General features: G+C 38.9%; 10 protein-coding genes and 1 pseudogene across 12 annotated transcripts; 8 read left to right on the top strand and 3 right to left on the bottom strand.

The window, feature by feature from the left end:
• Positions 1-15,491: 15,491 nt before the first annotated feature.
• On the bottom strand, positions 15,492-21,148 carry LOC102713377 (probable cellulose synthase A catalytic subunit 8 [UDP-forming]). The gene is made up of 15 exons (XM_040525997.1): positions 21,056-21,148; positions 20,836-20,966; positions 20,536-20,728; positions 20,019-20,269; positions 19,838-19,937; positions 19,571-19,760; positions 18,814-19,080; positions 18,376-18,721; positions 18,149-18,286; positions 17,923-18,048; positions 17,628-17,840; positions 17,258-17,516; positions 16,952-17,154; positions 16,409-16,759; positions 15,492-16,326 (listed from the first exon to the last, which is right to left on the bottom strand). The coding sequence occupies exons 2-15, from the start codon at positions 20,857-20,859 to the stop codon at positions 15,742-15,744; spliced, it is 3,246 nt and encodes a 1,081-aa protein (XP_040381931.1). The 5' UTR covers positions 20,860-20,966; positions 21,056-21,148; the 3' UTR covers positions 15,492-15,741.
• Positions 21,149-28,883: 7,735 nt separating this feature from the next.
• LOC102713649 (remorin 4.1-like) lies at positions 28,884-30,144 on the top strand. The gene is made up of 2 exons (XM_006657489.3): positions 28,884-29,541; positions 29,632-30,144. Exons 1-2 carry the CDS (start codon positions 28,954-28,956, stop codon positions 29,827-29,829), a joined length of 786 nt encoding a protein of 261 aa, XP_006657552.2. The 5' UTR covers positions 28,884-28,953; the 3' UTR covers positions 29,830-30,144.
• Positions 30,145-43,626: 13,482 nt separating this feature from the next.
• On the top strand, positions 43,627-47,416 carry LOC102722973 (probable galactinol--sucrose galactosyltransferase 2). Its single transcript, XM_015839074.2, has 8 exons — positions 43,627-43,785; positions 43,923-44,139; positions 44,351-44,601; positions 44,742-44,832; positions 45,013-45,061; positions 45,225-46,097; positions 46,204-46,406; positions 46,505-47,416. Exons 2-8 carry the CDS (start codon positions 43,949-43,951, stop codon positions 47,112-47,114), a joined length of 2,268 nt encoding a protein of 755 aa, XP_015694560.2. The 5' UTR covers positions 43,627-43,785; positions 43,923-43,948; the 3' UTR covers positions 47,115-47,416.
• A 217-nt stretch (positions 47,417-47,633) lies between these two features.
• Positions 47,634-52,962, bottom strand: LOC102713923 (dolichyl-diphosphooligosaccharide--protein glycosyltransferase 48 kDa subunit). Its single transcript, XM_006657490.3, has 13 exons — positions 52,615-52,962; positions 51,916-52,052; positions 51,422-51,547; positions 50,530-50,583; positions 50,302-50,415; positions 49,833-49,888; positions 49,718-49,759; positions 49,125-49,200; positions 48,943-49,014; positions 48,746-48,871; positions 48,561-48,665; positions 48,378-48,461; positions 47,634-48,156 (listed from the first exon to the last, which is right to left on the bottom strand). The coding sequence occupies exons 1-13, from the start codon at positions 52,892-52,894 to the stop codon at positions 48,109-48,111; spliced, it is 1,320 nt and encodes a 439-aa protein (XP_006657553.1). The 5' UTR covers positions 52,895-52,962; the 3' UTR covers positions 47,634-48,108.
• A 3,706-nt stretch (positions 52,963-56,668) lies between these two features.
• Positions 56,669-64,202, bottom strand: LOC102714201. Of its 2 annotated transcripts, none has more exons than XM_015839453.1 (4): positions 64,146-64,202; positions 58,616-59,239; positions 57,701-57,876; positions 56,669-57,616 (listed from the first exon to the last, which is right to left on the bottom strand). In XM_015839453.1, exons 2-4 carry the CDS (start codon positions 59,179-59,181, stop codon positions 57,018-57,020), a joined length of 1,341 nt encoding a protein of 446 aa, XP_015694939.1. In that variant the 5' UTR covers positions 59,182-59,239; positions 64,146-64,202; the 3' UTR covers positions 56,669-57,017. The 2 variants fall into 2 exon arrangements, with proteins under 2 accessions (XP_015694939.1, XP_006657554.2); XM_006657491.3 differs by lacking the exon at positions 64,146-64,202 and adding an exon at positions 61,712-61,973.
• A 655-nt stretch (positions 64,203-64,857) lies between these two features.
• LOC102699421 (DNA-binding protein EMBP-1-like) lies at positions 64,858-68,999 on the top strand. Its single transcript, XM_040526355.1, has 9 exons — positions 64,858-65,115; positions 65,232-65,345; positions 65,444-65,604; positions 65,709-65,766; positions 65,876-65,924; positions 66,006-66,250; positions 66,371-66,448; positions 68,143-68,268; positions 68,393-68,999. Exons 1-9 carry the CDS (start codon positions 64,957-64,959, stop codon positions 68,564-68,566), a joined length of 1,164 nt encoding a protein of 387 aa, XP_040382289.1. The 5' UTR covers positions 64,858-64,956; the 3' UTR covers positions 68,567-68,999.
• A 2,853-nt stretch (positions 69,000-71,852) lies between these two features.
• LOC102699701 lies at positions 71,853-73,079 on the top strand (annotated as a pseudogene).
• A 10,835-nt stretch (positions 73,080-83,914) lies between these two features.
• Positions 83,915-92,110, top strand: LOC102699975 (mediator of RNA polymerase II transcription subunit 33A). Of its 2 annotated transcripts, XM_040525808.1 has the most exons (12): positions 83,915-84,210; positions 84,856-84,966; positions 85,496-85,840; positions 86,522-86,832; positions 86,947-87,038; positions 87,121-87,451; positions 87,557-87,767; positions 88,153-88,267; positions 88,958-89,119; positions 89,219-89,891; positions 89,985-90,191; positions 90,685-92,110. In XM_040525808.1, the coding sequence occupies exons 1-12, from the start codon at positions 83,942-83,944 to the stop codon at positions 91,818-91,820; spliced, it is 3,963 nt and encodes a 1,320-aa protein (XP_040381742.1). In that variant the 5' UTR covers positions 83,915-83,941; the 3' UTR covers positions 91,821-92,110. The 2 variants fall into 2 exon arrangements, with proteins under 2 accessions (XP_040381742.1, XP_040381743.1); XM_040525809.1 differs by lacking the exons at positions 83,915-84,210; positions 84,856-84,966 and having other exon boundaries at positions 85,735-85,802.
• A 5,069-nt stretch (positions 92,111-97,179) lies between these two features.
• LOC102700256 (protein phosphatase 2C 70-like) lies at positions 97,180-105,607 on the top strand. Its single transcript, XM_040526458.1, has 13 exons — positions 97,180-97,441; positions 99,870-100,056; positions 100,174-100,347; positions 100,451-100,623; positions 101,518-101,676; positions 102,731-102,871; positions 102,934-102,995; positions 103,166-103,301; positions 104,655-104,749; positions 104,825-104,940; positions 105,033-105,162; positions 105,252-105,306; positions 105,391-105,607. Exons 1-13 carry the CDS (start codon positions 97,256-97,258, stop codon positions 105,541-105,543), a joined length of 1,767 nt encoding a protein of 588 aa, XP_040382392.1. The 5' UTR covers positions 97,180-97,255; the 3' UTR covers positions 105,544-105,607.
• A 3,668-nt stretch (positions 105,608-109,275) lies between these two features.
• Positions 109,276-116,890, top strand: LOC102700541 (basic helix-loop-helix protein A). Its single transcript, XM_015839077.2, has 8 exons — positions 109,276-109,392; positions 109,574-109,894; positions 113,266-113,362; positions 113,624-113,638; positions 113,840-113,896; positions 114,053-114,575; positions 114,700-115,133; positions 116,128-116,890. Exons 1-8 carry the CDS (start codon positions 109,298-109,300, stop codon positions 116,692-116,694), a joined length of 2,109 nt encoding a protein of 702 aa, XP_015694563.2. The 5' UTR covers positions 109,276-109,297; the 3' UTR covers positions 116,695-116,890.
• Positions 116,891-126,817: 9,927 nt separating this feature from the next.
• LOC102700816 (adenylate isopentenyltransferase 5, chloroplastic) lies at positions 126,818-127,837 on the top strand. The gene has a single exon (XM_040526466.1). It carries the CDS (start codon positions 126,818-126,820, stop codon positions 127,835-127,837), a length of 1,020 nt encoding a protein of 339 aa, XP_040382400.1.
• The last annotated feature ends 16,342 nt before the right edge of the window (positions 127,838-144,179 follow it).

A 144,179-nucleotide genomic window follows, 5' to 3' on the forward strand; every position in this document is an offset into this window, starting at 1 on the left:
GGGTGTAGAACTGAGATTTTAGAAGAAACCAAATTCAATCATCTTATAAATTTTAATTGCTGATATAGATTGTAATTCTACAACTGAAGTTAGTGAGTCATAGAGACCATGCATTGTACGGTAATTTATAAAAATTGCATATGTCTAAATCAATATCAATTTGAAGAGCATGTTGTTTGTTAAATTCTTTGCTAGAATATTTGTTCTATTTTTCTTTAAATGCTCACTGTTATTTGTATTGATTTTCTAGTTGTTATTCCATTTATGCATTAGTCTTGTACTCAAGAAAATATTATACAATAAGGAGTTAACATTATATTTATTTAATTTCTAAGTACATTGAGTGAACATTAATTATTAATTAAATTATATTTGATTTGGTGATGTCATTTAAATAAAACTGAATCATCCCCAATCTCTCAACATTGTTGGAGTTGTTTCTCTTGTTAGCATCTTTATGTTTTCACATCAAGTTAAAAGTATTTAAAGTAAGGATTAATTTTGAAATTCCAACAAGAGCCATGGATTCGCATAACGGAAACCACCATATACCGAAATCCAAATGCCACAAATGGCAGAAGTATCATGGCCAACTACCACCGATATTAGTACGACAATAGCTGCTGCTCCAGCTTTATGTACCGGATGCATTCTTGGACTCAGTCGTCAGTTTATGCTTTGTAATGAGTACATAGCTTTCCTTCTTGACCGAGTCAAAGTATTATATATAGCACCTCATTCTTAAAAAGAAATTAATTATTACAGCTTACCTGTGGCATATTTTTGTCACATCCCAAAATTTAAATCATGCAACAAGCAAAAAGACGCATTGGAAGGGGAAATTTTACAAACTCCTAAAAACATATCTAGATGTATAAATTAATGCAAAAGTTCGATACTTCTAGGTACGGTACCTAGAGGTACTAGGATGTAAAAAAAACTCAGAACATTATGAGAGGAAAAAAACTATGGCTCCATGGCTTGATCAGCCAAACAACGGCAATGAATTTAGAGAATAAAAGTAAGGTAAATGCCCATATTATACTATGAGATTGTCAATAAATTTTCTAACTCATGTTCCATGAAACAAACTGTAGGTTCATTACATATTGTTACAAAGCCTTAAAGTAGTGAAGCCTCTATCTAAAGTCAATCATGTCCGTTCTAAAATACAAGGCATTCTTGTTTCCCTAAAATCACCATTTAAGAAATTTTCACTAATAATTGAATTAAAAATTTGTGTGTTTGTACCATGAATTTAGTAAGCAGACAAGATGAAGAGAGATAAATCTTATATAGTTAGCTAATCAAAGTACTGATATTTATAGGTAGCTTTATGACATTATAAAAAAATGACTTTGATGCATAGGTTAGTTGTCCTAAGTATTTCTAACACTATTCACAGTAATACTCATTTTATCAATCATTTCTAATTTAAATCTATTCTCATTTTACCTCTAACCATATACTTCATTTATTGAGAGGGGCACTAAAATATTTTCTCCTCAACTTTCATCCCTTCTAAATAATTAAGAAAGATTTATATTTAGGAACCGAGGGAGTAGTATTCTCGGTATCACATTGAAGATTCACAGATAGCAGCTAGCTAGGATGGCAAACGAGGGCTTGTCACTAATGATGTTGGGGAGCAAGACAGTGCCAATGAGACCTTGGATGAGAGAATCAACTTATTTTGATATGCATTTTTGCAGTCGAGGTTAGAAAAAAAAAAGGTAGAGAACTAGATACTAGCATATCATATACATGAGTGTCAAATTGATAAATGCTACTACTGTAGTGGTGGTAAAAACTTAAACACCATGGCTCATGGGGCCTAGATAAAAAAAAAATGGGCTATAGTACTGGATCTTGCAGACCCACAATGGTGTTAGCAAGATTTACTTTCACAATGTTCCTGCAGCTTTGACTATTTAGTGCCATAGAGGTATCATGCAGTAGTTCATACTTGGTTGATGCATGGGAAAATATTCAATGAAGCATAAAAGATTGATAACTAGTTTATTTGTTTATCCCCGTAAATTACAAAGCAGATCTTCTAGTCTATGGGTGGAGTGAATCAAAAGAACAAAATCGATGAATCAAATGCTCTTTATATCAGAAATCTAAAAATTTTCTTCAAAAGTCCTTCATTAGTCACATCTTCTAGCAATTCCAACCTTAAATTTGGAGTTGATTTTAAGGTTTTTTCATTATAGTTTATTTTCATTATTTCTTTTAGAGCGCTAAAAACATGTAAATAAATTTTTTATTGACATTATTTTTCGTTTGAATATATGATGTTTGACATTTTCTTTTAAAAAGCCAAAAGATGACTCTGTTGGTATTTTTCTGAGTACACATAGTTTGTGAGATTAGATTAACCATAGGGTGGGGATACAACATGATTACATAAATGGAAATTGTGCATACATCAGGGAAAATGTTCATAACTTTTCAGACATTCGGAATACAGAAAAGTTTTGTTTCAAAACAAAAACATGACAGAGGGATTTTCTGCTCATGTAGATTTGTGCTACCCTTTGGTATGAACTGGTGAAGAAAATAATCACGCTAAATATCCATGCCACCCTTCAGTACTCATCTCCAAACACTTATTGTGTGAGTTCACTTAAGTTGATGTTGAAAGCACTTCTTAGATGAGAAGAAAAATGGGAAACTTACCTCCTACATATATATGTTCCTTTTGTTGCCGATGGGGAATAATTGAGCACTACTAAGCTATGATATTAAACTTAGGTGGAGGAAAATAAATTATTGCTATAAGAGAGTAAGAGTTAGTATTTGGGACTTTGGAGAAAACCAATTTTGTTTGAGTGATTAGAATGTAGGGTGTGCTATCACTACTTATCACTCTGTTTGTAATAATAAAAACTTATATTGTAGTATCTACCCGTCTAGTGTTCAGTTCAATAAGATAGTTACTACATAGGTTACTAGTATATTTAATAATTTTATTATGTAGAGAGAAATTATCGATCATCTGGATCGACATTAATACTACAGAGTGGCTGGCGAGACGTAAAGATCAATGATAAGCAGTATATAACGAGTTACACAGGTTCAATCACTTAAGATGATATAATACACTACTCTTGCTTGAATGTTTGTATTTCGATGTAGATGTTTTTTTATCAAAGCACAATGTGGGAGGCCCCCACAGTATACATTTCGGCGCATATGTTGATGTCAAAAGTGGACAGATGATGTGCCACATTCGAAGGACTTTCTTAGACCGCTTCAGTATAAAAACTAAATTCTTAGAAAAATAAGGCATGTCAGTTGGTTTGATACTGTAACTGACAATATATGAAAAAAAAAGATAATCTGTTAAAACCAAAGGTTCTATCGGCCAGATAGTCGATATCACTTTAGGACCCTAGCCAATGGACTATGACAATCGGCTTTGCAATAATTTTCTCATATGTAATATAAAAATACCTTATTAGCTGAATTGTATGTATGATTACGACTAAATATCCTTGCTGACTAGTCTTTCTCAAAAGATCGGACTTAACTGAGATAATTTCAAGATTAACCAGCAGCCGATAGGATTCAATGCAAATTAAACATAATAAAACTAGATTACTGGACAAATTATCAACATGTAGCAAGATTAAATAATCGCATGCATGCCCACGCTAAACCTAGAAAATTAAACAGACAGTCCAGGTTTAAACATGATCAAGCATGAAGTCGAGATAAAATTACAACATACTGAAAATTAGCTACGAAACCAGCGAAACCAGCGTAATCTATCGACTTACTTGTTAAACTCAATATATTAGACAAACTTCTGGAACCAAATCAGACCAAACTAAACAAGATTGGACCAAACCGATGTAGTTTAGAATGATATAATTGTAGAAAATATGATTATCTATGAACATAACGATCAAACCGATGGATTACTTGAGACAAAGCTGGCTAGAACTCCAGCCAAAGACTATGCAAACACTTGATCTAATATGTAAACATAAACTCGGCAAACCAGATTGATCGGACTAAAACCGAGGCAGAATCACGTATGCAAAACCCCATATCGATAAATTTAACGAAGTATTAGCATAACCTTGATCAATAACCTACCACTACTCTAAACTAATAAATAGATCGAATAGCAGCAAGCCTTAGATAAACCGTCGAATGAACTAGATAGAAGATCGAACTAAATCGAGACAATTCTATCTAGCTGATCTGATGGGTTGACAATCACAAATTCACATTGCAAAGTTGATAAACCTCGTGTGAGCTCGCTCCTGTCAAAAGTTGCGGCGATGCGCCGAAAATGGTATTGATCATATGATTGTTCATACCTTTACAAGCTACGGGGTGTTGTAGTTATACCACTGAAACTAAATAGGATTGGATAAATACCTATATTTGTTACCTAATTTATTAAACATGGACTCTATTTGAAAAAACTGTCTAAAACAAACTCTAATATTTACAAATATTGCTACATCCGGATTCTATCTACTTCCCGAATATATCTGCATTGTTTCTTGGCCCAATCGGACTCATCTTCTAATCTGAGTCAATTTCCATCGGCTTTATATAATTCGCCTTTCAATTGATTAGTCTGATTGATTTACTCATCGTCCAATTCGGTTGTTTTCTCCCGCTTTTCCCTCCAATGGCTAATTCCAAATTCTAGCTCGAGCCGAAAAGTTCCCCACGCCCTTCAATAACACCTTCCAACCTCCTCTGGTGAGTACTTTTCTAAAGTTTGATACTTGAATCTACTTATAACTTTAACTAAGCTCTTATACTCATAGCATAAATCGCTTTATAGGATCGCCATCAATTTTTGTCTTATCCAACCAAGCGGATTTTGCTAGAAAGTCCACACGCAATCGAGCCGACTGCTGAGCTCGAAGCTTCTAAAGCTTTAGAAAATGTCAGGGTCCCAAGTCCTGTGCGCTCGTCCATACCCTATCCTCTCCTCTAGGTGAAGAAACAGTTTACTTTCAAGAAGGGCTCCAGGTAACATTTGTTTTTGAAGAGTTATCTTGCTTTTTTCTAGTTTCTTCTGTCTGACTTCAAAGGCGTTGGTGTTTAGGAAATCAAGTGACATAGACCCAACGGGGTCTATTTCTAGGTGGGCACCACGCAGCTCCCAACAGATGCCAAGGCAGCCCAGCCCCCGACGAATGGTGGGGCGGCCAGACAAGCTCGGCCCTGACCTCCTAGATGCCCCCACCATCCAAACCACCACGCCCAGAGAGCTCCACCATTGAACCATCGCCGACGACCTCACTAGACAAAAGGCCAAAAGTTGAGGTTCCACCATAGCAGCAAACGACCCCCTCGGTGGTCCGCGGGCCCTCTCTTGGAACAGATGACATGATCCCTGAGCAAGGCAGGCCACGTTATCCCGAGTACTCACCCTTTCCTCATCCACCACCTGTTAATGACGCTAGTGTGCAAGAAATTCCCTAGGTGATTCCTCAATTAAAGGCCCCTGGAGAGGAAGCGGTGAGGCCCTTCCAAATTTCTAGGGAGTTGGCACCCGGCCTTCGTGAGGGAGATCACTATTGACCCAAACCCACAGGCGGACAATGACAACATAGCTCTCATGGAGAGCTATATCAACAAGTTGGCCATCCTCCTGGGGGTAAATTCTCTTCCCTTTTTGCTTCTGTTGATGTCATCCACACTCTAATCTCCTTGTCATTCTTGAGAAATTTAACTTTTTGCCACTCTTATGAGTGGTCGAAATAGACTTGTCACTCGTTGTCTATAGCATGTGGGCCCTCATGAGTCTATGACATATGGGTCCAGTGGAAAATCTGTTATGAACATTCATAAGAGTGACAAAAAGTTAAATGCCCCATAATTCTCGGCATCTATATGTCTTCGAGAGGATTCAAGCTCATTCTGACGCTAAGAGGATGGCCAAATCTCCTGAGTTCCCAAATCGCTAACCTAGAGAAGATCAACAACGACCTGACGAAGAACCTAGCTCAGGCCAAGGTGGTCGAGGAGAGGCTAGTTGTCGAGATCTAAGCACTGTGCTTGGCCAAGATCACCACTCGGAATACTATGCAAGGTATGTGCCTGGGGTCATATTTTAATAGCCATCATAAATCACATTCCTTGATGAAGACTTCCATTGATGTACGGTGCAAGCCGTCGAGATAGAGCAGCTATGGACATGCAAAGCAGAGCTCGAGTCACAGTGCTCACAGCTTAGGGCACAAAGGTGGGGTTGGACACCGAGTGCTTGAAGCTGAAGAAAGGCAAGGACAATGTTGTTGTTGAGTTGTCAGGTAGCTAATTAACCCTAGCTTTGTAGTTCCTCGAGCTTATTGCCTCGACATCTAAGAAGTATTTCGTCGCTTTTAGCAAAGGTACGACAGAGCACCCAGGCGGCCATGGATGATCTCGAGGCCTGACCAAAACCAATCAAGGCTACCCGAGATCAGTTCGCCTCCGCAGCCTTGGCGGTCTTTGGGTCACTCGAATCCATGGCGACCAGATCAAACTCTGCGTCGGCCGATGATCTCAGGAGATGCCCACACACGTGGCTAAGGAGATGAGGGATACGGCAAAGGTCAGGCTTGCCAAGCCTTTTGCCATAATCAAGTCTCTTTACCATTGGCTTGACCTCTCAGCTTCTGTTGAAGGATTTGCGATCAACTGCGAGTCAGAGAAAGCATTGGAGGTGATAGAAGAGTCCCAAGCTAGAGCATATGCCATAGTCCGGACCCTCAATCTGTAAATATGAGGAAAACGTTATTAGCAGTCTGCCATTGTAAGACTTTTGGTGACTGAAATATAAATCATTTTATTTTCTTGGTGTCGTAAGTCTTTATCTTGATTTAGATTTTGTCATCTGAAATGAGCTATGAACACTTATATTGTATACCCTTCCCAACAACCCCCGAGTAGTTTAGCCCGCGCGAGGCATAGCGTATTATAGGTTCGGTACGGTGAATAGGGCCTAGCAACTAAGTTTTTTCATTTTATTTAAGATATTGATCTCATGGCCAAATAAAGAACTTTTAAGCAACAAACTTTATGAAGGACCATATAACATGAGTGTAGCCCCCGAGTGCTTTTGCTAAGAAGTGCAACCATTCAGTGCAAGCAGTCGAGGAAAAAGAGATGTTATAATGGACTAAGTAAGAAATGGATGAAATTGTTCGGTATTCCATTAATTTTCGAGCAATTCTTCGCCGTCCATCTTTAGTCGGTATGAGCTGGAGCAAGTGACATCGACGATGATCTTGGGTGAGCCCACCATAGAGTCAAGGGTATTCAATGCATTAGCATCAATATAAATCTAGGTAAGACTAGAAAGTCTTATATTGCGAACTTGGCACCACTGCAAGATCACATCTTTCTCTATCCCGCATAAATTTTCTACTATTAAAAACACCAGTGAATAGTTTAAATACTTATGTTTCTAATATTTTTCACTCATCTCTCTATGACAATGGGCCTACTCTTCCAACCCTAGATTGCTAGGTGGTAATTGATTATTATAGAGCATAGTTTCAATTTTGGCACTATTTCATGGAATTAAAATATTGATTTAATTTAACTCTAATCGACAAAACCCATAGACAAATCTAAAAGTGCGACAAATTAAAGAGAAGTATATGTGAGTCATAATTTATTTATGATTAAATTTTACAAAACTACAAAGAGTTTTATCAAGTTATCAAAAACTACAAATTTAAGGGTGTTTATCATAGAGGTGCAGATTTAACGCTATTTTTTCACAAAACTACAACTTATGTAACTTAAAAAAAATACAATGGTGGAGCTCTAAAATATGTAGTTCTTTCATAGCTTCACTACTAAATATGTAATTTTGTGATATAAGACCTTAAATCTTTAGTTTCCTAAGAAATTTGGTGTTCAATTAATCTGTAGTTTTGTAATACTCAACCATAAATTTGTAGTTTTTTCATAATTTGATGAAAGTAATTGTAGTTTTCTGAAATTTACTCTTTATTTAAATACTAGTTTATTTATAGGTAATTACTATAATTTGCTATAATTTATTTCATTAGTCCAAACCTCCTAAAAACTAAATATTACCTCTGGTTTCAAATGATTGTCACCAGTTATTATTTATTTGTTAACTTTAACCATTTGGTTTTTTTGGAAAACTATTTTGTACGTCTAAATGTAATACCACCTAGTGCATTAGTGGTGTTCCGGCTTGAGTGTGTGCTCTCGTTTTGGTTTGGCATGTTAGGTCGAAGTGTTAGGCCCATTGGGCTCTAGTATTCGGTTGCCGGGATTGATCCCACATGAAAAGTTTAGATAGATTTGGGCCAAATTATGTACTTATTTCACCCTAAGCATAGTACTTCTGAGCTAACCATTTTACCCTAAGCATAGTGCTATGTGAACGTGGGACCACTCACTATGTAGAGTGGGCTATGTACATTTTGAGGTAGGGTGTTAAAAGTGGTACCAGAGTCGACCAATGCTGCACGGGTGTGCATGTGTGGTGGCCTGTCGAGGGATACGTCACAGCGTGGCACCAAGGGGAGATCCTGGGTATTCACCTGTTGAATAGCGGTAAGCTACCAGAGGAATCAGTCCTATAAGAGGTGAGAATGTAATACCCTAGCCCATTGGTAGTGTTTCTCCCCATGTGTGTGTTCTCGTTCCAGTTCGTCCTGTTAGGCCTGTTGGGCCAAGTGTTCGGTTGTTGGGATTAGTCCCTCGTGAAAAAGTTTAGATAGTTTCTCTAGGTTAACCCTTTTATACGAGTGAGGACGAAAGTATAAGTGGGAGTAACATAAGACCTCTAGGTTAACCCTTTTACACGAGCAAGTACGAAATTGTAAGTTGGATGTTACGTGAACATGGGTGATTTGGGTGGATTTGGGCTTGGGGTGTTACACTTAAACTGTATTGTACTAGTAATGTGTGATTTACAAATATACAGCCATACAACTTTCATTAATTATTAGCTAATCATTTGAATTTTACTAATGGTCAATGATGACATGTAAATTAAAATGGAGGGAGTAAGATGCCATCGGAGCTCTTTCGTAGAAATTATTGAGAGCAAAATAATTTGAACATTTTGTGTGCAACTTGGGAAGGTTGAAACTAAGTATCGTAGATTACCTTGATACAAAACCAAATCATCTTACCACTATTTTAACTTTAGTTTTATTTAGCAGCCAAGAGAGAAAGAAACAAAGTAATGGAATCAAGTTTTACCAACATCTCTACCCTACCTCTCATGCTTACCAGGAAACAACTACTTTGGTTAACTTCTCTATCTCTAGAACACTACACACCACCCTCACGATTCACACATTGCTGCCACATAGTCCCAAAAGATGGCAATGCCACAAGTTGCCACCTCTCCAAGCCCTTAGCCAGCTTACCTCCTACACACATGTTCCACTAAGAAACATAGAGAATATTTTCAATGAATCTTCTAGAACATAGCCATCCTCCTCGATGTCACAGGTTTTTTTGGTAGCCTAACCCATCTGCCCATTACAGTTAACCCCCGTTTGGTGCACATCAAAGCCGTGGCATCGCGCTCGGCTCTAGGGTGCTGCAGCGGAGCTCCTTCGCTACTCCGATCGCCTCAGGCCACCGCAGGCTAATCCACCATGCCAACATAATCACCACCACCCCACCTACAAAACGGCACAGGAACCCTAGCCAGAGACGTAGTGAGGAGGTGGATCCCCCCCCCCCCCCCCAATACCACCATTGATATCTCCTCCATATTTGAAGCAGCATCACCAAGAAGATTTGCACAGTGTTTCCCATTTTCTCTTTTGATTGCATCGACCAACAAGCTGTCGTTTAGCAGTGGCAACGCTGCAAAACTCACAGGCCACCGTAATTCACTTCCCCAAGCCTGCTGTAATGCACTAGCATGTGGGCCCATGTAATTAACACCAACGACCCCAGCGAAGAAATATTGAAAAATTTTAGGGCTTAATTGGTAAAACAGCAGTGACTTACATGTGGACCCTATAACCTTATCACAATTACACAAAACTTAGAGCCCTTCCTTTGACTACATCGAACACGTGGGGGAGTGCTAATTGATTTCTATAAATCCAAGGGGGCTTTTCGATATTTCCTCAGTGGAGCTGTGGATTTAAAGTCTATAAAAATAACAAAAATTATTTATAGACTATTCTGTTGAACTGTAGAAATATGTGAAATTGTAAAATCCATAAGTAATTAAGTATAGATCCATTTCCAGTGAACTTGATTTTTGTTGGATTCATAAAATTCTATAGAATATTCATGTGGATTAGAAAATGGCATGTTCTGTATAGAAAAAATTAGTTAATAATATTGCTATAGGAAAATAATTTAATATGTATAGAAAATTCTTGATACCTTCTAAAATATATAGAAATTCCATCCTATCTCCAAAATTAGTGAAATCAATTATTTCTGGCCTTAGAAAAGTATATACTTATTTCTTCAAACTACAAGGTGACAAGCTTACAATTGAAAAAGCCTCTAAAATTTGTATAGTTATTAAGGAGCTTGTTTGACATGTAGAAAATATATAAACTTCTATAATAACTAAAAAACTTTTGATGAAGTGTGTTTTATCAAACTTAGGATTTCATTTTACGTACTGTTTTAGGCTTGTATTGCACAAGTATAGCTTGCATAGAACTTATACATTTTCAATACACATATAAATACCGAACAGACATATATATAGAGCCTATAAAATTCATGCCTTCTGAACTAAAACTTTTAAAATGGTAAGTTCTTCACTACATTGTCACCTAAAAAACCAATATAAACTCACCAGGTAAGTCCCAAATACATTAATGTAAGTGTAGTTTCTGTCTCTATTATGGCATTTGCCTATATATGCTAATATGCGCATAGAAACCGGAAAATTCACAACTCCCAAATAACATGTGATAAAAGAGAAATTTCTTCACTAAAGTACATTTTAAGACATTAAGTACCCACTGTATATAAATCATGCATTTTAGGGCATTTCATATTTTTCGCATTATTTGCTATTTACATATTAATACGTTAAATTTCTTTACAGTTCAAGTCAAAATTTGAGTGAATTAGGTGGTCATCAAGTGTCCAAGAGTAAGTCAATAGTGCTTTATACCCTCCCTCCTTTGACCATGTTGAAACCTACAAATAGGGGAATGAAAAGTGTTGTTTATAAAATTGCATGCATAAGTGTAAGTATCTGTAATTTAAAATCTGGTAAATTGTAGCTATGACCAAATTGTTGCATGTTCCACCATGAAAAGTTGTGATCCTTACTGATTGTAACCTTAGGAATGTTTTGTGCTTATACCTTAGAAATTTGCAAATGTACATTATGATTACTTTATCTATGAGAATTTAGAAATTACGTTACTTCTGGACAAAGGGCAATTTCGCAATGTAGCTGGTTGGTGGTCGTTGTTACTCTCCAACAAAATTATGAATGTTAGTCCACCTAAGGCCCGTTTAGATGACAAAAGTTTTTGGGAGAAGTGTCACATCAAACGTTTGACCCAGATGTCGAAAGGGTTTTTTGGACACGAATAAAAAAACAAATTTCACAGTTCGTTTGGAAACCATGAGACGAATTTTTTAAGTCTAATTAAATCATCATTAGCGCATGTGGATTACTGTAGCAGTTATGGCTAATCATAGACTAATTAGGCTCAAAAGATTCGTCTCATGATTTCTCTCATAACTGTGCAATTAGTTTTTTATTTCATCTTTATTTAATGCTCTATTTAGCTGTCTAAAGATTCGATATGATATGATATTTTTGGAAAAACTTTTTGGAAAGTTGTGAGGTTCAAAGAACTTATTGCATGACACGAACATCTTTATGCCCAAAATCCCCATTTGATTACTCATTTATTTGTTTGGTACCTCGCAAGTAGCAGGAACCACTATTCTAATTCTTTCTGAGGATTCCATCCAAAAACACGAGATTGGTAACTGACATATCCTGCTCATCATCATTTAGTTATTGCATTTTTTTAATTACTGGTCATATGTATCAAACTAACTTTGGAATTGGGCACGATATCAATAATCTTTTAGAAACACATACTACTCCCTCCGTCCCAAAATAAACCAATTTTTCACTTTTTACCTATAATTTTTAACTATTCATCTTATTTAAATTTTTTTTGCGACTGATATTTTTGTTTTTATTAGATGATAAATCATGAATAATACTTTACGTGTGACTAATTTTTTCTAATTTCCTAAAAAACTTTCAAATAAAACGAGTAGTCAAATATTGGATACGGAAACCGGAGAATTGGTTCTTTTTAGGCAGAAGGAGTACTTTCCAGACGAACATAAACATACCAATAACAGGTACAGAGGTAGATCCATCCGTCCATGGCAGAAGGGTACGATCGAGAAAAAAAAAAGAAAGAAGTCGCGCCCCTGCTTTCTGCTTGTCGCTCTTTCTCTGTTTCCTCTCTCCGGGCGACGCTGCTTTCTGAACTCTTTTTTTTTTTCCTCCCTTCGAGCGCAATCTCGCCCCGCATCTACCGTCCGCCGCGGCGGAACCAGCATATATCGTTGCCATATACTTTGCTACCTCCGTTTGATAATTTTGATAATGTAAGATTTTCTAACGTATTCTAAATTTATATATAGATATCAATGAATCTAGACATATATATATAAACAATATACATTGGTTAATAGATGAATCTAAATATAGAACTTCTTACATTATGAAACGGAGGGAGTATTATTTGATGAAGCTTTTGTCTTAATTATTGTCAGCTGTGAACAGAGCATATATTGTTTACTGTTTGTCTGCTAGCACCATTGTGTTGTTTTTACTCGAACTCCCATGAAATACTCCCTCCATCCCAAATTGATTATCATATAAGGTCTAGGTACAAAGACCAAGAATCTATTTAATTAGCATTAAAAGACTATAGTTATAAATGCCAAGCCGTATGTACATCAAAGTTGATTGAGCAGATGCATGCAAGCATTTAATATGCGTGTTAACCAAAGGGTTTTTCACACTATAATCAATGCATAATAGGCTCTCTTCTCTTATATGATGATCAATTTGGATGAAGGTTTTTCACACTATAATCAATGCATAATAGGCTCTCTTCTCTTATGATGATCAATTTGGATGAAGGGAGGGAGTACATGTATTCTGTGAAGTGATCAAAAGAGAGCACTTATTCCAGTTTTCCAGTAATACTTATTCCAGTAATACATGTCATTTCAGCAGCACAACAAGGCCTTTCTCTTATTTTAGTTGTTTGCTCCTCATTTGTTTCAGCTTGATGAGATCAACATAGGCAGCTTCGGCACAGCCTACTTGGACAACATGTTTTCCAGTGAGCCTCCCAAAAGAGAGCACTTATTCCAGTTTTCCAGTAAACCTCCCAAAATAGTATCAAAGTGATGGTTCAGAACACCTTAAAAATGAACAAAATGGTCCACTGCACCTTAAAATTGTACAAAATGGTTCAGTACACCGAAGTTTTTTGTGTTTTCTAGTACACTTCTTTCAGTATCTCATTCCAGTTTTCCAGCAACCATCCATCCAGTACTCATCAAACAAAATGAACAATGCATAGCTAAAAAAATTAGAGGGCAATCAAGGGCCTGAGATTATTTTATTACAAATGCGATGACAAACTAAAAAGTCTGCTACCTTAACATAGCTAACTGACATGTAGAAAATTAACAATGGCAAGCATAGTACATATTATCAAATAACTTCATGAGAAGGACCACAACTACAACTATTGTTCCTATGAACCAATTTCTATTGTCATCAGTCTCTTTTTTCTGCTTGGACAAATTCTTCTTGAATAAAAATCCCATGTCTGAAAGCCGGTCAGCCATTTCTAGCTCTAGCTTCATTATTTCTTCTGCTGCATGTCCTGCTATGTCGGAAAGGAAAGGACTAAACCAAAATTGCACAACGGTACTATCAAAAAGGAATGAATCAAACCTCGACATCGGCAGTTGATTTTTGCAACGCCGGCTTCTTTCCCATATTCAAAGACCTACGAACACTGAAGAGAAACGAGTGGGGAATACTGAGTGATGAGTTGTGAGTGCTTGAGCTGTGGGCAGTGCAAGACAGAGGAAGAAGAAGGATGTTGTGCGTCAAACGGATCAGCGCCGCCGCCACCACCTCCGCGTCAAACGGATCACCGCCGCCGCCGCCACCTCCGCCTCAGATCAGACACCGCCGCCGCCGCCCGCCACCACGGAGCACTTCCCCCATGGCCGCCTCTTACAGATCAGCCACCGCCACCGCCTCGCCTCCCACAAAGCACCTCGTTGCCGTCGCGCCTCCCACAGAGCACCTCGCCACCGCCGCCGCATACGGATCAGCCGACGCCGTCTCCTCCCACGAAGCAACTTGCCGCCGACGAAGCAACTCGCCGTCGCCGCCGCCGCCCATGAAGCAACTCGCCGCCGCCGACGGATCGGATCAGAAGGGAATGGCTGAGAACCCTATTTCACTCCCTTAGACACTCCTATGCGAAAAGACAAAATTACCCTTCCACCACTCAAAATATTCCGGTATCACCTCATGGACAAATTTGTACCTGGAGGTATCACATATTTTCCACCCTCCGATTGAGCTGATTGAATGGTTGAGATTTAGTACCGGACAGGTATGGTAGCAAAACTCTTATAAAAAGAATTTGATCTATAATCGATTCTTTGACCGGCTTTGGTCGAGCAACCGCTACATTTCTGGAACGGCAACTGCCTACGTAACTGGTCTTCCTTGAAAAAAGGAAGTGGGTGTTTGTTTTTCCCGACTTTTTTAAGTTAATGTCATATCAAATGTTTAGATATTAATTAGAAGTATTAAATATAGACTATTAATAAAACCTACCCTATACTCTGGACTATTTCATGAGACGAAACTATTGAGCCTAATTAGTTCATGATTAGCGAATGTGATGCTACAGTAAATATTTGTTAATCGTGGATTAATTAGGCTTAAAAAATTGTCTAATGAAATAGTATTTATTTATACAATTAGTTTTGTTATCTGTGTATATTTAATACTTTTAATTAACGTCTAAATTTCGATGTAACAAAGGACAAAAAAAATACGCCAGATCCAAACAACCCCTAAGTAGTATCCGACCATATGTAGTTCTCGGCCCCTTTCCATTAGGCATGGGCACAAAGGGTCTTCAAGGCGCAATCAACAAATAATTCAATGTTTTTGAATTAGGTCTTGCTCTAGCTTCTTTGGGGATTATTTCTTCCTTCCCAACGCTTTCACGTTGTCTAGGGGAAAATGATGGGTTTTGTTTGAATTGAGTTTACTATCATGTCAGGCATCTCATTATCATCAGCCCATACCGATATGGTAGAAACAGTAATATTTAAGCAATCTTCCACAGCAATTAAACAAACTAAATTAACATAGGCTTGCTTATGTAAATGAAAATTATTCAATTTAAGCTACCAGCATCCATACGGCTGGATCACATAAAACATGAACGAGAATGTAAAGAATGCGAACTAATAATTTATTGTGTCCTTCATAAGATACAAAACTCGTTGACAGTGTCAGCCACTCACATCAAAACAGTATATAACTTTATCAACAAAAGAATACATATCAACACAACTTTCTGATGAACAATATCCTCTGGTCTGTACGTAGCTGTAAATAAGGCCACCTCCTAATAACTTAAAACACAATTGGTGGCAAACACAACTGGCAGTGTTTCTTTTTCTCTACAATCCTCTGCTTTCTTAGCAGTTGATGCCACATGTTTGGGTATCTGGGCCAGTAACACGGGTGGTGAATGGATCGATGCGAACCCACAGCAATGAGAAGATGGAAGCCAGGAGGATTGCCCAGACAACAACAATGGTTGGAGTGCGGTTTTGCCTGCCCATAAGACCCTTGAGGAAGGGGTACAAGTGAACAATCACCCAGAAGGCGAAGAAGAGCTTGCCGAAGAGTGGCCCCCATGATTGGTAACCGCTGTTGATTGCATATGAGATACCAGCAACGACACCGACCAGGTTAATGATCAAGATGGTTGTAGGAGGGATGAGAAGCGTTGTCCACTTGAACATGTAGAGCTCAGCAAAGTCACCGTCCTCATCAGAAGCCTTTGAGGTGACAGTGAAGTTGGTGTCGATACCAGCAAGAACCTTGAGAAGACCCTGGAAGACAGCAAACAGGTGCGCAGATATACCTCCAATAACCCAGAACTGCTCATTTCTCCACCACTCATCTATTCCAACACCACTCCACCTCATCTCCAGGATACCGGTGGCAAAAATTGAAATGAAGAGAGAGATGAACCAAATACTAGCAAAGTTGCTAATCTGCATTCCAAAATTAATTCAGTTAGTGTAGTTGTTTCAAACATTTTCTATAGAAGGGCATAGATATGCTGTCATAGCTTACCTCTGGGATGATGAACTTCCCAGTGAGCAAACAGATAGCAGGCAAAACACAGTATATGAGAAGTGGGACCGATGTCAGTGGATAAATAGTGGTGTTGATGTAGGCAAATCTCTCCAAGAACTTAAGGCGTCCACCATAGCCATACCATATGGGACAATGGCGACTGAAAAGAATTTCAACAGAACCAAGTGCCCACCGAAGCACTTGGTTCAGACGATCTGAAAGATTGATGGGAGCAGATCCCTTGAAAGCTGGGCGCTTAGGCATGCAGTAGATTGACCTCCAGCCTCGTGCATGCATCTTGAATCCAGTAAGAATATCTTCTGTCACGGAACCATAGATCCACCCAATCTGCAATTCATGCCAACCTTATTACATCTAACAAGGAATGCCCTTACCCATATGTCAGTTTTAACATTTCATGTGCAAGTTGTTACAACAGTAACACGATATTTTTTTTCATCTAAATCAACTTTATCCTTGATTTACACAAGCTACTAAAAAGGAATGTAAACACTGCTGCTCTGAGAAATGATACGTTACCTCAGTACCCCATTCAGTCTTGTCCTCATAGCCACAACTAATCACATGGATAGCTTCTTTCAAAAGAGATTCTGGGGTTGCAGATTGAGGAACACCACCATATTCCATAAGAGTGGAGGCAACGAACGCTGCAGACTGGCCAAATCTCTTCTCCAAGCTCATTTGAGACATGAGAAGTGATTTTTCATCATCAAATCCAGCACCTACCATATAGATGATATGTCAGGATGATATGTTGATTACAACTTGCAATCCCAAAATATGCGATAAAGGACACTAGAAGATGCAAGAGCATATGGATGGTACCTTCAACACCCTCCTCTATATCTTCAAGATTGAATACTGGCACAGAACTGTCTACATGCTTGTTTGACTTCTTTTTGTCCGAGCTCTTCTTCTTTGACTTGCTTGCCTTCTTCCTGCCCCCACATAGTGATGACAAGAAACTTCCCTTCTTCTTTTGCTTAATTGGGGGTTCATAACCATATAGAGCTGTTCTGTTGAAAACACAACCAGTCCCCACATAAACAGGCCCTTGGATGCCATCGAGACCCCTCAAGTTAATCTGTAGCAGACAGAAATATCCCAAAAAAATATTGAATTGGTTAGAAATACAATTGCATATCACTAGTGGTTTCAAATAAGTGAGAAACTTAAAAGAGAATTGGCAACTTACATCGAAAAACACAGTGTTCCTGTTTGCATATCGATCATTCCTATCAATACCATCGAACCTTTGTGGAAACTGAACATAACAGACACTCCTTCCTAGGTTTGGATCCATAAGAAAGCACATAGCTTCCCGCAGAGCCTTGCTGTTGTTGATGTAATGATCACAATCAAGATTCAACATGTATTGTCCATTAGTAAGCACAGCTGAAACACGAACCTACAGAAAAGATTAATCCTCCATTAGAAGAGAAATGAAAATGAACTAGTTAATGCAAGTTTGTAAATACTCCACTACTCACAAGAGCATTCATGGCACCAGCCTTCTTGTGGTGCTGAAACCCAGGACGCTTCTCACGAGACACGTAGACCAGGCGGGGAAGCTCATTACCCTCAGTATCAAGGCCACCACTGTGACCAAGGAAAACCTGAGAAAAATAATAAAGAGAAATCAGTAAAACAATAATCATCAGGTACAAGAAGCTACATCGAGCATGGTGGAGTATATTTTATTGGAAATGCACTAACCTGGATCATTCCAGGATGGTCCCTAGTATTGTTTCCTGGCCATGGTGTGCCATCTTGCATGATCCATCCTTCCTCAGGGACTTTCTGTGCCTTAGCAACAAGGCCATTTATCCTAACTTTGAATTCTTCATATTCTCTCTGCAACATTATTTTTGTTTAGACAATGCTAGCATTGGATCAAAAGATAGCAAAAGGCATAATCATGTGTTTACAAAAACAAAACAAACCTTCATGGCACGGCGGTCTTTAACGAATGAAGGGTGGACTTTGTCTTTCAAGTAATCGATTTTCTGGGAGAAGTACCACTCAGGAGCTCTGGGCTCAATGTTATACTTCTTAACAAATGGAACCCATTTTCTAGCAAACTCTGAAGTCTCAGCCAATGCATCAAAAGTCAGCATTGCAGCACCATCGTCAGATACATAACAAGAGACCTTGTCCACCGGGTAGTCAACAGCAAGAATTGATAGCACAGTGTTGGCAGTAACAAGAGGAGGTTCCTTCATGGGGTCGACTGTACTGACAAAAATGTCAACAGCAGCCAACTGAGATGGTTCACCTTCTCTGTCATACCTGTTAGCAGAAATGAGGTGGTAACAGCATCAGCAATATGAATACATGATGTTTGTTTGGATTAAGTACAAAAGAGCTGAAAAGGAGATCACCTCAATGCCAGCCTATCAAGGTAGGTCTCACGGTTGATTGGAAACCATTTTGGGAACTGATCCAATATCCAGGACAAAGCAAACCAAATCTCACATATCACAGATAAAAGCCACAGCGGGTAGGCATTGCGTACAGGATTTGTAATACGGTAGTGGAGGAAAATGCTTAGAACAATCAAACGCAGTACAATGACCATTCTGTAAGGATTTATTCTGGATGAAGGAAGGGGAACTTTTCTAGAGAGAGGCTGGCGAGTTTCATCATTCCTGCAATTCAAATGCATAAAATTAATGTCACAAGACTTGTTTATGCAACATGGAAAATGCTCCGATAATTTAATCTCTAAACTATTTGACTTTGTGAACTTTCAGATATATTTTGTTTCCTTCTATCAGGGAAAGGAAACGCAGTTCACTCAGGGTAACTGCACTAAAGAGTTAACTAGTAACTTAGGACAGACACTTTTTTTTGTTAAATTTACCAAATCATTGTACCAAAAATTACAACTGTAAGTATTAGTGGAAAAAAGTGGAGCTCATTGATACATTGAGATCACCCACTTGTTCGGCTGCATCTTGATGTCCACAGTGCAAAACAAAAAAGATCCATATAGTAAATTTGGTTAGTCCGCAATTTAGTTAGAACCTAGCCATACTACATTTGTAAATGTGTTGATAAAAGTTTCCACTAACAGTTAGCATATGATCTTGTAAATGATGTGTATGCTGAGAGGATTAGGAAGATGTCAGGACTCACAGTAAGGCGTCTTCCATGTTGTAATCAGTAGATGCATCAATATCACCAACTCCCCGACCTTCAGAAGGAGCAATGCTTGTCCCATTGGTCATGGGAATTGCGCCCTTATCCTGTTTCATTTTCCAGCCATCAACTCTTTCTTTCCAGGCAACATTTCCAATGCTACCAGAGAACTCCCTTGACGGATTTGCTGGAAAGAAGCAAGAAACGATATTACGATCAAGGAGATGTGCATAATGATAACATCATATCAAGATATAAACATACGTGAATGGTTCACATAGGGGAATGGAGCGCGCTTGCCGATGTTTCCAGTAGGAGACATCATATGATGATCAGGGGAAGCTCCAGGGATTTCTCCCGAGATCTGCAAAATCCAATCAAGATTAGCCATTTTGAGCATGCCCAGACAATCGATAGCACGATCAGTTTAAAAGCTCACACCCACCTGGCTATTAGTGACTGAAGGGATGTATCCCCGAGGGATCTCACCACTGTCATACTTGGTGAGTCCGATCTCGCCGCTATCATACTTGGGACGGCCAACATCTCCACTACCCCCAGCATTCATGCGCCAGCTGCGCATCCTATCAGCAATCTTCTGCTTCTGGTCAGCGCTGCTAGATGCAGGGTAGTTGTAGTCACTGACATCATCAGCATCAGTGTCCTCGCCTTCCTCCCCGCGGATCGCTGGGCTCCCTGCATAAATTCCCACACAGTTCAGCAATCCATTTCAAAACAGCTCCCTCACACCCAGAAAAAGTTAACTCTGTCTCGAATTTCCAAAAATTAGCACAACATTCATCATGTATGGCCTTGCTAACAAGAAAGCAATGAGATCCACCAACTTCTACTGTTCTTAACTAGAGATCCAAATTTCTGCCAGGTGCTCCGAGCAACAGCAAGATGAGCGGGAATGGAGGGAGGGACGGGGGGGGGGGGGGGGGGGGGGGGGATGCCATTACCCTTGTGGCGCTTGTACTTGGTCTTGCACTGGGGGCACGCCTGGGTGCCGTCCTTGCGCTCGTACTCGTAGCAGGGGCGGCACACCGGGAAACCGCAGACGTCACAGGCGGCGAAGACGTCGCCCTCCGCCGTTGTGCCCACGCCGTCGCCGCAGATCTGGCACGCCTGCCCGCTCCCGTGCCTCCCCGACTTCTGCAGCCGAGATCAGCAACAAAAAAACAACAACCAAATCTCCCCCACATCAGAATCCGAGGCTCTCCTCCGCGAGATCCACGCCCACGAAAATGCGGCAAACTCACCACGGCATCCGCGTCGCCGTCCATGGCGCACGCCGCAATCACCACCACCAGAAGCTGAGCTCACCCGCGCCCCCCGGGCACCGACACCCCCGCCGAGATCCGAGCGCGGATCAGCACTGCCGCATCCCGCGCTGCAAGACACAACATCCAGATCAGCGACAGCAGAGCATAGCACGGCACGGCACGGCATTCCAGAGGGCGCCGGCGGCCAACGCATTACCTGGAGTCCGGAGGGCTTCCACCGGGCGACGCGGGATTCGGGGCAGTGGGGGGGAGTGGGAGCGCGAGGGCACCGCTCCTCCTACTAGTAGTGGGGCGCTTCACTGCGGAGGAGGAGAGAGAAAAGGACAGGGCACCACCCACACCCACACCACCACAGCAATGGAGAGAGAAACGTGAGTCGGTTTGGCTGTCGCTTTCGCCTCGCGCGATTAGCCATTAAACAAATCTCGCGGTAAACCCTAGGTTTACTCGAGGCGAGAGGAGAGAGGTAGACGAAAGGGTGAGCTGGACGGGGGTGTGGGGCCCACGTGTCAGTGGGGCTGGCGGTCGGGCACCGACAGCAGAAATGACCGAGCGGCTGCGGCAAAGGAATTGCTACGCGCACCCGCTGTCTCCCCCCGAAATGGAGTCATGGGTTTGCCGTTAATCAATGTAATGTTCTTCTCCGGCCAAAGATGAAAAATTAGATTATTTAATTTTTTGATGGCTATTTAATAATGTGGACGACAAAATTAGTTAGTTCAAAGTTAAAAGGACATAAAAAATAAGATGATGAACTTCTGTATAAAAAATTTTAAAAAAAAATATGCCGATTAGTAGTTCGAAAGACTGTACTTGTATGCCAATCAAATGCTGAGAATAATTGGGGGAATATAATTCAGCCATAATAGTATTCCTTTTCAGTAGCGATGGTATTGTTTGCTTGGTTTATAAATACAGTAGTAGTAGTGTGACATGTATGACTAAGAAAAATATGGGTTTTATCACTTTTGTTATGATTACCATCTCTACGATGGTCATATGTACTTATATCGATTATTTTTAAATTAAGAGAAAATTAGAGTGACCTATAATCCGGGAGATTACGTCAGTTGCAGCGAGGGTTTCATAAAGTTTCTATCTTACTAATTAAATGACATGTCACGTGGACAAATGATATGACATAGAATTTATAGTGTGAGAGAAGAGTTGAGTTTTATGGTATTAAATTGGGTGTACACACTTACATAGATTATGAACTAGATTGAAAACTCCGCCATGAGTAATACGTTTTATCTCTAGTCAACTCATATTATGAACTAGATTGAAAACTCCGCCGTGAGTAATACGTTTTATCTCTAGTCCACTCATATTGGTTATTTGGACGTAATATTTATGTGATATTTTAGCCTATGGAACCATGAAGTGAAATTTTTCACTGTAAATATTTTTTTGTTCATCCTCAAATATGTTTTGATAATATGACATTATTAAAAACCACACAATGAAATGTTGCACAGAGAATGACCTTATATTCATGTTTTGAGCCAAAATGTTAAGCACCGTAAGATGGTATCACTCAAGCCTTAAAAAGGTGACTAGGGTTGCGTTCTTCTTATAGATGAAGATGTGATACCTATTTAATATTAATGGTATAAACGATAGAACTAACTGCTACAAAGTTGTAAATCTATTTTTAAAATATAAGATAATAAATTTATATATACAAACTTTTTAAAAATATATATTGTTAAGTAGTTTGCAAGTGCGTGCAAAAGCCAGGAAAAATCTATTTAAAAGAACACCGAGTGGTTGTTTGGATCCACGGAGTTCCTTGTCACATTGGATGTTTGGACGTTAATTAGGATTATTAACTATAGACTAATAACAAAACTAATTGCATAAATAAAGGCTATTTCATTAGACAATTTTTTTAAGCCTAATTAATCCACTATTAGCAAATGTTAGCATCACATTCGCTAATCATGAACTAATTAGACTCAATAAATTCGTCTCGTGAAATAGTGCAGAGTATAACTGAGGTCGATTTTATTAATAATCTATATTTAATACTTTTAATTAATGTCAAACATTCAATGCGACCGGAACTGAAAAATGTTGGAGGGAAAGTCTGAGTTCATGCCGGTCAGCAATGGCAAAAGAAAATTGTTCATCGTATTTGACGACACAAGCTATGGTATACATGCATGCTTAAACTACTCATTTTGAGTTAAGTAATAAGGACGGTCGTAATTCCCTCGGTGAACTTGTATGAAAATTACGTACTACAGTGGACTTATATTGTGTGCTGTATCAGAGAGTGTAACAAAACATTCTAGTTTAATCGTGTGAGCTACAAAATGGGGGATAGTGATGTTTTCTTCTCTTCCTGGGGAATGTAGTGATTTTCGAGGAAGAGATGCATTGTTTAAACAAAAGCAAGGGGGGATTGTTTGGTTTTTAAGCGGAAAAGCCAAGCAACACATTTATAAATAAAAAACTTATTCGAAATAATTTACGGATAAAATTTTTATATGCATGTTCTTAGCGATGTAAAATTCAAGGGTGAAAAATAAACTGGCATGAAAAAACATTAAATATACTCTAAATTTACAGTTAAAAATTTAAATTTTGGCTTATAAGTATAATAAAAAATGAAAAGATAATGCTACAAGTTTGTTCAGGTTGTTATAGCAAGCCAATAAAATTAATTTCTAAAGATTGGTAAGTGATTACATAAGGCCTTTTCTTAAGTTCCAATGCTAGATTATAAGCCAATTATAAGTATATTTTAAAAAATAAGAGACGAGAGAAAAGATTATGACATGTATTGATGTTTTATAAGTAATTATTATATATAATAGGCTATTAGTTGGCTATACTATCAAACTTGTCTAACAAAGTGGAACAATGGAACAGCAATCAAATTTTTCGGTAGTGGTTACTAGCAGATATTTCCGTGGAAGATATGATGCACCAAACTAACGTCACGGCTCCTTCCAATATCTTTTCAATCATATGAAATGAGATTGTAAGTAATATTTATACGTAGTAATTATATAAATCAACTAAGAGTTGCGGTATATGTAAATTACTCTGGTATACCCAATATCACACTGTCAAAATCATTACCACAAATACAAATATAAACTAAAAATTGCATGCGGCACGAAGACCGTGTAGATAAAATCGTTTATCTTTCATGTGAAATTCATTCTCTTCTCCTCGTAAAAAAAAAGAGAGAAATTAAACCATGTAAGAAAAATTGGAGGCCGCCAACAAACGGGAGTGGCCAGCAGAACACCATGACCGACACAACAGTGAGCCGGGCCCACCGGTTTGTGACGTGTGCGACCCCTTTTTTTTTTTGGCATGGTAGGTGGTGCCTCGTGTGGATCTCATTTCCTTTTTATTTTCTTTTTCTCTGCCACCGACAGCCCCGGCCGCGCGGTTGTTGGCAGTGGCATTTCCGTAATTCCTGGCTAAACCATTACGTGTTGCCTTGGGCTTGTGTGACACTTTTTCTCGTGTCAGTTTCAGTTAATCATCGGTGGTAGAAGAGCAGGTTCAATAGGATACCGGCAATTCATACAATAGTTATTACAAAACATTAATATATGGTCTCACCTATTATACATATACTGTGTCTTAAAGTCCATACTATAGCTAGCTATAAATTAGTAGCACACTTTCTTCTCTTTTCTCTTTTATCTCTTTAAAATATGATTATAGCTGACTTATATCGGAAGGTTGTTTCTGTCTCTCTTTTTTCTGTTTTGTCCTGACAGCAGCAACATCGGAAAGGAAAACCGGTAAATCTTAGGTTTCACGATTTCTTGGATTGTGTATATGGCTCATGCCTAATTCCTTTTAAACTGGATTTTAAGATTTAATTTTAAGTTAATTTTTTCTTTTTTTCGCCGTAGTTTATTTGTTAGCATTTGAATTTAAATCATTAGGGTTATATATATAAATAACTTGTCCGTAAAATAGTTTTCTTTCTAGTATTATTTTTAGATGTTAGAAGTTAGATATTATTGTTTGATATGTGAAAGTGACATTACTTGATTCATCATAGATAACACTTGCATGTAGTTATATTTTTAGTAACTTCTATGAATGTACTAGTAAATGACTACCATCCCTATCATTCTTTTTTACTTATGCCTATAAGCCAAAACTATATAAGATTGAAACTCAAACTACTAAAACCATCACAAGTTTTGAAATTTTCAATAGCAGTAAAGGTCTAGAGGTGTGAAACGACGCTGGTTCTAGCTGGGTCGGTCAACTCACCCTACTCAATGGGTAGGTCCACCCCTAGAGTGACCCAAACCACAACATGAGAAATTTACATGCTTCAAAATAAAAAGATATATTAAAGGATGATCTAAACTGAAACCTAGATAACAAAAGATGGCATATACTGCAATTCACTCTTATAATTTTTCTCAATGTTCAACTATAATGTCGCGCCTACTACTACCAATGACAAGCTTATCAGTTTAGTGGTGAAGAATGTGTCAGTTTTGGTGTTTCTCCATTAATTTGAGGGAATAAAAAGTCCTAATCTTTATGGAATAAAACCGTTCTTAATCCAGCCTAGAATAGACTAAAGCAAGTATAATAGCAAGCTATAAGCTAGCTAAATGCTTACGTGGAGAAGAGAGGGGATGAGAGAGAGAAGAAGTGGGCTATAATCTTATAGTCAGCTTAGACACAAGAACCAAGAAGAAACTATGTGATAGAGATATGTGGGTCCTATATTTAATGATAAAGAGCTAACTATTGTATGGATGAGCTAAGAGAAAACTACAAGAGCCTTATAGCCAGCTTGTTGGCTATATTATTAGCCTGGCTCTAATCATGCGTAGCTACTTAATGGAAATAGTTAATTGATGTGTGCATGCCTGAACAGTGTGGCAACTTCCAAGTGCAAATAACTAATTGATATTGCAATATGAACAATAGGACAGCTCATCAGCTGCACTTGATCTATCACTCATGTGCATAATTGACTTTCCTGTTTGTTCTGCTATCAAAAAAATCTCAATCAAACAATGCAACATGCAAATATATTAGTCAGAGGAAGGTTGGTTTGCTAACCACCTCATGTGACTGAAAAAATTGTTCTTCAGCAGATTCCATGCCCTGGCATTGTCACAGGTTACTGAAGAAATTAAACCAATTTGTATAATTACTCCCATATCTGAACAACACATGAGCTGAACTCTTCCTTTTTGCACTGTATATATTCAGTTAGTTACTATGGAAAGGATCACTACTCTTGATTACAGAAGTGTACTGTTATTTTTCTCCCTTCTCCATAGCTCTCAGGGTAAGATCATCAGCATATCATAACCCTAAAGAAATCCTAAAGAAAGGGTGTTCACATGTGATAGTGTAGATTAAAAAGTTTAGAGCACAAATCCAAATTAATTTGGGACGATCTTTCCTAATCCGACGGCCCTGAAGAAAAGCACAGCAAGGAGACAGGTAATCTGTGCATTGGCACTGGGCTGTCACAAGCTTAGAGGTAGACGGTCCATGTCAATGTGAAGGTGATGCCTCACCTTGTAACCATGTCTGTGCCATTCCAACTCATCCACATGAAAGGGACCCCATTGATCTATAATCTTCATATTAATTAAACCAGTGCAAGTAATTTCATTGGACATGGCTTTTTGGTAATTTGTATTTGTTGTTATTATTATATTTCTAGGAGCTAATTTTTTTGTTTATCTCTTTCGAGAATAGCATGAACAGTGGATGGTAGAGGTTTAGCTAGTTCAAAGGTTCATCATGTGTTAAATTTTTAGCTAGTTCATTCAATTATTTTTAAGGATATCGTTGCATGATGTCATAAAGAAGATGAATCATATCCTTTCCTTTTACCAGCCATAACGCTTATAAGTTAAAAGTTATTCATGGATAAACTTTTATATATGTGTGTTTTAGCAACTTAAAAGTAAATACTGAAAAAAAAACTACAACACGAAACATCAAAATTAGGTCTAAAATTAATTTTTCAAATTAAAATTTTAGCTACGACTGATAAACTAAAGAGAAAGAACTTCTTATGTTTCTATTTGTTCACACCATTGGGTTCGAGACCTCTAACAATTCTCTATTCCTTTGTAGTTCACCCACAAAGCTGGATTCCTAAAAGACCACATCATCATGAAATTATAAAATTATAGTCGTCCGATTAAAACCAGTCAGCTTTGACTCTGTCGACACGTGTACATGAATTTCAGCTCATTAGATCCACTCATCCTCTTCAGCCCAAAAGCCCACCATGGAGACAAAATCCTAGATTTGGCCCCAATCCATCCGCAATTTTATCGATGCAGATATCAATAGTTAGATTTAATACTTATATTGTTAGATGCATATCTTCTATTTCTAGCTAGCTTTAGTTATCACTACATTTCTACTATTTGATGTGATCAATAAAATAATACACCTTATATATTTACATGTTACTCTAAAATTATGTCTTTATATTGTCTTCATATGCCCTTCATTTGTTATGATATGTAGTTTATTGTGTTTGCAATCGATTTTACAAATTTAAATTTTTAATTGATACTGTGGTTCTCATTACAAATCTAAAATTATATACATAGTAATCATTCGTACTAATGTTCACATTTTTAAAATTTCTAATATGTCTACAGCATCGCGCGGGTATCAAATATAGTTTAAAATAATTGCAACCCTCCCTCGCTCATCCTTGTTGCTACTCTCCTACCTCTGCCACCATCTCTGGCAAGTTCCTCCTTTTCTGTGTTATCTTTGTTTCTAACGGCTCATGTCACTGAACTCAACCTCCTCTTCACAGCCACGACAACGACCCTATAAATTTATCTTATCAGTAGACTTCTGATGCCATGACGTTGGTCTAAAACTTCAATATTAGCTGATCATTTTTTTTTTACTTCCACCTCCCACCTTCTCATGTATCTAGCCACTTGGCATCATTAGAAGAAGGTTTTAGAGCAACTATTACTAGCGGGTCTTTTGTCATCTTCCCTTGCTAGAGAGTAAGTAGACCAATTGTTAGGATTGTAGGTGGCAAGGAGTGAAATATGTTAATTATTGATGAATACTATCTCTGTTTATCAGTATAATTAAATTTTCTAGTATTGATTTGATTCATATGCACGAGTTAGATGTATATATAAACAATATATGTTGATCATAGATAAACTTAGGCATAGATAAAAAGTCTTATAGTATGAAACAGACAAAAAGTAAATCATATATATGCCACATACTCACGTATGACTAATTTACATGTTTGATATATGCATCTATATTTATTAATCCATATATACGTAAATAAGATGCGAAAATCTTATAATATAAAATAAAGTGAGTACAAATTTAGTGCAAGATGTGATTTTCAAAAAAAAATGGAAACATTGTCTGCTTGGCACGGTAGTTCTGAAAACTATAAGCATCACTTGGCAAGTATTAGAGCAGGTACAATAGCAGACTATAGGCCAGCTATAAACATATTTTAAAGAGACAGAGAGGAGAGATAAGAGCAACGAGCTACTAATTTATAGCCAGTTGCAGCACGAACTCCAAGACGCAGTTTGTGTATGATATGTGAGACCATGTATTAATAATACTTTATACATAACTATGGTGTAAATTGGCTATTAGATTGATTATAGATGAATTGGAGCTAGTAGTTGGCTATACTACTGAATTTGCTCTGAGGCCAGTCTTAATACATAGTTTCATAACATAGTTACCAAGATTGTATGTAAACGAGCTAAATAAGTTTTATGGGATGAAACTTCTCTCTCATCTCACCGATCAACGATTTTACTGACGTGTATGACAGCGGTAAAACATGCTTTTAAGATTGGCCATACTGTACACCATCAACCAGCAGTACGCTACCGCCACTGCTGTAATTAATAAATCCAGTTAATTCGAGAGCGACACGTGTCACCCTTGCATGCCAGCCAGGAGCCGCGCACGCGCCTCCTCCTCCTCCCCCTATCCCTTCTCCTCCACCTCCAAGAACTCCGCCCGCGCCCATGGCCGCGTCCACCGCCCTCTGATCTCACACTCTCCTCACTGTCACTGATCAGCAGTGGTCACTAGCTCGTTAGCTCCATGCTGGGCTCGGACCAGCTGGTCCTGCACCGGCCGGCGCCGTCGGCTCCCCGCGCCGAGCCGGACGATGTCGACGACGTGGAGGTGGAGGTGGAGGCCGAGGCCGACGACGGCCACGTGGCGGCCGCCACGGGGTTCAGGGACATCCACCCGGAGCCTCCGCCGCCTCTGAGGCAGGCGTCGTGGGGCGCGGCGAGCCACCTGTCACTGTCGTCCTCCGGCGCGGGCGACGTCGAGCAGTTCGCCACCATGAACCGCGAGTTCACCGCCATGGTGGCTGCCGGCGCGGGCGCGTCCAACCCCGACGCGCCCGGAGGCGACGCCGCGGAGATGCTGCAGCTGGCGCGCATCGGCGAGAACGAGCCGGCGCCTTCGCCGACGGCGGCCGAGACGACGACGGCGAACACGCTTGCCGTCCCTGCGCCGGTGGAGCGGGTGAAGAAGGAGGAGGTGGAGGCGAAGATGGCGGCGTGGCAGGCGGAGGAGGTGGCCAAGATCAACAACAAGTTCAAGCACGAGGAGGTCGTCATCAATGGCTGGGAGAGCCAGCAGATCCACAGGGCCACCTCCTGGCTCGCCAAGATCGAGGTACGCACGCGCCACACCACGCCCGCTCGCCATGAATCCTTCCAAGAACTTGATCCGCGCCGCGGCTAACGTCGATCGATCCATTGGCAGAGGAAGCTGGAGGAGGAGCGGGCGAAGGCGACGGAGAAGGCGCGGAACGAGGCGGCGGCGGCGCGGCGGAAGGCGCAGGAGAGGCGCGCGGAGGCGGAGGCGCGGCGCGGGACGAAGACGGCCAAGGTGCTCGACCGAGCCAACTTCTGCAAGGCCGCCGGCAGGCTGCCCTCCAAGCGCTCCTTCTTCTCCTTCTGAATTAACCAAACCTGGCTTAGGCTTCTCATGTTAATTAGCTATGTTCTACTTAATTGATCAATCAATTTCTCATCTTCTTGCCTATGGGCTATGGTTGATCATTAGCTACCTCTTCTATACTTTGTATAATCATGATATTTCATGTATATATGTGTACTGAATTTTGAAGAATTTGTGCCTTAGTTTTGTGTTGTAAACATTCAGAGTTCAGAGCGATGATTCACAAATTAATGATCAGTACTGAAAGTATAGCAGTACTTAGACCTGTCCTAGCTACTGTATGTTTGTATTGTAGAATCTGAAATGTGAGTCATTAGAGGCCTTAATCTCTTGCTCATTTTCTGTGCATTCCTTCTAGTACATTTTAGAGCACACTGGTTTTTGCCTGCATTTTTCTGTAAAATTGCTGTGTGCCTGTTTGGTGATGACCGATGCGCAAGGGAATTTCAGCTTCGTCAGAGATCTGACCTGATCTGCAGGCTTGAAACTAATGAACCACAGGCTTTACAAGCAGTGACAGCCTGATCCTGATGCAGACACACATATATGGTTGCCCATTTACCTAATAACAAAATTAAGCAGATTGATTTGCGGACAGTGACCGGTGGTGAGAAATGAATTTGACAACGACGCAGCCAATTTTATTGACTGTTTTGCATGATGACATGTCTAGGTTTTGACAAGAGTAGATTAGCTAAACCTTTTTTGAGTGCTGATGCTGTGCTTCAGCCTGCAAGGGGGGCGGGTTGGCCCATTAGACCAGGGCGGGTCGGATCCAGAATTTGGCACTAAAAGGTTCTCGGGCCGGCCCATTAACTTGTAGGGTATACTGAGGCCGGATCCATTTACACTTAGGGTACATAGAGTCCGGATCCGTTCACACAGCAAGGGGGGCGGCTGCATCTACGACAAACGGCGGCGGCGGCTGCGGGCTCGGCTGACCACGGCGGTGGCGGCGAGCGGCGGACGACTGCGGCTGCGGCGAGCGACGGACGACTACGGCAAGCGAGTGGCGGACGACTACGGCGAGCGAGCGGCGGACGACTGCTGCTGCGGCCGGTTCGTGCCCCATCCGTGCTCGTGGACGTCCTGCCTCTGACTCTGCTGACTGGATGCTACTGCGGGTCATGGCAATGTAGCCATGTCACCATGGATGATTCAAAGCAGTCAGAAGGGAAGGAATTGAGTTGAAGTGACTCAACAGGTGTCAAGTGTCGACATGGTGTGGATCATGATGATCTACAGTTGTTTACAAATGAATCGGGAAATCATGTAATCTGCACTGGCGGTGCTTTTGCCCTTCTGCTTGATGGGCACAGGCACTAGTTATATGATGCTAGTAGGCCGCGTTCGGTAGAGAGAAATAAGGATTAGTTATCCGGTGTGAAAAAGTAGCAATAGATTAGTATATGATTAATGTAAAAAAATTATAAAATAAATTAATATGATTAAAATTTTAAAGTAACTTTTCTATTGAAAATTTTCGTAAAAAATACACTGTTTAGAGCAGGTACAGCCAGCTGTAAGCATATTTTAAAAAGATAAGAGAGGAGAGAGAAAAGAAATGAGCTACTAATTTGTAGCCAGCTGCACACGGGTTACAAGACAAAATGTAACATGTGAGACCATGTATTAATGTTTTGTAGGTAACTATTGTATGAATTGGCTATTAGATTGACTATAGATAAATTGGAGCTAATAGTTGGCTATACTATTGAACTTGCTCTTAGCAGTTTAGAAAACATGCGTGCGAAAAACGAGAGAATCTGGGTAAGAAAAGGGCAGCCGAACACTGCTGATTCAAACAAGACTTTTTTTTTTCTGGCCCGTAGCAAATCAAGCCCGGACCATTCAATTCCTCCAAGAATAAGTTCACCGGAGGTCACTCAATTTAACCGCGAGATTTTTTAAGGTTCCTTAACCACAAAACCAGAAATGTCTACCCCTAAACTCACTCAACCTGTTCACGGGAGGTCCCTCGGCAGTATTTTTGTCCGGTTTTACTGACGTGGCATCCTAGTCAGCCAAAAGAATAAAAAAAGTCTATGGGGTCCACATGTCAACTGCACACCTCTTTTTCTCTCTCTTCTGCATCCCAGGCAGCAGTGAGTGCTGCGGCGGGCTGCGGCAGCGGAGCTATGGTGGGCAGGCGAGGCGGTGGGTAGAGCGGCGACAGGCACGGCGACGAGCTGAGTGGCATCGGGCCACGACGACACAAAACCGTGCGCAAACATTTCGAACCAGACGCGCTGGCGACGACTGTGTGCCACGGGGTCGGAGGCTTCATTGGCTATTGATCCAGTGTGTCGCGGGGTCAGAGGAAACGGCGGTGAATACATGTGCCCCAGTACCCGGTGGGTGGCGGAGCAGCTCCATAGATGCACCTCAACTCTTCCGTTCATCTCTGGATTGGCCGATTAGTATCTGTCTCCCCGGTGAATGTGATGTTGACATGTTGTCGAGTGCCTTGCGTATATAGGAGTATGCAACAGGGGTAGAGAAAGACAACAGGGGTAAATCTTGTGTCGTTGATCTAGCTCGTTAGGCTCACGAGTAGCTCACGAGCCAGCTCGAGCTGGCTCGTTATCTCTAACGAGCTAAAATGCTAGCTCGGCTCGTTAGAAAAATGGAATGAGCTGCATCGAGTTTGTCATGAGTCAAGCGAGCTAACGAGCCACGAGCTTTCTGTCCACCCCTAGCCAGGGGCGGCGTCGACGAGCACCACCTGGTACGCCACGTTCCGTCACGCTCGCCCTCTACCGCTCAGCCTGCCGCCGCACTTGCTGCTGACTGGGATGCAGAAGAGAGAGGAGAAAAGAGAAGAAAAAAAGAGGTATGCAGATGACATGTGGGCCCCATAGACTTTTTTTAAATTTTTTTGGCTAACTAGGATGCCACGTCAGTAAAACCGGACAAAAATACTGCCGAGTGACCTCCCGTGAATGGTTTAAGTAAGTTTAGAGGTAGACATTTCTGGTTTTGTGGTTAAGGGATCTTAAAAAATCTCACTGTTAAGTTAGGGACCTCCAATGAACTTATTCCATTCCTCCAAGCAAAGTATTTATTTTGGCCCAGAATGTTCATGGCCCAAGGCCCAGGTTCAGCTATTAAAGCTGAGAAGCATTCTGACCCAAAGGAGTTGCAATCCATAGAAGGAATTTTTTGTTTTATATTTTTTATTAAAATTTTCAAACTTTTTGTTTCAAAATATTGTAAATAGTCTCCCAACACCTAGCTATTGGACATAAACTATAAAACACTCACTAGCTAAACGTGAAATCCGACGCGACAAACATCTACTGGAATAAGGGTGTTTGTCGTTGGACAAAGCGTGTCATATTTACATGTGCCCTCCTTGCCGCTCTAATTACTATGCAATGATCAGAGTCCGTGTTTATAATGGGTCGATGGAATTAGTGACTTAATGGGAGAAAAAAAACGAAACTTCACCTATTTATGTTGCTGGGAAGCCAACACACATGTTTCTGTCTTCTCTATGTGCTAAACTTATTTTTCTACTATTTATGCTTATAAGATAAAATGTGAATTTTCAGTCTTAAATTGAGAGTTAATTTTTGGGGGTTTTTTTATCGTAGTTTATTTGTAACCTTTGCCTTCAGATAGCTAATAACACATATACAAAAATTTTATTTATAAATTATTTTTAGTTGGTAAATATACCTTGGTTTTTTTATGATGACTCCCATAGTTGGGAGACGATGGTGTTCTCTATATCCATCTCTGATCGAAAACATGCATCTCTTTTAGCTTGATATATGTAAACGTACTTTGTGCATCTTTGCAAGTTCTTTTTAAGAGAATTTGCTATTATTTATACATGTGCAAATATATTGATTACCAGTGGATTTAATGTCTTTAGTGTGATATTCTTAGTAGGTTTCTTATTTTTAACCAAGATTTAATTTTGTAATTCGCAGTTATTTGTTCTGTAAACTATGTAATAATTGGCCTTAGTTTCCACAAAGTAATATGAAATGAATTCTATTATACGTTTACAATTCCTAAATTATATATATATATATATATATATCTTTAATTAATTAATTTCTTTCTATTATAATATTATCCACTTGGCAATTGACATCTATTGCAACACGCGGCACTATGGTGGTAAGATTATGTTAAAAAGGACTTCCAGTGGAAAAGACAAGTAGTATCAAAAGGTTTGGTGTTTGATGTTGTCAAATTAACTTTCTGGCTTGGATCCAAAGTGATAATCATTTTGTGTACATGTGCTGTAAAGTTAGAAGGGAAAGGTGTAAATCTAAAGTGGGGGTGACGAGGTATCTGCCTGTCTAACCTCACTTAAGTGAACTTGTGAGTGTGCACATGAGTCAGCTGCAAAAGGTCAACAAGTTTTTTTTTTAGGCCAGTAAAGGTCAACAAGTTAAGATCAGCTCAAAAAGTAAAGGATGGCTACTCCTAAAGATTGGCAGAATCACATCAGCCATTTCGATAAAATACAGGCCGCGTTGGGCTCAGAGGGTACGTTGTACGGCATGAAAAACGTAACTATAGATCAATATATAATTACTTAATTACTAATTATAAATATTTTAAAAATAGATTAATATGATATTTTGAAATAACTTTTCTATAGAAAATTTTTGAAAAAATATACCATTTAACAATTCCGAAAGCATGCGCGTAAAAAACAAGAAAATCTGAGTCAGTAAGTGGGAAGAAAGAACTCGGCCATACAAAGTTTAGGCCTACTTTCTCCGTTCCACATCTTTTAAGATGATCTAGCTAGGTTATGCTAAATTGAACTTTCTAAATTTGGTTAGAAAAACATGCCAAGATTTCCAACATAACATAAATATACTATAAAGTATATATGATGAGATATTTGATGATAGATTTAGTGAAGCTAATGATTTTTATAAACCTAATCAAACTTATATAAATTAGAGCGAGGATAAACACGAAACACGTAAGAGTAATGGTTAAGATGATTAATTCGTGGTAGAGATAGCTACGGGAAACTCTCCATTGGGTTTTACTCCACACATCCCCATCCCTGCGAGCTAATATTTTTTCCTGTTCATGCCAATTGCATGGGAAAAATTCAATCAATGTATATTTACTAATTCATGTGATACAAATATAGCACTGTTATTTATTAAATATAGCTATCAATATAATCGCATGACATGCACAAGAACAAAATAAGCTTGAATACATATATGCATATTAATCGGGTCTCCACGCGACCGAGGACAGGGAAAGATGGTCATCCCAGCCCTCGTGAGCAGGATTTACCTTACCGCAGGATTTACCTTACCGCTGAACCCTCTGAATCCATCACCCGACATAGCGCGATTATCTGGTTTTGTGCCACAATAATTACAGTTATCATGATAACCGTGGCAGAGAAGCCATCGGTTTGGCGAACCCTGTCTGCGACGGAGATATATTTTTTCCCGTAAAATATCAATTGTAATCATCTCTATCTTCCAAATAGAAGAATTCCCCGCGGAAAAGCGGGGAACGGAACCCATTACCATCTCTGATTCATGGTGACATCATCGGAGCATGATAGACCGTACACCTGTCCGGTGAATCAACCCATCCGTACTTGCAATCTTTTCCAGCAAACACAAAACTTATATAGCGACGGCTGAAACTGTCCAAATTGAAAGAAACATTACACTAATCCTGCCTTTTTCCTGGCCTAATTCTCGAAGCATCTTCATCCTGTTCTTCTCCAGATATTAATCATCCTCATGCTGAATTATTTCGGTAGGATTATCCGTAGTACCGTTGTACAGTAATTGTAGATCCTATATTTTACGGGTTCACATGTCAGCATCTGTTACTGCATATCAGCAACTGTATATCAGTAACCGCAGAGGATCCATGATAGATGCATCGATCGTAGAACTTAATCAGCAACGTAATGCAGCTTGTCTGACGACGCATCGATCATTATAATCTCACTGCAGACAAAGCAAAGTTGGGTTAAGATTTTTGATTACTTGATGACGCCAGGTTCGTCCACCTGGGCCCATAAACTATGGCTGTTCGTGACACGTCATCCCCATCGAATTATTTGGCTTATCATTGTACCCGACAAGATCAAGAGTGTGTGTGTGTGCAGAATTGATGGTTCATATTGCCTGTCATGGCTGGAGTCATTTGTAGTTTTTCTACAATACATTTTGCGTTTAAATTTTGGATTCTACATTTCTCCTATGAAATTATAGCCTTGTTTGATTTATAGTATTGAATGGATTATTGCAACGGATTATCTACTATATGTAGACACAATTGATATTATAAGAAATAAACTTACGGAATAGTTTAAAACAAATAATTTAATCAATGCAGTAGAAGAGAAATGTTTTTTTATAAAATGTATTTTTTTTGAAGTGTGGAGCAAATAATCTGTTTTGATATTCCGATGAATAATCTGGAAACCGCAGGGTCTAAGCATCATATGTTCATACTGATTTTGGGGAATTTTAGTAAAATCATGTAGTTTTAGATTGTCTCTGCAGGTTGTCAATATATCAAAAAATATTATCTTGTGTAGTTGTTAATTAGGTCTATTAATATTTAGCAATTCTAAAAAACTACAGTTGCAAAAAACAAAGGTTCTCTTCTACTCGGAAGTGATGGATGAGTTGCAATTCTCCTTCCCTTTTTTTCTTCGCATAGGTTTAGCTGTGAAATACTACTATTATAGACTTTCAGGCCAGCCTTCTTTAAAAAGTAGAGTTTCAGCCTTTGAATCAGTAAATCATGCGTGTCCAACGATACAAGAATTATTATCAAATATAATAGATTTTGTAATAAAATTGGCTCTAACTAAATTATTGTTTTGCGATGCTATATCATACAGTTTTGTAATGAGTTCAGTGATAAATCTGTAGTTTTTTAATAGTTTGGTGTAAGTACACGTAGCTTTATTAGTTAACAAGGGGGTTAACTGACCACGTGTGTAATTTGGATTTGAGGGGATTTTGCCACTTTTTACTAACTGGGTTTAATCACTCCCGCATACCTCTCACAGAGAATATAAATCTATTACCACTCATTCGTAAGAGCAAAAAAAAAGTTAAATTTTATGTTCTTAAACTGTGATATTTTATACGAACCTATAACCCTCCATTATTGTGTATCGCATCTAGTAACCCTTGTTAAGAGAAGTGGCGGACTCCAGTGCATTTTACTCTTAGTAAAATTTAATCCAACCGCTGATCTATTTTTATCCGACGGTTATGATTAAATTATACTACCAACAACCAACAATATTAAGTGTAGTAAAAATTTGAAGGGATAGTATCGTTCTTTTTATTGTGATCTTTATTGTGAAAAAGACAAAATTACAAAATACTGCTAATCAAGTAATTAATAAAGTACAGAAATATATTTTTCTACTGATAATATAATACTACAAATAAAATGCACCTTAGAGGTGCCCTAAGAGAAACCTTACAAATACAAACAAACCGACATGAAAAATGTTTTTTTAATTCGTGTTGGTTTAACTTAATTATTCCCATGAAAGAAAGAAAAAGGCAAACTATACGTGTGGTAGTATTTGCTTTACGTTTTTTTTCTGCAAGGAATTACAATGTAAATTTTAACACCATATTACCTACTAGCTAGCTACATTTCATCCATTGAATATGAAATCGATAAGTATCGATGAAAAGGGACAAAAACCAGGGCATGCCTCTCTGTCCCGATCGATGATGACCACAGGTTTTAATTTGCAATCTCACTAAATTTTCAGGCATTTGTGAATCAATCAATCAAGATCGAGTAGCTGTATGTGCAATGACAGTGACAAAAGCAGATACAGCTTGATTCTGCTGGTCGGCGTATCTCTCATGAAAACCGTGACACAGTTTCTAAGTTTTTATGGATCGATCGATCAAAGATAAAAACATCGCATGCGGTTTTGTTTTGTTTATGCTCCGTAGTGTACTGCCTGTCTGAAACACATAGATTTAATTTCACAGAAATTTTACAGAAATTTCATGAAAGAAGGTCCACTTCAAGTCAAATGACGCATCCAAATGAAAATCCCCCCTGGTTTTAGTTACTTCAATATACTTTGTAGGAGAACTATTATCTCAGAGTCATCTTTTGGCATATTAAAAGGAAAAGGCAAAGACATATTTGCAAACGAAAAATAATCTGTGAATAAAACTTTTATATGCGTGTTTATAGCGATATAAAAGGTAAAGCTAGAAAATAAACTTCGTTAAAAAAAACCCCAAATCGACATCAAATTTAAGGTTAAAAATACAAATTTTGTATTATAACACAGAGCCAAAAAGATAGGGGTATACTACAGCATTTTGACTTTTAAACATAATGTATAATCATTTGTGTTATTTAAAAACTTAATGTAAATATAAAGGATATATGTTATGCTTAATTTTTTTTAATGGTTAAACAATTCACAGAATAAATAACACTTCCAAAAAGAATTCAATAAGATAATGGTCAAACTTAATGTCTAAAAAAAATCAAACCATCATACAGTATGGTTATTAATATGACCCATGCATGTTGTATAGATCAATACACAGGCAGCTAGCTTATCCTGCAGAAAGCTACTGCCTCCGGTTATTAATATTTGACATCTGTAAGAATGCAACTGCAATTTCCAGCGTGACATTTCATTCTTTCGATCCATGTAATTGCTCACTAATTTTGATGGTCTCAGTGATCCGAATGGGACAGTATGTATATATTACCTCAAGAAATTATAATACCGTTCCAATTGGTGGAAATTTCGCACAAGGTTTGTGTGAATTTTGTAAAAGCACAGTTTAATTTCCGGTAATATATATATATATTATGGTGATTTCCCGGTACTCGATGATACTAGGAAAATTTTACACTGAAAAATGATATAGTACTAGTTCTTAGTACCTCCAAAACCAAAACCGTAAATTGTTTCTAATTTGTCCAGATATATTCATCAAACTAGCAATACTTACTTAAAATCATATGGGCATATTCTGCTGGATGATTTGAAAGGAGTTTTTTGTTTCATTTTTTCCTCAACATAGGAGGTATTTTTCTTGTTGATGTAGCCACTCCGGTCTTTCACTGAGGATGCCCGGGTCGGTGTCTTGCGGTTTGCAGTTCTGATTTTTCCTCAGCAACCATGTTATTGAACCTTGCAACCGAATTACTCAATCTTAAATAAATCTTGGCCGGCTAATTTTCGCCGGACTGATGAAAGAAATCATACATGCAAATTAGTTTTAAACAATACTTTCTCCATTTCAAAATATCCGCGGCCCAATAGATCTATTAGTATTGATTGATATTATCAGTTAGTAATTCAGATATCTAAATACGGAAACAAAACAATTTAAAAATTATTACTCCATCTTTTCCATATTATGTCAGCTTTGGTCCATATTAAGTTAAACATATCCGACTTTGACTAAATCTATAAGAAATATATAGTGATGTTTTAACATAAAATAAATATATTATAAAAATATTTAATTGTGGATTTCATAAAACTAATTCACTGTTGTGGATTTTGGTATATATATTTTCCATAGTTTGGTTAAACAAATAAAACTAAAATGACTTATAAAATAAAACGGAAAAAGTTGGCACGAAAGTTTGAATAAATGTACCAGGCTGGCTATGATCTAGTGCATGCATCCAACCAATATGCATGCGTGTTACCTTGCATATCCAGCAATAAACTAGCTAGCAATGAAGTGGCCATGAAATGGCTATATCTTAATTTAATTGACTTTTCAGGCGTTTAATCGATCAAAATGACGGCACATGTAATTGCTTCCTGCTTTCGAAGAGATTAATTAACAGCACACATCACCTGCGTATGTTTGCTTCCAATAACACAGTCATCACTTTCAATCTTTTCGCTTTTGCTCATATTTTTGAGTTGATTTTAGGTTCTTTTTCATTGTAGTTTATTTTTCGGTCTTTATTTTTAAATCTCTGAGGACATGATTCATAACTTATTTTTTGTTTGTAAATATGAGGTTTGGTTTTTTTATCACCCCCCATATATCCAGTTGATTGGAACAATTGCGTTCTTTTGGGCAAATTATTTCTGGACTTTTACACGTACATTTTTGAGCTGTTCAACGATGTATTTTTTCAAAAAGTATATATAAAATTCATCATATCACTATTGTAAAATAGATTTTTAACTTTGTAGTAGTTAATTATATTGTTTATATTATTAAATAGCTATAATAATCTTTCATCTCCGTCTAGAAAAAAAGAACACCACTTATAAAATTTTAAGATAAGATTTAATACTACTTATATTTTACTTGAGCAATCATGCATGCATATGAATGGCAAGTCCACCGCAATTATTGGATACCACGGTGACGTGTCCTCCCTACCTTGTCTTCTCTGCAGATGTATGTCAATTGCTTATGATTATTATCTACTCAATCAGTCCAATTTTAACTAGTTAAATTAAAAATAAACTAAGCATGAGTTTAAATGACTATTGTGCTCTTTGTTAATGTGTAGAGAAAACGATGAGGAGAAGAAAACAAAGAGGAGATATTACTATAGGTTCAGTGGCTAAAACGAGAAGAAAAAGATTATAGTGTTAAAAGAAGTTTAATGAACCCTAATCTAAAAGTAAACTCTTTATTTATGGGGTAAACGGTTAGGCTAAAACTACACTCTATTAACCAAGAGAGTAAGCAGTATTCTAAAATTTTGATAAGTAAACATAAATCAAATTATGTTCAAATTATATTACTTGAAGTATTATAGCAAGTCAAATCGCGCCTTAGGAAGAACATATGTGCATATCTAATCTGTGCATGCATGATGCTTCACTATCATCATATACGGAAGTTATATCCTGCAATGATAATGGTGGTGGTACTGAATCTGCCACTGTCAACCCTATTTTGTATACTTCTTATTGATTAATCATGTATGCATAATACTACAAAATATTCATGCACATTAGTTGCATCTTATTTTATCTATAAGTATAGGTTTGTCATGCAAACACATCTATAGGGTTGAATTCATGTAAAAACCACACTATTGATCTATTCCAAACAATATCAGCATATGCATAATTTATGATTATCTGTAGCAAAACATGGCCATTTAACTAGTTCGTAGAAAAGAAGAAGAAAATGAGTGAATTATTGGAGACTTGGAGCAAGTAACTTCATTTTCACTTTCCATTTCAACAAAATACAATTCTAGCTGTTGAATATACATTACCCCAGGGATAAACTCGACTTGAATACTTGATAATCACTCGAGGCCGACCCATTTCAGAAAGATGAAATCAAGACGATTTGAGTAGTGCAACATATATCCAGATCAGGCAGGTCAATTGTAAACGACCAATTGGCTCCATTATTGCCAGATCAATGTCACTAGAATGATTTAATCTCATCATATCATGTACATGTAGTTTGAATACCTGATTAATCAACGCGTATTAAATTCCTCCCTGTAATTATTGGACCCTCCAAATCTTGCTTTTTTTTTTCTCTTTAATCGCGAATATATCTTCCACTTTTGTTGGAGGGTGATCTAACCGCCTAGGCCGCGTTCGGCGGTATGATGTAAGTTAACTTATGCTCTGACACGAACAACATAGTAATAGATTAGTATATTATTAATTAATTATTAAAAAAATATATAATAGATTAATATGATTTTTAAAACAATTTTTCTATAGAAATTTTTTTTAAAAAATATACAGTTTAATAGTTCGAAAAGCATACGTGCGGAAAACGAGAGAGGTAAGTTAACTAACCGGGGACTGCCGAACGCGACCCTAGTCAATTTTCCTCTAAAAAGCATCAAACAATTATAAAAAAATTATAAGCAAAACTTTTATGCATGTGTTTTTAACAACTTAAAAGTAAAACTGAAAAATAAGATACAATAAAAAATTCAAAATCAACTTTAAATTTAAAATTAAAAAATTAATTTTGACTTATAAGCAAAAAGACGAGGGGCATAAAACATGGTTCAATCAGGGCAGTTTGCATTTAATATCTAAAGTACTGTGACCCTAGTTTGAATTATAGCCAGAACTCCAGAACCACCTACAATAATAATACTTGATTACACTAAAAATACTTGAGAACCTCCCTGTAATAATGCCATCGTAATTATTATCTTTTCCATGAAAATTATGTGTTTTTAACATAATTGCTCGTGTACCATTTACAGCCAATCAAATTGTGTCCGGTTAATTTGGAATGCTGAAATTTCAAAGGAAAAAAATGATTGCACTAAAATACGAAAGAACTGATTGTTCCCATATTGCAGCTATGCTTGGGTTGTCGAAAACACGGTTTTCTTTAACCATACGAAACTTAGTGACGAAGAATTTAACAAAAAATAAACAATACTATCGATACTGTCGCTTTCTCATCCTCAACCTACAAGGCTACAAATAATAATAAAACAACTGCCGCCTCCGGTTTAATACTGCCTCCGTTCCTAAATGTATGACGCCATTAATTTTTTTATACACGTTTGACCATTCATTTTATTTAAAAAAAATTTATAAAATATGTAAAGCTATATATATGCATTCTTAACAATAAATGAAATAATATAAAAATAATTAATAATTATGTAAATTTTTTAAATAAGACGAAGCGTCAAAAGTGCATAAAAAAGTCAACGGCGTTAAACATTTAGGGCCGGAGGTAGTAATTCATAGCGTTTTAAAAAACAATACCGTCTTCAAAATCTATTTTTATTATAATTTTAAATTGATATATGAAAAAAATACTTATGTATATTATAATATTTTAAAATATATTAATAGTTAAAGTATTAAGAGTAGCCAAAAAATTTGAGCAATAATAAGGGGAGGAGAAAGTGTAAAGCAGCATTCAATCAGTCAACACAAGTGTTCTGTCAACATGGGGAATGAAACAATAAATAGCAGCCTAGCTAGTCCTCAAAATGATGGAAGTCCCCCCAAATTGTGCACACAAGCAAACAAAATATATCAATAAATATATAATATCACCAGGCACAAGACAGGTGTCTGCCATACCAGTATTTTGTTTCTTGCAAGAAATCAATCAATACATGATAACTGTAACACATCAACTTCTCTGACCAGAGCATATATTATCCCACGCAAGCTAATTATTCCTTCACACAAAAGAAAACCAAAAGAATGAGAGAAGCAAATTCCTCCTCCTAGGGGTAAAATTGCCGAGAAATTTACAACCGTGACATTATAATTTTGTAAAGTTAGTAATATGTCACTGGTATCTCAATGACATATAGGACCTACATGAGTTAGTGACACGTGGGCTACGATGGTATATCTACGATTTCGCACAATTATAACAGTAACTTTGCAATTTTCCCAAAATTGGGGAAAGGGTGATTGTTTATTTTTTAAGAAATAGTCAAATGATATATTATAGTAAAACTTTATATTGTTAGCAATATAAAAGACAAGACTAAAACATAAATCGTAATGAAAAAATCTTAAATCAACTCTAAATTTAAGGTTGGATATTTAAATTTTTGGCTTTATAAGCAGAAGCAAGAACTGAGATTTATTTTGCAAGAATGAGCAGAAGAAAATTCCGATTGAGATGTAACACCTGTTCCCTGCCCATTTTGATCACCATGTGACTATATGTGAGCCCCCTGCTTACATTATTAAGCTTCATGAAAAAAAAAGACAAATAGATACATAAATAATCGTCAGTGCCATGCTGCCACGTGTCATGGCCACGTCACCTCCCGCGAGTATATAAACCCCCTTCGCTCCACTCTCTTCTTCCTCCCGTCCCGCCACATCTATCCCCCCTCTCTCTTGAGGAGGGCACCGCCATTAGTTTAGTAGCCGCTAATTATCCTCACTAACCCTAATTACCCTCACGCAAAAGCACTCTCTGCGATCCCCTATCATCAAGCTCCAATTATCAGTTCGCCGCGTTAGAGGAGGTGAGCGTGCTGTTTTGATTTGTGATTCTTGGGTTTGGGTTAGTGCTTAATTGGAGTTTGGTAGAGGGTAATTTTGTGATTAGAGCGTTGCTAGTGATCTTGCTGATGCTGATTTTGGTGGTGTTTGGGTGGGTGAGTTCGCCGGCCGGAGGAGGAGAAGAAGATGACGGTGACGCCGCAGATCACGGTGGGCGACGGGAGGCTGGCGGTGCGGGGGCGGACGGTGCTGACCGGCGTGCCGGACAACGTGTCGGCGGCGCACGCGTCCGGGGCGGGGCTCGTCGACGGCGCGTTCGTCGGCGCCGCCGCCGGCGAGGCCAAGAGCCTCCACGTCTTCACCTTCGGCACTCTCCGGTCAGTAACAATGTCACAGATTTTTTTTTTTTGTTTTCTTTTTTGGCTTCTTCACGAATGTTCAGAGTGCTTCGCGAAACTTGCAAGATTTCTGCAAAAAGATGGCAAATTTACAGATGTTTTCGTTCCAATCTCTCGTAAATTTCTCACCAGAATTCGAAATGCTTCGCGAAACTTACAGAATTTTGGCTGGATGGTTTGGAATTCGCAGGGATTGCCGGTTCATGTGCCTGTTCAGGTTCAAGCTGTGGTGGATGACGCAGCGGATGGGCTCCTCCGGTCGCGACGTCCCGCTCGAGACCCAGTTCATGATCATCGAGGTTCCCGCCTCCGCCGGCGACAACGACGACGGCGGCGGCGGCGAGCCGGTGTACGTGGTGATGCTGCCGCTGCTGGAGGGGCAGTTCCGCGCGGCGCTGCAGGGGAACGAGCACGACGAGCTCCAGATCTGCATCGAGAGCGGTAGGCAACTTAGAATTTGAATTCGAACAAGATTTGTGTTTTTAAAAAACACAATCTTTTGAGGTTTTTTGGATGAATTTTGGTCAAAAAATTCCAAATTTTGGATAAAATTGTACTGATTTGGGTAATATTATGAGCAGGGGACAAGGCGGTGCAGACGGAGCAGGGAGTGAACATGGTGTACGTCCATGCTGGGACCAACCCCTTTGACACCATCACCCAAGCTGTCAAGTATGAACTCCTTTCTTTTCTTCTCCGTCTCCATCAGTAAAAATTCACATGAAACAGTTCAATTCTCTGTAGGCATGTATTTATCTTATCACTCATTTGAAATGGACGAATTTTAAAGAAATTTTACAAGAATTTAAGCTGACACGTCTAAATAAATCTATACGGTTGGAAATAATGCAGGGCCGTGGAGAAGCACGTGCAGACATTCCACCACAGGGACAAGAAGAAGGTAATACCAAATCAAGATTATATTTTTCTTTGAAGGATTAAATGAAAAACAGATTTGATATTTTTTGTGTGTGTTTTCCTACCCAATTGAGAGTAAAAATTGGTTCTTTTTCTTTTTCGTGTTTCGTCGATCGGTTGTGTTCATGTCATGTCGATGTGGTCAGATGCCGTCGTTCTTGGATTGGTTCGGGTGGTGCACCTGGGACGCATTCTACACCGACGTCACCGCCGACGGCGTCAAGCAGGGCCTCCGCAGCCTCGCCAAGGGCGGCGCGCCGCCGCGCTTCCTCATCGTCGACGACGGCTGGCAGCAGATCGGCACCGAGGACGCGCCCGGCGACGAGGCCGTCGCCGTGCAGGAAGGCGCGCAGTTCGCGAGCAGGCTGACCGGCATGAAGGAGAACGTCAAGTTCCAGAACAAGAACGGCGGCCAGGAGGAGACGCCGGGGCTGAAGCTGCTGGTCGACGAGGTGAAGGGGGAGCACGGCGTGCGCCAGGTGTACGTGTGGCACGCCATGGCCGGGTACTGGGGCGGCGTGGCGCCGGCGATGGAGCGGCACGAGGCGGCGCTGGCGTACCCGGTGCAGTCGCCGGGGGTGACGGGCAACCAGCCGGACATCGTCATGGACTCCCTCTCCGTGCTCGGCCTCGGCCTCGTCCACCCGCGCAGGGCGTTCGCCTTCTACGACGAGCTCCACGCCTACCTCGCGTCGTGCGGCGTCGACGGCGTCAAGGTCGACGTGCAGAACATCATCGAGACGCTCGGCGCCGGCCACGGCGGCCGCGTCGCGCTCACGCGGGCGTACCACCGCGCGCTCGAGGCCTCCGTGGCGCGGAGCTTCCCCGACAATGGCTGCATCTCCTGCATGTGCCACAACAGCGACATGCTCTACAGCGCGCGCCAGACCGCCGTGGTGCGCGCCTCCGACGACTTCTACCCGCACGACCCGGCGTCGCACACCGTCCACGTCGCCTCCGTCGCCTACAACACCGTCTTCCTCGGCGAGTTCATGCAGCCCGACTGGGACATGTTCCACGTAAGCACCTACCAACCCGCTCTTCTTCTTCCTCGTCGCCGGCGCCGGCGACCACTTGCTTGTTGAGTGAGTCGATGAAGGTGTTTGATGGGTTGGTTTCTTGCAGAGCTTGCACCCGGCGGCGGAGTACCACGGCGCGGCGAGGGCGATCGGCGGCTGCCCGATCTACGTCAGCGACAAGCCGGGGAACCACAACTTCGAGCTGCTCAGGAAGCTCGTCCTCCCCGACGGCTCCGTGCTCCGGGCGCGGCTCCCCGGCCGCCCCACCCGTGACTGCCTCTTCTCCGACCCGGCGCGCGACGGCGCGAGGTACAAAAAAGATTTCGAACTGGGGAAATTTTGCGCGAAATGGTTTCGAATTTGATGAGATTTTGGATTGATTTTGATGGGATTTGATTTATCTGCAGCTTGCTCAAGATATGGAACCTGAACAAGTGCGGCGGCGTAGTCGGGGTGTTCAACTGCCAGGGCGCCGGGTGGTGCCGCGTGGCCAAGAAGACGCGCGTGCACGACGCGGCGCCGGGGACGCTCACCGGCGCCGTGCGCGCCGACGACGTCGACGCCATCGCGCAGGTCGCCGGCGGAGGGTGGGACGGCGAGGCCGCGGTGTACGCGCACCGGGCGCGGGAGCTGGTCCGGCTGCCGCGCGGCGCCGCGCTGCCGGTGACGCTGGGGGCCCTCGAGTACGAGGTGTTCCACGTCTGCCCGGTCCGCGCCGTCTCCTCCGCCGGCGTCTGCTTCGCGCCCGTCGGGCTCCTCGACATGTTCAACGCCGGCGGCGCCGTGGAGGACTGCGCCGTCATCACCTCCGCCGCCGCCACCACCGCCGCGGTGGTGGCGCTCAGGGTGCGCGGGTGCGGCCGGTTCGGCGCCTACTTCTCTCGGAGGCCGTCGAGGTGCGCGCTCGACGGCGCGGACGTGGAGTTCGCCTACGACGGGGACAAGGGGCTCGTCGCCGTCGACCTGCCGGCGCCGGAGCAGGAGCTGTACAGGTGGACCCTGGAGATCCACGTCTAGGATGTTGCCACGTGGCGCACTTGGGTGTTCGTTTCCGTGAGAGGCATTCCCAGCCGTTGGATTATTGCCATCGATGGCTGTGCAGCAGAGATGGACGGGCCGGATTGATGGAGAGATTGCGATGTGCCCTCCATGCCTTGCAACGCAGTAGAGAATGGCTGCTACATCTCAGAAAAGAAGGGTAAAAAACAGTATGCTTTTGTCATGTTATCCCTTGTAAAATGCAGTACTATGATGTGATGCTGCTATATGGCTCATGTAATATTAGCTAATAATAAATAAATAAATGACGGTGCTCCTAACATAATACTGCCTGCCTACTGCATTTTCAACATTCCAGTTCTTCAGCCAAGTGAACAGTTTTGTGTTACTGTTATCAGCCAAGTGAACAGTTTTGTGAACAGTTGTGTGTTACTGTTATCAGACAGCAGCCAAGAATGCAAATCACAGAGCAGGATTGCAAAGTTCTTGTTGTAAACCGCGTGCAATCCTGCAATTTTATTGAGAGCAAAACCCAAATAAAAATCATGATAATCCATTGGTTTCAGCACAGATTGTCGTGAACTGGGGCTCAAGATAACATTTCAACGGCTCAAGAAAATCCCATTCAAGCACCCTAATGTTTAAGCTTCCTTTCAGCTAGTAACATACAGGAACCACATCTGAAACAAGAACGATGGGCTCGCCCTGGAGGTCACAACGGACAGCACAAGAGTACTACTTCCAAACTGAATGCTTATGCTGTAATGATTCTATTAACTATGAAACTTTAAACAACTCTTCATCAGGCAAGATTGAAAATAGAAAAGGAGGGGGGGCATGGAAAGAAGGTTCTAGCAACAGTACATTTCTTGTTATCAATGATAGTGGTCGTCAAAGCTGCTCTAGATTGCGCTACAAAAATATGGTTCTACGAACTTGAACCCCAACACTGGGTACAATGTAGCACACATCAACCTTGGCCTTGGGTAACTTGTGCTGTCTCATGGGTTATCTATTTGTGGTACAGGTACACAAATGAGAAGATGAAGAAGGCTCCCATCTGCAACAAAGAGGGAATTATGTAAAGAGCTAGCTCATGAAGTTGCACCGTAAACTTTAGTCTTTTACAGATAAATCTTCATAATTTCAGCAAAGGAAACAAAATACTTCAAGATATACCTAGTACAGAAGTGACTATCATGAAGTCTGTCTAAAATGCAAGGTTGAAAAAACAAATTCTGTATTTCTATTGAAATATATTATTTCAATAAAATATCTTACTGTCGAAAATGACGCGGCATAGTACGGATATGCCGAAGTTATGAACCTTTCATATTCATTGTGCCTGTAAGGACGCACTGGAATCTGCAGTAGACAAACAAATTGTTGACAATTATGAAGTAAATGAACTGCATATACTTAGTGTAATTGTGAAAAGGAAAGCATGTATGTCATTGAACCAACCTGCTTCGAAAGAGAGAGACCAGTATATCCAAGTCTCTGGTACTCAACTTTGAACTGGAAAACTCCATAAACATCCGGAACTTTGAAGGATGCTGAATATACACCCTATATTTCCAAGAAGATAAATTTTAACAGATTGAAAGCTGAGAAACATTAATACAACACTGATCCACAGCGGTTGATACCTTCTTGTCAGTCGACAGTGTCTTCAGAACATAAGGGCTCATCATGTAAAACTGGACCTGAACATCATCAGCGACATATGGCTTCCAGCTTGTCCCAGACCATTCGTAGATCTCAACCGAGTATTCCTTTATAGAATCATTTACATTAGCATGTTTAACTTCTCGCTCCTTAATTGACATAACAGGAAAACAGTTACCAAGTCATCGTTGATGCGGTACATGCCAGGTTCATTTGTCTCCCCAACCTTGTTATGCTTGACATTCACTGCCTGAAAGGATGAACATAAGAAAGGTTATGGCGTCGTTGTTATTTATAATTTATGTCATAAAACCAAACATATTGAAAACAGTGCAAAGTGTGACAAATGTAACATATAACCTTTAGATGGCCCCTCTCATGGAAGACCCATTTGCTCGTTTCTGTCACAAATTGTTCATTTCCTGATTTCTCATGCCTGCACCAATAAATTCGATTGAGCATATCATAAAACCATTTTCAACATATAAAGCATATGACAAGTATTAGCAAGATGAGAAAAGTTATAATATGCTTTCAGTTTCAGGTATGTCTATTCAGAAATATGCTGCAATAAGATCTGCATGTATCTCAAAATATGGTCAGCGCATATTTGCAATCTGTGTGCAATATACAAACATTAAAAACTTGGTGTTCAGATAGGATAGCTCTAGAATGATGTGACATTTTTTCTAATATAATCAGGAGATCAGCCACTATTTGCCTGCACATGTACTTAGTTCATTCATTTGTCAAGAAAAGTATCCACATAACTTTAATTTTTTATGCAAGACCTATACCAGGGGGAGCACGACTGCATGAGCATTCCAGGCTTGATTGATCAGTCATCTCAAATATGCTTTTATATAATGTCTATTCAGTTACATAGAGCACCTAATAAAGCATGTGTATTTGAAAATCAAATCTTCAAAAGTTTCAAAAGTAATTAAGCTCACCTTATCTTGCTACCAGCCTTCTGAACACCAGATTTTAGGAACCTATTTCAAAAGAAACTGAATAAGTGATCTTGTAAAACCAGAGGAAGCAACTTTGATGCATGTGGTAACATACCTGTTGCTAAATAGATCGATTGATCCAGACACCAGGACCCGAGCATTGTTTCTTGCCTGAAAGAGAACTCAGGCTTCTTAGGTTCATCGGAAAGCTACAAAATGATGAGATACAAAACTTTGCAGACAAGGTCTAGCAGTCAACACTCAAGAATGAACAACACTACAAAGAATAAATTACTACCCAAGAGAACTTTTTAAAGAAATAATAAGCAAAAGCCATAAGCATCAACACCAGGCAGCTAATACTCATGTAAATTATTCGTTGGCCTTGGCCGTAAAATGAAAGGTTGTAGACTTCTGTCAAATTTTACAGAAAACCATTTAACTGAAAGTAGCATGATTTGTCCGTAATTATAGTTTAGGTCCTTTATCTAATATTTTGTGAAGGATAGAAGCATTACACCAAATCTAAGCAACAAATTCCATAGCATCAAGCACACAAGATGAGACAAGCAAAAATCCTGCACCTGCATAACAGAAACCAGAGATATAGCCGACCCTGTGAGAGATGGAGGGGAGGCCAACTTAGTCTTTGGGTTTGCTGAGTATGCTGACGGAGAGGCAGATAAAACTTTCAGGACCTATAGATATTTAAAGAAGGATAAATGCAAGATTATAGTTAAAACTTCCAATCCATAGTAATAAGGTAGAAGCATGCACTTTTTTGGCAACAAAATAGAAGCTAAATGACTTACCAAGCTGTTAGAAGGATTAACCATGTGTCCAATACCCCGAAATAACACAGGCGCCTGGTAAACATGGAGAGTTATTAAAAGAAAGCACAACAAGTACACATTGTAAACAAAGATAAAAAAAGGAAATGCAGAAATAAAGAATCCAGCAATTTATACATCTCGTCATCACCAACGCCTCATGCTAAGAAATGTTATTACAAGGATGCGCTAGCTTTAGATAAACTAAGCTATAAATAAATGTTTCTCAAGTCTAAACTAATAGACTTCAGTCAAGGAAATGCATTAAATATAGGTGCCACAGAACAGCAACGTAAAATGTGGTCGAAAGCTTTTTGAATTTAAGAGCGAGTACAATAAGTGATGTAAGCAGGCTCTAAAAATTATCACGTCATCTTTATGCTTACATAGAGGAGAGAGGAAGAAGAGAGAAGAAAAGCGGGTTACAAATTTACGGACAGCTACCACATAAGCTCTAAGACACTGAGTGTGTATGGGAGGTGGATCATACATATGTTTGCGTGTAACTATTGTATAAGTTGGCTCTACGTTAACTCTTAATGACATGAAAAGATTTTAGAGCTAATAGTTAGCTCTTCTATTGACTTTGATTTAAGTGGCACACTAATAACTCATGGGCAAAATGGACAGCAATGAAGGGCCAAGATCTAATGCCCACCACAACTTCAAATACCGTAAGTATGTATACCATGAATAAATCCAAAACAAAGTAGTCCATGACTCTCATGCTCATGATTTGACTATATCAATGGTGATCAGGATTTAGTCTCAACTCAGCTCTATCTACAGTCTATTTTAAGAACGAAATAAATATAAAAAAGAAAGAGCAGGACACTTGAAGGACACAGGTCGTTCTTTAATTATTAGTACCAACCTCAATCTTTTTGGAGCCCAGTATTACATCTGACTGGATGAGGTCATCACCAGCAATCAAAGTATGATCACCTTCAGCATCCGTGGCAGCATAATTAATGTGATCAATGACCATTGCCTCCGGATCCTGGCACCACCAAAAACAAAGCACAAGAGGCATTGATAAATAAGGAAAACAAAGACAATAATAGATCAAATTAACAAGCTTTAGGCAATGTTCGCTAGTGGGGATTGGGAACCTGACCCCAGGCCCTGGCATGCAAAACGGAGCAGCAGATTAACACGAAACGGAGAAGCAGATTAATTAAGTATTAGCTAAAAAACTTGAAAATGGATTAATATGATTTTTTAAGAAACTTTCATATAGAACAATTTTGCAAAAAGAAAACACCATTTAACAGTTCAGGAAACATGCGCGTGGAAAACAAGAGTGTTTGGCTGGTAACAAGAGCTGGCGAATGCAGCCTTAGAACCACTGCCGCAGATATATCTTACCTCATCAAAATCAACCCCGCACTCTGTTGCAATGCCTCGGATGAGATCAGAGGCTGACGAATCTGCTGCCAGGATCAAATCATGACCGGCATCAATAAATTCCAGAACAGCATTTTGGTCCACTGATCCTCCAAAACCTGCCAATGAACAGATATTATTAACACTAAATTCAACAAGACTGGAGCTAAACCCAAACTAAAGCATCACCAGCAGAGAGCAAAGAATTTACGACTTAACCCACAGATCTGCCCGACAAAAGAAGCTAAAATCAATTACTGTATACAACAAAATTGAGACGAACTCCACTATTAAACCACAGAAACTCAAATTGCAACACAAGCTAGAGCTCTTGCAGTGTTTGATATTGTTCCGGTCCCATTTCTCCACTAGAGCTAGACGACTAATCGTAAACTCTACTGAAACCTTACCTCGTAAATCCTTCAAGTGACGGAGAATTCAACACTCAATGATGGAAATACCCATCGGGGATCACAGAATTCCACTACCAAACCACTCCAAGAGCACAGATCGGATCAGACCCTACGCCCAAAGGCCGGATATATCATGGTGCATCGAATCTAACGCCACAGATCGGATCAGGTCCCATCGACAAACTAAATCATCGAGCCGAAGCAACGAGGAAGATCTGAGAAGCAGGGGGACGGGACGGGACGAGAGGATGGGAGCGGGTGAGATTACGCGGGGTGGAGGGGGCGAAGAGGACGAGGCCGTCGTAGAGGTACTGGCCGTAGCGGTGGAGCGAGAGCTTGGGGTCGTCGGCGAGGCGGAAGTCGAGGTCGAGCCCGCGGCCCTGGAGCGAGGCGAAGAAGGCCGAGTGCGACGACCGCACGGCCAGGTCGTCGACGAGCACCAGCACGCGCCTCCCCCGCGGGCCCCCTTCGTCCGCCGAGGCGAGGAGTGCGGCGGGAAACAACACGAGGACGACGAGGACGGCGGCGAGGTGGCGCGGCGCCGCCATTGCTGCGGTGGCGAGATGCGGCAGATCTCGCGGTGGGAGGAGGAGGGGGGGTTTTGTTTTGTGTGGTGGGGTTTGGGAGGAAGACGACGACTTGAGGATGCTTGGAGGGGGGAGAGGGAGAGATCTGGACCGTCCGATCGTGCCATCCGAGGGCTCCAGGCATGCCTGCGGGGAAGTGGCCGTGCTGACTTGGTTCTGACAATAGGGCCCCACAGGAGAAGTAGTATTGTTTTTTTATTTAGTTGGGTTAATTGGATTTATATTATTATAAATTTGTTTGTTTTGAAGATGATATAAATGTGTGTTTGTTTTGAAGAGAGAAAATACTAGCTTTGTTTCACGATGTAAGAGCATCTCCAGAAGAATAACTAAATTTTGACTCTCCAAATCAAAATTTAGTTATTTATTTTAGCTCTGGCAACTCGAATTCATAGAGCATCGCCAAGAGACTATCCATCCCCACTCTCCAAATCCTGGCAAGGGGAGGATGACAAGAGGGTCCCACCCACGTGTGACTCACAGATAGCAATTGTGCTAGTGGAGGAATGAGTTGCTACATTTGATCTTTGGTCATTGAGGACTCAAGTTTAACCATTCAAATAGCATGGCATGTCAAATAGTCACTCTTTTGAAGGGCATTTTTGTGCAAAATTACCAAATTTAAATATGGTAAGTGAGATAGTCATTCTCTTAGAGATGCTCTAAGATTTTGTAGCATTGTCGAGATTTATATGGATGCTAATGAATCTAAACATATGTACAAATAATATAAAATGATCAGCAGATGAATCTAGGTATAATAAAAAGCCTTATAATATGAAACATGGAAATCATCATTATAAATTCACCTAATCGAAAAGATATCATTACAATTATCCTTATATCTGATCTATGTCTTTTTTATGCTCTTAAGAGCATTAGACTCATGTGTAGGCCACTAATTTTGTATCGCACAAAATACTCTTGTCTCCACCTTGGTGGTATGTGCCATCTTCGACCTCCGATACCATCGTCTAGAGGCATCGCATCCACGAGCTCCATAGTTGTCACTGCACTTTCTTGCCATTGTTGTCAAGGGCACTCGTACCATTATATGGTTAAACCCCTCCCCTAGCTCCGACACCACGGGTCCAAGATTCAACACCCCATACCCAAGCTCACACCATCACACACGGCTTCCCTCCTCCTTCGTGGTGCCCTGGACAACGCAACACGAGAGGATAGGTCCGGTGGCCATCTTCGTCCTTGCCTTGGAAAGCTCGTCAACCACATCAAGCTAGATTCTCTATATATAACAGAGCACGCGTCTAGATCTTGGGAGGTGGAGTGGGATAGGTGAGAGAAAAGGATGTGGCGCACGAGGAATTGGAGCAAGGTGGCCGCCACTCGCAAGGGAGACGGTGGCATGCCTATTGGCGAAGCAAGTGTGATGGAGGAGAGGTGGCTTGTGACGAGGACAAACTCCATGGCAACAGCAATGGTGGGTGGTGGGTGGTGGGTGAGACAAGTAGCACATAGGATCTGACACGATGGTCATGGTCACCACTCCTATCCACGCCAGCCTCCTTTGAGGGAACCACATACGCTAGTAATTGTTGCTACTCCCTATCGTCATCCTTCAAGCTCACGATGATCCTTTCCGTGGGTGTTTTTGTCATCAAGGCCATCACGCTCTTCCTCATCGCCACCCCGGTAGGGATGGGTAGCTAGAGGTGGAAGAATAGGGCCCATGTGTCAATGAGCAGAGAGAAGAGACGTAACATTAGAATTTCGGGCAATACAAGAATACGCTGGCATGCATGTGGGTCCAACTACATTCGAGGCATAGAAAATGGGTGAATTGTAATAACATCGGTTCAATTAGGAGAATTATAATAGTATTTTTTTTGAACAAACAAATTTATAATTGTATGGATCCTATTAACCCTTTTTAGATAGGGTCAATCGCAAATTTAACACTTCAATAAAATCCTATTACGAAACTACCACTAAAAATATAAAAAAACTAATGAAAAGTGTCATTCGAATGTATACATGGCCATAAGGCCTGACCACCTGACATGACCGGTGTCGAGTCCGTGCCAACCCAGCACGGCACAATCCAATGAGTAGGAAGGAAAAATGTTAAGGGACTTAAAATAGACTTATTCAGCCATATAAGGCATGACCAAAGAAAAGAGGGTGGAAAATAGACTTCTTCCAACCATATAAAACATGACACAAAGAGATAAGGGAGAAAAATAGACTGATTTTATGGAGAAACATGATGGGCTGTTGCACCTTTGGGCCGTCCCGACATGCCCCCAAATCTTATTGGGCTGTGCCTAGGCCGTTGGTGCAGCCCGTGGGCAGGCACAACCCGACTCTACGTGTAGGTCGTGATGTGCTGACCCAATTGATCTTGGCCTGAGCCCAATTGTGCCGTGCCAAGCTAGGCGACTCATCTGGCCTTCTATATTTGAGTTACAACATTAAAAAACAAAAAATAGTAAATTTGTAAATGCTTCTTTATATTATATATTTATATTTATGAAGTATTATATATATGTAAATATATATATATTTATATATACGTTGGTGTTTCCCTTGCTCGAGAGTTGATTGAGTTAGGCTTCGTTCGGTGGCTATGCTATTAACTGGCACGAAAAATACGATAATAGATTAGTACATGATTAATTAATTATTAATTATAAAAATAGAAAAATAGATTAATTTGAATTTTCAAAGTAACTTTTCTATAGAAAATTTTCGCAAAAAAACATACAGTTTAGCACTCCGGGACGTGTGCACGAAAAAAACGAGATTATCTGAGGATGGGGATAAGAAGAGGGAAACGACGGGGCATAGTATTTTTATATATAGCAAAGAATTTATTTTTGTGATTATGCACAAGACGCGCGCATACCATACGAGTGTGGTCTATAGCGCTGGCTCAATGGTACCGGGACCAACAACATTAAGAGCCAGTTTGGATTGATGGATTTTTAGAAGTCCCTAGACATTTTCTAGAAGTCTTTTGTCAGAAACTACAAAATAAAATTTGTGAGGGACTAAAAAAAAGTCTCAAAAAAGTCCCTCCTGTTTAGGACAAGAGGGACTTTTCCTAAAAGTCTCGGGGTTTTTTTTTTTATCCAAACAAGATCTAAATCCTGGTATTACTATATTTCATTGACAATACATGTACTTTCTTGTGCATAATATTTTGTTGGTATGAGGATTCGAATTCTGGTTGATGGAACCATAGTTGGTGCTTTACATATTAGCAAAATGGTTTAGAAGAAATAACTCGATCATGCCATAGAATTTGGACACAAAAATTGATAACACAAAAGGATAAAATTGTGATTATGACCACTCGCGGGTAGCAAAAAAAGGTTGCATGAGGAATAGCATAGAGCTCCATGAACATAGAGGTTTTACTTGATCTCTTAAATTTAATTCTATAAAATTACTCGCTTTCGAAAAGAAGCCTCACATCCTAATCTTTTCCCTTCTCCAAAATTTAAATTTTCAATCTTAAAGTAGATTTTAAAGGAAGGTTTTCAACGTAGTTTATTTTCAACCTTAGCTTTTATATCGCTAGGAACAGTATATACAATTTTTATTCACAATTTTTTTTATTTGTAAATATACCATTTGATATTTTGCCTGAATAAGCTAAACAATCACCCTTGCCCGTGTATCTTTATATGGCCAATTGGTCAAAAATTCAATGTTAAATAGGTCAACTAGCTCACGGAGCAATCAAGAATAACATAGCACCAAAAGTTCTCCAGCAACTGCTAAAGTGGTATTCTGATTCTGTTGACAGTGGATTCTTTTTCAGTTAATCTGTTACAGATTAGGAATTTGGTATTACTAACACAAATCACATCAGCACCATCTACTCTCACAGCAAAAAAAAAAAAAAGTCTATCAAGTACAAGTGTACAACTGGTCATAATAGCTGCAATTGCCTGCTAACAGTTTCAGCAAAAACACCACATCTCTCCACATGAGTAATCACCAGGTCCAACTATCCAATGAAAAATGAATGCTGCATGGTGTACTCTGAAGAAGCCTGAATCTGGAATTTTTTCCAAGCCGCCTGACCGGAGCTTCAGTAGGAATACAAGTGGTTTATTCATACCAGCTCCTGATTCTTGAAGCTGGACAGCTTGGCATTCTCCCTATCATGCTTGAACACAAGGTACAAGGGGCTGTAGAATAGGACACAAACGCCAAAAGGAACAATCATCATGGTTAGTAGCCCCCTGGACAGCGCATATGCCCCTTCTGGTGATCCGTTTGCGAGGTTCACGGTCTTGCTGTCATAGCCATATATCTTCTCGGTGACCAAGCCAACAGCGGGGGCTGCCAACGAGGCGAATGAGCCCTCGAATGCACGGTCGAAAGCGTAGATCATGGTCCGGTGCTTGGGCGGGACTACCTCTGCAAACATGGGGTTGTTTGCGGAGGTGGCGCACCAGCTTATGGTGATGCCCATGAAGAAGAGGGTGACGGCATAGGCAGACCAGTAATCTACTGACTGCGGAATGACCGTGAGGAGGATCCACGAGAAAGGAATGCCCATGAAGGCACTAAACTGAGCACACATGACACGTGCAGAATCTGGAAAGTGTCTCGACAGGCGATCTGCTATCACCCCTCCAAGGAAAGCTCCACTTGCGCACCCAATAGCAAACAAGCTATTCAATGCCGCCGAGCTGTTGTTGTCAAAACCTAAGAGGATTTAAACCATATCAATGTCAAATTGAGGGCATTGTAATCAATTGAGTGTTCAAAACAATCAATTTGGTATCCTACCAATGAGTTCAAACCACATTGTGAAGAATACTATAGCCGTCCATGGCAATGATCCGATTATTCCTTGCAGAACGATGATCTGAAACGTCCGCACCTTCATTACAGATCTTGTTGCTACCAAAGAATCCCTCCATATAGAAGGAGGTGGAAGAACATCTTTGCTGGCCAAATGTAACCTGGGTGATGAAGTACCAATGTTATGCTCTCATACCGATGTGCATCTAGATCATTCACAGTTACTAGGTGCTGGTTTTAATTCTAATTGCATGCCAACACTGTGCAATAATTAGTTCAGGAAGAATCTGTTGCACACCTATCCAAATCACAACGAATGCAGAACATTCAAGGGATAATTTCCATTTCAATGAGCTATGCTCGGTTGAGGAATATGTTAGTTTTTTTGTATACATTATGCAGGAATGTCAGAAAAGCAGACCATGAATCTAGAAGGCAAAGCAATGTAACATTCCACTACAGTCTAGCATTTCTAGTAATAGAAATGGGGGAGGGGACCCATCCGGTTTAAAAGAAAGAAAAGAATCTGATCCATTGGATCAAAAGCATTGGATAGCCCATTTATCCTAGCATATCATTAAAAAATGCTATAGTTAAGCTCATATACAAAAACCTGTTCTGAAATAAAATTCCATGCTGGTTAAAACCACACAAACAAACAAAGAAATATGATTATGCCATATCCTATCTCACAGTATCATACAGATATGAAGATACTACTTGAGATATTTTCAGTATCTCACAGTATCATACAGATTGTATTGAACTCCCAATGATCTTTTGAAGGATTTTGTTTTTAAACCCTTTCCTACAAACCAGCCTTGAGTGGTACATTTTATCAATAAGTAATGCAAGCATATGATATGGAATGAAATAAATAATCCATGGGAAAAAAAATACCTCTCATAGTCATCGTCATCAAGAAGATGATTACCAGGAATTTTTCTTGGATCAGTCGCATATAAGTACACAAGGATGCCAATTATCAAACTGACAAGAGCAACCATAAGAAATGCAACACGCCATCCTGGCAATCCCCAATAGTTATTCCCGGCCATGATAGTCGCTAAAATGCTGCCACCTATACCACCTACTGCACCAATGAGGCTTAGTAAACCAAACCCTGCACCACGTGTGCCATCTTTGTAGCTGTCAGCGATGAATGACTGAAGTGCCGGTATTACAATGGCAAGTCCAAGGCCATTTACAGACCTCCAGAATGCAACCTGCCGAAAATGCTGGCTAACACCAACAGCCCCTGTCGATAAGGCCCAGAAGACAGTCCCTATTGCAAGTACTGTTGGGCGATCATAGTGAAGGGCGAGGACACCTGCCAAGGGAGATGCTATAGACTTCAGAAAGTTCATTAGAAATGTAAGGTATCCCAGATCAGCAGGACCAGCATTGAATGCTGCACTGACTTCCTTGTAAACTGCTGGAAGGAGATTCTCATCAGCACGCTCCATGATGGAAGCCAGATTGATGAGGATGAGAGATACAGAGAAACCAAATATCTTCTTTGCTCTGCAAGGGAAAGACTAAAGTATGGTTAATTCTATATTAGGCAAGGTAAGTTTCATTCACAGTTCAGAAAAGGAAACTTGCAGGTATGCAAATGAAGTATGTGCTATCCAACTTGATCGATAATGGTTATATTCTTTTCATCACCATCCTATTTTCGACTAACATAACATGTTCATTGCCCATATATAGAGCACCTGATTACAAGTCAATTCTTGGGAAAATCTGATCAATGTGAAAAACATTTTTTTGCTCCAGAGGTAACTGAGTGCCTCAAACTTGTCAACCTTCATTGGAACCATCTAATTTCCAACTGGATACTGCACAAGCATTAGAATGCCATTGCCATGAGTCCATGAAATTTGCAGTTTGAACTTTCAACCAGGGTTCACGAAACCACGAACCGCGACGGTTACCGCGGTAACCGCGCTCTCCGCCAGGACACGACTTCGGTAATGCCGCGGTAACCGTCCGCAAATTTAAAAAATTTAAGGAAATTTGTGGAAAAAATATATGATGTAGAGATTGATTTGTAATGATATTTGGTGAAAAAAATTGATGAAAAACTAAATTTACGAATGAATAAAAATCCAATACCGAAAAATGGTTGGGTAAAATAAAAAACGGTATTGTTCACACTTCATAGCACCTAGTTAAGTATGTATTTGATACATGAGGCACATATTTGAATGTTTGCAGCACTTAGTTAACTATGTAATTGATACTTGATACATGAGGCATATTTTTTTATTGCGTTAGCTATTTGTGATTTAGCTGTTTGTGATGTAGATAGCTAGTAATACTTTGTTGTAGGCTTTTTGTTAATTTCAGTAACCAAACTAAGGTAAATTATATATGTACTAATGTAGTCACATGTTTGTAAACATGTATTAGTTTTATATGTAATATTTGATTGTAAGTATACTTGTGATGCTAAAATTTGTCAAGAATTTAGAAAAAATCATATTAAAATTTTCTTTTTTCCCATATAACATGTCCTAAATGTCACAAATATATATACGTACTAGTTTTCTATTTTTCTTGTATTTTTACAGTTTTTTTAAAATTAATTTGCACCTAATTGTCGGATTACACTAGCCACGGTTTTCAGCTCAAACCGCGCGTTTTTGCCCCGAAACCGCACGGTAACCGCAGATTTTAAATGCAAAATTTTTAGATTCAAATTTGTCGCGGTTTTTGCAGTATCCACGCGGGATCCGCAGGCGCGCGGTACCGTGGTTTTCGCGAGTTCCACGGTAAGTGAAACCCTGCTTTCAACTGCTGATTGAATTTTGAAATCGATGTTTCTTGACAAGAACCTAGAACATGACACTAGAATTGAAGAGATTCAACAAAAAAATGGAGTTATCTAATTACCATGCCATATGGTGGTCCGGCTTTTCTCCAAATGAGTAAAGACATAAAAGCCTCAACAGATCTAACCCAAATTCATCAAACTGCGTTCAGATTTGCTTGTTAAGTTCATTTCACATGACATGGTTCCACATGTAACTTGTCAGCTATTTCCTTCCATGCAAATGAAAGTGGGTATCCACTCAACACCCACCATAATAATACCAATATGCCACATAACCTAAGACCAAAGACCATCTGAAGTGCGCAGCATATCCTTAGCAACTTTTCTCTATCCGAATTGCGCCAGCAACTAGAGCTTTGCTTTTTTCATTGCCCACTTCGAAAAAAAGGTGAAGGATAGTGGGGGTGAATGTCAATGCCAAGTCCACTTGCAGTGGCACTCCACGCTGGCATCACCATGGAACTTCCATGCCTGCAGGTCAACGAATCCCTGAGCTTCTTCCAAGATCTTCCTGTGCTTTTCCTCTCGGACAGGAAAAAAAAAAGGATGAGGCGAAAAAAGATTAACTTGGTCACATCCGTTCTTGTTCTTGGCTACTAATTCCAGGTACAGGATGGCATTGCCCACACATGAAGCCATGGATCTGATGATCTTAGTCAAAAATACTCACTAATCTGTTCCTACTTTGACCAAAACCAAAAGACTAAAAAGACGAAGCTTTGCAGTGACGCAAGCCCAATGCATCAACCAAAAAGCATTTCTTGAGCTTCTCGTGCTCAATCTAGTATTCTAGTACTACCAAATGCCCAAATATAACATCGAGATTCCTCGTTTGAGCTACTAATAAATAGCTCAAATGTCCAAGAAATGCCCAAAACCACTAAAAAGATGAGAACAAAGCAAATTAAAGCTATGAACAAGTCCTGCGTAGTCTCAGTTTCTCGTCTGAATCAAGCATCGTCCAAGATTTCACCCCACACCGAGCATTGCCACCAATAAATCGACAAGAAACAAAAAATGCATCGCGCGGAGCGAGGGTGCAGCACAAGAACTTGTTCAAAAAGCGCAAGAAATCCACAGCCACAGCACAAGAACTTGCTCAAGCAGCAAGAAATCACCCAAGGAGGGGAATGGGCAGAATGGGGGCGGGAGGCAACCTCATGGTGGAGGACGGGGTGAGCGGGGAGCTGGGGGCGGAGCGAGCCCTGTGCCTCATGGCCATCAATCGATCGATTCGAGCAGAGCAGAGCTCCTGGCCGCTGTTCCTTCCTCCTTCCTCCTTCCTTGGGTTGCCTGCCTGCTCGACGAGCTGAATCGAGGGGAGGGAGGGAGGAAGGAGAGAGCAAGGCACGAGCAGCGCGAGGTGACGAGATGAGCAGTGGAGTGATGAGTGGAGTGACGGAACGCATTGAAGATTTGGCCATCTTTTTCTTTAAACACGCAAGTACGCAGGTGGTACAAGCTTCCTAATTAGTTCAAGCCTCCTTTTTTTTTTTGTTTCATAAAAATAAAAGAGGACGATAAGGGCTCGTTTAATTCCTAAAAGTTTTTGGCTTAGGCGTGTTTGATCAAATATCGAAATACTATTTCAGTTACTAACTAAAAAATTAATTATATACGGTGTTAGAAAACCACGAGATAGATTTTTAAACATAATTAACACATCATTAGCACATATGAGTTACTGCAGCCGTTGTGCTAATCATAAACTAGAGTTTTTTTTATCATAATTTATTTTTTAGCCTTTGTTTTTTGATTAGTAGGAACATATATATATATATATATACAATTTTTATTAACAAATGATTTTTTTTATAAATATGTCATTTTGATATTTCACTCAAAAAGCCAAACGATGACCAAATTATTACGTAAGAAACCAAAATGACCAGAGTGCTCCATGGATCTAAGCATTTACTGTATAATCACTTCGTGAAACATGTAAGGGGCGATGGTAAACGATGTATTTAAACGAAAAATAATTTATAAATAAAATTTTTATATACATATTCTTAACGATCTGAAAGTCAATGCTGGAGAATAATCTTCGATAAAAAAACTCAAAATCAATTCTAAATTTAAGGTTGAAAAATTTAAAATTTGACTTATAAGCATAAGCAGAAGCGAAAAGATAGGGACGACAGTGACACGCTAGAATTAAAGATTTACTTTGTATCAATACGTTAAACAAACTTAGCTAGATGAAATGTAAGGTTACTATTAGGTTTATATTACAACGGTACAGAATAAATCGGTATAGAAATATTAGTGTCAAAAAAAATAAAAGCTTTCATGTTGGCACTAAAGTTTGCACAATGGCTCCACCCCACACCACCCTCTTCAGTGACGACAGCCACACGATGGCACTCTGCCCTTGATTGTAATTTAAAAACCAAGCCGATTCAATCACCAGCAAGTATAGATTTTAATCAAAATATTAGATATAATCAAGAAAGTCCCCACGAGCTATAAAATTGTTAGGTGACTAACCAGAATAATTAAAGCTATAATAATAATTTAAACTAAAACTGATATGATAGCTATCAACCATACAAGTTCGATAGAAATACTCGACTTTGACCAAAAAAGCCTTGATCTAGCTGATACGGTAATTGGGGTGAAGAGAGCTCACTCAAGTATCAAAGATCGAACCAAACCAATGTAGCCTAGCTGAGAGCTCTCCTTGTAGAAAATTAGCGATGTGCCGAAGATTGTATTGATATGCGAATATATGTTACAAAGGTCTCAAAGTGTAAATATTTATATTCTCGGGTTGATACAAATCCCTAGCGGATACGAGATAAGACTTTTCAGACAAGAAAAAAAACTAATCTTGCATAATTTCAAGTAATATTTTAAGAAAATATAAAATTACCTTATGGTGTCTTTGTGATTATGTTTTAAAGCTGACATTTTTATATATTGACCGGATTGTTTACTTATCTAAATCAATTGAAGAATTATATTTTAGTGTTAACAATTTTTGAGACATGAGGAGCAACTTTTAGAACAATGTTTTCATTTTTTTAGACGAATACATGACATGTTAATTTCATGACTCTTAAAAGTTTTGGACCGAAAACCATATCCTAGCCAATCCGAGGCTACGTTGGTATGTATTGGGTGACAAATCTATTTGTTATTTTAATCACGCCTCACGTACTATCGAACAACGTTTTCTTTGAAAAATAATAAAAAATTAAATTAAAAACATATTAACCTATTTATAATTTTAAAATAACCGATACTCAATTTATAACTTTATAAAAAACGCTAAAATTGCCCTAATGCCCCGAGTTCAACGTGCGCTACTCCGGTTCATGGCCCCACCCACTTCATCACGCGAGCCCAAAAAAAACGAAAGCGAGAGTGCGCGATGACGTCAACCACAGCAACGCATCACGCACACCTGCGTCTATTTTCGTTATCAAAATTTAGCATTGGCAATTTTGCGCTTTGGCTTTGCTGGGATTCGATCTTTAATATGCTAGATACGAGAAGAGAATAGTGACCACTGAGCCAACATAATACTTGTTATTAAATAATTACTACATTATACATATATTACATATACGCAAAGTGCAAAATTACCACAGTATCGTTATCGTCCGTCTTCAGCTCCCCTCCATCGTCTGCACGTCATCTTTACGCCGTTTAGAAAGGCGGCAGGAGGTTAGATTGGTAAATTTTAGAAAAAAAAAATATTTTTTAAATTATTTATTAAATAACATAAAAAATAAAAAATTCTCCGCTTTCCCTCCCCACTGCCACGTCGGGCCCACACCGCACCGGACCATCTCCCGGCCCAACTAGAGCCCATCCGCCGCCTCCCCCTTCGGTGCGTTGTGCTCCCGGGCCCACGCCGCACCGTCGCACAGATCCCACCGCGTCCGACTCAGCCCCGCGCCACGTCCGCACCCACCGCATCCTCCACCCACACTGCTGACCGGTGGGCCCCACGGCCCCACCCCACCCACCCGGGCACCACCTGTACCCCGCACCCAACACGCTGCTGCTGCTGCTACTACTTGTCCTCCCTTTACACTGTCGCTACGCGTCCCCGGCACTGCCCACCTGTGGACGCGTCATGACACCGACGCGTGGACCCCATCCGGAATGCCGTCCACGTGTCGGCCAGCATGCCTCTGCTCTGGGCCCCGCCTCTCGGGATGGCCCAATGGAAGCGCGCCACGTGGGATGGCGAAAGCGGCTACGCGTACACCGGGGTGGGTACACGGGAGGAGGGGTTACCAAACCCTAGAGGCATATTTTTTTTTTTGCTTGCTTGCTTGCTGTGCTGGTGCTTACTCACACCGCCCCGGTAGCCTCACCGCCGGCGACGCGACGCGCAGTGCCCCCACCGCCGCCCTCGGTGAGCTGCGGGGATCTCCAGATCTCGCCCATGGCGTCCTCGTCGGACGAGCAGCCGAAGCCGCCCGAGCCTACCGCGGCGGCGGCGACGGCCGTGGCCACCGCCGCCGCGCCGACGCACGCCGAGTGGGCCGCGTCGCTGCAGGCGTACTACGCCGCCGCGGGGCACCCCTACGCGTGGCCCGCGCAGGTAGGATTGCGCGCAATTCCGGCTCAGCAGTGGTGGTGGGTGGGTGGGGAGGGTTGGCTGGCTTCGGGTTCTAACTTAGGGTTTGCTTTGCTCTGCTCTTGTTTGCTCGGATGCAGCACCTGATGGCTGCGGCGGCGGCCGCGGGGGCGCCGTACGGCGCGCCGGTGCCGTTCCCGATGTACCACCCGGGCGCCGCGGCGGCGTACTACGCTCACGCGTCCATGGCCGCGGTGAGGGCTCAGGCTTCTCCGTCCTTTGCCCAATTTTTTGTGGTCAATTTGGGGAAATTGGGTTTGGATTTGGTGTCAAACTGTTGCTCCCTGCGCAGGGTGTTCCTTACCCGACAGCGGAAGCTGTCGCGGCGGCGGCAGCAGCAGCAGCAGCGGCGGCGGGAGCGGTGCCGGAAGGGAAGGGGAAGGGGAAGGGCGCCGGCACGTCGCCTGAGAAGGGAAGCTCAGCGGCGCCCTCTGGGGACGATGCATCGCGGAGGTATAGTTTCGTGTTGCTGCACTCCATCAAGTATATTCGTGGTCTCCTTTTTTTTTTTTTCGTTTTCTGTTTGAATTGAGTTTAGAGTTTTGTTGCGTGTACAGTGGTGATAGTGGCAGCGAGGAGTCGTCGGATACTAGAGATGATGACACTGACCATAAGGTACTAAGCAACCTGCTTTAGCGCAAGAGGACCATTTAAATTGGCTTGCTCTGCTGTAATTAATAACTATCATGATGGTCTTTGTGTGGTTGAAATTGGATTTCCTCAGGATTCTTCTGCACCTAAGAAGAGGAAATCTGGTAATACATCGGCAGAAGGTGGGTTGTTGGAATATGTGATTTTGGCCTGAGTAGATTTCTTCGGGACTGTGGGGATGATTAGAGATCGATGTTTGCCAGGCGAGCCATCTCAAGTTGCACTTATGCCCTTTGCTGCTGTCGAGTCACCGTATCAGTTGAAGGGGAGGTCTGCGTCAAAGCTTCCAGTTTCTGCGCCTGGGCGGGCGGCGCTTCCTAACGCGACACCTAATTTGAACATAGGGATAGATCTCTGGAGTGCTTCTCCGGCCTTAGCTGTGCCGGCAGGGCAGGGGGAAGCAAGTCCTGGGTTGGCACTTGCACGGCGTGATGGCGCTGGTCAACTGGTATGTATATGGTGTCCCTTATCCTGAAATTGTTTCAGTGTGCCCTAACCTTTTTGGAATGCCTCATGAATACTCATGACATGAGTTTTGTCTTCTTATACATAATTGAAAATGTTTCAGGATGAGCGTGAATTAAAGAGGGAAAGGCGCAAACAATCTAACAGAGAGTCTGCAAGGAGATCAAGGTTGCGCAAGCAGGTATTTCTTTAACAATACGTTCTTATTTCCTGCGAAATGTTAAATCATGCCCTTTTAATTTGTCAATTCTACTCATATTACTGTAATACTTGTGAACCTGGTAAGATCTGCTTGCATGGCACTATAAATCAAGAGAAGCCGACAAAACATATTATATGGCAGCTATGAGCAAATTTGGCATGAAATTGCTGTGCACATGTTACCCTACTATTGTTTTTACATGGATTACTAAACGAACTTTCAAATGAAACAACTTTGATTACTTAAAACAAGAATTAATTAAATAATATGGTAGCTAGCTTTACCTTTAACTCTAAAAGTTGTTTGTTTGAAGCAATGCTACTAATGTCTATTGGTTTTATGAAATAGGAAATTGTACTTCACTATGGTTGTTTTACCCTACCACGTGTCTTTTGGTTTTGCGGATTACATATCACCAAATGTAGAGCAATTTACTGAAGCATAAACAGATACAGGAAACAATTACTCCTGTTTCATTTTATCATTTATACGTGATTAGTAGTATTGATTTCAGAAACAGATGGACCTCATGGCTCCTCACTCTGATGGGCGTATGCTTATTAGGTTTTGTATCGTTCAATATTCTCAATATTTTCTAAAACTAGTTTCTGGATACTGACTTCTGACTTCATTAAGCTGCAAGACAGAAAAAGAACAAAAGAACATTTGGTTCATCACTCACTTATGAGAATGCTTAAAAATAGTCAGATGGAAGATGAGAAAGGCACAGCATACATTCATTGTTTAAGACGACTCAAATAAGGGATCTAAATAAATCTCATTGCACTAGGTTGAATACCTATATGGATCTGGCAGTAGATGGCAGACCTGCAAATAAACACTTACTCTGCTTGGCACTGCCATATTGCTGGTAGGAGGGATATTGTGCATGCTAGATGCTAGGGGAGGCATTTGGTATGATGTCACCACTTAATTGTTTCCTTGCACATGGCCGATATGCACCAAAAAAACTGACAAAAATGATATATAAGGGCTTGCCTGCTCCTAGTGGATCTTGTGCTTAAATGTCTCAGGTCCCCAATAATAATGTAGCATCTATAACGTGTGATTGGTAGTTCCCTACTTCCCTTTTTTAATACGGTCTGTTAGGAGCTGAATGTCAAATATAAAATACCTAATACATTGATTTTCGCTCTTACCAAACTGAGCATGCAAATACCAAGTAATAAGATCGGAACCGGAAACAACTAATGGACCTCTAGTACAGACTGTTGATTTCCACCGAACCGAATTTTCTTTATCTACCTTGAATTTGTTGCCACTGCTAATGTCCAAATTGAGATGACCATGCTGAAACAAATGTCCAATAATTTGCAAGGCATGGTTAGTTTGTGCTTGAAAACTTGCATCGTTGTTTCCATACTTCCAATTTTTTGTTGATGGGGGTGGTATCTAAACCATGGATGGGTACCTAAAATGTATAGAAGATGCAAGAAGAAAAAGTAGATGATAAAATTAAAATGTATATGCTTGAATTCCCAACATCTAGTTTTTTTTCCTAATAAAACGAATCTTCCTATCTATCTAGTCAACTACTTAGCTCTTGACCTCCCCACTTTTGTTACTCTGTAATTCTGTATTTGCAAAGGGAGGTTTTGATGACACCATTTTTTGTGTGTTTGATACATTTCATTTCACCACCTGTTTTTCAGCAAGAGTGCGAGGAACTAGCCCGGAAGGTAGCTGAACTGACAACTGAGAACAATGCTCTCCGAACAGAACTTGACCAGCTTAAGAAGGCCTGTGAGGATATGGAAGCAGAGAATACACGACTGATAGTAAGCACATGCCACTCCACCCATACTTTGCCATCCGCAGAGACAGGGAATGATAGTTCTTTCCACACATGTGTTCTCATGGTAGCATTTCCTGATTCTTATGGATAATTTGATCTTTATGAAGGGTGACAAGGCTCAATACCAGGGACCAACTGTGACAACCACCCTGGGGATGAGCATCGACTCGTCAAAAACGCAACACCATGACAACGAGGGCCAGCTTCACAAGAACACTAATAATAACAGCAACGGGAACTACGTAGGCAGCAGCCACAAACCGGAGGCTAACTCTAGGTGAGAGAGATCATGAGGGAGTGACGACAAAAGATGAGATGAGGTGTTTTTCTTATCTAACCACAACACCCATCATCAAACCAGTATGTGTTCTTTTTTTTAGCAAAAAAGCTGTTGTTTTAGTCCCTTCTCACAACTCACGGGGCCCTGTAGAGCTGCCCCCCAGATCGCAGCCATGTATTATTTATGGCTGGTTGCCGAGAAGAAAATGCGTTTGTGTTTTGTGTGTGGTGTGTGTTTTGTAAACCGATTGATGTAGCTATTGTAACAAACCTAGCTCTTAGAATTTTTATGTTTGCTAACATTTGATGAGGGAATGTAACCGGCCAATTCGGTGGCCTGATCGGTTGATGAAATGCGTAACAAATAGCATATATATTTTTCTCTGTCTGGGTTGCTAGCATGATTCGGGATAATCTTATGCTCAGGAGGTGATGGAAATGAATATGCTGTATCGTTGATTAATTTTTTTGGATTCTGTGTTCTTTAATATGGATTCTTTTAAACTTTTTTCGGTTTTGTGTGCATGCTTTTCAGAGGTTTAAACGCTGTGTTTTTTATAAATATTAATGTTTAAACACTGTGTTTTTTGTAAAAAAATATTTATAGAAGTTTATCAAATTACTTTTATAAAATAGATTTTTACTTCGAAACAGTTAGCTTCATCATTTATACCATAGCTATAACAAAAATCATAAAATCTTTTGTATTCTATAAGTAAATATTGATATTGGGATGATTTGCCTTTAGCTCCCTCTTGTCATTAATATTTGTATAAGATTTTGTCAGCCTTTTAAACTTGACTAACTATTAACTTCTCAAATGCTTAGGTACCATTAGAGAGGAGAAGAAAGAGAAAAAAATGAGCACGCTTTCTGAATGTTTACGTGGTGCTTTTTTTCTCCTATATTTGCTTTGAAAAAATTATATTAATCATTTTTTTAAGTTTATAATGATTAATGCTCAATTAATCACGTGCTAATAGCTAAATTTGTTTTGTATCCTTCTTTGGCTTCCTCTCAAACTCATCCAAATAATTTTGACTACTAACTAATAAAATATACATACATTGTTATGGATTAGGGTTTATAGAGATAAACACCGCCAAAGGATAGCCGGGCGGTGACGGTTACTAGGGATGGGAGGGGGACTTAGGTTGGGGAAGACTAACTATGATTCATTGTTTGATTAGAATGACGATACAATCCCATCATTATATAGATAGTAAGACTTAATCTCTAGGCAACTAACTTGATCTAATCTAACTTTATATCTTAATCCTGTCATATCACCTAACCAACTGCTATAGTACCAAGTATATTGTTCACGCGTGTACTGTTCACTCGCCAGGGGATTGGGTTCATAGGCCTCGATCCCTCGGCCCCTACTATGACACTACATCCCTCCATTCGAGTAGCTTACCCTCGAGCTATGGTACTACTAGATTGACTCATATGACTCCAAATAAAACCTCACATAACAGAGAAAAAAGATGAACTCTTTTCTAAGTTGAAAATATGGCATCCTGCATGTTGTTCATGTAGCAATGAAATACCACAACCTACCCAATATGATATATGAGAATTAGAATTCTATATGATGAATTACAAATGACGTGCATTTTGTTCGATTTTTGGGTATCCTACAGAATTTCTGCCATGTTTGCATACCTTAGCCCATGCGAACTTCTAGTTGTTCCTAAATTTTTCTTGAGAAAAATATTAATGTAATCACTGTTTTAGTAAAGAATGTGGTGCGAGTTGATTATTTTATGGGCCATTAGAAATCTGGGGATAGTTCGAGTAGAAAACAAAAGATATTTTCTTTTCTGCATTTCTTACGAATGTGACACTGTGCGGGGGAAGTGGTTACTTTTTTTGGTTTTGTTTTGTTGGAGCGTGGGAGCTGTTACTCTCTCCGTCCCTAAATATTTGATGCTGTTAACTTTTTTATATATGTTTACTCTTCGTCTTATTCAAAAATTTACATAATTATTAATTATTTTTATATCATTGTATTTATTGTTAAATATAATTTTTTGCACATATATAGCTTTGCATATTTGACAAATTTTTTTGAATACGACGAATATTCAAACGTGTATAAAAAGTCAGCGACGTCAAATATTTAGAGACGGAGGTAGTATTATTCTGGATTTCTCAAGGCACCTTTAACGCAATGCTAAAGAGAGGTGCTGGTATAAAAAACGGGTTTTTTTTTTGCCACGTATGATGGACGAGCGGCTTAATCTCATGAAGCCGTTGCTTCTTGTGGCGTCTATGCCTGTGGGGCGCTCCAAAATAATTTGAAACAACGACGGCGGCGTCGATGCCTAGAAACTGCGTCAACAAAACAGAAAATTGGGAGGCAATAAACAACCATGCAGCGTGAGCAACTAGCAAAAAATTAGGAGGGAACAAACAGCCATGCAACGTCAACTACAAACAAATAGGCTGCATATCTTCGTGAACAAACCAGGGATAAAATAACACATGTTGCATCAACAACAACAGATCACCGGCTGGCTGCATGAAAGCGTTACCAAACCTGAAATTCAGATATTGTCAAACATGAAAGCGTTGGAGCTGGTTGGTGCTTGGACGGGTGCTGCAAACGATTTTCACAATTTCAAGCATCTGTCCAGCACTCCAGTATTGAGCGATAGGCTGTAGAGCGGGCTTAGTGCTTAGCTTAATCCTTTTTTAAGCATCTCACTAAGTGTTAGAGGTGCCCTCAAGGTGGAACCGTGCTACGAATGAGGAGGGACGACTCCGTTTTTAAGTACTACCTCCGTTTCATAATGTAAGATTTTCTAACGTATCCTAAATTCATATAGATATCATCTAGACATATATATATAAACAATATGCATTGGTTAATAGATGAATCTAAGCATAACTAAAACCTTTTATATTATGAAAACGGATGGAGTAGCAGAGATAAAGACAAGAGGAAAAGGCGTTGTTTTTCTACAAAGAAGCGTGCAACCAGGAAAAATGGATGTTGACATGTCGTGGCCTTGTGAGTGCACTAATTAGTTTGACTACTTCACCTGACTTCTCACTGGGTTTTCTTTCCAAACAACTCCGCGTCTTCCATCCTCGTAAGTTTAGTTCATCAGAATCATTTCTTCCTCCTCTCCGATCGAATCTTGGTATTGTTTCAAGTGTTCTTCTTCCTCTCTGAATCCTGGTATTTGTTGTCCTTGGTAGATAGATAGATATCTGGCAAGCACAAGATGCCAACCTCCAACATCTTCAACCACAAATGTTTCTCTTTCCCTGACAAGCATGGCAGAATTGACCTCTTCAGACGACATCCATGGCTGCTCCGAGGAAGCTGCTATTTCTCACCATCAAAAGTGCTCCCAGGAAGAACTTCTGGAGGACATCCCTGAAGATGGGCACGGCTGCAGATACATCAACATCTGGATCCAGAGGGCAGACCTGCAGACGCTCAAACTGTTCAGGAAAGAATTGGTGGCAATGGTCGACCAAAGCATCCATGAAATCAGCAGCAAGAATGGGCAAGCACAGGCGTCTGACCCTGACATGCATCGCCTGCTGAGGCTTGCAGGTATGGTGACCATGCTGCCAACCTCGCCTGATCTGCTCCCTGCTATGCTGCGTCTGTTCATGACGCTCAAGTGTGTGAGGAACATCTTGCACCGGCTGTGTTCACTGCCCCAGAATGGTTCGTGCCAAATGGTCGCTTCGTACGTGATGAACCATGTCAGAGTTGTGCGGGAGCATGACGCCGTGCTCAACATTGTTCTTGCCCAGGATACTGGGCAGAGTGATGAGGAATGGAGACGAGTGGATTCCTTTGTGCACTACTTGGTCAGACGCCTGGACGCCTTGTTTGAGAGGACGATCAAGCATGGCCTGATCGGGTCAGAATGCATTTCGTACTGGAGCAGCTTCGCAAGCTGGAGATGAAGTCTGTGCCGTGCTGCAGCAGAACTGGATTGCGAAGCACAGCGACCAGGTTGAGCGTCTCATGGCGGCCCGTCTGTTCTTGCTTGGATGCTCATACATCGACACAGGTGTTTTTTCCTTGCTTTTATCCGCATCCACTGACTACATTTCACAGGCTGCTGGATGGCACCTGCGCAGAGCAACATGACTGGAAAATCGACTGCTGCAGAAGGTGACAACTGCTGTGTCATCCCTGGTAGTCCAATGCTATCAGGCATACCTGCAGAAGAAGAGTGCCAAGCTCCAGAAGCATGCACGCTACACTCCTCAGGAAATTGAGAACATGCTGATGAAGCTATTCGAAGGATGAGCGATTTTACCGTACTTATTTGGTACCTTCTAGTACCTAAGGTATCAAGAGTTCCTAAAATTTATATAGAAAAAAGTGATACATCTTAATATCTTTTCAAGTACCGTAAAATTGCTCTCGAAGGATAGACTGCGCGCTGCACAAGTTAGATTATAGAGCCAGAATGGGAGTATGAAACCACTGTTAGTGCTCACTGCTGCAGCTTGATTATCTGTACAAACAGTATGAAATTTCTGGTAATGCAACTTCCCTTTTGTGTACTCTTGTGTTCATGTTCAGGAAATGATATCTGTCTTTGATTTTTGGTTTGTCAAATTGGATCTCTTGGAGTAACTACACTCTATCGTCTTATACTTTGGTTTGTCATATTGGATATCTTTCGAATATTAGTTACACTCTACGGTAATCATGTTTCATTGAGTTAATGATTTTGTTTCTCCTATTAGGCCATGAACGATAGTTTAGGTAGCTGCTATCTAATCTATATAAACTTTGTATTCCATATTCAGATAATGTGCACAACTCATACAGCATGTTATTAATTTAATTGTATGATCAATGGTTTCAATATAGCTTCAAGAATATACAATTAACAACTAATATTATAGCTAAACTTACTTAGTAGTTCATAACAACATTGAAGATTCAGATGGTAGGACTTCGACCTGTAGTTCATAACAACATTAAATATTATTTTTCCCTGGAATTCTCAGTTACGATTTTTAATTACGCCGGAAAATCACTTTTTCATCTATTTCTTTAACAAAACTGCACTATATATCAACCTCTATGACATATATTTTTTTGGTTAAATTTCCTTCAAATTTAAAGTTAAAACCACTACACTACCATGTCGTTACCGTGCCTCGGCGGAGGGTCCGGTTACCGGTAACCGTGGTAACATGAACCCTGTATGTGGGTGCAGATTTATAGAGAGAGTCAAATCATCTTAGGATGTGAATGGGGGTAATAGTTAAATAGAGATTTGGAGAGACAAAATGTAGCAATTTTGTTGAGAAAAAAAAATCTTAGGCAGTCCTTTTTGGTGTGAAATTTTACCATTTCTTATATATTGTATTACTACCTCCGTGTTAAAACAACTTTTCTCTATGTTACTTAGCAGATATTAATGTTTAAGTCAAAAGATTTTTTTACTTTCATGATCAAATTTATAATGGTTTAGGTTTTATTTCCATGCACATGATTGACACTCCCTCCATTCTATATTATAAGACTTTTTGGGCTTGACTAGATTTATCCTTGTATTAATGCATATGTTTTGTGTCTATATTCATTGTCATACAAATGAATCTAAGTAAGACCAAAAAGTCTTATAATATGAAACAGAGGGAATAGTAAATAAAAGAAACACCGCCACAGATATAGAAATCGGCATATAAATATTTATATTACGATATATATAAAATTTAAATGTTAGAAATCCTTATAAAAAATACTTCCTCCGTTTCATAATATAAGACTTTCTAGCCTTGCCTAGATTTATATGGATACTAATGAATTTAGACATATATATAAATTATATACATTCATCAATTGATGAATTTAGATAAGGCTAGAAAGTCTTACAATATAAAACAGAGGTAGTACCTTAATAAAGTAATATTCGTTGCAAGGTTTTGTGAGCTCACGGCGCATAACCTTTGCGTTTTTTTTTTAAAAAAAATAAAATAAAAGCGTGACCGACAACACGACTTAGCGTGGTGGCTGGGAAAATGAGGAAAACAATTACTTACTCGTTGAAAATTTAAGTATTTATGATATTTAAATTATGTATATAAGTATGTTTATTACTGCTTGGGGTACTACTTAACTCATCCGTCACTTCTCAATTTCTCATTCAAAATTCTTTCTTTTTATCTTACTTACGTCCGACGCTTATTCATTCGTCATTTAGTAAGTGTCAATATAGCTTTTTTTTTCTAACCTTGATCTCCCTAAATGACCTAAAAATATTTATATTTTAAAATGGAGGTACTCCATAGTATATGAGAGCTTGTTAGCATGACAGCTGAGGCATCTTCTGCTTTTTGTATATGTCGCATGTGCTATTCAGATATAATCTTTTCTGGAGACTTTGTATATTACTGCATCTGTTCCAAAACATAATCACTGCTAAGTTGTTCAGCGTAGACTAAGGATATATTAAAAGGTTCCCTTTTAGTCACTTCTTTAAAATTTGAATCGATTAGATCCTATTCCTAAGCATATGATTGAATTTGGAATCATTATAATAATTAAAAATATGAGAATCGGTGTAAAAATATGTATATTGGGATATAAAATTTAAATCCTAGATATGCTTATATTTTGAAACAGATGACAGAGAAATTATAAATTCCATGTAACATCACGTTGAACAAATACACAACCACCCTTTTTTATGTAAAAAGGGAACTAGACTAAGGAAGTAGGAAAAAGTCCATCTAAGATCCCTAAACTTAAAGACGAGTCTGTTTTTTATCTCTTAACAACAAACCAGAAAAGTGTACCTTTAAACTCGTATAATCCATTCAAAAAATATCCCTGTACAGCACTGACTCTTTTTTTTGACTGGTTTTGCTGATGCAGCGTCCGATGGGTCCCACATGTCAGGTTTTTTTTTCTCCTCACTTCTTTACTTCCCTCTTCTCTCTTCTTCCTCTTTTCTTTGATTCCCTCCTGTACTAGGGCTGGGGTGGACGACAGTGGGCGAGCGGCGATAGGGGCAGGCGAGCTGGGCACGGTCAGCGATAGCACTAGGGGTGTGGATGGTGGGGGTGGCCGGCGTCATCGTTGGGTGGCGAACTAGGGCGTGTCGGCGGCGAGCGACGACGCTAGGGGTCACGGACGACACTAGAGGTCACGGCCATCCTCATCTACGCCACCCCACGACACCGACAGTATCCTCAGCAACGACCACATCAACTTCGACGTCTCGGCGGGTCGCCTCGATAGCCTCGTCTCCTCCGTCGATGAGGCCCAGGTGGAGATCCCAGACCCCACACTCACGCTTCAGCAACTCATCGACAACTTCTCCAGCAAGAACTTCACTGTCGAGGAGCTCATCATCCTATACGGCGTGCACTCCGTTAGCGACGACCACTACTCCTCGTTCGTCGCTCGCCTCGCCGTGACGCCAGACCATATCATTCCGGCCTCGCCTTGCCCCATCTCGCCGGCCCCCGCCACCACCCATCCACCGCCATCCGCCCCAGCCCTAGGACAGGAGAGAAGCAGCGAAAATAGGAAGAAGAGAGATGAGAGGAAGGAAGAGAAGGGAAGAAAAAGAAATAAAAAATTCTGACACGTGGGACCCACACATCAGCAAAACCAGTCAAAAAAATGAGTCAATACTGTCGAGGGACCTTTTTTGGACTTTTTTAACGGATTATGCGAGTTTAGAAATAAACATTTTTAGTGTTCCGGTTAAAGGGACAAAAACAGATTCACCTTTTAAGTTCAGAGATCTTTGGTAGACTTTTTCCGAGGAAGCAGTAGCTTGGCCCAATTAGCCGGATTGGACGGGCCCTTCATCGGCCTGTAGCTAACAAAGCCAGACGTCGGGGAAGCAGATCCAATCGAATCACAACTGCTGCTGGCTGGGATCGTTTGTTATCAAAGTTTTGTTTCAACTGCTATGCACGATTTCAAAACAAAAAAAATATAGTAAAGTTTGAGGACCTCATCATTTGGTTTTTATGGAAAAAAAACTAAAAGTTATATTTGCAAATAAAACTTTATATATATGTTCTTACCGATTTGTCTAAAAATAAACTATAATGAAAACCATAAAGTCAACTCTAAATTTAGAGTTAAAAATTCAAATTTTGGCCACTAAACATAAACACAAACGAAAAATGAGGACGTGAGTGTTATGCGAGGAATGAGATACTCTAACTTTATTCTTTTCCTAATATAAAGGTTGACATATCGATTCCATGGTCACTGGACTCACATGTAGCCCACCAAATCAGATAAACTTCGTTCCTTATGTGTACAGGTAGAATGGCAGTGTACACCTGGTTTAGAGGCCGGGTTTAAATTCATTCTTTAAATAAAACTGCTTGTAGATGCAATGTACCAATGAAAACCCCGCCTACTGCTGGTAGATAATATTAGATCCAAAAATATTCAACCCTGATGTTCATAAATATACATGGACACTACCCAAATTTATAGATGACTTAGGCCGCATTCGGCGGAGAGGGGAGACAAGTTAACTTATCTGACACGAAAAACATAGTAATAGATTAGTACATAATTAATTAATTATTTAAAAATATAAAATAGATTAATATGATTTTTAAAAAAACTGTCCTATTGAAGTTTTTTTAAAAATACACCGTTCAGTACTTCAAAAAACGTGCGCACGGAAAATAAGGAGGGCTCAGTTAACTTGTCCCATGGCCGAACACGGCCTTAAGCCATTGGCGTGATGGATATTTGCGACGATTTAAATACCTCTTGCAACTCTTTTTTAAGAACTTACAAAAAATATAATAATTAGTGAATAGACGGAGTGGTGCATTTTAGACGTTTGCTTTAGGTCGTTGGAAAGAAAGGTGGTTGACATTCATTATTCCTATGTAAACAAACTTTATAAAAATATATAATTTTAGTTATTACTAGAGAATTGAAAAAATCATAGCCATTATGTAGAAGCACTCATTTAATCACATGATTATGTTGTTAGGGTGATGAGGTGACAGAATGACTAAGCAATGATTGAATTAGAAGATAATATGCAGTAACTTGTTGACGATTTAATGGTAAAAAAGGTTACCATTGACATGGTCTTTACGTATATCAACAAACTACGGTATCAATTTCTAAATTCTTTATCAGAGATTTAAGTTAAGAACTATGACATCTCCTAATAAATTAGAAATGGACGAGATGGGAGGACAGGCGGACGTAAAATAGGAAGAATTACGGAGTACTAAAAATACTTATAATACTTATAGTTTAACATCCGATTCAAATATAAAAAATAGAGTAAAATATATGGGCGGTCCTTAAACTTGAGAGCGAGTGACACTTAGGTCCATGAACTTAAAAACTGCATATCTAGGTCCATAATCTTGGTTTAATGATTTGTAGCGGGTCCAAACCTCATTTGATCTAGACTAACTCCCGACGTGATAATCCACGTACGAAAAACATTTGCAATTTACCTTCTCCACGATAAAGAATGCTGGAATATAATTGTAATTTAATCATTAACGGTACAGTACCTTTCTAGAAACCCTCAAAAAATCCCTCAACCCCTCACATCTCTCCTATTCTTCCCTAGCCATAGCATTCGAGGAAGGGAGAGCAGCGAGTATTTTTTTTATTTTTAAACATTTTTAATAAATAGTTTTATTACTAAACCTGTTGGGGGATTTTTTTAAACCCCTCACATCCCTCCCATGCAAAAACGCTGCCTCGTCGGGGGATTTTTCCGGGGTTTCTAGAGAGGTACTGTACCGTTAAGGATTAAATTATAATTATTCCAGCATTCTTTATTGTGGAGGGGATAAATTTCAAATATTTTCCTTACGTGGATTGCCACGTCGGGAGTCAGGTTAAATAGGGTTTGGACCTGCTATGAATCATGATTATGGACGTAGATATGTAGTTTTTAAGTTCATGAACCTGAGTGACACTCGCCCATATATTTTACTCCAAAATACTTATTTTCTTAAATGAAGGGGTATGTATGTATAAGCACTTTGGGTGATTTTTTTGGCTTTTTTTATAGAAAACAAACAATATATTTGCAAACGAAAAATAATTTACGAATAAAACTTTTATATACGAATTTTTAGTGATCCATAAGCCAGATTGAAAAATAAATTTTGGTGATAAATCAACTTCAAATTTAAGTTTGAAAATTTAAATTTTAGCTCGTAAGTATAATTAAAAGAGAAAAGAGAAAAGATAGGTGCATATTAAAATGAGGGTTGGGTTGGTAGCCTTAAATAGGTAAAGCGACGCATACTTAAATTACAGTGTAACAGACAGGAACAACCCAACAAACCACACCCACGATTTATCATGTTTAAAATAATTAGTACTTAATTAATAACATGTCATAGAGGGATGAGCTGTCACGGCTAGAAGCTCCATTGAAATCGCCGAAAGTAGTGAGACTGTATTTGTTTTAAATTAAATATTAATTTATAAGTATAAACAAAGATAGAGAATCGGATGACAGACATCTCAAACTCACCATAGGTAGCATGCAGCAGCAGGCAGCAAAGGAATTTTTTTTTATTAAATAAATCCTTTTAAGTCACTGGGTAATTTTTTTTCAAAATTGAATCTTTTGCCCACGCCAGTATTGGTGACGTGACAAGACAACATTGCTATGTAGCCTGGTTGATGTGGCACTGCCACGACATCGATAATGGCGTGACAAGCCGTTTAATCATGCCAAATACCAGTGGCGTGGTAAAAAAGGTTCATACGGTGAAATATTTTATTCAGAGGTTTAGCAATAAAATTATTTATAAAAAAGTTTAAAAAATAAAAAAATGTCGCAGCAAAGTCGATCGGACTGGTACTCCGTGGTAGGCTTGTGTTCGTTGAAGGTGACGCACGGCCGACGCCATCTATTTCGTCAGGTCTCTCTCTCGGTGGTAGGTAAGGTGAGAGAGACAGACACTGCGCACACCTATTGATCTTTAGGTGTGTTTAGTTTGAAAAAAATTGTGTTTAGTTTGAAATTTTTTTTCAAAAACATCATATTAAGTTTTCAAATATATATTTAAAGTATTAAACATAGTCTAATTACAAAACAAATTTCAAATTCCGGCTAGAAACAGCGAGACGAATTTTTTGAGCCAAATTAATCTATCATTAGCACATGTTGGTTACTGTAGCATTTATGGTTAATCACTTTCTAATTAGGCTCAAAAGATTCATCTTAAGATTTCTTCCGTAACTGTACAATTAGTTTTTTAATTTAGCTATATTTAATTTTATTTAGATGTTCAAAGATTTGATGCGATGCTTTTAAAAAAATTTTTAGTAACTAACAAGGCCGAGAGGCGAGGCGACCTCGTCGTCCACATCTTGAAGTAGTGGGGCACGGAAGCGGGCCCACATGTCTCTAGTTAAGTATAGTTGTGGATCCATCGAATAAGAGGGTGTTTAGTTGGTGAAATAAAAATTTTTGTGTGTCATATTAGACGTTTGACCGGATGTCGGAAGGGGTTTTCGGATATGAATGAAAAAACAAATTTCATGACTAGCGTGGAAACCGTGAGACGAATCTTTTGAGCCTAATTAATCTATCATTAGCGCATATTGGTTACTGTAATACTTATAGCTAATCATGTACTAATTAGGCTCAAAAGATTCGTCTCACGATTTCTCACATAACTGTGCAATTAGTTTTTCGATTTATCTATGTTTAATACTCTATTTAGTATCCAAAAATTTGATGTGATGTTTTTGGGTGAAAATTTTTAGGACCTAAACGGGCCTAAATATCATGGATCTAAATAAAGTGGATTGAGTATAAACTCGTGCTTTTATTAGCGTTTGATATAAAATTTAATTTAGAAGCTCCTATGATCCTAAGTTCCTAACTGGTGTAGTACTAGGGCTCGAGGCTCCGTAGTCCCTATAGCAGATCCAGCCATCATAAGGTATGATTTACCTCGCACAGATATTAGGGGTAATTGTTTGTTTTTTTAAGAGAATAAGTTAAATGATATATTCGCAAATGAAAAATAACCTGCAAAGAATTCAGGTTAAAAAATAAACTATAATAAAAGAACTCCAAAACATGTTTCAACTTTTTGGTTGAAAATTCAAATTTTGTTTTATGGCCTGCGTGACACCTCTTAACTATTTAAACGGGACAAAATACACTGACATACACGTGTATCATCATTAATCTAATATGTGTCATCCTAATTTTTTAGAGAAGGATATTTTTATTCGACCTCTGTATCCAACCAGATATATTCTGGTACTTTTTTAATTCGAGAACTTAGCCCCTCAAGTAAGTAGAAGATTTAGCCCCTCAAATATCCAATCTGAAATTCATGTTCATCTGAAGATTTGAATTCAGGACCTTAAGTGTTACTTAGATCACTACAACCACTAAACCACTGGGCTACGCGCCTACGTGCTCTTTCGCTGCGTCTTCCTAATAAGCATCATCCTAATTAGGATGGTTTAAGTCCTCCATGCGTCATCCTCCCTCCTAGCTTCTTGGTATATGCGCAGGAACTATAGCTGTGCATGTTCCCTCCTCTGAAATATTAAGATAAAACAAAACCTAATTACAACAAAACAAAACTGTAAAAGATAGTTACGTCTACGCAAGAATAATGAGTTAATTTTATCGGACTATTCATGTGCATATCATATACGCGCGTGCCTGGCCTGGCCTGGCGAGACGAGCGAGCAGATGTGTTTCTCTTGTTCTCTCTACCACACGTCTCAAATTGCTAGAGCATTATCCCCTTATAAAGATGTCTCCATTTTCTAGAATAAGCAAGGTGATACTAAATTTTCTCACGGGTCATTTGATGAGGTAGGGTTTTATGATTTTTAAAGAATTAATTTCATATGCGCATTAGCCCATATATTAATTCAGCATATGCTACTCATATTGTTAGTACGTTGCTATCATGACACGAGGCAAAAAAAAATGTATGGTTTTATAGTTGAATGGGTAAATCGTATTTTTTTATAGTTGAGAAGAGTAAATCGAACTAACCCTTATTCTTACATGTGAAGGTTAATATTAACAGGGTTTGCATGCACAACACATAGGTGCAGGTGTCTATGCAGCGTAGCACAGGATAAAAAAATAACTATCAAAGACATCGTCATACTTGCTATAACTGGTTAATAATTGATAAAAATCATATGACAATGTCTAAAATATATTTTATGTTATTACATCTATTTTGTAATGGCATAACTTACCTACTACTTCATCAGTAGCTATATTACATTAATAATTCTGGTATTAATGAACCCACATGCGACATGCCAATACCTACTATTGCAACATCGGCAATGCATAGGAATATATTTGATCCATTAATTTCTTTAACAACAATATTACTTAGGGGTAGTACCAACTCTGGTTAATAATATCGCGGAGAGAATAAAAAGGTAGATTTTTTGGACGATTATAGTCTTAGTTTCGCCTACTAGGACTAGTAATAATATTGTTGCACCCAAAACACGTTGCCAAATATATAGTGACCACATCTAGTCCAAAATCATGTCATTAAAAGCTTAATCACCATTTCGTCGTATTCCATTTGGAGAAAAAATTAAGTCTAATACATAATTATAAGGATGAATTGGTCATTTGACCCTTGTTTGAACACTAACTACTAAAATGGTCCTCGTTTTCTAAGTTTGCTCTTTTGAATCTAGTTTTAAAAAACGAAGCTGCCAACTGACCATGTTTCATGAAGTGTAGCTAACAACGTGATCTAAGGGATAAATTGATCATTTTGCCCTTCTTAGGGGAGAGGGACGGAGAGAGGATTGGGTTGAGAGACTTACTGTAGGGGTACTTTTGTCATTGCATAATTACATTGTTTTTTATTTATCTAAACTGAAACCCTAGACATACAAGGGTCAGACAACAACTTGATTTTTGAGAAGGAGGGTCAAAAGAGCAAACCTGAGAAATGAGTTATTTCAGAAAGTTAGCTTTCAAACAATTCAAATGAGCGACTGTCTCTAATTATAAGTAGGGTGCTACAATATACTCCAACCAAATACTAACCAAACCAGTGGTATATCCAAACGATTTATAGAAATATCGAGCAAAATCTAGCACAACTAACCATTATTACGAAAAGTGTGTCAGCTTGCCATGGTTGGTGGGCTTTGGCTTCATAAACGATAAAAACATGTCACATATGGGTCTGATGAATTCAATATCCCAAGTTCATAATTGAAAGTTAAGTTCTTTAGAGCATAGAGATAACTCTAGATCAGACAAATATTGTTATTTAAATATTTTGATAGAATATGCATGGGTTTGTTATCGGATTAGAGATAGACAATTGCCATTGCATAAACACTATTATTTGAATAGTGATAGAATATGCCCACGTAGTTATCAGATTTGGACGTGTATGCCGCTACACAACGGCTCCTTGGGCCTGTTTGGAAACTTTAGATTCTGAGAAGCAGCTGGTTGGTAGCCAGCTTTTGAGAATTTGGAAAAGCTCCTCAACCCAGCTTCTTCAGATTCTGGATTCTTAGTTTATTTTCCAGAATCTGTAACTACAGATCTCAAAAACTGCGGACCGTTTGGAGTAGCTTCTGGCAAAAGCAGCTTTTGAAAAAAGCTGCAGCTGTGAGAAGCTCTCCCAAACAGACCCCTTGTGTGGCATGGGCACATGTAAGTAGGGATGGGCATTTGGTTCTTTTGGTTTAATCAATTTGGTTTCTTCGGTTTAAGTTAAGGTTGGTTTGTGTAAAATATAAACTGAATTAGCTTAAAAAAAGCAAAATCGAAATAAAAAATCTAAAGAAAATCACGTCGGTTCTAATTTTACCCCCCAACTAAATAAATCAACTCCTACCCCTCTTATCTATAAATCAGAAAATTTATCACTTCAGTTACCATAATATGCGCATCCACCGATACTACATTCTTAACAACACGATGTATTTTGGTGTTTTGTCATATGAGTAGTAAGTATAGGAAGGTTGAAAAAATAATTACATCTTAAAGTTAGGTGGAGCAGCACAGCAAGAGGCACTGGGTGTGGCGGAGCAGAGGATCCGGCCGGCGGGGTGGGGGCCACCTCGCGCTGGTGGTGGTGGTGATCCATCATCGTCTCCATCCAGTGGGCGAGGTGGTTACACCAGCGCGCACCCGATTAAAATAATAATACAATAACAAAACAATAAAATAATAATAAAATATCTCCTTCCCACCAAACAAGCAAACAAACAAACATACTGCCTTTCTCCTTCCTTCGTCCCTCTCCCTCCCATCACACGCGCTCCACTCGACCCCCCCCCCCCCTTCACTGGACCGCCGCCGGCGAGGTGGCGGCGCCGTCAGCCACTGCCCCCGCCGCCGCCGCCGCCGCCGCCGCTGGTGACGGGAATGGCGGCGTGGGTGGACTGGGCCGCGGAGTACACCAAGGCGGCGCAGGCGGAGTCGCGCCCGCCCGCGGAGTGGGCCGCGCGGGTGGCCTCCCTCGCGGCCGCCGGGGACGACGTGCCGTGGTCGCCGGGGCTCTCGGAGGTTCTCGCGCGGGCGGTGCTGTCCGGAGGCGGCGGTGGTGGTAGCGGGGCGGCGTGGAAGTACGCCGAGGCCGCGCTCGCCGCGCGCCTCGCGTCGCCGGCGCTGCTCCTCGCGCTCCTCTCCACTAGGTACGTGCGGGTACGGCTCCCGCAGCCGAGCGTCCCCCCCCCCCTCCTCGGCGGCGGTTAGTGTTTGTTGGCGAATGGCTGGACATGACTCGTACGGCACGTGGGGTGTCTGATGGAATGCGCGCATTTGCGAATCGCCACCGAATCAGTGGTAATTTGGATCCAAGTGATCTCCCTCGTCACCAAATCACCCAAAAAAATGCAGCCGGTTGTGGCTATTCTGCTACCCGGCGCGTGTATGATCGTATGCAGATTGATGTTTTTGCCCTGTAAATTTGAGAAGAAAAGGGACGACGTTGTGCGTAGGGTTTGCAATACCCATTAATTTGGGTAGAGAAAGGAATGTTGGTGTGCATACAATGCGCAATATAGTGCAGCTCAATTTAGTATACATGTCTAGCAGCAGAATACTCTGTTTCCATTTTTACTATTTTTAAAGACAATCTAGATGCTACTTGGAATAACAAATGTAGTTTGTGGCTTGTGCTTCTGAGTAGTAATCACGTAACAAACTGGCGAAATTCGTATACATTAATTCTTCCAATGGCTGCTCCACTACTATGTCATCGAATGAGGGCTATTAGCCCTATTACTTAATCAAGCTACTGATTGAAAACATTGCATTGATGGTTTCTGTCTGTTCAGGGTCATTCCCCACCGGTTTACAAGGCCAACTGCATATAGACTTTATCTGGAGCTTTTGCGGAGACATGGATTCAACTTTGGTTTTCAGATGAAAGCTGCAAATTTCAAAAGGTGAGGTTTCCGTCAATGACTGCTCCCAGTAGTTTCATAATGCACACATTCTATATTCAGAAGTTTTGTAATAATATCAGAGGAAAACACATGGCATTCTGAACAATTCAGTACTATTCAAAGGCTTGAAGAGAACGGGAATTTTAATATGATATGCCGACACTTAGAATTCTGAATGTTTACCACAAGACATCTAAACCACCTTATTGCATTTTCATACTGGACATTAACATTTGCACCAAAGAGCTATAATTTGTCAAGGAAGATTTTCACCTGGTTGGAAGGGCCAATTCTGCAGTGAGATGTAACATTTTTGGTTGAATTGATCGAGATGTCACTTTATATGTTTCCATGTTACATAGAGTTCTTTCATGTTTCTTTTTAAAAAGTTTATCTTCTCATGTCATGTCTGTTTTGCTAGCATCCTATGGTTATGTCTTGTGTAGTTGTGTAGGTATTTGTCTGCAAATTATTCCTTTACTTGTCTCCTTAATGGAAATTTTCATGACACCTTCTCATATTTCTGCAGGATCATGCAATTAATAGATGATAACCTTGGTCTCTCCAAGATATTTGGCTTTTCAACATCTGAACCAGGGGTTTTTGTTGTTGAATTTACCCTTTGCATGTTATGGCAGTTGGTTGATGCTGCATTAGATGATGAAGGCCTGTTAGAGTTAATACCGGATAAGAAATCTCATTGGCCAACTAGATTAGATGATATGAGTTCATTTGAAGGAACTTTCTCCGAACAAAGAATAGACAAAACTGACAAGTTGCAGAAGATGAATAATGTGATAACTATAGAGCTCATTGGGCATCTTCTTCATGACAAAGTAATTACTCATATCCTCTCATTGGCACGCGAAAACATGTATGGCTTTTCAACTTCAAGTACTGCTTTACTGTGTTATTCCAGCTCTTTCTTCCTATCAATAGAACAGTGTTACATCAACTGATAGTAGTTTAATTTTATTTTTAGTAAATTAGTTGATGGCTAAATACCTCTGTATCCCACATGCGCCATATCATTGGAAACATTCTCTTTATTGTGAAGTTTCTCATGTCAAGGTTGTGCATTTTCTGAGTAATGAGTATACAGTCTATTGCCAATACTCTGCTGGAACATATCAAATTCATTGTATTTATGGAAATTGATGTACTTTTTTTAAATGACCACAATGCTAAAATTTGAACTAATACTCTAGAAGGACTACAAATTGTAAATTGTATTAACTAAGATTGATCGTACCTGTAATGTTCAGATGATTTTCTCTACTAGCTTTGTGACGTCCTCATGCCAATATTTTTTTGCTATTGTTGTTTGTGTTAAAAAAATCGAGTATTCATAACTATACTATAATCGAACGAAAATGAACAATTAGGATAATGGAAAATTGGTAGGAGGCATTCTTTAAACTGCCAAAGTGGGGAGCAAGGGCATTCTTAAGACACCGAATACAGTTACTGTTTTATTTATTTATTCTTTTTTTGACAAATATGCTACCTTCTAATTTGTTCTCATTATCATTGCTAATGAGTCTTGCTTATTCAGGCAATCTCAGTGGTCAGCATTCGCTAATCGGTTACAATTGATTATCACAAAGTCATCTACCTTACGAACTTCAACAATAGCCTTGAAATCGTTTCAGCAGTTGCATCTAGATGTCTACAATATCTTCAGAGGAAATAAACATTGGTTGCATAGGAAACTCCACCCTATAGTGGCTTCTAACCCTCTTTCTTCCCCAAATGGACGGTGCCTTGGAGCTAGCTATTCTGCACTATGGATTCCTATTGATATGTATCTTGAGGATTGCCTTGATGGCTCAATTGCTGCAACGAATTCCATTGAGATTTTAAGTGGTAAACTTTTTTCCCATCAACCGAAATGGTTTGCTGAAGCATATGAGTTTTTTTTCCTTCTATAGTTGCTTTTTTCTATCATTTCTGCAATATGGGAGTTTGTTCTCTTCACAGGATTGGTCAAGGCCCTTCAAGCAGTCAATAGAGCCACCTGGCATGATGCTTTCTTGGCCCTCTGGATTGCATCACTTCGCCTTGTACAAAGGGTGAGTCTTCATGCTTCATTGCATTTAGTCAAACTTAGAGCCATCTTTAAGATCCTCATCTTGGTTCTTATAAAACAAGCAGGAAAGAGAACCAATTGAAGGTCCTGTGCCTCATCTAGACACACGGCTATGCATGCTTTTGTCTATCACAACACTTGCAATTGCTGACATAATTAAGGAAGAAGATTCTAAGCTGAACAATAACTGGAAAGAGAAGAAAGAGAGTGATGATCTGCGCAAGGAATTGATGTTAAGTTTACAGACACTTGGTGATTATGAAAGTTTGCTTGTTCCTCCTCCATGTATCATCTCGGCAGCTAATCAAGCTGCTTCCAAAGCTGCAATGTTTGTTTCAGGAACCAACATTAACAGTGGCTACATGGAAAATGCCACTGACCGAACAACACATTGTTGTAAGTGGATGCTCTTTATCTTAATTTGTGATCTGCTTGACACTTTTTTCTTCAGAATAATGTTTTTAAAAACCTGAATATTAATGCTCATTTAATTTTGAGCAGCTGGAAACATGTGGCATTTGATTGTGGAGTCATGTATCTCAAGGAACTTGTTGGAAACATCAGTTTACTATTGGCCTGGTTATATTAATAGTCATGTCAATTCCATAAGTCATGCACTCCCAAGCCAACTTGCTGCATGGTCATCTTTCATAAAGGGTGCGCCGTTAACTCAGTCATTGGTTAATGTGCTAGTTGCAACTCCTGCATCAAGGTGTGTATCTTTTTCCCTAGGAAATAAACGATGCTAATTTACCATATTAATTTCGAATGGGCATTTCTCATGAGAAGCCATCACATCACTTGGTTAAAAGGGAGAACTTTAGTATGTTCCTTATCATGATCAGGATTTCTATGCCTGTCTATATCTGAGGGAAAGAAAAAAAGTCAAATTAAGCTGCCAGTCAGATACAATGTCAATCAATGTGATGTTTAGATGTACTATGCTATAGCTTATGTTTTCTGTCTATTTTGTCTCTGATATGCAGTTAGTTTCTATGACCATGTATATCTGAATCTTAGCATAAGTATTAGTTAATGCACATACAATACAATGTTCTTGTTAATAAATCACTGAATGAAGCTCATAAACATGGAAGCTTAGCAGAGGTTGAGAAGTTGTTTGAAGTTGCGGTCAACGGGTCAGACGAGGACAAGGTTTTTGCTGCCACTATTCTGTGTGGAGCCACTTTGCTTCGGGGCTGGAATTTTCAGGTTAGTGTCGTGCACTTTGCATACTATGAAATGTTTCTGTTGGTCCTAGTCACATGCTTTATTTCAAGGAAGTTTCTGATTTTGTAACTGAAAGAACCTCCATTCTCCTACTGCTCCAAAATGTTACCTCTCTTTCGCCACTACTCTGTGACATTTTCCTTTTGTCACTAGCAATTGCCTTGGATCGTTGAAAACATGATCCTAAAAGAATCAGGAAAACCAAGAATAGAACACATGAAACTGTAGTCAATTCAAAAAATATATATAAACAGAGAACTCGAAAATACCAAGAAACTAAAGATTTGATTTGAACATAACTTCATGGTTTTGGTAAAATAGTTTTCCCCATGTTAACTTTTATATAATAGGGACTTTATGTTTTATTTTTCAAAATGATCCTTGAATTTATTTTAATTTATGTGGTGTATTACTCTTGATTTCCCTGAAATTTCTACTATTTTCTTTGGTGAAAGGGAGTTGACCCAACAATAGTGGCAACTGGTAAATAGAGAAGTGCTATAATTTATTAGCAGAAGAGACCAGACATTCCTTGGTAAAAAAAAAATCCCCTATTGTAGATTTCTATTGAGAATCAGCATGCATCTACGTTTTAATATCCTAATGAGATAAGTTAAATCTTCTTGTCTTGATGTTGTTAATTTTCAGATGTTGTGCTCTCTTATCTTGCAGGAGCATACAGTTCGATTAGTTGTTAAACTGCTCTCAAGTTATGATCCAGTCGATTTGTCTGGAGGAGAGAGCCAGTTAGTAAAGCAGGGTCCAATGCTCAATGTTATTGTCACTGGAATATCACCTGTTGACTACGTTCCAATCTTCTCATTCCATGGCCTAGTATGATCTATGCTAGCCTACCTTTACTTCTATTTGATACTTGATGGTTTATATGTACCTTCTGTTTTTGAATATGCTTTTCCTTGAAAAAAAATACAGATTCCAGAGCTGGCCGCTGCACTCATGGCAATCTGTGAAGTTTTTGGGTGCCTTCCCCCAAGTGTTTCCTGGCCACTGAGAACAGGAGAGGAAATATCTGCTCACACAGTCTTTTCAAATTCATTCATTCTACTCTTGAGACTCTGGAAGTTTAACCATCCACCACTTGAATATTGTGTAATGGGAGATGGTGCACCAGTTGGTTCTCAGCTTACTCCTGAGTATCTTCTATTATTGCGAAATTCTCAAGTTCTATCTGCCAGAAGTTCCATAAAAAATAGAAATAACCAGAAACAATTGCCAGTTACTTCTAACCCATCATCTGAGCATCCTATTTTCATGGATTCGTTTCCAAAGTTGAAGGTATGGTACCGACAACACCAAGCTTGTCTGGCCTCAACTCTCTCTGGGTTTGCTCAAGGCGCACCTTTACACAAGAACGTAGACAGCCTTCTCAATTTGATGTTCAGAAAGACCAACAAAGGAAGCACTTCTATTGGTTCTTTGTCTGGGAGTAGCAGCATAAGTAATTCTTCAGGTCCTGGTGTTGATGATTCACATCTTTGGCCTCAGTTACCTGCGTGGGAGATACTGGAAGCTGTTCCATTTGTGGTTGATGCTGCTCTAACTGCCTGTTCCCATGGAAGACTGTTTCCACGAGAACTGGCTACAGGTTTGTTGTTGCAATCCTTATTTGATAATTAGAAGGATAGAACATCCTATGTGATCATCAATGTTTGATACTTACTACCTTTTTCATTTTCAGGTCTCAAAGATCTGACTGACTTTTTGCCTGCGTCTCTTGCAACAATAGTAAGTTACTTTTCAGCCGAAGTAACACGAGGTGTTTGGAAACCAGCATTCATGAATGGAACAGACTGGCCTAGCCCTGCTGTCAATCTATCTATGGTTGAAGAGCATATAAAAAAAATTGTAGCTGCCACTGGTGTTGATGTTCCGAGGCTTGTGACAGGTGCTTATTTCTGCTACCATTTAATCCATGTATACGTGATTACTGTATTTCTGCTTTTACTATCAAATATTCCTGCATGCAATTATACTCTTTCAACCTGCCGTGAACATATGAAATTTGAAATGTGCATTTCCAGTACCAAGGCCTTATTTAGTTTGTAAAAAAAATTTGCAAAAACATCATATCAAAACTTTAAACACACATTTAAAGTATTAAACGTAGTTTAATTACAAAACAAATTTTAGATTTCGTCTGGAAACCGCGAGACGAATCTTTTGAGTCTAATTAATACGTCATTAGCACATATTGATTACTGTAGCACTTATGGCTAATCACGTCCTAATTAGGCTCAAAAGATTTGTCTCACTATTTTCTCCATAACTGTGTAATTAGTTTTAATATTTGTATATATTTAATGCTTTATTTAGATGTCTAAAAATTCAATGCGATGTTTTTGGAACTAAACACCCTCTAATATTGGTGTGTGTCACAGGAGGAAGTACTTCGGGTACACTTCCATTGCCATTGGCCGCGTTTGTGAGCCTCACCATCACATACAAGCTCGACAATGCATCAGAGCGTTTCCTCAACCTTGCCGGGCCAGCTTTGGAGAACCTTGCCGCAAGCTGCCCGTGGCCAAGCATGCCAATCGTTGCAGCGCTGTGGACGCAGAAGGTGAAGCGGTGGACCGATTTCCTAGTGTTCTCGGCTTCGCGCACGGTGTTCCACCACAACAACGACGCCGTCGTCCAGCTCCTCCGAAGCTGCTTCACTGCCACCCTTGACGTGTCGTCATCTGCCACATCAGTATGCAGCTGTGGCGGCATCGCCAGCCTTCTGGGCCACGGCTTTGGCTCCCACTGCTCCGGCGGCCTCTCGCCGGTGGCGCCGGGGATCCTGTATCTCCGGATATTCCGGTGCATCAAGGACTGCTCCATCCTCGCGGAGGATATACTGTCCCTCCTCATGCTCTCGGTGAAGGACATCGCCGAGACAACCGTTCCGAGGCACCGGCTGAAGAAGGCCAGCAGGCACGTGATGAGGCACGGCCAGGTATCGCTCTCCTCCGCCATGACGCAGGTCAAGGTGGCGGCGTCGCTGGGCGCGACGCTGGTGTGGCTGTCCGGCGGCACGGCGCTCGTGCAGTCCCTCCTCCAGGAGATGCTGCCGTCGTGGTTCCTGTCCGTGCAGGACCTGGGGCAGGGCGGCGGCGCGGCGGGCGGCGGCGGCGGCGGCGGCGGGACGGTGTACAAGCTGGGCGGCCACGCGCTGGCCTACTTCGCCGTCTACTCCGGCATGTTCGCGTGGGGCATCGACCCGGCGTCGGTGTCGCGGCGGCGGGAGCGGGTGATGTGGTCGCACCTGGAGTTCCTGGCGGGCGCCCTGGACGGGAAGATCTCGCTGGGCTGCGACCTGTCGCTGTGGCGCGCCTACGTCTCCGGCTTCCTTGGCCTGGTGGTGGAGTGCACCCCGTGCTGGGTGCGCGAGGTGGACCTCAGGGTGCTCAGGAGGCTCGCCGCCGGCCTCCGGCGGTGGAAGGAGGACGAGCTCGCCGTCGCGCTCCTCCGCAGGGCCGGCCCGGAGGCGATGGGCGCCGCCGCCGAGATGATTCTCGCCGGCGACTGGTGAGTCCGCGCGTACACGTGATCGCCGGCGTTTGTCACTCTCGTCTGTAGATAGTTGTTGCACTGTGATTATGTGCGTGTGTTTATGCAATGGGTGTGTAGCTGATTTCGATCTTGTAGACTTGTACGGTAACTGATAGTAATTAGCTGCTACTAGATCGCTAGATTCTTTGCTATATATCCGTCCCTAATGTTAGTGCCCACTAATTATATTTCGGAAGCGGACTACTCATATCATGTGTGTGTTTGTGTTCAATCCTAGTGCAATATAGCAGTGTGCTTTAAGAAAGCCAGCATATATATAATTCCCAGATCATCTCTGTACATATCTATTGCAGATATGCTATAAGAGCAACTCTAATAGTTCTCAATTTCGGTTTCCCAAATTCTATTTTTGACAAGTTTGTAAATAATATGGCAAAGAAAAATTAGTTTTATCTGATAATCTACTTAAAAAACAGAAAATACCATGACTAGAGCACGAGGCCCCGCCAAAAAATGATCAGAGCACGACGTGTCAAACACCAAAAAACGAACGACCGACCTACTCATGGTCTCGAGTCAACGACGGCTTTCATCTTCTTCCTCCCGTGACAATAACAGGTCCCAAATCCAAGAACCACCTAGCACCTGTAGCGTGAAGCTAAAGCTCGCAGTGGCCGAGCAGCTGCAAACGATGGCCATGCTCCTGGGCGTCCTCCTCGCGGCCTTCCTCATTGCCGCCGCCGGCTACACGCTCGAGACACGGGGGTGCGACGTCGGGCGGCGGGGCGGTGGCGTCGGCAGGAGGGAGGAGATCGCACGGTGTAGGGCAGGGAGGAGCCGATGAAGGCCCCTCGCGAATGCGCGAGAGAAACCCAGCGTCATACTTTTTTTAATGCTAAGTGAAACTCCAACTTCCATATATATGTGCAAATGAGAGAATATGACAAGTTGTTAAATTTGGAAAACCGAATGACATACTGTTGGAGATAGTTTTTTTTCAATTATAAAAAAACAGAGATAAAGTTAAGATAGGGGAACTGTTAGAGTTGCTCTAAATAATACTAATACTGTACTCATGCTAACACGATGGCTTAATTTAACAATATAAATAAGATATCATAAATTCTTTTAAATACGACCATATAAACCAAATATTTAAAATTGTTTGCTACTAAGCATTTATTAATCTTATTATTATTTGAACGAAGTTTGATGACTATCGTAGCTTTAATAATTAATTATAAGTTGGCAAACATTGCAAATACAAATTTGGATGTCAATTCCAGAACTTGCAAGGCTAGGTTTATACGCTAATCAATTAGTAATAGGGAAAGAAGTATTCACGTTATCTCTTACGAGATAGAAATTTAGAGATTAATCGAAATAAATAAGAGAGAAAAAAAGAAAAGATCAATCGAAATTGGTGTTTTTATAACAGAAATAAAAATAAAAGAGTAAGGCTTTGTTTGGTTTAGGTGACTAATTCATTAGTCGCTACACTTTAGTCTTCTTTAGTCCCTAAAAGCCCAAACATGAGGGACTAAAAGCGAATAAAATTTTATTAATCTATTAGTCCCTTCCAGAGGTATTTATTGGGACTAAAAACTTCCTTTTCACACCTGCCCCTTAACCAAAATTTATATATTTGATGCACTTTTAGTCTCTCTTACCAAACGGTAGGGACTAAAGATTTTAGTGCATGGACTAATTTTTAGTCCTAGACTAAAGAACCACCTAAGTCATCAATCAGGCAATGTTTTCACAAGAGAAATAAAAGTAAAAGAGCATGTCTTTTGGGAAAAAAAAATCAATCGGACAAGTAAAACTACACGTGTTAGATTTGAATTTTGTGGAATAGAAACATCTCATCTTAGTGTTTCTATAAGATAAATAAAAATAAAAGAGCCGTCTTTTGGAATCGGCCAATGAAAAAACTGTGGTAGAAACACAGTCATATTTATATTCATGCATAGTTGTAGCATCACATCTCTGACGGGCTAAAAATTGTTAGATTAATCAGACGAAAGAATGAGAAAAGGAGAAAAACGAGTTTTTTAATCGGACAAGAAAAATAAAAAAGAGAAAAAGATAAGATATTTTTTTAATAGGACAAAGAAAGAAAAGATCAATTAAAAATAAATAAATTAATAATCATACTGATCAAGTTACGTAGGAGTTTAAAATCATCATTGTTTTTAATATTTTTTAGCAATAGAACATAAAAGTATATATGTAATTATGTAAAATAATATATATATATATATATATATATCAATGCTAGTCGCGTAATTTACGCAGGCCATCCCGCTAGTATAAGAAACATTGCAATAACAAATTGATGCACTAATTTTTAGAATTATCAAGTTTACACGTTGCAACGATAATTTTTTTGAGGAAAACAAGGAGGAGATATAAAGTGAGAGAACAGAAGTAACCTAGAATAAATTATACACCGAGAATTTATCTAGAGACAAGTATATTTTTACTTGAAAGAGAGATAAGTATTTTACATGTGTCATTAGATGATGTAGCACATGTAAGAACAGTTAGACCAACTAGCCTATTAGCATAATGGATACAACCAATAAGATATTTTGGATATGTTTCTATAACCATAGATTGGGTCTACTAGCTATCCTACCGACGTAACTAATGCATTTAACTAGAGATACCACGTATGTATTAGGATGGCAATAAGGCATCCCATCTTCATCCCTGGACAACTCAAAATTTTCTGCTCCATTCCTGTCTTATCTCGGCATTGAGGCTATCCTGCACCCACACTTGCCTTCACCAGGCTATCGACCAGGATAGGGGAAGGGCAAGGGGGACTTAGAGAGGAAGGAAAAAATGATATTGAACAAACAAGACAATGAAGTCTGAGGAAAAATGTTGGACATGCACATTAAACGTGAATTTGGAGTTATTAGAGGAACAAACATGCAAACTTTCTAAATGATCTTGTTCTTACTTTGCATGAGCAAACAAGCAATAAAGCCTATGACCAACCTCTTGTTGCTGGTTGTCTTGATGGTGGACTGGATGTTGCTCAATCGTGTGCCTTAGAGGCAGTGATGTCATAGCGTAGCTATCGTGTGGCACAGAGGCGCCGGGGTCGCAACACTGTTATGGGATGCGAAGGTTGTGGCATACCACCGACGCATCAATCAATCACATATGGCATGTATGGATCTGGACCGAGGAGGAAGAGAGCACAAGTAGATCTGGAGGATTGAATGAGCCTTTTTAATGGGATTTATAACTACAAAAGATAGGTTTGTAATCCATATATCACCATATGTATCATGTGCTTACTTAGATATATGCAAATGTGTTATAGTTCTTAAGGGCTCTATGGGGAATAAAGATAGGGGAATGAAGACCATGCGTAAACCTTCTTTCTCCAATGCTCCGACGGAGAGAGATCCCACCTATTTACAGCCCCATAGGGGTGATATAGTTGTCTTTGAGCCTCTAATAGAGTTTGTCCCCACTAGCTAACATGGCTAGAGTCCCTATTATCATCCTTAAGCATGTCAACAGTACCATATCAGCCATCCTAGTGATACAACCAATGTATCCAACCAAAGGAAATAGATATGACATCAGCTAGCCTAGGGATTTAGCTGCTGCACCCAACCGAAGATAGTGAGTATGTCACTGTTGCTATAAGATGGGTCCACTAGCCATGCATTCAAAGAGATATTGAGAATGTCACTATTGCTTTAGGATGGATATTTGGCTATCCTAGTGATGTAACCGATGTGTTAGACTAAAGATAGCGATTGGCTAGCCTAATAATAGCTAATGTGTCCAAACCAGAGATAGCGGTCATGTCACTATTGCTTTAGGATAGGTCCACTAGCCAGCATAGCATTTGCAGCGGATGCATCCAACAAGATGTGGCGGTATGTCAGTATTGTCTTAGGATGAGTACAACTTCTAGCTTAGTGTTGTGGTAGAAGCATCCAACTAAAATAGCAGCCATATCCGTGTAGACACATGTTGGGACGTCTAGTGGTTAGCCTACTGATGAAACCTAGCAATAACAATTGAGCACTGAGATCCAGACTATGGTATTTAGAGGACATAGTATCGTCTGGTGCAGAGTGTAGTCATAAAGATGTAATAAGAAACAACTTTGAGACACAATGTTTCATTCTAGTTTAGGCTCCTCGAGATGGGTAATAGCCCTAATCCAATTTATATGGACTATAAACAATAAAAATCACATTGACTAGTACAATATATGGGAGTGTCTACCTAGGCTACCAACCAATCTCGTCGAGAGGCTAGACGTTGTAGTCTTTGATAGTAGTCAATGGGTAAGGCTATGTCTCCAGCCGACTTGGCCGATGTGCTTTGTGTTGTGTAAATCTTGAGTTGAATATTTGATGTCCTCCGTTCCTTATTGTGTGATTGCCCTTTCTCGGTTTCTCCAAGTAGAACTTAGGATATGATTGCCGTACATGAGTGGGACAATCCTATTCATATTTGGATTGGGTTACTCAGTAACCTTCCTTGTTGGACTTACATTTTATCCTACCTATATTTGTATCCATAATTGATGGTTGCCTTCTCCATTATCATAGGGTATGCTATATTTACTACTCTGACGTCAGTAGAGCCACATGCTCTGGTTGATAGTCATCTAGAGATAGCAAGCTCTAATATTGTAGTTAGATCCATATTTGGGTTCAATTAACCAACTCGATTAACCAGGTTACAGATACAAACTAATATGACCAATCAAGACTTTCTCGCTAACATGTATGTATAAACAAGATGATCCACGAGTAATGCAAGAATGACTATAGTTTTAATATATAGTTTAATTATAAGAACTAATGACAATTTATAATACTATTCTCGACTTATCACCACGAAGGGTATCCTAAAAATAAAAACCACTAAAATTTATGCATGCCATATGCTGTATTCATTATTTTCCCCCTTATTTTTTAGGAAAAGTTTTTTTTTAATATAATAATCTATCATTAGTAAAAAATAGTACCATATTTTCTCATGCATCTATTACTGCCTTACTGCTACTAGTTGTATACTATTACAACCAATAAAATTGAACCAAAACAAAATGTTCCTTATTACCACCAATAAAATTGAACCAAAACAAAAAATGTTCCTCATATTCTTATCCAAGTTTACCCCTTTGTAACAAAGGACATTCTATTGTTGTCATTAGCACATGCGTTCCACATCAAAAACCATGAACATCAGTAACCCTAAAGTCTAAAAATTGGAAAGGAAAAGGGGAACAATTGACTTGACACACAAACATGAAACAAATTCACATTGTGTTGTGTTGTGCCCCCAAATATAGGCGTCGTCACGAGCTTAAACAGCCAAGCTAAAAAACGCACGCGCACGCCGAAAGCACAAGAGAGAATGGCGATGGCCTAGCCCTCCCTCCCTCCCCGAGACCCCGGCCCCTCCATGGCCGCGCCGCCCCTCCTCCTCCTCGCCGCCGCCGCCATAGCCTCCCTCGCCATTCTCTTCCTCGTCGTCTTCGCCTGCCGGCGATGGTGGCGGCTGCGACGCTCGCGCCTCCTGCGGAGCCGCCGCGCGGTCGAGGCGGCGGCGGCCGATGTCGCCGCCGTCCCTCCGGTCCCCTCCTGCCAGGTTAAGAAAAAAAGATCCGAGCTCTCTCTCTCTCTCTCTCTCTCTGCTCTGCTGTCGCTTGATCCGCAGCCAGGGTGGGCGGAATCGAGGTGTTGGCTCGCGCGAATCGAACTTGCTCTTGCGAATTTTTTGCTGCCTTGTTCGTCGTTTCTCGTATCGTTTGCTGTTGCTCGTCGGGTTGCTGAGAAATTCGTAGAAATGAGGGCGCCTTGGTAAATCCTTGAGAGGAGTAGGCTATTTTGGCTGGCTGGATGACCATTAATGGCTGCAAATCGGGGTCGGGTTATGCGCATTAGAAGACACAGCCATGCTTAAAGACGCAATACGTTACATGCTATACTTCAATTAAATGAGTTTGGGTAGAAAAAAATACAGGCTGGATTGAGAGACATTAAGGCTGCTTGATTGTTGCTATGAATATATCAAGCACATTGATGTATTTATTAGGAAAATCAGGAGGTAAATGTATGGCGTTATACGGTGTTCTGTGGACCGTGTTTTTCTAAAATGGAAATTCAGAAATTGCTGGAGCAATCCTAAAGAATGTGCCATTAGAATCATATACTTGAAGCTCTAAGGTTGTGAACAGTATCAGGTTCATGCCGATGTAGTTTCCGCATGCATCCTTGTTGCATACCGGAAACATCCAACATGTAATTTAGTGGTTATTCCTAATTCTTTGTTTTATAAATTTTCGAAGTCAAGTCTTTACACTTTACAGTAGCAAATTACAGTGGAATGAACACAGAACATTAATTTCTGGGGATAGATAGTGTTGTTACTTCCGTTAATTGAAGATTAGTTTGAATTCTCTCTCTATTTTTTTTGAAACATTATGGAAAGAATACATGGAGACAAGGCAAAGAATAAAAAGACATGCAGAAGGTGGGGTAAAAGGAGGGATGCTGAGTTAGCGGCCTTCCCCGCACCGCTACTCCGTCACGAGATATGCGCTCCGTCACCCTCCCCACGTGTCCATCTGCTGCTTATATTTTGCATCTATCTGCTTCAATCAACAGATTCCATCCATAAGCGCTGCTGCCGCACTCTTCTATATGCAGAGCATCTTTCTTGTGCAGTGCCCACACACTGATTGGCTTCTTCTCAGTGGTATTTAATCCCTTTGCTATCCCTTCCTCATCTCTGTGTGAAATGCTCATGGAAGTGCTCCGCAAATCAAAGAAGATGGAGCAAACACCGGTGAGATGGATATGGCATCCCCCTGACTTGTTCTCCCCCTCAATCTTGATTTTTCAAAAGGAAAAAGCTTACTGCTTATTCCTCAACTCTTGGTTTGGTTTGATTTGGGTTCCTCATCTCCAAAAATGATAAAATTCGTCGTCAACTCTCAAAACTGGTTAGAACTCATCGTTCTTGTTTATATGCGGTTTTTTGGACTACTTGATGTAGACATGGGATCTGAGGTGGCTCTAGCTCACTTTTCATGTAGCGTCCATGTAGGATCTATGGTGGCAGCAGTTGGAGCTGCTTGTCATAATATCGGCATCCCACCTATCTTATTCTCTCCAGACTCCCAGTTCATGACAACGGACCTTACAGTGTTTTAAGATCCTATGTGGGTGCCACGTGCCAAAACCACTATTGGACAGGTTGAGAGACGATTTCTATGTGGTTTTAAGTGTTGAGGGATGATATTTATCAGGTATTGTTTGTGCTGAGGGGCGGAATTTAAAACGAGCGATGAATTGATGGGCAAGAAATAGACTTTTTCCTCTCAAAATGATAAAGTCAATTAGGTGTCTAGTGGTATGGATAGAACATCTAAATATCAGATACCAGAACCAAAATTTGGAAGCCTGAGTCCTTTTTCCCCTAGAAGAAACTGTGTATCATTATTGGATTATCAATCTACATTCTGCATTTGTGTGCAGTATTTTGTCTTAGTTACTTGTATATCAAAGACTCAAAGTAAGATGTGATGAAATTTGAAAGTTTTTGTAGTTTCACTTATTGTCTGCTTCAGCTCTGGTGTGTTTTTTCTCAGTAAATATATGAAATTACTGTTAACATGCCACCGATATTTCAAAGATTTACAGTGTGTCCCATGCCCAATAATATTAAGTTTCACTGTTCTGTTTCTTGCATTTCTGATAGAAGTTAAATGATTACTCAATTTCATGAACCTTCCAGATTTACTCATTTAAGCATTTCATTTTGTTGGAACTCGCTGAAGTAATTGTTCTTGGTTGATCAAAACTCCATGAATTGTATTACTTGTATGCATGATGCTGAAGATGATGAAGTTCCACATTTCTTTTTATCTTCTAAAACCTTTTCTCCTGAAACTCAACTGTACACTTCATTATCTTTTGACAAATGCCCACCACATGAGTTGCATTAAACTGTTCGCTCACTGATTGGACATCCATGTATTTTTGGTTTGATGATTTATGCTATGCATTTGCAGAATGAGGATCTAAACAGGCCTCTCCTTGAAAATCTGGATGATCACTCTAGCCAGAGTAACAATTTTCCTGGAAATGTTGTTGGAGAATCTTCAAAAGTTCAAACAAATAGGAGTAATACTTCACCAAGAAGTCATGGAATAAGTGATTCTGGCAGGGTTTATCCTGCTGAATCCTGCACTACACAAGGTAACCATACCCAGACCTTTGGTAGACTCCTGACATATAATGTCTACTTCAATTTCTCTTCTCTGTGTTGTGTTCAGGTGTATTCTTCAGTAACAGAAATTGCTATGAATTTTGCAGGAGAAACTCATGTGATCGATGTTTCAAATGATACATCTGAAGAGTTTCATTTGGGAAGCACATTGAAGTGTGCAAAACAGACCAATTGGTCAAGACCTGATAAAAAACACATAAGAAGTGGTTCTAGAGAGGATAATCAAAATGGAAGCATTTCTGTAAAGGATAATATTTATGGTACGATATCTCTCAAACCTGATTAAAATGTTTTAGTAGCCATAATTTGCAAAAGAATGGTACTTTTATGCCTATCTAATTCAATCTTTTGCTAGAAATGCAGGAAGCAACCTAGATGTAGAGGTCATTGCTGGCCCATCTCATGGAATAAGTTGTTCCCGCCAGTCAACTAGTCCTACAGTTCCAATAACTCTTGGGAGGGTACCCCCAAGTGATTTGGTGTTGAAGGACTCTGAAGTGTCAGGGAAACATGCTCGAATAAACTGGAATGCAAAGGTTAGTTTTTCAGGAATTATGCATTCATCTCTTGTATGTTCAATTTAGTGCTATTTAACTACTCTCTCTAGTTCCGTAATTCTTGTCGTTTTGGACAAGAGTGTGGTCAAACTTTTAAAACTTTGACTATTAATAACTTTTAAAAATATGTAGTTTGAAATTTCTAGGACAACATGTATAGATGAGTCATAAAATGTACTTTAATAAAAGTAAATATTTATTTATTGTATATATTTTAATGGAAAATCATGGTCAAAGATAGATTTAGAATACTTTGTCATTGTCCAAAGTGATAATTATCAAACTGGAGGGAGTAGTTGTTTCCCCAGCCTTGTAACTAAATTGGAATAGTGATGCTTGTAATGATACTTAACATTACCATTTTGTGTGCATATTTTGTTCAAATATGTACTTTTGTTCGATAATAAGATGCACTTTTTGTTCGATTTGAACCTGGGTTTTGTTCAGTAGTAATTATTTATCAATGACTGATCAAAATGTTGAGAATTGAGATGCCAAGTTGTTATGGCGACATACTCTTAACCTAATGTCACGAGATCCCGAAACCATGGTTTTAAAGAAGAAATTAGTTTTCAGGGTTTTTATTTATAGAGTTACTCAATGCTAAATTTTTTCATCTATTCTTATATCTACTGTTTCTGCAAGAAAGGTTTGCTATGCTGCCTTTTCTTTCAGCATTTATTTATTGTTAGCTAGTTATTAACGGGCAGAAGCTTATTTCCTTGGCTATAATCATGAGAAAGTGTCTTTGAGCATTTACCGAGTAGGAAATTGTACAATGGAAGGCTAGCTTGTATTATGGTAATTAACGATATGCTGTAATCTATCGAACTGTCATTGGTTTCAAAAAATGAAGTGATAGTTCATTTGCAGACATTGAAATGGGAAATTGTGGATATGGGCAGCTTGAATGGGACATTCCTGAATTCCCGGGCAGTTCACCATCCAAATGCTGGGTCCAGGCACTGGGGTGAACCAGCTGAACTAGCAGATGGTGACATTATAACTCTAGGAACTTCATCAAAATTATCTGTAAGTTTTTGATATGCTTATATCATTTCTTGTTCCTCTGAAGTTTGCTGAAATATTCGTTGAACTCCCACTTTCTTTGTTTTGAGGCATAATTGGACTAGTGTACCAACTTCCTTCATAGGTTTATATTAGTCTGACATGAATCTTCCAGAATTGATTATTAGTAACACATGTTAATTTTTAATTATCAGTAATCTCAAACTGTTAGTACATGTGATCGAAATGAAAATGCTAATTTTGGTCCTCTAACCTATTATATATATTTTACTTCTAATTCTTGTTGGACAGCATCCTGTTTTCTTCCATTAACTGAGAGGAAAATGCTTAATTTAATGGATTCCCTTCTGCGCCCATCATTTCAGCCTATATGGAATATACGTATTTTCATTTTTATCAGTGTTCTCTTCTCTTCTGTTCCAAGCCTATCTGCTGAACCTTAGGACAGCCCATTCCAAGCATAATTTCCTTATATTTGACCTAATTCAAGTTGAAAAAGGTGTGTTCCTTTAACACAACTCAAATAAAGAGGAGCTAAAATTTTTTGATTGGAGATGAGGTAATCGTGTAACTTTGATGATCAATTTATCATCAACAAATTGGCTGCTCCATTTGGTAAAGCTACATTGATTTACCGCACTATATAAGTTCTCTAAGTAACATGACCAATTCCCCTTACCCTATTATTTTTTTATCCTCATTGACTATTTAATTTCTCCAGTTGCTAATCTAGAAATTCATTTAACAGTCTTCCTGAAACTAACATACGCTGACTCACAATGGCGCTTTTCTTATTTTGAATTTAAATCAAACTATGTTCTGGATATTGGGATTTCGTTAAGAAACTGCAGCTATCACAAACCTTTTTTTTTTTTTTGCCTTCCTAACCATGTACTCCAATCCGTAAAATGGTGTATATTCATTGTATTGGTAATCACATTCGTTGTTCAAGTTGCTCTGCAGCATATTTGAAACTTTGTGGCCAATTTTCTTTGGTATATTATTTGGTAGAACCGTTATGTTCTATTTCATAATTTGCGTTGTTATCTCATTGAAGGTCCGGATCTCACTGCTAAATCAGCGAGTTCCTGCTGGAATTGGTATGGCATCTGATCCAATGGTGGGACGTCGAAGTGGGAAGAAGCTTGTAATGGAGGATATAAGCTTCTGCCAGTGCCCTCTACAGGGTCTTGAACAGGTAGTTATCACTTAAGTCTCACAAATTTATACGACTGTTTTTGATACCAACTGGTTTTGCAGTTTGGACTCTTTGGAATTTTTGATGGACATGGTGGGGATGGAGCTGCCATAGCTGTCAGCAAGTTAGTTTTTCATGTCCACTCAATATTCAATTTAGAGGATGCATAGATTTTTGTTCTCACTTTTGGGGATTCATGTGGCTATTATTTAATGGAACTTTCTCTTGTATACAGTGATTATTTATCATCACAGCCATGTGAAAACTGATGTTTTCTCCCCTACTGATTTCTAGGATTCTTCCAGAAAATTTGGCAACCCTTTTGTCCCACCGTGAGACAAAAGAAAAGGTTCTTTCATACTCAGATGCTTCTGATGTTCTTAGATATGCTTTCAGTATGACAGAAGCTACAATTGATCATGAGTATGAGGTTGGTGATCCTTTTCTCTGAATATTTTTGTTCTATAGGATGAAATTGCCAAAGTAGGCTTTGGTTTTAACTTCTTGGCTTCCTACTTTAGTGATTTAATTTCTACTCCTTGGGTGGTTCAAATGCTTGCATTAAATTGATGTTCAGCCTTTTTTTAACCATCCTTTACTATTTTTTGATTGTTACACTGTTCATTACCTGAGATAGATTTGTCATCAGAGCACAATAAAAAATTATATTAGCTGAGGCCTTTTTCTTATCAAAAGTCTAGTTCAATAAATGAAACACAACTCAAGTCCTGTTTTGTCCTATTCTGAATTAAACATTACTGTGAATTTGTATTAGCATATTGTAACCAAAATTTCTTTGCTTAGTACTTGGTAACAAGCAAGAATCCCAAAGTTCCAATTGGTTGCCTACTGCAGTCTTAGTAAATTCATTTCCCAACCTGTGTTCATTTCATGGTTATGACATGTCAGTATGTCAGTAGCTGAACTATTAAACACTCGTTACTTCTGATGATTTTCGATTTTACATACTTTGGGGGTGTCTAAAAAGTAGTTTTTTGGGAAGCAAGCATATTATCTCTGAACCATTTTATGTAATTCCATATTGATTAAAAAAATCAGGTTTTCCACATTTTACAAACAGTCAAGGAGAGGAATAAAAGATATCCTACAGTATGGAAGTCATAGGTCTACATTAGTAAATCTAAAATCATCTTTGATCAGAACAACAATAATATGCTGTAGTTAGTTCGTGCTATTAGTTGCAAATTGCATACTCAATTAATCATTGACGAGCATTATGCATAACTGCTGATATCATCACTGATCCAATCCACAGGATCCAGATTTACAAAGTTTTTCTCCCAAACACTAGATCTTGTTGTGAAAGTTTTGTTCCCAAACATTAGGTGTTGTGAATTCATCTGGTTACGGTTGATACTAACTTTATTGATTTGCTGCTTGTTGTTGTAGACCTAGGCAGTCATTATAGAGCAGCATTTTTATTTGCTAATATATATTTTCTGATCCCAACCCCATGATTTGAATTAATTGTTTTAATCCAATGTACTTTTTTATTTGGCAAGTATTATCCACAAACGTATATATGAGACACTTCATTAAGTTATAATACCAAAAACCTTCATGAGCTTATTTTTTTGGTTGAAACCTAGCCTAATCAGATCTAGCAATAATTGTTTCTGCTGGGAATATGAAGTTTGGTTTATCTTGCATTGTCCCTTGCTTCCACATTATCAATATTATATTGCCCATCAATGGTTTTGTGCCTTTTGCTCTTCAATTATATTTAGCAATAACAACTGCTGTGGTTTATGATACTATTCAGGGATGTACAGCAACAGTCCTACTGATTTGGTTTGATCAAAACAAAGATTGTTTTGCCCAATGTGCTAATCTTGGTGATTCAGCTTGTGTTATGAGGTAAACAACACCTTTTTACCTATTTTCTGAAGTTTACTAAGGTTTACTAGAGAATAACTGGACTATTTTTGTCAGTGTCAATGGAAATATGATTGAAATGACTGAAGATCATCGAGTAGCTAGTGTAACTGAACGAGCTAGGATAGCAAGAACTGGACAAGCCCTGAAAGCTGGCGAAGTCCGGCTAAATGGTTTGCTCTTTTCCCATTTTAAGTTTTGGGTGCTTGTCCAAAACTACCATAAATGCTGAAAGCTATACTATTGTTACTTCTTATTTCTCCAGGACTTAATCTTGCCAGGATGTTTGGAGATAAGTTTCTAAAAGAGCAAGATTCACGCTTCAGCTCCGAACCATATGTGAGTCAAGCTGTTCACATTACAAAAGGATGCACAGCTTGTGCAGTCATTGCTAGGTAATATGATATCTCAATGCTATCAAGGTAATGCTTACTGATGTAACTTGTCCATCATGACATTCGGGTGATTGTTTTCATGTGTGCAGTGATGGACTCTGGGATGTTATTAGTACTAAAAGGGCAGTTCAGCTTGTTGTTGAGGTGAAAGAGCACTGTTTTTTGTTTTGTTTTGTTTTATTGTCATTATTCTTTTAATTCTGGCCTCATACTGGTCATATGTTACAGGGTAGGGAGAGAAACAGTGGTGATAGTGCCTCCGCAGACAAAGTAGCCAATCGTATACTAAGTGAAGCTAGGAATTTGCGAACCAAGGACAATACATCAGTAATATTTGTAGATTTTGACATTTTGAGAACAGACCATTGTATAGCCAAATGATTTGACTATTTCTGGACATCTTGTTATAAGAATCATTTGCCGGGCTGTTGCTTCGTCGCTTCCATAATTTTGCATCAGCTATGGTGACAGATGCTGCAATGCTAAGAACTGTTGCTCATCCTTCCAGTGACTGTAAACAATGTGAACATTGAGTTATTAGGTTATATATGATCTGATACACCTTGGTTCATAGACTGCCTGATCATTTGATTAGGTTCTGGTTGTATTTCAGCAGGTTTAATTTCTTGTTGTAAGCTCAAGCATAAAGTGCAAGCTTGCATGCTCATCAGAAAACTTTTACCATGTCAAAGAATATACTGTGTAAGCCCTCCAAGGACATCCTGCCAAGTGAAAACTGCTGTGATTTCCCAACCACCCCAACTCCAAAGTTCCAAACCCCATCACCAGTCAAGCTGTAATACAGGTATAATTTCCTGCATTGTCTCTTTCATTCTTTTTTTGCACTAGGCCTGGCTTCAGAAGCCTCCAGTTTTTCCCCTGACAGAAATGGAATACTGTGGAATCTGCCAAGGGCTAGAATCTAGTGGTGTAACTCTGAAATTCTCTTTGTCCCAATCCAGCAGGATAGTGAATGCTGCCCCTTTTTACTCTTCTCTGCAGAGCCAGGTTAAGGCAACAAGGATGGCTATGCCACAAATCATTCAATTCCTTTTTCTGCTACTTAAAGAGTTAGGGCACTGCAAGTTGTTAGAGCTCTTTCCCTAGATGAAAATGTTGGTCACAATTTTTTTTATCTTCTACTATTATATATTCCCTTCTCCACACATGTAAACTGTTTTAAGATTTGTGTGATGAATCTTTCAGAAATTCAAATTGTCTTTAAAATTTATTTAAATTTGGCGGGGGTTACAACGTGGTCACCATTACTGTACCTAACGGTGAGCAGGGTAACTGAAGGTTTGGTTAACCCTGATAGCATATGTAAGAGTATGTAGACTGGTTCTCTCCCTTCACTTGCATAAAAGCATCAAACAGAGCCATTAGATGATTGGAAAGCATGTGGTTCTGCTAAATGAAAACAAAAGGAAAGAAAGAAAAAATAATCCTATAAATTTCCTTTTCTTCTCATTTATGCTACTGTAACATTCATTCTCAGCCGTCCAAATGTTGCACTCGGTAGTTGATACCACGAAAAGTATAAAATGACGGACATTATGGGTGGATAGAGAAATTAATTAAGTGATTATCTGCATTATAACAAAATACATGGAGCAAGTTTAATCGTATAGGTAAGTATTAGCTATAATTATGTCACATCATCTAAAGCTAATTATATATACTAGCAAATTGCCCATGTGTTGCAACGAGATTTTATATTTTAAAAATATCATTAAGTGAGTAATCCTTAGTTATTTTTTTCTTAAAAAAACATAATACAAATAAAAAGAGGAGGCAAATCAGACCTTTTTCTGGGTGCAAGCAACATGCCACGACCTTTTTCCTCCTCGCATGCTCCCCTGCAACCTGGGCATGGGCTAGGATTCTTACTCCCTGCGCACTCGCACGTGGGCCGTACTCGGTCCATTCATTTCCAGTCGTCCTCGATAGGCGAGATCGGGGTAGCAAAGCCTCGACCCATCCGCTGCCACCGCCCGAAACCTTAACCCTAGCTTGGCCTCAGCTCCCTCCTCTCTCCTTCCGCTGGCGACTGCGGTACGACGTGGCAGCGCCGACGTACGTGCTGCGGCCGGCCGAGCGGCACAGCGGCTCCTTGCAGGCGCACGTGTTCTCTCGAGGGGAGCGCCACCGTCAAGTGGCCTCGTGGCGGCGACCTAGCCGGCGTGCCCCCGTTCACCCTTTCCTCCCTCCCTCTCGACACCGGCTGACGGCGCTCAGCCCAGGTGGCGGCGGGGCGGTGCGACACGACGGCGACCTGGCGGCGACGGCCTCGCCACTCCCTCTCCAACGACAGCCAGTCCTCCCTCCCTACCTTTTTCGGGCCAACGCAGGGCCCACGCGGCATCCACACTGCCACTACCACTAAAGTCTTTTAAGAATGGTATAGATATGTATAGATAGAGCTTATAGTAGTTTACTATTGACACAATAAATAAGAGATATATTTTACTAATATATTTTCAATTATACTTTTCTCTTATTACATATTAACCTATCACATGTATTAGTGGTGGGTCTCATTTTCTTTAATTTTGCATACGGCTGGCTATATTTAGTAGCTCGCCCATTCTCTCTCCTTACTTCTTTTCTCTAACTAGATATACAATCATGTATAACATATTAACATGCTTATAACTAGCACACACATTATTATTATTCTTGCTCTCACTTTCGCTAAAATGGCATATTGTATATATAACATGTATTACTCTCTCTCTCTCTCTACATGTATTGCACCCTGTCTCTCTCACTATCTCTCTCACTCTCGCTCTAGATGTACTTCTCACAAGCTTTACACGTACACACAAGACAAATTAACAAAAGTACTAAATAGACACAAGCAACGAGCATGGGACTCTTCTGTAGCACTATTCAGTCGAGATCGTACAGAAGCTCCAAATTAAGTTGCATGAATAAATTAAATGATAATGACTCACTAGCCAATAACTAATCTCAAGCGTGATGCCAACGATCTATATATGATTAAGACACAAGCCTCCCAACCATATATGCATATGCAATGACTACACACCCCTGCACGTTCTGATGATATATATATGGTTAGCTAACTACACTAAGAGATATATTAATCATATAGAGAAGAAAATAACTGAGTCTCGATGATTTTTTTCCATATATATAAAATGGGCTGAGTCACATGAATTTTAGACAAAAACCAGCACCTACTTCTTTTCCCACTGAGTTGTCCAAACGATAGTTTGTAACTTTTTTGTGTTTCTTTTCTCCTGTACGGGCTTCTTCGGATCATATGAATTTTACAGAAATTTAAGAGGAAATAGTTCAATTCCTTCATTTTTTCTCTGAAAATCCTTTAAATCGAAAAGACCCTAAAAATACAGTGGACACAGCATGTTATTCATACTTTTTTCTTATATTTTTACACGTACACATGCACAAGACAAACAAAAGTACATAGATTCTTAATCAAAATCGAAGCATAATCGATCCAGTTCGTGATCCTCCTAACTATATATTCTCTTATATTGTAGCCAATAAAAAAATGCCGTTTTAAACGTGTTGTAAAAAGGCTTTAGACACCCAACATGTTTTCAATTCCATTTCTCTAATTATATATATGTTTATTAATTATGTGTGTTGATTTTGATCATAATATATTACTTTTGACAAATTTAAATAGAGTGTGGCTATCAAACTCTACCCCACTTATTTGTACGTACCGCCCTTACGTTGACCATCCATCTTATTATTTATAAATTACATACATACATAAGAAAAATATAAGTAACCGAAGAAAACAAACCAATAAAATAATTAACAACCAGATAAATCTTTCTAAACAAAATAAACGGTTTGTCATTGTTATTTTAAAAGTTAATGACGTCAAAACATAAGAAGAGACAAGGTGTCGATGTTAGAAACAAAGAAGATGGTTATAGGTGAGGGGGAAGCACGGGGGTGTGGGAGGGAGAGAGTAGGTCTTGTTACACACTCCACGTGAGACCAACCTCGGCATGAGCCGTCCGGTGCAGCCACCAGTCAAACCACCACCTTAAATCCATCCTCCTCCTCCTCTCCTTCTTCTTCTTCCTCCTCCCAACAATCCATCCCACCTCTAGCAGCAGCAGTACTCGCCATGGCCGCCGGCGACGCGCAGGCGGCGCTGCAGGCGGTGGCGCGGAGCCTCCGGTGGACCTACAGCCTCCTCTGGCACCCCTGCCCCCACCAAGGGTACGTACGTGTATATATGTTATGTTATGTTACCTAACTATGACGGCGGCGGCGACGATAGCGCATGCATGGATGGATGGATGGCCATGGCGGACCGTCGTCGTCGTCGGTCGACGTGCTGATGAGACTGAGATGATGTGTTATTTGTGGTTGCGTCGCGTGGCGTGGGCGCGGCATGCAGGAGCTCGCTGGTGTGGGCGGAGGGGCACTACAACGGCGCCGTCAAGACGCGGAAGACGGTGCAGCCGGCGGCGGCGGCGGAGGAGGAGGAGGACGCCGACCATGCGGCGCGGCACCGGAGCCGGCAGCTGAGGGAGCTCTACGACTGGCTGGCCGGGGAGGCCGCCTCCAGCTCCGACTGCGCTGGCGCCGGCGGTGGTGGTGGGAGTGGACAGGCGGCGGCGAGCCGGCGGCCGAGCGCGGCGCTGTCGCCGGAGGACCTGACGGAGACGGAGTGGTTCTTCCTCATGTCAGCTTCCTATTCGTTTCCTCCCGCCATCGGGTATATATATAATACTAACTAACATATACTCCGTAGTAATTAATACTCTTATCCCTCGTTGAGAATATAACACTGGATTAGACACTTTCTAGTACAACGAATCTAGATTTATAGATTCATTGCACTAGAAAATATCGAATCCGGTACTAGTTAGCTATAGTTAAGGATGAAGCGACATACACAACAGATATACTCCGTAGTAATTAATACTCCCTCCATTTCACAATATAAGTCTTTGTAGAATTGTCTAGATTCATATAGATGCTTATGAATCTAGACGTATATATAAATTATATATATTCATCAATTAATGAATTTAGGCAAGGCTAGAAAGTCTTACAATATGAAACGGAGGTAGTACTCCTTTGGTCTCTCCTCCAAAATATAGCACTGGATTCAATACTTTCTAGTACAACGAATTTGAATTTATAGATTTATATACAAGAAAGTATTGAATCCTGCACTAGTTAGCTATATTTGAGGGTGAAGTGAGTATATATTTTCGCACACATATATTGCTAACCCTCCCTACAAGTGATCGTTAATTAATTGCAAAATGATGAACAATTGCCATTAATTAATTTGGAGTCAGAAACCCTAAACTTTTAAGCACTGCTAGAGAGAGGACAGTGCGTGCTAATATTGTTTAACCTTCAATTCACCGATGACACAGGAACGAAATTAGCATATAGACTCTCAAATCATGGTACCTTACTCTCCGATGTTAATCGGTGTTGATCGGAGTAGGGTTTATTGTGGGGGCACCATTGGTGCGGTTGAACAGTACGAATTCACATTAAATTTGATAAAAAAATTAAATTATTTTAATTTTCATTTGAATTTAGGTTACCCTAGTTTTACCGCTACCACCCCCGCCAGCGACCGTACGATTACCGCACAATCACATAATCTGTAGGTCTGAGTAGTTCTTTTTATTTATGTGAAAGACTCTTTTGAAATAGATGAATAGTAAAACATGTAAAAAACGCAAACAAACATTAGGCATCCATGATTTTCGTATGCATGTACCATAGAATTACAAAACATTTAAAAGATATAGGAATGACCGCTTGACTTGGCCGCGAAAGAACACAGAAATTGAATTAGAGATACAAAATTTTTTCTAGAGGGTGGATCTCTTTTGCTAACATTTCTCTAGCTAAAATCTATATGGATTGTGCTATTCGTAAGGAAGCTCGTAGGATATTGAAAGCTTCAATCTATTGTTTTAAATTACCATATATATATATATATATATAAAATTAGAATTAGAATCCTATACTTTCTTCCAAAGATCCTTTGATTGAGGAAAGGCCTAAGTAGTAATCTTCCCGCACATTTAATTTTAGGCAGGATGATATTATAAAAATGATATAAAATTGAATACGGTATGCAACCCCATCCTGTTACTCGAGATCGGGGTAATATTTTAACCGCTAGAACCGATTTGGAAAAAAAAATTGAAATGAACAATACATATATCATGATTTTTTTATATATTTCTTTGGAGGGGTTTAGATAATAGAGTATAGAGGGGTATATATATACACAGACCACATAATGTTTGATAGTAGAAAGTACATACTCCTTGATTAACACTAAATGACTGTATATCCCGATCGAAAAGCCTAAACAGAAAAACCTAATTAAGGACATGTATTTTGGCTGTATGCATTCTTGTTGGTGCAAAGGCTGTTTCTTACCCATTTTCTAAAAAAAATAAAGAACATGTCTAATGTGAATTTTCAGTCTACTCCTATTTTATGATATTAGTTTTGGTACACCTCCAATCGTCAACGATACGGTACATATCTCTTCGAGGACTGAGAAAATAAAAACTCATTTTGTCTAAAACAATTACATTTATTCAATATTTTTATAATTTGATTCCACTATGATCGAAAATTAATTGTATATTTTTGACTATTTTCTATAACTCTATAATAAGTGATCAAATTGAAACTATAATATTATAAAAATATTCTTAACAAAAAAAATAAAATGCTACAATTATTATAAAAGAAAGTCTAACCAATTCCATGGTCACATGTAGAATATTTGATAGATTCTAGGATGCGACATAAAACCGAATAGAATATAATATTGAAGTAATTAAACAATTAATTACAGTTTTAAAATAATATTTGCTACTCCGATCCCTTCGTTGGAAAATGTAAGGCGCAGTTTGATTTGGCATGGTCTCCAGCATCAAACTGTGACCGTCAATTTCTCCCAAATTATATTACCATCAGTAGTGAAACCGACTATTATACGAGAAAGAACATAAACCTTTACATAACTAAACCTAGGCAAAAAATGTAAAGGTTTTGAAATTTGAAATACTTGTACGTCTTATATTTTCTGATCGACTAAATATAAAATTTTACTTGATATATAAACCCAAATTAAGGTTCCAAATTAAATCTCTGTGTATCCATATCCATCTGATCGATCAGTTTATATCTGATGAAAATATACGTGCATCATTTTAAAATATCGTGCAAAATTCTCTTCTTTGCATTGGACTGCGTACGTGCAATAATAAAGTATAAACTCGACTATGCATGTAACCACCGGGTCTCTATAAGTCTATAAACCTGATATAGTGCTAGATTGACATCGTAATAAAGTATGTGGCTCCATATGGTCTTCTGTCTTCAAATTTTCTGTAAACTGAATTATAAAAATAGTATGTTACGATGTTTCGTTACAACGGTACAGATCTATATAGCTTCCAATTTTCTCTAAATTAGGATTGCTTCAGCGATAAATGGTCATTGCCTTCTTATTCCTTCAGCCCCTCTCTCTCATTTTTCCATAGGGGATACTCGTAAACATTCCTAAAAGCCCTTCATGGTTACAATTCTAACGTTGAATTTAGCTATTGCATTTTTTTTGTCTACAAGCTGAAGAACACACGTGGTGAGCAATTTTTTTTTTGAGAAAATAGATGGTGTCTTTACCATACTTAAAAATGTATCGAGAAGTACGACTAACCATATTGGAAAGGAACAAAATAATTGGTATGTTATATTACCAAGTTTAGTTCTCGTACTATAATTTTGTTAATTGTATTTTTTTCCAAAAACAATCTGGTTTTGTTTGAAAGGGACAAAACCTTAGTTGCAACATTTTAGTAGATGAAAAATGGTACCTAATTAAAACCTTAACAGCATACACAAACGGTGTTCAGCATCCAGTACAAGACAGAGAGAGAGAGAGAGAGAGAGCTTGTTTCTACATGCAATGGAGCCTTTGCCTTTGTCCATGCATCTTATCTTTCTTTCCACACATATGTACTTTTCAGAATGTCACATGACAATGAGGAGAAATTGTTAAGTTGCCCATGTGTGTGCTGTACATGTTTTCAGGTTACCTGGAAGGGCATTTGCAAGGAGAGGGCATGTATGGCTCACTGGAGCAAATGAAGTTGACAGCAAAGTATTTCTAAGAGCAATTCTTGCCAAGGTTCAGAGTGATCACCTTCTCTTACCTATTTTTCCCCTCTGAATCCAACATTACTTTGCAGTTTGAACACTGTAGTCTGTCAAGGAATGACCATAATCAGACCAGAAAAAAATGACATGATATAATGTACTTTTGGAGCCAGCATGAATATGTAAAGCATTTGTTCACCTTTTTTCCTGGTCATATGGGACACTAATTATTCTTTTTATTGTTTTTTTCTGATGCGGTGCATAACAAAAAAACCAAATTGATGAATGGCAGAGTGCTGGTATCCAGGTATTTGCCTCTAAAAGTAGCTGTTTTTTAGCTATGAAATTTTGTGGCTTTTGTGCATCTTTGGATGCAGTGGCCAGGGTAGTTGTTCCATTTATCTTTCTCTGCAAAAAAAGTTGTTCCATTCTAAAAAATCTATGAATTTCAGACTGTAAATTTCAACTAACGTCCTTGCATTGTACATTTCAACCATATTCATTGCAGACAGTTGTGTGCATTCCTGTTGTCGACGGTGTACTGGAAATAGGAACTACAGAAAAGGTGAATTCATACATACTTTATAACAAGTTACAGAGTAGCTAATGTGAATATATGCTTATAAAAAATCCCGATAAATATTATTTGACTATGAAACAAATAATAATCCTATAAAGTCTCACTGAACAATTTGAAACGTAATCAAAATGTATTTTCAAGGTGGAAGAAGATATAGGCCTGGTTCAGTATGCAAGGAGCATCTTCATGGAGCAACATGGCATCCACATGAAGCCTACCCTCTCAGAGCATTCAACATCCAACCCAGTCACACACATTCATCAGCACCCAGTCCAGGTGCAGATGCAAACAGGTATCAGCCAGACAAATTTGGATTCAGATGGGCTCAATCCAGAAGAGGAGAATGATGAGACAGAAGAGGAGGGCATGTCAGGTTCAGACACAAACACTGACACTGCAAGGGATAATCCTGGCCTGCAGCAAGAGCCACTGAACATGGTGAGCTATGATCAGACAATTCCAAACAATGCTGCTTCCAGTGAACTGATGCAGTGTGAGATGTCAGAGCTTGTAAGAGATGGATGCTCAAACAATTTAGACGAAGAAATCCAAATGCTGATGGACTACCAAAACAGCAATGGCCAGTTCAGTTTGCAAGGGCCAGATGATCCCTGTCACTCTTGGCATTTCATCTGTGAAGAGTTGCAAAACAATTGCCAGCCAGGTAATACACATTTCAGGATATAACACTTCAAACATAATCTGTTTCCAAAATATAATTTTACTCAATTCTACATTTCTTCTCCATATATCTGAGATCTGTCTCCATTTCCCCTTGTGCCACACAGCTTCTGAAGATCAAGTGTCATCACCTGAAAACTGCCACTACCCGAAAACGCTCCTGACGATCCTGCAGCACAACGCGCAGCGACAATCGGAGCTAAAAACCAGCAGCTACCTGCCAGTTTCAGAGCAATCATCGTTCTCAAGATGGAGTCCTGAAGGGATTGCTGATAACCATGTCATGATCAGTCGTCAAGGAGCCACACAGAGGATGCTGAAGTGCATCCTGATGATGATTGTTCCCGGCAGTCACTACAGTTACAGCAGGGAAGCACAGACGCCTGAATCAAGGGGCGGGAAAGGCGCAGGTGGATCGAGGAAAGCTGGTGCCATCCAAGGTGATTTCAGTGCCAGCCATGTGTTGAAAGAGAGGAAAAGAAGAGAGAAGCTCAACGAGAAGTTCTTGATCCTGCGATCTCTGGTACCTTTCATGACAAAGGTAATTAAGTACTCTATTTTAATAGGATCCTCCAACCATGTTAGCCTGAATCTGGTGTTTCACTACTTCGGAATGCACAAATGTCTTTAAGAGGCGACCAATTTATTTTGAAAAATTCAGAACGACGAAAATTGAATATTGAACCTCTTTTTTATTGATATAATATTTTTGAAATTAAAAAATAGTAAATTACGCTCACGGTACGCAAACTTGTGTGGTGGGTGCAAATAGATATAACAACTTCTAAATTGCTCACTTTGATTTTAGAAAAACTTGGTTAGCTGGTGCGAATCGGACCAAAATGATCCACACCAGCAAAATTTATCTAATATAGCGCACATTAATGAAATAGCAGCATACACGTACGACTGTGATTTGGACATGTTATTCAAATCCAAATAAAAAGAAAAGTTAATCTCGATATATGTCGTGTAATGTTTATTGATATGTTATAATATTTATCATGAAAAATTATTTTAATTTTCATGTTCACGTTCAGACACTCTGAAAGTGTATTATTATGATCAGGCGTTTATAATCTATATATTGAAAAATAATTAATTATAATAAATATATTTTTAGTATAAAATTTGTTGTTTAACAATAATTATATATTATTATGTATCATATTAGATCAATTTTGCTTGTGTGGATTATTTTGGCTCAAGTTTGCACGAATTAGACAAGTTATTGTATCGGAATAAGCTATTTACAGGTTATTATATCTATTTGCACTCACCATACATATTTGTGTACCGTAAACGTAATTTACTCTTAAAAATAAACTTTGGCCAGAAGTGAACCTGTGCGGGACCCGCTGGCCAATTTTTTTAAAAAAATTCAGTCCAAAATGAATTGTGCACACTGCCTGAATCTTTTCGTGAAACCTTTGCTGCCCTGAATTATGTCAGCAAAGATTCCACGAAAAATGAAATGTTTCAGAAATTAAATGGCAGCTGAAAGAAAGAATTAATGTGTTTTTGGTCGTGTGCAGATGGACAAGACGTCAATACTCGGTGACACGATCGAGTACGTGAAGCAGCTAAAGAATCGCATACAGGACCTCGAGTCGTCACTGCCCGGCCGGATCACTTCAACCACGACGACCACCACCGCCGCCACGGCGGCCGGGAGGCGCAGGAAGAGAGCCGCCGCCGCCGCCGTCGAACGGAGCAGCAGCAGCTGCAACGCCGGCGCCGTCGAAGGAGAAACGACGGAGGTGCAGGTGTCCATCATCGAGAGCGACGCGCTGGTGGAGCTCCGGTGCGGGTGCCACGGCGGCCGGTCGAGCGGCGGCGGCGTGCTGGTCCGGGTGATGCAGGCGCTGCAGGGCCTCCATGTGGAGGTCACCGCCGTCCAGGCGTCGTGCGGCGGTGGCGGCGCCGACGACGGCGTGCTGGTCGCCGAGCTGCGCGGCAAGGTCAAGGACGACGACGGCGGCGACGACGACGACGACGACGTGGCTGGTGGGAGCCGGAGGAGGAGGAGGAGGAGCAGCATCGCTCAGGTGAAGAGGGCCATCCATCTCGTCCTCTCGTCGTCCTCCTCCTCCTCACCCTAGATGCCTACCCCATCAACGTGCCTCCACGCATACTTGCGTCATGGGCGGAGCTAGAAAATTATCTTACTTTGATCTTGCTTAAATTTTTAGTATCTTTTTTATTATCTAAATAATGTAATTATGGGTTTCACCAGAGCTCGTTGGGTTCACCTGATCTCGATAAAATACTCTATAGCTCTGTCCCTGCCTTGTATATGCAGAGATTACCATATATTTAATAATATACATGGTAAAATTAGAACTTGTTATATGAGCCTTCGCAACGCCATGACCTGGGTGGGGCCTGGGACTTGGGTATGTTCCTACTTGAATATACGTGTGCCATATATACGTACAAACCATATATTGATATTTTATACAGTGATTATATGTACGTACTTTGTTTCTGTTTTATACTATAGGATTTTTTTCCTATTATCTAAATTTATTAATCCAGAAATTTATTCATGGATTAATGTACTATGTCATTAGCAACAAAAAAAAATATGGATGAGATTAGAAAATATTATAAGGTGAAATGCAGATAATATAATTGCAATCATATTTATGCATGCACTGTGCACCTGACCATATGTGCTGCGTGCATTCTGATTGCAAATATTGTCAAACCAGCGAGCTAGACCAGTTATAGTGTTACGCTTTCAGGTTAATTAGATTAGATTAGATTAATTAAAAACATTAACAATCGTGGCAATGCTGTAATAGTGCATATTGGCAACGGTTAGATCAGCGAAGAAAAACCTGCAATTAATAATGCACGCAACAATAATATATAATCCGGAGACTTCTGATGAGTTGCCTTCGATCCATCGTGCATATGTTGCACAATCCATATGGTCCCTCAGTAGCATCAGACTATCATGACCATGATATGAAATTTTAATCGAAACCCCAGGTATGAAAGTGAATGTTATCGAATGCAAATACAAAGCGAATAAAATTTGGAATGAATACTTTAACAAATATTTATCACCATATAAAAACCGGTCGCGATGAACCCTTCAAACCACATAAAGTTCTTGTATATGAAAAAATAAATTAAGTTGTATACATTTTAGCAACAACAAGTATGGGAATATCGTGTGTGTGAATCAACCACATTAATAAGAAATAAGAAAGAAGAGGTAAATTTTACGAAACTACAAATACTTTGATAAAATTATCGTAAAACTATAAATTTAGCATTAAATTTAGAGAATTACTATACCATAGACGACGGGATACGTGGCGATGACGCTCACCATACCGACCAAGGTGGCCATGCCGTGCGTTGTTGACGATGACATCAAGGTGGCCGTGCCATGTCACCATAAGGTCAACGACCGTGGCGACCTTAATTACAAGCTCACGATGTCGGCGGTGACGACAACAGTGGTGCTCGACGGCAACGATTACGTACGGCGATAACAGCGGCTGCGACGGCGACGGCAACGACCGCAACAACGATGAAGATTCGCTACCGGTGATATGATACTGTTCATGATGCCACTAGTACTAGATATAATATTATTCAGATATTATACATGGTATATGTAAGGTACCATGTTACTTAGAAAGTATCATGTTACTTGAGCATGCTACTTGAAGTATCATACACGATACATGATACATGAGAGGTACCATGTTATCTGGACATTGTACCATGTCTAATATATTTGAGGTAACATGTTACTTGCGAAGTACTATGTTACCTAGATAAGATGACATGCAAGTTTTATCCCGTTGTCTTAACGGTACACCGTACCATAGTAGCCCCCTTAAATTTATCAAAAAATTAGAGATTTAAAGCCTTGTATCACAAAATTATAAATTCAATGATGAAGCTATAAAAAACATGTTTTAGAGTTACACTATCATCTTTGAAAAGTTAAAAAATTGTAGTTTTGGGATACAATGGTTTAAATATATATGTAGTTTTATAAAAAAAGGTTGGATATGTAGTTTTGTGATAGTTTGATCAAACTATATGTAGTCTTATGAAATTTACTCTAATAAATAACTAGTCATGTAAAGTGATACTAGATCATATTTAAGAATTTGTATTACAGATAATGCCATCATAAATAACATCACTCTTTAGATTTCACTACATGGATTTTGTTTTATTTTTTGCAAATGATTTTTAAATTTGGAATTTAAAAATTATTATATTGTGTCCATCTTAAAGTCACATACTAGTATTTTATAATTTAGTTCTAAAATAAAATAAGAATAAAACACATTTGCATTATTGTAGTTTCTTAGGTTTACCACGTTTTTATGACAATAAAGTTGGGCCAGATGTATATGTCTGGCTAAAGTACAAGGTACCATGGGATAGGTTTTTGCCCCTAAAACTATATATCCAGATAGTTTTCGACCTAATTTGGTTACCGCAAAATACAAGCCTTGACATACCTATTTGCGACAAAAGTATCTGAAACTATATAAAAATAATCCATATGACACTGTCCATTTCAAAAAGTTAACCAAATCCTAGAAACTATCGTACTCCCTCCGTTAAATATTATAAGACTTTCTAGATTACCTGAATTCATCCGTGTATCAAAATATATATATATATATATATATATATATATATATATATATATATATATATATATATATATATATATTGTATATGTGTTTAGATTCATTGGCATATAACTAAATCTAGACAAAGTTAAAAAGTATTATAATATAGAACCAATGGAATAATTGATTTCATCCCATGGCATGATGGAAATCACCTTGTACGTAGCCTAACCGTGATGGGATGAGATCCAACATGCTACTGCACAGTGACGTGAATTTAATATATCTCACGACCATTGGATCAAAATAGATGGATGAGATTCAGTACTACAGTATTTTGCTACAGTACTGAACAAGGTTTATAAGTACTGTTGCTACAGTACTTTGACACTGTTTAAAGTATTAGATCGCTCTTACACTCGTATGAACAATGTCCCTCTGCAGTAATGCAGAGTAACCGGACCCAACCGTGATCGATATGCACCTTGAGCCACCAAGCTAGTTAGCTAGGTTTTGTTCTATTTCAACTTGGTTTTTCAAGCAGAAAAAAAGAGGGTGACGGAGAGGGAATATGTCGTTTAAAAATTTGAGCCCCGGTTCGATTATTAATTAGATAAATCAGAAATGTTTTGAGGCTGAGATGGATTGATTTGATTATTTGAATTCAGTATGAGTTCAAGGCCATGTTCTGAGGCTCTGACCATGCTAATATTGAAGTAATAAATATGATGTACTCAATTTGGAGTTTAAATTTTAGTTTGTTGAGATTCTAAAAAAATCCATAATTCAGAACAAGATATATAAAGATAATAACTATTAAGTTGTTTCCATACTTAAGTGTTAGTTAGTGCATATTAATTTAATTAAACTTTACAAACTAATATCACGTTGTACCGAAGCCATACTTTTATTTTAAACTAACCAGTTAATTTGGTCCCATCTAAATGGACGGCCCGATTTATTTATGTGATTAGCATGGCAATATTCTCATTAATGTATAATTAACTAACTGTTACAAATATTTTTTTTAGAAAACTAGTGAAATCTCCATGCGTTTCAACAATTCAAACTTCAAATGTGCTTGACATCTTGAATCATAATGGCATCAAAATTTTAAACATGCCACAGCTATGCAACATTAATTGGGGTGTTGGGAGCATTTGAATATAGGAAGCACCTAGGTTTGATGGACAATGAGAATCGGGTCAGTGATGACATGCTGGTACGCAGGAGATTCACTATTATCACCATTACTTTCGTTTACAGTGGTGTGCATAAGAATCTTCAGCGACTAATGCTAAGTTGCCCTATTGTTATGTCGGCTTTCTGGACCCGCCATCGGGCTAGCTAGAAAGTATGTTGTGTGCACCACGATTAGAATCATTAGCTCTACATACTAAATGAGTTTATTTGCGAGATTTTTGTCGAAGGACAGCATGAACCATAGTATATATGTACAAACTCATTTGACCAACATAAAGGGATCACATAGTGCAGCCTTTCTTTCATGGCAATAAGGTATCTGGGGCATCTTTGGCCATTGCTAGCCCACTGTTTTCTGCAATGGAGCATCTTTTGTCCTTCCTCACTTTGTACCCACATTATCACCACTCTTAATTCCTAAGCAGACCCAAAAGCACACATCTCCCAATGAACAGCCCAAGATGTGCATGCCCTTTTCAAACTTATGGAAAACATATGATGATGCATGTAGGGCTAGCTCGATTGTCCTCTCTGACCTAGCAAGTGTGATGTGATGTGATTATGCTCTCCTCCATGGGGCTAAGCTAGCTAGGATTGTACTTTTAAACCCTAATTGTTATTTTTCTGTGGTGTACATTGCTTTGGCACTATGTGCATGCATTAGATCTCATTAAACCAATTCCATCATATATTTTTTTTTTGTAATCTCTGTTGGCGCCAACCGTTCCAACTTAATTGATTCTGTATATCAATTCTGAGGCTGTACCCTATCCAATTGTCAAATTTAATTAAACAATTAATTAATTAGCACAAAGTCAGTGGCTCAACTGGGGAGTTAATTGCAGTTAGTAGCTGGATGGATCCCCACATGGTTAAGTCTCGTCGGTATGTAGCCTGGCCGCTACCGGTTTTCCAAAAGGGACACCGGCCGCTTGTGCAGCTAGGGTTTCTTTTGGACAAAAAGTAGGATTAGTACATTGCAATTGTCCCTTAAATTGATCGATGAAAGTTCCTACGAATCATACATGTCTGTCCAAACAAGCCTTTTGATCGGGACTTCTGCGAGAATTTCAAAAGAAAAGTTATGTATGGATGCTTATGTTATGTTATGGCCAAGTTACAGGGGATTATGGGCTACGTTAGTGGTGGAACCAAGAAACTTTTAGATCCTAATTAAAACCTACGGTTGTATTTGGCTGCTACCTAGGCTATATATAACTTGCTGCGAAAACTAATTTTCATCGGCAGCTCGATCAATCGTAACCGTTACTTTTTTTAAAAAGAAAGATATGGCTTATAGCTAGGTTTTATTTGAACACGTATGATTAATACATTAAAGAAATGGTTATGAAAGTTGATATGAATCATTTGTTTTCATGTTTATGAAAACAAGTCGTTCAATCTTGAATGTTGTGATAAGTTCAACATAAATAAATATATGATCGAATGTCTATATAAAGTTACGAGATTAAGGTATAACACCCTAATCTTTTCACTTCTGCTTATGCTTATAGCCAGATTTTGAGTTTTCAACTTTAAATTTGAAATTAATTTTGGTTTTTTTCATCGTAGTTTATTTTTAAACCTAGATCACTAAGAACACATATATGAAACTTTATTTTAAAAAAATTCTTCATTTACAAATATATCATTTGTCTTTTTACATGAAAAAACGAAACAATATGACCCCTAGCCCCTAGGTGATTCTCAGTTAGTAGCGGAACAAACAAACTTTTAGATTTGTGTTGAAACCTGTGCAAATCTACCTATATCTTCTTTCATTGTCCTGATGATAGCTTGTGGCTACCTAGGCTATCTATAACCTCGACAAACTAGCTATGATCTCTACCAGCCTCATTTTTTGTTTTTCTTATGTTTATAAGCTAAAATTTAAATTTTCAACCTTAAATTTAGAGTATATTTTGATGTTTGTTTTTTTTCTATCATACTACTACTGATTTCACTGATAATGAAACAAAGAAAGAGTGCTTATTAATTATTATGCATAAGTATCTATGTAACGATGGACTTTTTAAGGTACACCACCATTAATTATTATAGACCGTCCATTTGGGAATGATCTAAGGGCTATCAATATTCATCTTACCTACTTCATCGGGAGTAAGCTGGCATTAATTTCTTAACGTTTTCAAAGTCTATTGATAATATCATCGTGTGTGTGATATTCCTGAGAGTTTATTCGGATTTCAGAACCTGTATTGACTAGGCGCTAAAATATGGGGATTTCGGCCCTAATTAATTAATCAAACCCATGATCTGTCAAAAAGCTGCGATCGATCTAACTTGAGCTTAACTCGATCGATCGTGCCTACACGATCGATATGATGAGCAAGAGCTAGCTAGCTAGATCTTCTCGATCTCCACATTATCTATGATCACCTGTTTGTTTTTCGACAATAGTTAAATTTAATCTAAATTATCTACCAGGTTATATATAGATTAATTAATTAGTTGTTAGTTTTCTTTTTTGAATTAAATCTCTCATGCATATATATATATGTTTGGAAATTAGGATACGAGCAAAATCAATCTGCATATATATTGTGTCGCGTGCTCGTGGGCTCGTGGCTTCCAGAAGGAATTAATTTAATTAATTTTGTGTCGGTTCAGGTGTTCCAGCACGCAACGCAAGGGTAGCTGTGATGTTAATTCCCTTGGGAAATTAAGGGGAAAAATATGCTATTTTTGCTGCTGCTTGCAGCGTCTAAGCACAGTCATCCTTAGCGTTGACTCGCATCGCTTTCATTTGTTTTTGGACAATATAAGGCCAAATCTTTCAGTCAAAATTAACCGTGCAATACTTTGTGATTTCGACAAGAATTTAGTGACAGGAAGTATAAACTTCTTGGATGTTTGATTTGAAATTTAGAGGCACGACTACAATACTTTGAATTTTTAGTTCAAATTGAATTTATTCCAGATTTGAGCTGTGAAAGTTTCAAATTTTAAGTTGAAACTTTCAAATATTGCATTGAAAGTCTCAAATTTTGACTTTGAACTTTCAAATTTGGCATTGAATGTTTCACATTCTGATTTAAAAGTTTTAAGTTTTGATTATTTTTTTTATTTTTGGTTGAAATATATATATATATATATATATATATATATATATATATATATATATATATATATGTTTTAGGATAAAGTTTGAGTTAAACTATAATTGAATAATTCAAATTTGAAACAACAAATCTGAACCATTTATCGGAAATTAGCGTGTCGATTATTTTTCAATGATGCGTGAACTTTGACCGCATGAATGTATACACCAAAGAAGTTAACGAAGCTAGCTAACCCACTCACGCGAATTAGCACAAAATTTCAACTTCTCGTACTAAATATCTCCGAGTTTTGTCTTATGACCTACATGCATGCGTTCTGGTTTATATTTCAATCCATCCTTAATTAGGTTGCGTTCGTTCGTGGGTGGAGGGGGTGAAAACTCTATCGATATATATGTTTTTTAAAGTTTGAAATAATTAATACGCAATTAAAAAACTTATAGACATACATACCAGGCATTTTCTTCGTTGGTTTTGAAAGGATTAAAAACGATTTGCTTTTATATAATTCAATTTCAATTCCAAGCTATACATAATTGTGAATTTAACATTGAACTCGGTATAAAAATCAAAGCGCAAATATTCTACTTTTACTTTTTTTATGTACATCTGGCCTAAACTATGACCAATATATATAGCTCAAATTTGAACTAAAAATGTTGCTATATTTTAGGATCGAGTAGTAACGTTAAATTATCAGTTATTCCTAAATTATGTTAGCCATATATATGGACTTCTATATATATTGCTATTTAGAATAATTGTACTCCAAATTTAAGATATTTCACTATTTTATTTGGTGTGGGACCATTTGTTTTTGGCCTTGTTAAAACAAGTATAGTTTTCACCTTCTACATCAATTAAGGACGTACATAATAATATTTTTGGACACTTACAAAACCAGAGTTAAATTCTGGTAGCTCGAGTGATGCACCCATGGTTTCATCTACTTTTTTAATCAAGATAACAGAATTTAAATTTCTACCACTATGTACCTTTGAAAAGGCTGTGCTATACAAATCTTCTCTCAACTACAAAGTCATTACAGTTAGTTTAAAGTTCAAACCATAAACAAATAAAGGCAAAGAAACATTAATAATAAGGTTAACATATAGAGTGATCAACTTCATCGATCAATATCAAAGTATATATCGGTTCTATATTAGTGGTGTTTGGAAGTAGCCAAGTAGGGTGTGTATATACATTCATGGAGATGAATAAACACATGCTACTTCCGTCCCTCTGTCCCTAAATGTTTGACGTCATTAACTTTTTTATAAACGTTTGACTATTCGTCTTATTTAAAATATGTAAAGCTATATATATATGCATAAAAGTATATTTAATAATAAATAAAATGATATAAAAATAATTAATAATTATGTAATTTTTTAATAAAACGAATAGTCAAGCGTGTATAAAAAAATCAATGACGTCAAATATTCAGAGGAGGAGGGAGTATGTATATTATTATAAGTAAATGTACTATGTTTTTTTAAAAAAAATGGAAATGATGTTAAGGAAAGAGAAGAAGAAAAAGAAATATCACGCCGTGCTCTCTTGTACGTGCGACTAATCCCATGAGACCCACTTAGCTTTCCTATCATTAACCCCACCATTATTAGCACATTTCGCCGCATAAGCAGCTGCTAATAAAGTTGCCTCTCAGCCGCACGCTGCACCACACCATGCATGCATGCAACCATATGCATTTAAATAATTACTCACATGGATTATTATTAATATCCTCCTCTAACCAAAGTGAGATCAAAGCAAAGCAAGTATACACAGTTTTGATCGACAAGACAAGCCGCCTGCAAAAGACAAACTAGTTTCTCTGAGAGCATATATAACGGCTCATCTAAATTTATGTATCCATATCTTTATTTGGATGATCATTTAAAATGATTTCATCCTTCATGTCTTTTTTACTATGCATGACATCTTCTATATCTTTTTGGAGGATGGAGCGATAACATCTAAATATGACTTTTCTCTTTTATAATATGGATGACATCAAAAAATAGAAGATGGGATAAATGCTTTACTAAACCTCAACTTTTACTCATCATCCTCTATCTTCAGAATAAAAGATGAGAAAAATGATCTACTAGGATGCTATTACAAATTGATATATACGAACTTTATATGTTTAGAAAATTTATATATACGAACTTTTTATAGTATAAACATTGTTTCGCCTTTATACATGGAAAGTTTATATATAGAAAATTTATACATCAAAACAAAATTCACATATAAAATATCTTGTAAGAAAATATTTACTTGAAAAATATCATATTAGAAAGTTGTATGCAGAAAGATTATAAACAAATATATAAAATTATTAATATACAGAAAATTTGTACATATAAAATGTCGCACAGGTTAATGGTTGCGGGATTCAACTGTTAGATTTTTTGCTTTGAAAGGGCTGGTTAGGGTATCAAGGTGTTACTCCATACCACATTGCTTTATCCACAGATGCTATTCCAAAAACAACTGGTATGTTGTAAAGTTATATATGTGTGTGCATATATATATACAAACAAAATTTGAAATGTAGTACCTCCGTTTCATACTCAAAGTCTTTCTTTAAATTCATTTATTGATAAATACATATAATTTATATATATGTCTAGATTCATTAGCATTCATATGAATCTAGGCAACACTAGAAAGTACTTGCATTGCGAAACGAAGGGAGAGTTATTTTGGTCATATATTTATATACTATTCTAAAATAAGCTAACGGTGATGATAATGAATCTGTCAATTATTTCAAAATAGTCTTATATATTGGTTCTATTTTTCATCTCTACGAATAAGTTCCAAACATTATTGGCATGCATATAATTCATATTTCTTCATAACAAAGCACGTGTATTTAGCTACTACGTAAAAATTTATCTAATATGAGTTTGCTTTTCATAGAGAAAAATGACAAGACGGAAACTTGTTTACATTTTGAGATTAATCAATACCTATATAAGCTACGCAAAGTCCACCTCTTTAAATTCTCATCAGCTGCTTCTCAGAATCACGAGCTTCCCAGACATGATCTAAAGTTTGTAACAGACCACTTCACTGACTTTATGCCTAAAATTAATGCCCCTTAATTGTGTTGGGTATCTTTGATTGTTTTGTTGTCCACTTGATAAGCTAACCCATATAAATACATCCAAACCACACCCACACAAAGAGCCCAACCAACTCACAAGAGCTTGCTAACTAACAAAGCATCTTGAATTCCTCTTGACCAAGTAGTTTAGTATAGTAGCTAATTAGTGCTCTAATTTTGAACACGACATAACACACACGCCATGACAACGTCACTGTCCTTGGCGCCCAAACCCGCCGTCGCCGCCGCCATCCCGAGGCTTGCGCCACCGTCGACCATCGAAATGGCGCCCTCGCTGCCGCCGCCGCTTGTCAGTGTCAACAGGAACATGGGGGCGAAGCACAAGGCCGTGGTTGTGATGGGCGCGACGGGGACGGGGAAGACGCGCCTCGCCGTGGACCTCGCGCTGCGGTTCGGCGGCGAGGTGATCAACTCCGACAAGATGCAGGTGTACCGGGGGCTCGACGTGGCGACCAACAAGGTCACCGCCGAGGAGTGCGCCGGCGTGCCTCACCACCTGATCGGGGTGGCGCACCCGGACGAGGAGTTCACGGCGGAGGACTTCCGGCGGGAGGCGTCGCGCGCCGCGGGCGCGGTCGCCGCGCGCGGCAGGCTGCCCATCATCGCGGGGGGCTCCAACTCGTACATCGAGGAGCTCGTCGACGGCGACCGCCGCGCGTTCCGGGAGCGGTACGACTGCTTCTTCCTGTGGGTGGACGTCCAGCTCCCCGTGCTGCACGGCTTCGTCGGCCGCCGCGTCGACGAGATGTGCGGCCGCGGCCTCGTCGGCGAGGTCGCCGCCGTGTTCGACCCGGACCGCACCGACTACTCCCGCGGCATCTGGCGCGCCATCGGCGTCCCGGAGCTCGACGCGTACCTCCGGTGCTGCCCCTCCGCCGGCGAGGAAGAACGCTCCCGGCTCCTGGCCATCGCCATCGAGGAGATCAAGGCGAACACGCGCCGGCTCTCGTGCCGGCAGCGCGCCAAGATCCAGAGGCTGGACCGCCTGTGGCGAGTCCGCCGCGTGGACGCCACCGAGGCCCTCCGGCGACGCGGCGTCGCCTCCGACGAGGCGTGGGAGAGGCACGTCGCCGCGCCGAGCATTGACGCCGTACGATCGTTCCTTCACGGCGGCGACTTCGCCGCCGCCGAAACCACGGCGGCGCCGCCGCAGCCGTTGCTCCCCATGTTCGCTCTCGCCGCGGCCGGCGCCGGCGTCTAAGGCTCTCCCTCTCCTCGCTCAAAATGACAGTCAAAAACCTGCAAAGATGGAGGAGCTTAATAAGTGAAGTGAAGGTAATTAGGAGATGTTGACCATGCCATACAAATGGAGGAAAAAGGGCAGCCCATGGAGTGTACTATAGGTGACATGAGAGTGACCCTTGTGATTAGGGATGGACACCGGTCGATCCACGGGAACTTCTTAAACCCACGTACTCTGGTTCAACTAAATGATTTAGGTTTTTCGGTTAGATTTTTTCTTCTTAAAAAATAAAATCTAGTTCAGTTAGCTGAACTAGAATCATCTAAAAATATCCGCGGTTCGGCATGCTTCGACCACTACATTGGATTGCAGGAAATTTTACGTTGTTTTTTACTTTACAAATTACAAATTAGCATGGGATCTTTACAAAGTTCCCACGATCTCATATGTAGAGGCGAGGTCTAATTAAGAGGGTTTGATCAATGTACTGTATCTCTGTCACTTCCATGATTTTGTTGAGAGTGATTTTTTTTTGTTATTTATTTGAAATAAAATAAAACAAATACAGTTGTGTGATTGATCTAGTGTCACCCAACCTTCGCCTTAATTATGCTTCCTCTGCGTTGTTTATTCATCTTACTTGGAAAATTAATTTGTGAGAATTGTTTGTTCATCTTACTTGGAATATTAATTTGTGAGAATTGTTTGTTCATCTTACTTGGAATATTAATTTGTGAGAATTGTTTGTTCATCTTACTTGGAATATTAATTTGTGAGAGAAATGATCAGTATAATAACTATTTGAGGTGATTGAATATATTGATCTTTGTTATCCATTGTGTTTGACATTATCAGGTTGTACAGCTAGCTAGCTAGATTTGATTGAGGGATATAAGTTGCATAGTTGACCTAGCTATGGGAAGCTGGACTAGCTTGTCTGTATTGCCAGCATAAACATAATTACCCATGTTGATCGAAATTAATACTTATATAGATAAATTAAATATATAAGCTAGTTGTTCACATGATTTCGATAATTGACACAAATTTGGCTATTGATAACTGCATGGTTGATATTTTCTGAATATTGGGACTAGCTAGTGGGCGCCATGAATTTGTGCCAGTTGTTAACACAAAAAAGGAGAACAGCTAACAATTGAATATATATATGACACCTGAGCTTCAACCTTAGTAGCATGCATACAGTTGATTTATCATCATTGTAATATCTTGTAATTTTCATATGATCTCAACTCTTAATCATGAATTCCTCCAAGAATGGTAAGTGACATTTTTTTTTATAAAGATGCAACTGTATAGTATGGCAATGAATTCCTCATAATATCAAAAATAAATGATACCACTTTTTAAACAATTTAATTAATTAGTTCTAACATTCTGGTTTCATCAACAATTTTTAGGCATATTCCGAGTGAGTATAGAAATATTAAAAGCTCTGGGACTGCTATGATTCACTGAGAATGCCTGTCACATAACTCATATTACCCATTAATTAAATTTGTAAGGCGGAAGGTGATGCTGTTGTGCATGAGATCATATACAAATACGTCATTAATAAGAGGAAACGTCATGCAATAGATAAGAGAAATATAAGTACAATAAAACAAAATTTTACATACACATAATAACACATAACATTGTTTAATTATTAGCAATCATGATAAATAATTGGAGAGTGAATATCTTGATTTTCCATAACCATCATGGAGCTATGACCCCGATTTATCTCAAATTTTACTTGACAGGAAAAGCCAGACTCTGGGCACTAGCCGGGGATGATAGCCCGAATGACAATTTTAAAAACAAAAAATAATTTATAAATAAAACATTTATATAAGTGTTCTTAGCACTCTAAAAGCTAAGATTAAAAAATAAATTACCATAAAAACAACACAATAAATATCAAATTTAAGATTGAAAATTTAAATTTTGGCTTATAAGAATAATTAAGCAGAAACAAAAGGACGAGGGTGTCTAATTCCTTTATTGTTCTTAGTATTAAAATGCTGCTGAGAGGTACTATTAATTAATGATACTTAGAGCTAACAAAATACTTAGGTGTCATGAAAAACTTGTTTTGGTACCTCCTAAGTTATAATTGAATTCATCAAACATAAAATAAGACGTCGGGCATGAGGTAGTCTCGTATCGTGGTTTTGTAAGCTTTTAAATCAACAAAAATGGCTCAATTTTAAGAGATTGCTTCTGAACCACCTTAATTAGACCAATTGTTCTAATTCACAAGACATAGCTTATTAACAAAATACTTATTTTAAAAGGAGCCATATTCTGGAAATATATTAAAGTTTTATCTTTTACCTAGCTAGCTAGCATGGAATCACATCTAATATTTATTCCCTTAAAATTAAAGTAAGCAGGAGAGAGAGAGAAGATCAATGGAGAATCATAATTCAGATGTTCTCGTGTTACACGTACAAGATCTAGCTAGCCCCAAAAACTTTTGGTATTAATTTCTCCAATGAAGGAAAAAAAATAGTTTTTCATGGGCCTAGATCATGCATAAACCACTTGAGATATAAAAACATTGACATTAAGTGAGAAAGAGATCCCTGCAAAAGCTTTGACCATCCATTACTTCTTCCAAATCTTTTCTGTTCTTTCCAGGGGATGGTCCTAATTCATTCACCAGCTAATAATAATGATTCATCAATATTATATAGAAAATTAGTTCAAATATAGTGGCTACTTTTGTTGTGCTCAGCTGCTTTTGCAATAGAATACCATATAAGTTTAGCAGTTAGGTACAATAAGGGTACGAGATCTAGTTACATTTTGTTTGCTTTTAGAAGATTACCTATTTTATATAACCCACAAAATTTGTCAATTGGCAAGGATATACAGCTAGACTTCGATTCCTTCCTGTAAATTATACAACCACTTGGGCGATGTTTTGCTTCAGAACTATAAAACTTGAGATTGAGCATAAACTGAAAATAGGTGCAAACTAAATAGTGAGGTATTTCTTGTGTCATGAAGCATGTGTTTAGTTTGGGTATAAGTTGGGATTGTGTTAGGTCTATTCTGTTTTTTTTTTTGTTATGGGGTGATTTTTTTTAAGAGGACGCACTACCACACGTACACATAAGTGCCACGACATTAATGCCAGTTTTCCAAAACCCGACGGTAATAGCCCCCCACGGACACCATAGAGTGCCAAAAAGACATACACGACATATATGGAGAGTTATTTGTGCCGGCTATAAAAATAACCGGCACAAATAAGCAGCATATGTATCTATGTCTGTTGGCAAGACCTCGCACAAATGACCCCCCTCCCACTATTTGTGACTAGTGTATTTGGAAAGAGCTATGTCTAACCCGTCATAAATGACTTCCACTTATCTTTATCTCCTCTCTCCCTTTATCTCTTCATACACTCATTTCATTCATTATCTCATTCTTTATCTCCACCGAGAAAAGAGAATTAAGGACCCTCTCAATGCAGTACCAAGGGCAGTTTCTATCTCTATTTATTACACCGCCATGTAAGCAAATTACTTATATGGTAGGTCATTTATTGAAGAGAGAGACACAAAAATAAACAAACTGGTTCTAGATTAAGACCCAGTGTCTTCATGTTAAACTGGTTCTAGATTAACATATTATTTTTCATCTTGATCTGTTTTCCCTGTATACCATGATGGACACATTGTTCAAAACTCAAATGTTTTGTACATGTGAACGGCAAGAGAGCGATGATTTATTTCCACCCCAACATCTTGCTTTCCCATACAATTCTCTTAAGTTATCTGACTTTAGTATCCTTAACCACTATATAAAGTTTATGTATTTTTCATCCTTAAATTAATTTGTTCGGAAAAAATATTCATATATACATTCCGCAATGACCATTAATTAGGTATATAATAGCCAATCTTAAAATATCCTTCTTAACTTCAGACGAAATTTTTCATCATGTTATGGAGATGATCCCGTGAGATTTATCTTTTGTTTTGTGACTTGCTTGGTATATACTCCCTCGTTTTTTTTATATGACATCGTTTCTTTTGAATCTGCGTTTGACCCTTCGTCTTATTCAAAAATTTTATCCAAACATGTAAATTATAAGTCATGCTTAAAGTTTCTATAATAATAAATCAAATTATAACAACATAATAAATAATTATATTTTTTAAATATGACGAATGATCAAATATAAACATAAAAGTCAATGGCGTTATATAAAAAAACTGTTTTTCTGACCCTGTTAAAGAAGGAAAATAGACAGCATAAATCTAATTATCAAAAGTTACCATGCCTTCATTTGCGACCATCTCTCCAATATAATTAATTAAAGAACACATAAATAATATATAGTTGCAGAAAATTGGCTAATAATTTCTCATAAACTATATGAGAATTAGTACTCCAGTGCATTGTAAACTAACTCTTAAAATATTCGATCAATATAGTTAGAAGCCACTCAGGCGATATATAGCCAGTATCTCAGTCATATATGCATGAAAGCATGCATGTATATGCATAAACTTGGCTAAAAAAAGGGCTAAAAGGAATTTTCCTTGTGTATAATTTTTTTATTGTTAATTTGTTACTGATGATAACACTATCACTTGTCCCTCCTTTTAATTGTGGGCTTGTTAATCATAAAAATGCATATCTAAGCTGAGGCTGGTAATCATTAGGGAGTTCTCTTTTCAGATATGTTTATAGAAGGTTTTATATATGACATCTCTATGGGTTAATTAATAGGGTTGTAGCTACCTAGCTAGCCTTAAAGTCATTAAGGTAGTTAGTTATACAAGCGTGCACTTGCCAAAACCAAAATTTTTCCAAGTTGGTGATTGCTAATCATTCTTTAGCATGAGTTGCAAGCATCATTGTGTGTTTGTACTTGCTTACAAAAGAAAAGTTGGTCTTGAAAGCGATGGGGGAAGCTACAGGCCGGATGGATGTACTAATTAATCCCTACTTCATTAGAAGATCAATTTCTAAAGCAAGCTCCAACACTTCTTGTCTCTAGAGACTCCATCCATTTTTTATTATTCGGTGCCATTAACTTTTGGATCTGTGTGTTTGACTATTAGTCTTATTCAAAAATTTTATATAATTATTAATTATTTATTCGGATTTGATTTATTACTATAGAAATTTTAAGAATGACTTGTAATTTTGCATATTTGCACAGAACTTTTGAATAAGACGAATAGTCAAACGTAATCTAAAATTCAAGCACGTCAAATAAATAAAATCAAAGGAAGTTGTTAATTTCCTGATCTGGCTTCCTATTGTAATGTTATATTTTTCTCGATTGCACACAGAAGACAAATACATATCAATACAAATTAACACATATACATGTGTGAGTGGATCTTTTTAACATACACTCAAGTAAACATAGGCCAAACAACAAACTCCCGATAATTAACACATATACATGTGTGAGTGGATCTTTTTAACATACACTCAAGTAAACATAGGCCAAACAACAAACTCCCGATTTCACTAAATTTATATTCAAAAGCATAAACCATATTTGCAATATTTATAAGCACCAAAATTTAAACCTGATGATAAACTCACCACCAAATCATTAATTACTTCCTCCACTTTACCTTTACCACCATATCTCTGGTGCTTCCTCCTATTTGTAAGAGCTTAAGAACCACTACACTCTACACTAAGTGAACTATGAATTACTAGTACACATGAAACTTTGTGAAGTTATTTTTAGCCAAATATCAGATCCTTCAATTATAGGGCTGATAGAGGCCAATTGATATTAAATTAATGGTTCTCACGAAACCATTAGTGATTGGTTATTACGTAGCAGTGTTCTAATTAATTAACAAGAGGATGCAAAACCAAACATGCCACCTCAACTAGATAAGTAAGAGATAGCTTATTGCTCCTTTTTTTTGCCAAGTTATGTTCATAAAGGTGGTCGTCGTTTGGCTTTCGAGGAAAAAGTGAAACGATATATTTACAAACACAAATAATAATTTGTGAATAAATTTTTTTATGTGATCCTAATGATCTAAAAGCAAAGACTGCGAAATAAACTACGATAAAAACCTCAAAATCAACTCCAAATTTAAAGTTAAAAATTTAAATTTTGAATTATAAACATAATCAGAAACAAAAAGATAAGGACGAAGGTTTTCATTGATGCAGAAGATCGATGTTATAGTTCAACTGTTGTTAGTTTTTATTATATGAATACCTAGCTCATTTAAATACTGTAGTAATATGTAGTTTGAGATCTAAGTGGTGTATAAGTAGTTGCACGGTGGTTTAGTATTACTATGGCACTCCAACCACGTTACCCCTAGATTAACCTTTTCTACACAAATGAGGACAAAAACATAAGTAAGGTGCTATACGGATGTTGGCCTTCTCAACATAGAAGAGACTAATATGAATTTTGAAGGTATGGATGGTGTTCTAGGTCTCTGTTGTGTATGCTATAGATGAGCCCGTCTATAATCTAGTGATATTGGCATGGTTTAGCTCCAAGTGATTTTGTGTGTGTACGATATACTACCACCTTAGAAATCCTAATTAAGTATCCTATAACTCCCACCATCGTAAATAGTAACATAGAAATCTTGATCCATTGGAAAGTAGTCATACTTTTTATAAATAATAATGGAATGAAGAGAGTTATGTGTGTGTTTTTATGTCCCAATACTATTTATAGTTGCAAGGAATGCATTTTATTATTTAAAGGACATATTTACAATTTATGATGAGATGTCTTTACCATCACACGGATACGTAACTATCGGTTTGCTAAAAAAAGGTAAAGTCATTTGCAGTCCTTAAATATGTTGATGCAAATGTGGCCCTTCGAAAGCCCGCCCACATAGGACTAGCGTGGAGAGCGAATTGAGTGAAGTGTTGCCCTCATTGGTGCAACATGGGCTTCCACGTGGGCTGTAGCTAGGAGGATTACGTCATAGTTTAGAATCTAGATGGCATACTATTTTTAATTTTAGGGATATGGATCAATGCATGGATTCATATTTTTAAAGTTTACGGAACTAATCAAGATGACACCGTACGTGGTTTACTCTTGCTAAACGCGTGTGATCGAGATAAGCGTTCCCAGAAATGCATAGCACGTACGGTTTGTATAAAATGAGCAAGTTGGAGTTGTATAAGGGGATCGTCGTATGATGTTGGTGCTGCTGCTAGCTATAGCTTGTCGTGTCATTTCCATTATCGCTAATATATAGGCACTGGTTGATACGTACATATGACGTACGGTCGAGCTGATCATCTAGCTAGCTAGCTAATCGTTCATTAATTAATTAATTAGTAGCAATGAAAACGATCGATGTGTGCACGCGTGGCTGATCAAGTCCTCGTTAATCGATCATCCGTTGGAAAGCAATATGCAATGCGATGTGTATCAGGCCGGAATGACGCACACGCATGGTAGCAAACTTTTGATAGGATAATACAGTACTGGCCATGAGTTTGGGACCATTACCGTTTGCTGTTTTCTACTGTAGACGACCTATCTCCTCGCCCAATCGACTCCCTGCTTTTTATAAAGGCAAAAAAAAAAGAGAATATGGAGCCAATATCGATTAGAAGTTGTGTGTAGAAGTTAAGGTGTGAGCTTGATTGGAAACAATAAGAAAACATATATATTGATGACAATGTTCTTTCAGCGGTACAGTGCATTCTTGTACCAAAGTGCCATGATCCCTTCCTGAACCTATATGGCTTGCTAACGCATGACGTGGCTGCCACCTCTTTCTCGTTATCTATTTTTTCTCTCTATTTTTTTATTCCTTTGTAAGCATGCTAGGGAGGGCTTAGCACCGGCAACTCAGCAAGCTATGGAGATCAGCTCAGTGGCAGCGACACCGTAGGGCAACCTCACGCGGAAGTGCCCTAATTGAAGACGACCGTTGCATAAGTTGGGGCGCCCTAGGTGAGGGTGGCGGAGCAAGGGAAGGTACTCCATGATGACACCTCATATTGAGCTAGTCATCATGGCGGGGGAGGAGATAAGGCATTTCTTCCCTCTTGTCTCACCCCTCACCACGGATGCAGCCATTGGACGTGGCCAACTCAACAAGATCAAGAACCAATCGTCACCACATCTATCATCGTTATTACGGGGATTTCACCTCTACCTCTTAATACCAAGATGTCGGGCGTCATCGAGACAAGGGGCAGCCTTTGCCACCACTGTTATCGTGGCCATCACTCCTTTGTCATTGTTACCGCAACCATGTGATCGGGGATATTATCTTGATATTCTTCACTTACCATTTAATGTTAAATACATTGCCCTCCAATCGAAACATTTAACAAGAAATTAAATTGCTATTTAAATTATGAGTAATTTTTAGTGAACTATCAAAATTACAATAGTACGTAGTACGTGTATGGTTTTAGCATAAATCTGTAACTTTAGTTGTCTTATACATGCAATACTCATGCTAGTGTAAGGTAGGCCCAGAATAGGTAAAGTTATGGCTTTGTGATAAAATCGTTTGGTATTGTTAAGGTTTTGTGAAATGCACATCAAGTTATACAAAATTGAATTGAAGTGTTTTGAAAAAAAATGCAGTTTTGTGAAATTTACTCTTAAACTGTTATAGAAGTAATCCATCAAGAAATGTTTTCCTGATTATAGAAACTAGACTTTAACATTCAAATATATCTTAAATTATTTTCTTTTTCATAACTTCTAATATATTTTTCAATTATTTCTGTAGAAATATAGTTGATAAAAATCATATCTATATATGGTACAAAAATAGGTTCCTATGCATGAGAGGTCCAAATGTTGGCTGAGGCACAGGTGTGCAGTTGTGTTGTCCTGAATATGATCATTGTTCTCTCATTTGTAATCACAAAGTTAGATCCCCTCCCATAGTTTTAAGACATATTTTTTCTATGGTCCTTGGAAAGATATGAAAATTGCAATTTGGGAGATGGAAAGGGAGTTCTACATATAAATTTAGCAGTGCCCTCTTGGTAGACCTTTTCAAGGATGGTAAAAAGTTTTTTTTATAAAATAAGATATGCCCCAACTAGGACATTCAATATTTGAAGCTATATGAGATGCCTAAAGCTTATATGCCAATTTTGATGTTATCCCTTTCACACATGCTAAACCTTGAGATATTGTTATTAAAGGCAACTTGGAAGAACTGAAGAAGACTGCAGAATCATGTATGTGTATCAAGGGCATTCCTTAATGCAAAAAAAATACCTAGAAAGTTAATATATAGGAGCTTAATTGGTGGATGCACATCAAGATATGATCCTTAGGTATTTGGAGGCTAAACTAACTAAAGCTCCTTTAATTCCCACCTGTGAAAGGGAAAGAAGGCAGATAACTATCTCTTTGTGAATCCACCACTGAATTCACTTTTTATCTTTTACTTTCTGATATATTCACTAGTCTTGTTATAGGTCCTATGGAATTGGAGTTACAAATGCAAAGGTATAAAGGTCCTATATGCAAAAAAAAATGAGAATCATATATAGCATTCGAGCACAAGTATTATGTAGTGTAGTGATAATACCAGTCTTCTCTCCGGCCAAATATAATTAGAAAGATCACGAAATGAAGTGTTAAAGAATTGGAAAGGACATCAGAAGTTCAGCACTAAACTTAGAGGCCTAGACATGTGTTAAAAACAAGTCAGCCCTGTGATTGCTCCTCGTTGATAAACAGCTAAAATCTCTAGAATTTAATATTGTCTCATCTTTTCGCTTATACTTATGCCCTTATAAGCTAAATTTTGAATTTTCAATCTTAAAATTGGAGTAGATTTTGAGATTTTTTTCATCGTAGTTTATTTTTTAACCTTTGCTTTTATATCATTAAGAACATATGTAATAATAAATAAATAAATAAATAAATAGATTTTTTTCCATTTGCAAATATGTTGTTTGGCTTTTTTTATGAATAAGCCAAACGATCACTCCTTATGTATATCACATTCGATTTAAGTACTGTGATCAAAAGGCTAAGCACTCATCTATTGTGAATGGAAATTAATTTGTAATGGTTTCTTGTTGGGTGAGTCTTTGTTTTGTTGGCTTTGTGGGAATCGCTTTGACTTCAGTAAGTTATCTTAATTTTTCATGCTCAATAATTCATGCAACTTTGGCAGGTGTTTAAAGCCACTGCATGATGGTTAGCTCATATGTCTAAGCTTATGTATTCCATTCACTACATGTACTTGGGGATTTTGGAACAAGGCCATTCCTAACCCAAAAACTATAAACTATAAGTAGTTTCTATACTTGTCATCATATAGATACTATCTATAGAAACTATATATTCAATGGATGGTGTCTTCAAATTAAATTCACATCTAATCATCTCTCTTCTCTCCTTTTATCCACGTATCATCTTGTTTTTATTCTTGGTTCTTGTGTAGAGATGGTTTCTTGCATGAGAAATGGTTTCTTCATCTTTTTTCCTCTCTCCTCATTAACTCCCTTGCCACATAAGATTTTTCTGCATATGTAACAATGTGTTTAATGCTATAAAACTAGATGAGATGGAGGGTTGGGGATGACCTAAGAAAGGTATAGTCTTCCAAAGTGCGCCTCATGGTTATGAGTGTAGGGTGTCCGTATGTGAGTCGTGTGTGAATGATAAGAGCATTTGTGTTTGCATTGTGTTTTTCTTTAAATCTAAGGAATGACATTGCTTACTACATAACCAAAATTCCCTTGAGTAGTCAAAATATTCATGATATCAAATAATGTATTACTTATTCTGAGCAAAGTAAGAATATATTACTAGGAATAAATTAAGTGTCAAGTTTCTCAAAATAAAAAATAAAGTAAGTTATGGTTTGGGCAACCTTTTATTACCAATTTTTTTTCTTTCGACTATCCCTTAACCAATGTTAATTTTCACTTAGGACTAGGTGATTTTACCTTTGTTACACTTTGGATCATCCTAAATGTCTTTACAGGAAAATCAATGATCTCGATTACACCGGTTCTTGCATGTTGATTATCTAGCGAAGCTACATAAAAATGGTCCCAACTGAAACTTTGAAAAATAAAAGTGGCTGAATCTACGATTCACTCAATAAAAAATATACCGCATTGACAGCGACATATCGTTGAACAAATGGTGTGTGTGTGTGTGCGTGTGTGTATATATACACACACACACACCATTTATATGAAAGACTAACCAGATATTTGTTAATTTCTTCAATATGTAATATAGTTCAATAATTAATATGTATATCATGCAAACCCAGTACTTTATACATATATATGATTCATGCATTGCTGCTAGTTCCAGAATTTGATCCTACATGCAGCAGGGCCACACATTCTACAGACAGCAATCAGATTATGATTATCACATGAAGGAATCACTTTTTAGGGTTGTAATGTTCGGCATTAGCACTTGTGGCCTTCGGTGATATCTCATATCCTAAGCCTTTTAATATGCCTATATTATCTTATCATCCATCACTGCATGTATGCATGCATGCATCTCCTCTCTCTTTTACAAAGTTCCATCCTTTGCTATTAAGCTTTCACCCAAGAAAAAATTACAGTGAAAAATAATCCCCATCCTTGTGATTCTTGTCTTAGCCGACATTGCACACTAATTTTCCTTAAATCATCTTACTGATTGACGTACGTAGGCAAGCAACATGTTTTACTTTGGGTTTGTTAATTATCCTACGAACTTGATTATAAAACCATCTGATGATGGAGCAGAAATAAAGGAAGCAAGGTATGTAGAGTGCATCCAGGTAACACAGTCTCTGGATGGTTCTATACTAATACTACTTAATTAACTCTATAGTTAACACAAAGAATTCAATGGGAAAAAAAAGGAGGATAGCTCCTCATGGTGATAGCAGCTATCAGGCTGATCTAATCACTCAGCTCCATGGACCTGTTGTATTTTTAACAAGCATGGATATGATTACATTCCTTTTTGGAGCAATGGCAAATGAAGTGATCACAGATGACATGTGGGACAGTAATTAATTAAGTGGAAAATTATCAATAGGACATTTGGCATGTTTGGTTGTGTTCCCTACCAATTTGATGGTAATGTTAAATCTTGGGCAAGTTTGGCGCCACCAATGTTTTGATAGGATAGGATAGAATAGTATCAATAGCATGTACTATTTAAGTTGCAACAAAAAATTTGGTAGGGCAAGTTTTGATATCAAACTAAACAAACCCTTTAACTCTAATTGAGTAGCAACCTTCTAGTTTTTAATTGTTAAAAATTGATGGCCATTATTGATCACAAAATGTCATTCATTTGCTGAAATTTGAAACGCACGGCTATTAGCTAGGTTGTAATGGAAATATCAAATATGCATGGAGTTCCATCCATAATAAGAATCAGGGGCAGAGCTACATGTTTATGAAGTGAGCTAATGTACTCTTAATATTTGAATTTATGTAGTATTTTGTTAAGATCTAAAAGGAATTAGGGAGCCTAGCGCTCCACATCCACCCCTGATAGGTTTGTGACCACATTTCTTTACACTTTTTAAACAAAGAATAACATATACTGTAAAGGAACAGTGAAAAATATATATATGTCACATATTCAGTTAAAAAAATATCGTATATACTCCTTGCTGTCTTACAAAATCTTAATATTGAAGTTCTAAAATGTCTGGCCAAAGAAGTAGATTCCGGCTTCGTATGGTATTCTAATGGATCACAATAATATTGTTTGGTGCAATAGATTTTGCACAATAATATTGTTCGGCAAACTTTCTTTATTTAATCTATGTCACAAACTATAATATTGTAATGTTCAAAAACTATGAAAATTTTGAGAAAAACACAACAGTTTAAAACAAAACCAGGGATACATGTTTCCATTTTCATAATATCTTAAAAAAAATAAGCATAAAAGGACACCAGCCACAAACTGAGCATTCAACTATTGAAGATCTACTAGAAAATGAGGGTGAAAAACAAATATGGTACGGGAAATTTGACCTCAAATTTGAAATCAGTGGAACATCCTGCTATCTGATAGTTCCAATTAGGAAATTCAGCCTCGAAAAAATTATATTGCTACACTTATTTTAAAAGTGAGCAAATGTGTTCTTGGCCAAAGTGAAGATTTTCAGGTAATTTTTCCATCAAACGCTTTGGTTCTTACTACCAATTAATTAATGGATTGGCGTTGCTGTTCCTTTTTTTCGACGAGTGAATTAAAGTGCATTCTTCCCAAACTCCTGAGCGATACAATTTATGAAAAATTATTTATATATAACTTTTTTGGAAATCTTTTTTGAATATATTTTCAACTTCATAATATTAATTAATTCATTTGTACTGTTGAATAATTATCAGAAACCATTCGCACATTCAGTTATCCAGCATACCAGACTTTAATTAGTACCAAAATTACCACACAAGAATATATAGGTTTAGTTGCAGTTGTCGTACGTCTCGAATATTGAACATAGACTTTTCAGATTAGATAATACGTCTAATCAAAGTGTTGCGATTGAGTGGTGACACAAATCAAGCGAAATTATGCTAGATCAACATACTGCAGTCATTATCTTGTTGGAAGAAGCAACAGGTGTGCTTCCCGGTTCTAGACCAACCATGCATATGATTGGTGCTTGAGTTGATTGTTTGAGGCAGGTCTTAACGTATAGTTTTATGGTATAACTACCAAGACTGTATAACCGAGCCAGATAAGTTTTATGGGGATAAAACTCCTCTCATCTCATGAAAATCTCTTATTTGATGACCCTGCCAAGTCAGTAATTTTCCTGACCTGGCATACTATTAATTTAATATGCATAACACCCCATAAAACATGTATTGAGACTAGCTAACTTCACTTCTCCTAGCTGCCCGAGCAAGAAGACAGGCATCACTCTGTCTACTCGGCCAGCTCAGCTCAGAAGGGAGATGAGCATTTTTTTTTATCTTAACCCATAAAGGTGCTAGTTTTTACAAATAACCGGTACCTAATACCTCCCTAAAGGTGCCCGTTCTATGGGCACCTTAAGTATAGGTTCTAGTTATTTTTAAAAATTAAAACAATCAAAAGGGTCATCGGTCGACCGTTGTGGGACGTTGATTTTTACTTAAAACCAACACCTATATTGCCCACTGTATGAGTGTATGTTGTTTTAGAAAATCCGGCATATATAAGTGGGCCGATTGACCGAGAATTATTGATTAACAGTTGATGGACTCACTTATATATACCAATTTATTTTATAAACCATTACTTAAAGTTCGTGTGCCAAGTTATATATGCTTGTTTGATATTTTCGGAGACATTTGAATACCAGAAAATGGTCAGTACGTACCAGTTCATGAGAAGCCGATACCTACGAGACATTCCCTATTATAAGTTTGCCGTACTAATTAACTGTTGATTGTTTTTATCCACCACGCACCAGCTAACATGGTAGATTATCGACCTGTCGGTCTTGAAGTGATTGTAGTCCCATCACTGAACTGTTTATTTTCAGGATTCAGCACTTGAATTAATTAAATTAAGATGGCTTAGCAATTAATTGGTAGTGCACCTTATCTTAATATAGTTTACTGCAATTATTTATCGTTTAGGGAATTTTATGTCACTCATCGAGATGCGATTGTAAGATGCTTCCTGCATCGCAAAATTTATTTACTGGGGGCGTGCCTGATCATTTGGCCACTTAATTAGGATATTAATTATGAGTTTTAACTAAGCTTAGATGGACTAGCTTTTTATGATCCGGATCAACTAGCTAGCTTGGTAATAAAACCTCCTTTGCCTTGTGCTGACCCCTTTTTATTAAACAGAAATGGTATATGTGCAGAAGAAATAGTAATGCAAAACATCAAATAGTAATAAGAGACTTCATAGAGATAGGATTTTAAGGCTTGAATAGGCTCCAACACAACTGTAGATTGAAAAACTCACTTGAGTTGACAAGAATAATCCTCTATCAAAATTTTAGAAGTTGCATAGAACCACCAGGGGAGTAGGCAAAGGATATACCAAGTACATACCTTGCACTCAATGCTCGGTGTGTGTATATATATATATGTGTGTTACTGTGCTAAAATGGATTTAATAAATTATATACGATATTTTTAGACAGGCATATCCTTAGCTAAATCCTAGATTCACCGCTACATAGTCGTAAGGTAGATAGATATATATGAAAAAATAATAATACTAGAAAAGAGAAACAGATAGATAAGTAATTTTAATGCAAACACACGGTATTAAAGAGTAGAGTAAGTGAGTATTAAGCTGTGTGCCACCTAGATTATGTTCAAAATAAACAATACCACACTTTTCCTATTATGTTATATATATCAGCCACATATTTTGCCTTCGTCCATATGCATAAATAATGGCAAGACAACAGCCACTGGAAGGGATGACGTCACATTGGATTTAGGATGCCACGAGTAGAGGAAGTGGGAAGGACGGAGAAGTATTACGTATTTTTGATTAAAAAGTTGGTCTTATAGGCAGCATTATATCATCTACAATATTGTGTTAACTCATAAAATTAAATCATTAATTATATAAGTACGTATGCATACCATCCAAATATGACATAAAAAACATATTATCTAAAAAGTAAAGTACACGACTTGTCCCTTAACTTATTTGCATGTATCATCTAGATCTCCATAGTCCCATATGTATAACTCGTTGAAGTGTGATTTTGATCGTCTGCCATGAGTTTTCTTGAATCCCACGTGACGCTTACATGATATGCCACCTCATAATATATTTTATTATGATGATGTAGAAGAAAATAAAATAGAAAAATAGAAGAGACGGGAACTGATATAGGAAGGAGAAGGGAAAAAGAAAAAAATTATGAGTAGGCAATGACATTTCTACGCCTATTTGGCATACCACGTCACGAACACATGGAATTTTAGAATACCATGTCACGGACACATGGAATTTTAGAGAACTCGTGACAGTTTGAGACTATTAGGGGTCGGTCATGCTACACTTATCCAAATATAAAATGAAAACTATATTGTATGCAATGTTCACATAATATCTAGATATATCATAAAAGGTTTAATGTTCATAAATATCTAGATATGTCATAAAAGGTTTATTTAGAGACCAACCGTCTAAATATTATTCATGCCTGCACATAGCTTCAGATGCGCATGATAAATCCGTGTGCTCATCATCAACATGAACTGAGAAATGCTTCCTTTCATTCCTTTTCTTTTTTTTTCTTTTCCTTTCGGGTGCCTATTTTGGACGCCTGTGGTCAACCAACTTGGAGTGCCCTTTTGGCCTGACCTCGCCGTGATCATGATTCTCCAATCATGGCATTGGGCGCAGGTGAGGGCTATGGCATTTCTAGAG

The sequence above is a fragment of the Oryza brachyantha genome, chromosome 7, assembly GCF_000231095.2.
Source record: "Oryza brachyantha chromosome 7, ObraRS2, whole genome shotgun sequence".
Taxonomy (NCBI): domain Eukaryota; kingdom Viridiplantae; phylum Streptophyta; class Magnoliopsida; order Poales; family Poaceae; genus Oryza; species Oryza brachyantha.

Bases quoted from the DNA above. Each gene is read 5' to 3' on its own strand.
- LOC102713377 (XM_040525997.1), bottom strand. From the start codon at position 20,859: ATGGACGGCGACGCGGATGCCGTG. The intron at 18,049-18,148 runs GTTAGTGCATTT...TATTTTTCTCAG, and splicing joins ACCATCCTGGAATGATCCAG to GTTTTCCTTGGTCACAGTGG. The intron at 16,327-16,408 runs GTAAGCTATGAC...TTTGGAATGCAG, and splicing joins GGAAGTTCATCATCCCAGAG to ATTAGCAACTTTGCTAGTAT.
- LOC102713649 (XM_006657489.3), top strand. From the start codon at position 28,954: ATGCTGGGCTCGGACCAGCTGGTCCTGCACCGGCCGGCGCCGTCGGCT. The intron at 29,542-29,631 runs GTACGCACGCGC...ATCCATTGGCAG, and splicing joins CCTGGCTCGCCAAGATCGAG to AGGAAGCTGGAGGAGGAGCG.
- LOC102722973 (XM_015839074.2), top strand. From the start codon at position 43,949: ATGACGGTGACGCCGCAGATCACGGTGGGCGACGGGAGGCTGGCGGTG. The intron at 45,062-45,224 runs GTAATACCAAAT...CGATGTGGTCAG, and splicing joins ACCACAGGGACAAGAAGAAG to ATGCCGTCGTTCTTGGATTG. The intron at 46,098-46,203 runs GTAAGCACCTAC...GGTTTCTTGCAG, and splicing joins CCGACTGGGACATGTTCCAC to AGCTTGCACCCGGCGGCGGA.
- LOC102713923 (XM_006657490.3), bottom strand. From the start codon at position 52,894: ATGGCGGCGCCGCGCCACCTCGCCGCCGTCCTCGTCGTCCTCGTGTTG. The intron at 50,416-50,529 runs GTAAGTCATTTA...AAATATCTATAG, and splicing joins TTAATCCTTCTAACAGCTTG to GTCCTGAAAGTTTTATCTGC. The intron at 49,889-50,301 runs GTGCAGGATTTT...GTTCTCTTTCAG, and splicing joins CTCTGGTTTCTGTTATGCAG to GCAAGAAACAATGCTCGGGT.
- LOC102714201 (XM_006657491.3), bottom strand. From the start codon at position 61,776: ATGGCCATGAGGCACAGGGCTCGCTCCGCCCCCAGCTCCCCGCTCACC. The intron at 59,240-61,711 runs GTTGCCTCCCGC...TTTCCCTTGCAG, and splicing joins ACCCCGTCCTCCACCATGAG to AGCAAAGAAGATATTTGGTT. The intron at 57,877-58,615 runs GTATTTTTTTTC...TTCATCACCCAG, and splicing joins GATGACGATGACTATGAGAG to GTTACATTTGGCCAGCAAAG.
- LOC102699421 (XM_040526355.1), top strand. From the start codon at position 64,957: ATGGCGTCCTCGTCGGACGAGCAGCCGAAGCCGCCCGAGCCTACCGCG. The intron at 66,449-68,142 runs GTATTTCTTTAA...CCTGTTTTTCAG, and splicing joins GATCAAGGTTGCGCAAGCAG to CAAGAGTGCGAGGAACTAGC. The intron at 68,269-68,392 runs GTAAGCACATGC...ATCTTTATGAAG, and splicing joins CAGAGAATACACGACTGATA to GGTGACAAGGCTCAATACCA.
- LOC102699975 (XM_040525808.1), top strand. From the start codon at position 83,942: ATGGCGGCGTGGGTGGACTGGGCCGCGGAGTACACCAAGGCGGCGCAG. The intron at 87,039-87,120 runs GTGAGTCTTCAT...TAAAACAAGCAG, and splicing joins CACTTCGCCTTGTACAAAGG to GAAAGAGAACCAATTGAAGG. The intron at 89,120-89,218 runs GTATGATCTATG...AAAAAAATACAG, and splicing joins TCTTCTCATTCCATGGCCTA to ATTCCAGAGCTGGCCGCTGC.
- LOC102700256 (XM_040526458.1), top strand. From the start codon at position 97,256: ATGGCCGCGCCGCCCCTCCTCCTCCTCGCCGCCGCCGCCATAGCCTCC. The intron at 97,442-99,869 runs GTTAAGAAAAAA...ATGCATTTGCAG, and splicing joins CTCCGGTCCCCTCCTGCCAG to AATGAGGATCTAAACAGGCC. The intron at 104,750-104,824 runs GTAAACAACACC...TATTTTTGTCAG, and splicing joins GATTCAGCTTGTGTTATGAG to TGTCAATGGAAATATGATTG.
- LOC102700541 (XM_015839077.2), top strand. From the start codon at position 109,298: ATGGCCGCCGGCGACGCGCAGGCGGCGCTGCAGGCGGTGGCGCGGAGC. The intron at 113,897-114,052 runs GTGAATTCATAC...TGTATTTTCAAG, and splicing joins AAATAGGAACTACAGAAAAG to GTGGAAGAAGATATAGGCCT. The intron at 115,134-116,127 runs GTAATTAAGTAC...GGTCGTGTGCAG, and splicing joins TGGTACCTTTCATGACAAAG to ATGGACAAGACGTCAATACT.
- LOC102700816 (XM_040526466.1), top strand. From the start codon at position 126,818: ATGACAACGTCACTGTCCTTGGCGCCCAAACCCGCCGTCGCCGCCGCC.